Here is a 144,179-nt window from a genome sequence, read left to right as displayed (position 1 = left end):
CGGTTCTGACCATTCACAGAATCTTGCGCAGGCCCTGTATGCTCTTTCTTCACCATACCTCAGTCAAGATCCCTCCCATCTTCTTGGGGCCTTGGAAGAACCAAAGCCATTTGCATAACTAAGACACTAGCTACCAGCCATAGATATGCAAAGGCATCTGGAAAGCTGCCCCCTTACTTCATCCCCCAACTGCAGGCTCTGGGGAAATTTGGAGACTCTCATTCTGTTAACACTTTCACACCAGAGCTTGATGAGTAGATGCTCCTAGCCCCACCAATTTTGTTAACCCCAAGAAATATCCCTTCTGTTTGGATTCAGTTTCCTTAACTACAAAATGAAAGATTAGACAAGATTTGGTTCCCAAACTTAAACATGCATTAGAGTCCACTGGAGGTCTCATTAAACCACAGAGTGCTAGGCCCCTACCAGAGTCTCTGGTTCAGGATGCTTAGGGTGGACCCCAGGAATCTGCATGTCCAACAAGATTCCAGGTGCTGATACTGATGCTTCTGGTCCAAGGACCACACTTTGAGAGCCACTAGACCAGAATCACCATGACTAGTAGACTCACTCAGTTGATCATCAAAACCACCTGGGGAACCTGTAATCTCGGATGTACCAGGCTCCGACCCACTGAACCACAATCTTCAGGGGTGGCACTGGAGAATCTGTATTTCAAAAAAGCTCCCCTGATGACTCTTATGATGGACCAAGTTTAGGACCAATTGAACTAGAAAATGTATACAGGTCATGTCACTGTCAACCTTACATGATTTTATGTTATAGGTTCAGCTGAAGGAGTGTCAGGTACAACTCTCAGGATGGAATATTCCTTGTAGCTTGCTCAAACTGGAAGTATACAAGAAAATGGAATTCTGGGAAAAACAGCTCAGCCTAGCCAAGTGGGCACATTACCAAACCATCACACCATGGCAGGTACTCTTCAGCCCTCCCCACTGCCAAAGTGTTATCTTGCTACAAATATATGGATTTACTCCTTTCACACCCTATTCAGAAACATATAACAAACTATTTTACTGCCTTCGTATTTTTCCAAAATAATTGGTAGGCATTTCATTTTTACATCTGAATAATTAAAAGAAGTCATCAGGGTGTTATCACCCAGAGCAAAGTGAGGCTCAAGAACAAATCCTTATTTCTATCCTAAAATGCACAAACTGTTTGCAACACCAAAAATGACAGTTTTTCAGCTCCACCAATTTTAGTTTCAAAATCCTCTGGAAAACTCATCACACAAGTTAATATTTAAACCAGGGTCAAAAAAAAATTAAAAATTACATTCTAAAAAAAAAGTTGCATTCTTATAGAGCTCAGTTTAAGTGAACACTAGAATTTCATGGAGTTCCATAATAAATTAAAGAGCTATGACTCAGTAGTCACAGCTGGTTATCCCTCCCAAGTTGTTTTATTTTTCATTATGAAATAAGGAACTGAATTCCAGAAACTGAATGAGCCCAAGCTGAATTAACAAACAGAGCAAAGGCAAAGTTAAACAAAACTGCTGACTCTGCTAAAACCTTGCGATTAACGCTGGTTTTGAAGGCAAGGTCAGGAAAAGTATTTCATGAAACTGCTCCTCTAAAGAATTTTGGATCAAAATCAGAAAAAGTGCTGGTGTGTTCCTGGTAAGGCAGTTTTCTTCAAAATACCTGAGGGAGAACCTATTCCAGTTCATCTGTTACCATTTATGGGGCAATAGTGCTGACTCAGCCCTTCACCCTTGAATGCAGCTGTAGTTAACCAGCAGGAAAGCACTTAGTCTTGTGTGTGTAGGGCAGGTATTACTAGCGAAGGCAGGTCATAACAGAGGCTGGTCAGAAAGAAGGTAGCTGGTTTCTAGAAGATTCTTAAGCCCATAAGCCATCATTTCCAGTCAAACAGAAAGCCTGAATTATTTTTTCCTTTTTATTAAGAAAATTTACAAACACAGAGGTACCTCAGTACTCATCGTTAATTTGTTCCAGAACTCATGACAAGTGCCGAAACTGATGAGTAACAAACAATGAAACGTTTTCCTTTGCGGGGCAACATCGTGGCTCATACAAGTTCTAGCAAGTGTCGTGAGTCTTGAGCAAGCGCCAAGTGCTAAAATGTTTTTTTCTCGTCAAAATGTGACAAGTAGAGGGTTTGACAAGTTCTGAAGCCGACGAGTACCGAGGTATGACTGTATATAGAAAAGTAGTTTGCTAAATTTGCTTCATCAATTTTTTTTCTGAAGTATGTAAATTATAGACAACATAACATTTCGCACCTAAATAGTTGTATGGCAGTCAGCCTTAAAGATGATTCATCACACTCCTTGCTGCTGGGAATCCACACCCTTCCCACATTGTACAGGGGCTAGTCTGTGTGGCCAGTAGGATCCAGAAATAGAGATGGTATGTCTCTTCTGGTATTAGGTTATAAAAGACACTGTGGCTTCCACCTTACGTGCTCATTCTCTCTCTCTCTCTCTCTCTCTCTCTCTCTCTCTCTCTCTCTCTCTCTCATCACTTCCTCTGGGGGCAGTCAGCTACCATGTCATGAGTATGATCAGGAGGGCCCATGTGGCAGAGAAAGCCTCTGACTATAGCCACGTGCCTGGGCCATCACGAACAAGGATCCTCCAGCCCCAGGCAAGTTTCACATGACTGCAACCCCAGCCATGTGAAATGTAAGTAACCTTGATGGAAACCTCCTGAGACTCCGGGCTGGAACCACCTGGCTGAGTCACTCTCAGTTTCCTGACCCTCAGAAACTGTGCAAGATAATAATTTTCACTGTTTTCAGCTGCTAAATTTTGGGCTACACTGTTACACAGCAAGAGATAGTTAATACACATCTTGATACCCACAAGTGGGGGTGCTCTGACAAAAACCTTAAAATGTGGGAATGGCTTTGAAATTGGCAGGGGCTCCATGGAGAGTGTGAGTGAAAGCCTTCAGTGTCTTAAAGAAAATGTTAGCAACAGAGTCAATATCTTTAAAGATTCAGGTAAGAGCTTTATAGGAAAGTGAGGCAAATGCTAATTAAGAACTAAAGGAAGGAGATTGGGATCCTGGTCAGGCAGTTTCCTGAAGTTATGTGGACAGAAGAAAACTCATCTAATGAACTTGTGATCTGGTTGAGAAGATTTTGAACCAGTGTTGAAAATGCTGCCTACTTTCTTCTAGTTGCTAGAGGAGAGAGATAAATGAGAGGGATAGATGTCGATCAGAGAGGAGCTACGACTGGGATGCGTTTGAAAATTCCCAGCCTTTCCAGATGGCAAATTATGCGAGAATGAAGGAATGGCTTCCAAGCAAAGATCAAATGCAGGTCTCTGCCAGAAAAACTGTGAACCAGAGATAAACCCTAGTATGCCTGTAAAATCATTTTTAAGGGATTCAGAAAGCTGTAAGGTAGAACCGCAGAGTACTCTTGAGTCAGATAGAAAGGGCCTCTAAAGAGATCGGAGGTGTGCCTCACTGCCATGGTATGAATATTCACATTCTCCCAAATTTGTATGTTGAAATCCTGGTGCCCTGTGTGATGGTTTTAGGAGCTGGGGACTTTGGGAGGTGATTAAGTCATGAGGATGGAACCCCTCTGAGTGGGATTAGAGTTCTTATAAAAGAGACCCCAGGGAGCTCCCTTCCCACTTCCACCACGTGAGGATACGAGAAGTCTGCAACCCAGAAGAGGGCCCTCACCCAAGCACGCTGGCCCCTGATCTCAGACTTCCACCTTCCAGAACTGTGAGAAATAAATTTCTGTTGTTCATAAACCACCCAGTCTGCGACATTTTGTTACAGCAGCTCAAATGGACTAAGATCCTCAGAGAGCCGCTCAATCAAAGGATAATACTCCTGGAAAGCTTAGCTTTATTAGCCCTGCAGAAGTCCTATGTGGAGAAGGGCTTATCTCAGAAAGAATTGTGGCTGTTGTCTTTGTCTAATGGAGTGGGTCCCAATGAGATTCACGGAAAATTCATAAAGATTTTAAGAGAATTATACATACAGAATCATCACCAGCTTGGATGGAAAGGAACAGAGACAGTACCAAATAAAAAGAGGCCTTTGGACCCTCAAAATTCTACTGACGTGAAGCAGACTGAGAATATTGCTCAGAGGTAGACACATGATACCTTTGATGAAAAAGGACAGATGACTCACAGGGAAGAACCAAGAGCCCAGGGAGCAGTCTGGGGCCTTGGAGTGTCATGCCCAAGCTGTGAAAGAGAATTAAGGAATTCACATTTCCTGGCTAGAATCTAGAATCTGTATGGACCAGTAACTTCTTTATGGATCTCATTGCCTTCCTTTTTGAGCAAGAGTGTCTAGAGTGGCTATTCTATGTCTGTCCCATTATATGTTCAGTGGGGGAGGGTGTTATGTTTGAGTCTCTTCAAAATTGTTAAGTTGAAGCCTTACCCCACAATGTAATGGCATTTGGAGATGGAGCCTTTAGAGGCAATTCGGTTTTAGATGAGACCATGAAGGTGAGGTCTTTGTGATGGGATCAGTACCCTCATGAGGAGAGACCAGAGAGCTGGCTGTCTCTTTGCTATGTCAAAATACATCGAATAGGCAGCCATCTCCAGACAGGAAGAGAGTCCTCACCAGAACTTGACCTTGCTGGTACCCTGACCTTGGACTTCCAGCCTCCAGCACTGTGAGAAATAAATGTCTGTTGTTTAAGCCTTCAAGTCTATGCTATTTTATTATAGCAGCTCAAGCTAATACAAAGGGAACGGTAGGAGGCAGATAAGTTGTCAAGAAGAACTGTACTGAAAGGACTGTATTTAAGGAGATATAATTACACCTGGACCTGATTTAGATTATGAGATTCTGGACATTGAGCAGATACTGCAATAGGATGAGACTTCTGGGAACTCAGGAAGAGTCTATATTTTGCATGTGGGAAGAACACGAGTCTCCGATAGACCATGGTTGTCTGCAAGTTGCTCATGTTGTTTCCTACCTCCTGGTATTCACACCCTGTGTAGTCTTTTCCCCTTTCCCACAGTTGCACCATAGGTAGTCTGTGTGACCAATAGCATACAGAGGAAGTGATGGCATTAACTCCCGATATGAACTTATTTTTATACGAGTGGCTTACCTCTCTCTCTGTGTGTCAGAACACTCGCTTTGGGAGAAGCCAGCAGCCCTATGAAGAGGCTCATGTGGGCAAAGTCAGCAAAGAACAGAGGCTTCTTTCCAACAGCCATGTGCCTTGGGTTGTCTTGGACACAGAGCCTCCAACACCAGTCACGGTTCAGGTGACTGCACTTTGGCCACGCCAGGACAGAAATCTCCAGAGAGATCCTGAGCCAGAACCACCCGACTAAGCCACTCCCAGATTCCTGACTCTCAAGAATTGTATAAAATACTAAGAAGTTTTTAAGCCACTATGTGATTCAACCACGTGATTCTGATGGTTTGACATCTGGGGCCTTCTTGACCCAGAAGAGATTGTCCCTCCCGGGGGTATTCAATTCCAGAGAGATAGCATGTGCTTTCATAGGCAAACCCACTAATCCAGAAACCACACCCCCATGCCCCCCCCCTTGTATCTGACTCTCACAGGGCTCTCCCACTCTGGGCCACTGTCTGCCTGCAGTAATCACCCCCAGGCCCAGGGAGCAGACACCTAGAGACAGCCCCTGGGCCCCAGAGACTGAAATTATTCAGACTAGCCAGTCCTAAACCTGCCTACCCCGCCTCACTTGTTCCTCCCTGAGAAAACCACGGGCTCTTGCCCATGTTTTCCCCTCTTTCTGCCTCTGAACTGACCCTGGCCTCCCATGTAATCTACCTGTAGCATGGAGTGCTACTTTTCTCTTGGGATGTGTGAGTATAATAATAAACTGTCTTGTTAATGGCCAGCATCTCCCGATCTGTTGAACTTGCCATACTTAAATAATAATAAAGCTTGCATTTAAAATGCTACAGTGATTTGGTGTAATTTGTTATATAACATTAGATAACATATATAGATATTTCCTTCATACCACAATGCCATCATCACACCTAACAACATTAACAATCATTTCTTAATAGCATCTAATAAATAAGACCACCTTATAAATGTTCACCATCTCCCAAATAAGGACCACATATTACATTTGATGTTAAGTTTTTCAAGTCTCTTTTCAACGTAGAATTTTTAAAAAAACAAAACCTGAGTCTCCCAGAAACATAAAGGAACTATGTATCAAATATTTCTTTAACTCATGAATGAGGGAAGCAGCAGGATGGTTAAGGTGGTTAAAAGAAACTTTCTTTAAGAAACTGAGTATACAGAGGCATTGGAAAATAACTGCTAACTTAATTTAAAAACAAAAACAAAAAAACTGGTTCATTATCTCCAAGACAATAAAATCGATAATTATGTTTTTGATTTTTGCTACCAGACAGAAATCATTTGTATCTCTACCAGACAAAATTAATCTCCATTGCTATAAGAATTATTTGCACAGCCCTAGCTGGTGTGGCTCAGTGGATTGAGCACCAGCCTGTGAACCAAAAGGTCACTGGTTTGATTTCAATCTGGGCACATGGCTGGGTTGCAGGCCAGGTCCCCAGTTGGGGGCGTGTGAGAAGCAACCAATTAATGTTTCTTTCCCTCGCTTTCTTCCTTCCTTCCCCTCTCTCTGAAAATAAATAAATAAAATCTTTAAAGAAGAATTATTTGCACTACTGTCAGTTTGGTACATGTTATCTTCTTCCCTCATAGAACTGTAAATTATATTAATTAATCTTAAATACTCTGAAGTAAAAGTACACAATATTGAAAGGATAGGATGTTATCTGTTTTTATTTCCAAGTTTTGAGATTTTGTTTTCTCTTAACACTCCTTTAATCTGAAAATTGAGTCATTATCTTATAGAAAATCCAATATTCTGATTTGATTTGCTTGCTTCTTTCTGGTGGACTTTAATTAAATGTGATCTTTAAATCAGTATCTAGTTGCTAAAAATAACACCACATTATTAAATGGATGAAATGGTTTTGCGTCAATAAGATTTATTAAATCATGATGGGAAGTTGAAATAATGTTTTATTAATTTATGCATTTTCATCATTAACCATACATTTTAATACATAGGATTTCCTTTGGGTAATCTCAAGTAAAGGGTGTGGGCTTGCTTTTGAAGGCATTATCCTGATGTGTTCATTTGATTGTCCACCTTGGACACAATTCTCCCCTCCTGTTCCTCCAGAAGCCCTTCAGCGTTTAACAGAAGTTTCCTGGTTTTCTTTGAAGCCCTGGGCTAGACATTTGAGGGCTCACCTTGCCTACCTCTGTAGCTCACTCCTCTTTCCCCTCAGACTTTCACTGACGGTCCTGGAAGCTCTGATTTGTCAAGTACATTGGGTTTTCTTCTCCACACAAATCTCTGCCTTGTTCTGCTTCTCCGTGTCTTTGATGACTTCAGTGTGGCTTCCTTTCCTGATTGAGCAGAGGGATCTCTGTAAACATACCAGGAATGTTGACATACTTTCTGTGTCTCCTTCAGGAAGAGAGTTCTGTGAAGCTAATATGGCACCCACTGGCCAGGAATATTAGACCAAAAGACATTTACTTAGAAGTAGAAGTTCTCATTTTCCTTACAGACAAACCAAGGATGATGACCTAATTCCTCAGCCTTGAATTTGAGACGTTACCCTGAATTCGACCACAGATTATCCTAATATATTTATCTGCTTACTATTTTGAAAGTACGAAGAAGTTAAGAATTAGTGCAATGAACAGACTTATACTTCCCACTGAAATCTGAGTGTTGTTCTTTTGCCTCATAGGCCTTATCTAATTTTTTTCTGACCTGTTTGAAAATAAGTTGCAGCCATCATGACATTTTACTGCTGGTTATGTCTGTCTGCATCCTGTAAGAATAAAGACCTTTTTCCACATCATCACAATGTCACTATCACACCTATAAAGAATATCAATAATTCACCTAATATTTATTTTATATTCAGGTTTCCTCAGTTGTCACTAAAATGGCTTTTATGGCTTTTTAAAAAATCCAGGACTCCATCAAGATTCACACATTGCTTTTGATTCCTTTATCTCTTTTGACCTAAAATAACCCCATGGTGACTTTAAAATTATGTCCACAAATTCTTTTTATTATACCTATTTAAAGGATGGAACTTCCTCTTGAGCATGGACTCTACTTAGTGACTCATTTCTAATAAACAGAATGTGGCAGAAGTGACAGCTTGTACCTTTGCAGGCTAGGTCATATAAAGCATGGGTCTCGTCTGTGGCTGGGAACCTGGCTGCACAGCAGGAGGTGAGCAGCAGGAGAGTGAAGCTTCATCCTGCTCCCCATTGCTCGCATGGCCCCACCTGAGGTCCATCCCCAACTCAACCCTCACCCCTTCCCCTCCCATCCCATCTCCACCCCATCCGTGGAAAAATTACCTTCCACAAAACCTATCCCTGGTGCCAAAAAGGTTGGGGCCACTGATAAAAGGCACTGTGATTTTCTCCTTGCTTTCTCTTGGACCACCCTGTGAGATACTGTTCACTGTTACTTAAGTAGCTGTTTGGGGGCAATTTGTTACTCAGTAATAGACAAGTAATTGCTCTACCACTCCCCTATTTCCTGTGAACTGGAAGGTAAGTTTAAAGCTGGATGACGTCCAGGGTAACATTTTTGACAAAGAGTCTTTATAGGTTGTGTTAAGAAGTTCATGTTCTAGTATATCAGGAGGCACATAATGTTAAATGTCCCACTATGAGAAGTGTTAAGTGTGATTACTTGGTTCCATTACTCAAAATCATTTTCATCATTTTACAACATGGTAGATTATCGTTCAAAAATCCTCTTCCATCCACCCAACCCCTATAAGAGGAGTGTATTTCCCCACTTCATCGATTTTGGGCTTGACCATGTGACTTGCTTTGGCCAATAGGCTATTAGCACACATGTAAGAAAAGGCCTGAAGCATGCTTGCAAGTTCAGGCCCACCCTCCTGTGCTTCTAGCTTCTATCATCACCACAGAAAGAGCTTCTCTGAACCTGAACCTGAGCCCCAGACAGTCATCCACTGAAGCAGGATGTTCTAGCCAAGTTCAGCCTAGATTAGTCAGCTGGCCTATATATCTGTGAAAGTAACTGTTGTTTTCAGGTACCTCATTTTGGGTTTTCTTTTCCTTTTTTCAGGCAGGATTTTAACGGGGTGGGGGAATCACTAGCTAACTGACACACAACAAGACTGTTGCTACAAGTAGACATTGTGCTTTTTCTTACCAGTCAGAATGGCCATCATTAACAAATCAACAAACAACTTGTGCTGGAGAGGATGTGGAAAAAGAGAACCCTCGTGCACTGTTGGTGGGAACGCAGACTGGTGCAGCCACTATGGAAAGCAGTATGGAATTACCTCAAAAAACTAAACAGGGAATTGCCTTTTGATCCAGCAATTCCACTGCTGGGATTATACCCGAAGGATCCTGAAACACCAATTCAAAAGAACCTATGCACCCCTTTGTTCATAGCAGCGCTGTTTACAGTAGCTAAGTGCTGGAAACAGCCTAAGTGCCCATCAGTGGATGAGTGGATCAAAAAACTGTGGTACATTTACACCATGGAGTACTATGCAGCAGAAAAAAATTAAAAGGAACTCCTACCTTTTATGACCGCATGGATGGAACTGGAGAGTATTATGCTTGGTGAAATAAGCCAGATGGCAAAAGACAAATACAATATGATATTACCTAATACAGGAACCTAATGAATAAAACAAACAAACAAGCAAAATAGAACCAGAGGCACAGAAACAAGGGACAGACTGACAGTGCCCAGAGGGAAGGAAGGGGGATGAGAAGGGTGTAAAGAAGGGGAAGGGACTAGTCAAGAAACATGTATGAATGACCCATGGACATAGACATGGACATGGACATGGTCAACAGGATAGGGATTGACTCTGTAAGAGGGGTGGGGTGGGCAGGCCAGGGGAGAACAGTGGAGGGGAAATGGGACAACTGTAATAGAACAACAATAAAAATAAATGAATAATAAAAATAAAAAACCTACCTTTTCGCAGAGAACCAGCCTTCTGACCCACAGACACAGGCACATACAGTCATGTTTAGAATGCAAGCTTCTACCTCAGGGCCATCGTGGGCCAAACCAGGGGGCTCCTAACCCAACCAAGCCTTTGGCTAAGGGAGAGTGAAAACTACCTAATTGCTCTATGTAGCTGGAATAGTAACACATAAATGCAGGAGCTGTGGAGTAGCTATATTCCACACAGCAGAAGATCTAAAGTGAGAAAAACAATGAAGCAGACAAAAAGATAAAAAGGGAGGGTCCTGCCAGCATTCTAGATCCTGGCTCCCATCCCTTTCTGAGGCCCAGATTCTTTTTTATTTTAAATCATCACCTGATGATATGTTTATTAATTCGAGAGAGAGAGGAAGGATGAGGGAGGGAGAGAGACATTGATGTGAGAGAGAAACGTCAATCTGTTGCCTTCTGTATGCACCCTGACCAGGGATTGAACCTGCAACCTAGGTATGTGCCCTGACTGGAGATTGAACCTACAACCTTTTAGTGTACAGGACAATGCTCAAACTAACTGAGCCACCCAGCCAGTGCCAGATTCTTTCTTAACTGTCAATTCTAGCAAACTATATCTTTACAACTAGTGCCCACTTAATGCATCAAATAGTATCACTGGGTTTCCATACTTAAAACTCAAGAGTCTTTTTATTTTTAAAGATTTTATTTATTTATTTTCAGAGAGAAGGGAAGGAAGAGAAAAAGAGTCGAAGAGAAACATTGATGTGCAAGAGAAACATCGATTGGTCACCTTTCACATGCCCCCAACTGGAACCTGGCCTACAACCCAGACATGTTACCTGACCAGGAATTGAACCAGCAATCTTTGGTTCACAGGCCAGTGCTCAATACACTGAGACATACCAACCAGGGCTCAAGAGTCTTAATATACATGTTTAAATATACCTTACCCAGACGTACCTCTGAACATATCTGTATTAGTTTCCTGGGACTGCCATAGCAAATACCACGAACTTAGTGGCTTAAAACATCAGAGAAGGAAAACTCTGACTCCAAAAAACCTCCGCTGCCTTGCGGCATACCTCTTCAGGGGAAAGGCTAAAGGAGTAAACCCCGACAGAAAATCCGGAGCCGGAGTCCCTGAGGCGGTTCGCGTTGTAGTCAACACCGGCAACTCCTGCAGCGCACCTGAAGCCAAGCTGTATTGACTCCGTCTTTCCCTTGGACCCTTCAGCTGCGAAGAGAGGGGGGGTCTGCTGCATGGGCAACAGCAGACCCTCCATATCACCCTGCCCAGGCTCTGTAGCTTCAGCTTCACTGGAGAGGACACTCCAGCGTCATCGCAAAATGTCGATTCAACACGGGAGGAGACAGATACCGTGTCACTCCCGAGTCGGACTGCACAGCCATTCTCGGCGGTGCAGATAGACTCTTAAGAAGCTACACCATCGTCTCTCAAGACGGACGGCTGCCGACGACGAGTGGCTTAAAACAACAGAGATGTATGCTCTCACAGTCCTAGAGACCAGAAGTCTGGTCGGGCCACGCTGCCTCTGAAGACCTTATGTAACAATCTTACCTCATTTCTTCTAGCTTCTGGAAGCTGCAAGCGTTTCTTGGCTTGTGGCTGCATAATTCCAGTCTCTGCCTCTATCTTCACATGGCCTTCTCCTCTATCTCAGTGTCTTCTCTTCTGTCCCCTATAAGGACACTTGTTGGATTTAGAGCCCACCTAGATTATCCAGGAAAATCTTGTCCCAAGATCCTTAATTTAATTACATCTACAAAAGACTCTTTTTTTCAAATAAGGTCACATACACAAGGTCTGAGTTTTAGGATGCAGACCTCATACTTCATGCAGGTTTTCTCAGAAGGCTAGTGGAATAACCTCATAAACCAGTGCAGGTATGATATTCAGAATTCAAGTGGATAACCTTTTAAATACCCATAAAAATAGTGTGTGGTCTGAAAAAAATAAGAGAGAAAAGATTCCAACAAGTTTAACATTTTTTTAAAAAATTATTTATTTATTTAGATTTTATTTAATTATTTTTTAGAGAGAGGGAAAGGGAGGGAGAAAAATGTCAATGTGTGGTTGCCTCTGGAGCACTCTCATTTGGGGACCTGGCCTGCAACCCAGGCATGTGTCCTGACTGGGCATCGAACCAGCAGTTCTTTGGTTCACAAACCAGCACTCAATTCACTAAGCCACACCAGCCAGGGAAGTTTAACTTTCTTGCATGTTGAAAGAAGTAGGCATTTACATCTTCTGGGATCCCTGTTAAAGTCACTAGTGTTTGATTTAGCAACATGTGTAACTGAAGCATAGGAATATGGATAACACCAACACAGCTTCTTGAAGTTCTGCATCATTGACAAAACAATTGTAGAAAGGGCTGTGTTTGACTGCCCGTTGTGAAGAGAGCCACTCAAGATGTCAGCAGCATCAAGACTCTATTGTCTGAAGTCCTTGGCCTGAGTAGCCTCAGTTAACTGGAATGACAAGTATCCTCTTCTGTGAGTAAATATTTATTACTCAGGGAAGATTTATAATTATAAAAAACTTTGTGAGAATCAAAACCATTGTGTGACTATGAAATTTATTAAGTAGGATATGTGCATATTTGGTATTTTATGTTTTGGGGAGGATTAAGAGAATTTGACCTATTAGAAGGTCAGCCATGTTAACGCCAATTTGAAATGTGCAACTGGTAGACTTGGCCAAGTGGCTCGGTTGGAGTGTTGTCCTGTCACAAAAAAGGTTGTGGGTTCAATTCCTGGTCAGGGCACATACCTAGGTTTTGGGTTCCATTCCCCATCCGGGTGCATACAGGAGACAACTGATCAATGTTTCTGTCTCATGTCAATGTCTCTCTCTCTCTCCTTCTTCTCTCACTAAAAGCAATAAAAGCATACCCTCAAATGAGGATGAAATAAAATTAAAAATAAAGTTAGTAAATAGGACCAAGTATTATCCAAAGACTTATTAAAATTGATGCCTCAGATTTGCTACATATATAATACAAAAAATGAGATCTGTAATGTCAGTTTTAATAACTAATAAGAGATTTCCAGCCAAGATGGAGGTGTAGGCAGACAATCTTCACCACCCTTGAAACAATAAGAAGAAATACAATTACCTCAAAACTAAAAAAACAAACAAAACAAAACAATAAAACAGAACTACAAGAAAATCAAACTGCATGGAAGTCCAACAAACAAAGATATAAAGAAGCAATACTCATCCAGACAGGTAGGAGGGGCAGAGAAGGGACAGAGAAGATGAGAGGTGGCAGCAGTGGAGGTGGCAGCAGAGATGGCAGAAGTGGTGGCAGTGGCAGCAAGGCAGTGCCTGTGGCCAGCCAGCAGAAAGTGCAGTCACACATTATAAAAGTCAGGAGGGACACCTAGGGAGCAATCCCAGCCCCAGACTAGACCTTGCAGCTCACTATTCCAGCTCCAGGGAAAACAAAGCCTCATTGCTTCTCACCGTAAAAACCAGCAGTGGTTGGGTTGGGTTGGCGGAAGAAATTGTCAGTCTCTCAGCAGAGTCCATTTGTTCAGAGGGCCCCTACAGTCCTAGAACGTCTGCAAACACACCCACTGTGGAAACCAGGGCAATAGTTAGAGGGGCGCCAGTCCCATACAAAAAGTAAGAGAAGTACCTGTAAAAGGGGTGAGTACTGAGCACAGGCATTTTTCCCTCTCAGACCCCTCCCCCACAACACAGCACCACAATGTGGTGAAACAGGTTGTCCTGCACAGATGAATACCTAAGACTCTGCCCCTTATAATGTAACAGGTATGACAGCTCTACCTAAGACACAGAGGCAAACACAGGAGGCTGTCAGGTTGAGGAGACAGAGAAATATGGTCCAAAAGAGAGAGCACATCAAGGTTCAAGTGGGAGAGCTAAGTGACAAGGAGATAGCCAACCCAACAGATGCAGAGTTCAAAACACCGGTGATAACAATGCTCACAGACTTGACAGACATACTTGAGTATGGCAAACACATAAGGGGAAAAATGAAGGCTATGTTAAGTGAAATGAAGGAAAATCCACACAAAACCAATGATAAAGGGAAGGAAGCCAGGGTTCAAAGCAACAATTTGGAACACAAGGAAGAAATAAACAGTCAACCAGTACAGAATGAAGAAACAAGAATTGAAAGAAACAAGGAGAGGCTTAGGAACTTCTGGGACAATTTTAATTGTGCCAAATCTGAATCATAGGGGTGCCAGAAGGAGAAGAGTAAGAGCAAGAAATTGAAAACTTATTTGAAAAAATAAAGAAGGAAAACTTCCCAAATTTTTCAAAGGAAATAGACATACAAGTTCAGGAAGCAGAGAGAGTCCCAAACTGAGAGAGACTCTGAGTCCCTCAGAGTGGATGAAGAAACTACTCAGACACTCACCATCTGAGGAAGGAAGGGAGGGGGTTTTCTCTGAGGAAAATTGCCCTCGTTTCTTTATTAGCCAGGGTTTTTATCTACTTTCTACATGGGAGATGCATAAGGAAAACATGCAGCCCTTACCAAATGGTTGGAAGTAATAACAAAGGGAAATGCAGATCAATACAGGGTTGAGGCGCCCAGGTATTTTACACAAGTTAAAAAACATTTACTCAATCATTCTATTTTTCACATTCTACTGACAAGAATTTGGGGGCTATTTAGAGAAAAACAGAGCAGGTTCTCTTTTCCTTAAAAGCCACTTTGTATTTCTATTCTATCTTTAAAATTTCCCAGAGGGTGGGATTCAGAGCAAGCCTGGGAGACAACCTGCCGGCTAAGGGCCCAGCAGGGGGTGGCTCTGCACAGCGGTCAAAGTTTTTTAAACCAAGTCTGTCTGTTTCCCACACCTCCTCATGCCTGTCTGTCCCCCATACAAAACAAGCTACACCCAAAGAGGACCACACCAAGACACATCATAATTAAATTGCCAAAGGTTAAAGATAAAGAGAGAATCTTAAAGGAGCAAGAGAAAAAGGGGAGTTATCTACAAAGGGGTTCCTATAAGACTACCAGTGGATTTCTCAGAAGAAACTTTGCAGGCAAGAAGTATTCAAAGTGATGAAAATTAAGGGCCTACAACCAAGATTACTCTATCCAGCAAAGCTATCATTAAGAATGGAAGGGCAGATAAAGTGTTTCCCAAACAAGGTAAAGCTAAAGGAGTTCATCATCACCAAGCCCTTATTATATGAAATGTTAAAGGGATTTATTTAAGAAAAAAGAAGATCAAAACTATGAACATTAAAATGACAACAAACTCACAGTTATCAACAACAGAATCTCAAAAATAAAAACAAAAACAAACTAAGCAAACAACCAGAGTATGAACAGAATCATAGGCATGGGGATCATATGGACGATTATCAGCTGGGAGGGGGGAGGAGGCAAAATGTGGAAAAGGTACAGGGATTAAAAAGCATAACTGGTAGGTAAAAAATAGAGAGGGGGATGTTAGGAATAGTATAGGAAAGGAGAAGCAAAAAAACATACAGAAAGGACCATGGATATGAAGTATGGGGAGGAGGATTGCTGGAGGGAAGGGGGGTACTGGGCAGAGGGAAGCAAAAGGAAAAGGATTTTGGATAACTGTAACAGCATAATCAATAAAATATAATTTTTAAAAAATAACCATTAAGAGAATAAGGATTTAGGATTTATAGCCTTCATATGTTGAAAATGTATAGCCAAAATTAACATCTGACAGTTTTTTCTATACCCAAAACTACTCTCAAGGATGCCAGAAAACATATCAACAAATCCATGACATTCTTTGTGCATTTCTAGCTTCCACGTATTGAGTACTTCCTAAGGTCAAAACAAAAGTGCATCAAATTAAAACCAAAATTTATTTTCATCACTCTGTCTTCACATCATGTGTAAAATTGACCTGCTCCAAACTTCCACTTTAATATCTTTGTATGTATTATGTGGATTTGATCTTACTCAGTCTTGAGTTGTCATAATTTGTGGGGACTTATTATGTCATGGTAGTTGCTTTATATGTGATATTTCTCTAATAAAAGTGATAATGCAAAGGAAATAGTCATTTAACCCCTCTCCCATAAAACAACTAGAATAAATACTTTAAATAAATATTAAAGTACAAAAAACTATGTTTTAATATTTCTGCTAATAAAGTAGCTTTGAAATAAATAGCCCTACAGTTTTATGAATTAAACTGAGACATGTACAGCAGCTCTACTCATAATTGTCCCAAACTGGAAACAACTCAGACATCTTTCAATGAGTGAGTGAATAAGCAAATGGTGATACATCCATACAATGTACTACTACTCAGATATAAAAAGGAACACAAATCATTGTGTTGTACACCTGAACCTCATATAATGTTATATACGCCCCTCCTCCCTGCAAACACACACACAAAGAAAAAAGTAAATAAAAGGGAACAAATTACTTATATACCCTAAAACACGGGTGGGTGAGTGAGAGAAGCCAGTCTCAAAAAGATACATACTACATACTACATGATTCCATTTAGTTGAGCTTCTGGAAAGGCAAAAGTGGAGGAAAAGAGAACAGTACAGTGAATGCCAAGGATGGGGGGCTAACAGATTTCACAACACAGGGCACATGATGCAGGTTTTCGGGGGGAGGGAAAGGTTCTTGAATGCAATTTTGGTTGTGGCGACACATATTTTCATATATGTTAAAACACAGAACTGTGTGACTAAATAAAAAATTTACAGTATGAAATTTTAAATAATTTAAAATATATAGAGACAAATATCAAAAGTCTAAACAGTCATTTCCATTTTTAGCTTTTTGAGGTAATTCCACACTGTTTTCCATAGTGGCTGCACCAGTCTGCATTCCCACCAACAGTGCACTAGGGCTCCTGTTTCTCCACATCCTCGCCAGCATTTGTTGTTTGTTGATTTGTTAATAATGGCCATTCTGACTGGTGTGTAGTTTCTTAACTGATTCTTTTTCTCTACGTATGTGTTGCCCAGTATTCTGGGTGAGCAGAGGAATAAATTATATTATCAATTCATTGATTTCAAGATAGCCCATGAAAGGTGTGTTGTCCAGTCATGTGTTTTGTTTTGTTTTGTTTTTTTCAATATAAAAGCAAAGAGGTCATTTCTGAAATCCTGATGTTGGGACATAAGTTTTAATTTAAATTCCCACAAGAGAGAAAGGTCATGGAGTCAGGGTGAGAGCACGTGGTGAGAGCTGCTGAGGAGGAAGCATTAGCCTTGAAAAGGTGCAGAAAGGAAAACACAATTTTGTTAATTCGAAACCAAATGCAAAGAGGACAGATACAAACTCCTTTGAGAAGCAAGCAAAGCACTGATAAGAACAAAATGAGAAGCAATCAATGAACTCACTTCTCAATTTCTTTTTCTTTCTCCCTAACTAGCTCTTAGACTGAATAATAAAACACCTGCGTTTTTTTTTTTTTTTTAATGGGTAAACATTATTATATTTTGGCATTCAAATCTAAACTCAAAGACTTTCTTGAACAACTCTGCTTTATTTCAAAGGTGAAAAACACTAATTTAGTATTCTGAAAAATGGGAAAGTGTCTCATTTGTTTTTAGAGATGAGGTCAGTTTTTATAGAAAAAGACTCCATTCTGTCACCATTTAGGGTACTATCTGCATTAATTATCTATTCCTGCATAACAAATGTCCCTAAAATTTAGTGGCTTAAAGCCACAATGATTTGTTTCTCAAGTTTCTGCAGGTCTCCCCTGGTTCAGGGAGCTGGTGGAAATACTGAGGTTGGAAGGTCTGAGATGGCCTCATTCACCTGTCTGGAGCCTTGCTCTGGCTGTCTGCTGGGCTTCTCTCTCCATGTTGTCTCTGGGTATTACAAGAGAGTGAAAATGGAATTTTCAATAGCTTTTAAGGCCTAGGCTCAGAGATTGCACAATGTCACTTCTGCTGCCTTCTATTGGCCAAAACAAGTCCAGAGTCAAGGGGTGGAGAAGTAGGTTGAATCTCTTGATTTAGGGAGGAGCAGCAAAACCACATTGCAAGGAAGTGAGAATATAGGAACACCATTTGGGGGGCGGGATGGGGGGTCATGACTGTAACAATGTGCCACACTGTTATCAATGGTGTTTAATGCTCATATAAACATTAATTAAATTGGCTTTTGGCTCTGTAATGATAAATTAAATGAAATTAAGCTAAAGATATATTTTCCACCCTGATCAGGTGGCTCAGTTGGTGGGAGCGTTATCCTATATGTACACCAAAACTTTGCAGGTTTGATTCCTAGTTACGGTGCATGTGGGAGGTAGCCAATTGATGTTTCTCTCTCACATCCATGTTTCTCTCTCTCCCCTTTCCTCTCTCTCTAAAATCAATGAATATATTCTCAGGTGAGGATTAAAAAATATATTTTTAAAGATATATTCTGAGTCAGAAGCTTGTATTCATTTCAGCTTTGCTGTAATTAATCCTTATTTTAAAAACTATTAGGAACTTCTTATAGATGAGTCAGAGCAATGTGACCCTATGGTTTTTATGGGGATTTTAGCCATCAATGAAGAGAAAAGTAATGTGGAATCCATTAGCTATTTTAAAATGCACTGTTATTATCTAATTGTATGTCAGCTCCCTCTGGTTTCTTGATGTCTAAACCTTTCACAATGTTGTAGAATTATGAAAGGATCCAATTCTCAAGAAGATGTGGGCAGACCTGAACATAAATGTAAACTGGAGCTGGAAAGCTGGCAGGTCCCTGGAACAAGAGGCACAAAGGCCAGGATAACACTTGTGGATGCAGCTCAGAATTGGCCCTCTGCCACCGCAGGCAGCCAAACTTGCCACACTCTATAAAGAAGGATGCTCAGACGGGAACCAGAGCCACACAGAACGTTTGCAATCTGGGCTAATTCCAAAAGCTCCCTGTGAAGAAAGTTCCTATAGGTTCAAGTCCAAGCTCCCTGGCATGGAAGTTGGGCCTCTGTTTACCCTCCTGAGCCTGTCTCTCCCACTCCCATCCTCTTTTCACCACTGCCAAGAAGACCAAGCATTCTCCCACAGCTGGGTTTTACCCCATGCTGTTCCCTGCTCCCTGCTGCAAAGTCTCTTGGAGGTGGAGGTAAATATTATTTCAGCTGTAAAGCTGTGCTCCTCCCCATACCCTCACCAGAACTCCCACCCTGTGGACTTCTGCCCTCTGTATAAAGCCTCTGGAACAGGTTATAGCTGGAAGTTGGGATGTCTGTCTCCCTTCCCACTGGGAAGAGGATATCCTCGCTGGACCCAGCCCTCCCTGAGCCCTATTTATTCCTCTCAATAGAGTGAACAATTTCTCTCATAAGTCTCCATTTAGTAGGCTTTCTGTATAGAATGTTCTTCATCAACACCTGGGTTGCAGATTCACTCTATTGCTTTTTGAACTGGCCCCACCCCCTCCTTTTCCCAAAACATCTAAAATTAGGTCTTTGATGGTTTCTTGAAATGTTAAGCTTCAAGTTACTATATAACCCAGCCATTCTACTCCCAGGTATATAGCCAAGAGAATTGAAAACATATGTCCACACAAATATTTTTACATGAATGTTCATAGTTGCATTATTCACAACAGCCAAAGAGTGGAAACAACCCAAATGTCCACCAACTGATGAATGGAGAAATAAAATGTGCTATAGCCATACAATGGAATAGTATTGGTGATAAAAAAAAGAATAAAGTGCTGATACAAGCTACAACATAGATGAACTGTTAGAGAAGGCAGTCACAAAATTATCACATATTATATGATTTCATTTAGAGGTTGCCAGGGGCTGGTGGGAGAGGAGGAAATGGGGAATGACTGCTAATGGGTTCAGGTTTGTTTTTACAGAGAGCAAACGTTCTTAAATTTATTGTGGTTGTGATTGCACCCCCCTCCCCTTGTGATACAGTATACTAAACCATTGAATTATACATTAAGTGGAGGAATGGTATGATATGTGAGTTACAGCTCAATGAAGAGGTTAAAAATCAATGTCTTTTGACCACCGTCAAGGGGAATCCAGTCCTTAGAGGCCCGTGTGTTGTATATCATTTCTGTTCTACGCACAAAGAAAATCGCCTTTGAAACCACTTCCAGCACTTGGCCCCCATCGCCTTTCTTCAAGCCTCAATTTGCCTTCTTCTTCCCGTATCAGACGGGGTGGGGTGGAGTTTTCGTCTCAGGAGCTGGTGAGGAACCACTTGCTCCCACAGGCAAGGGAAGGCTGCCCGTGAGGCCTTGAGCGCCTACGGCCAGGGCGGTCCCCTCGACGGCCGGGCGAGACATGGGTGGGCCTGCACACCTGCCCAGTTCCCAGGGGCTGCTGTCCCAGAAAGCGTGGCACCGGACGCTAACGGATCTGTTTGGGTCAGACACACTCCAGCGGCCCCGGGAGATCCTGACACCAACCACAACCGAACCCCCAGACCAGAGAGGGCGTTCCAGAGGGTACAGGTGGCGGCCACGAGCCCGCTCCGCCACTGGGCACCTGGCACCTGGATCCTGTCCCTCAGAAGTCGCCGCCGACCAGAGTCTGCCAAGTGGGGGAGTAGGGGGCGCAGGGAGGAAGAAAGGAGAACAGCAGGAGCAGTGGGGGCGCCGAAACGAGAGGTGTCCTTGGGTGGACGTGATGTTCCCTGAGGCCCGCCCGAATTGAAGGGTGCAGGAGGAGGGAGAAAGAAACAGGGAAGCACTAATACGAGATGCTGAATCAGCGGAATCCATCCAATTCTCCCAGCAAGACCTGGCTCAAACTCAAAGGGACGGCAGGGGGCGGGAGGCTTGTAAAATGGCAATATTGTTGTAAGGGAGAAAAGCAAATAAAAGTGTCCAAGTAGCAGGGGTTCTGGGTGTCGCGGAGAAAGAAGAAACGGGGGCCGGCTAAGAGCTAGTGTGGAAGGCGAGGGCGCGGCTGGATGAGGAGAGACCCCAGCCCCGCGGGGTGGGTAAAGTGCCCAGGGCAGGCGGGGCGTGCGCCCGGAAGCGGAGAAATACAGCGTTGTAGACGCTGCGTACCTAACACGCTCAGAGAGGGGTTCAACACCACCACCGTGTGCTTGCAATCCCTCTACTCGAAGGAAAACCGCGTCCCAGGAGCCCCATGGTGTTCAAGTTTTGCCTCTAAAAATAGTGCCAGCTGCAGGAATCGCAGAGACAGGCAAATAGGGGACATCTTGCCCCCTGCCCTACTCTACCCGGAGCCATTCACCCGGGCGGTGTGCCTTTGGGGCTTCCTCAGGCCACCTTGTCGCAAATTGCTCCCTCTGTTGCCCTCTGGCCAAAGTGGCAGGGATGCTTCAAGAGACGGTGGCAAATGCCAGCAAGAGTTGCAGGGGTGAGCAAGAGGCCAGATGTCCATCCAGGCCTTCTTTCTTATCACTTTTTATTGCCAAAATAATTTATGTTAATTATTTTTTTTAATAAAAACAATCACACAGCATTTATTGTCATTTGGTAATAACAAAAAGGCAATCAAAGTGATATAAATGAATATTCAAGGACTACATCCACAACAAAGAACACCTAAAAAACACAAACTGTATTGCTTCTCAACAATTTCTTGCTTCATTAGTCACTTCTAGTTGGAGACACTTTGGAGGAGAGTAATATTATCTCCTTTTAGCATGATCCGACCTAGTTGTTTTCTTGACTTTGTTTTAGAATGAATTTCTTCTGCGTCATCTAATACAAGGTTCATATATTCATCAAAACCAATGATACAGCCCTCTATCCGCATATTCACTTGCTCATAAAGCCACACCTGAATCTGAGATCTATTTTGCAAGTATCTGAAGATGAGGTTGATGGGCTGCACCATCACCTTCTGCACTTTTTGGCCCTGGCCACGGTACGCCATGCTTGAAGCTGACAAAAGACCTCACTACACCCCACGTTACCTCAAAACGCTACTTCTGGAATTATGTTCATTATTTAACAATATACAAAATACATTGTGATAGAATAATGGCCCACCAAAGATGTCCAGCTTCTAATCCAGAACCTATAAATATATGGCCAAAAAAAGGAGGGAGGGGTAGTAGGCATGTTGTGTGTCTAGCTGGAAGGAACAATAGGGGGATCTCAACGGCTGTAGTGATGAGTGAAATAAGTCAGACCCAAAGGGTTCTTACTGTCTGATTCCATTCAGGTGTTCAAAAGCAGAAAAAATTGATGGTGATGGAAGTCACATCCATGTCCGTGGGGATTAGGTATTGAGTGGGAAGAGCAGGAGGGAAATGCGTGCAGTCCTAGGTGTTCTTACAATTTATGAAGATGTGCACTTTTTACAGTATGTGTTAATCCTACATTTAAAAAGGTTTTGACTGCCCCCACCCCCACCTTGGCGCTGCAGCGCTGTGTTGGCGACCACGTTAACAAGGCTTTCAAGCAGATTCAATAGAGATTCGATTTACGTTGTTTGTTGTTTCGTTGCTAAGCAACACACTCTAAGCTACACAACCAAGTGATGCCAACCATTAGCAGTCGACGTGAGGGATGTGCTAAGCCCAGGATCCAAGAGCGATTGACGTGGACAATCCCCAGCTCCAGCTCTTTTTTGCTCTGGAGGGATGGGGGTGGGGGTGGTGGTAGGAGGAGGTGGGGTGGGAGTTGAGCAGCAGGGACCTGCAGCAGGCCCGGCCTCTGCCTGACGTGGGCTGGCTGCAGTGAGCCACTCTTCCGCCTGCCAGCTTGCTTCATCTATCCCTATGGCAACAGCTCCCCAGTACTGGGGCTAAAATGAGGCTCTGTGGGTGTCATGGCAGTGACTGGAGATCTCACCTGCCGTGGAATACAGTTGCCTGATGAAGAAATTGATGAGTCACTGCAGAAGAAGGCTGATGCTTGTTGGGCAGGGTCATTCCTGTCGAATTCGGACAGATTTGAGGCTGGGAGTAGGTCTTAGAGAGTGGTGAAGAAGTGATCTGAAGGGCAGGAGTGGGCAGGGCACTATAGGAAGATTTAAGGACCAGTGAAAGCTAAAACAATGTGGAAATAAAGACCACCCAAATGAGAAAAGAAATGTCTGTTTACTCAGAACTTGCTTTACAAAAGGACTTAACTACCCTCTCATGCTTTGCAGAGACTCAAAGGCGGGCCAGGAAGTGGAGGAAGCTTCATAGTGGAAAAACGACCAGCTTCAAATGTGCTGCTGATTGGTGGCTGTTGGCCTGGGGAAGCTGGAGGCAGCTAACTAGAAGGGAAGGGACATCCTATGTGATTGGTTTGGGGAATACATTTGTCTTTTTCTCGTTGGTTCTAAATTGGAAGCGGAGTCGAAAATTAAAGAAGTTGAAAGTTATTAAGGTCTGGCCATTCTGGGCTGATTGCTTCAGAGACTATGGGCTGGCAGACTATGGGTCAGAGCTCTGTTGTCATTTATGGTCTGGCCATTGTCTATTTGCATATTCAGTCTCTCAATGACTACCTGAAAGTTATACAGATCAAGGGAGTAGTCCCCATGGTCTCATAACATGAAAGTGAGGCACTGTGCAGTGTAGGGACAGAGCTCTGAGCTCCCTTCCTCCAAGAAGTGGGGCACAGAGCATCACAGGGAGGAAAGTAAGAGGAGTAGGAGAGATTAAACATTCATCTAAACTCAGAAACACAGGAAGCAGAGGCACCTCTGATAGAGACTCAGAGTTTCTCATGTGAGCCTAGGAGGTGTTCCCAGCAGAGCCTGGAGCCAGACACTGAGGGCAGCCTTGTCAGAGGTGTGGGAGCTGAGAAACTCAGTGCACTTGGGTGGTTTCCTCCTCAGATGCTACTGATCAGAGTGCTGAGAGTTGAATGAGTTAATATGCATCTTTGGATAGTGTCTTGGACTCAGCTAATGCTCAGTCAGTGTTAGCTATATTATTTTAGAGCTTTTGAATAACTGCTTAAATTTTTAAATTAAAATATTGGTAGGATCAATGTCAAATTATGTTGATTAACTGTCAACTAAAGTGTCAGAAACCTGGACTCAGCCTAGTGGAGAAGGCTGGCACGAGTGAATTGAAGGAGCCAGCAGGAGAAGCACAACCCCCTTGGGCCCCCAAGAGTTGACATATGGTCCAGCCCAGATTGCATGCCCTCCCCAGAGGGAAAATAGGAAGGAGGTGGCCCAGAGGGGAGATGGCAGCTCCTCCAGAGCTCCGTGTTTGGGGTGTGGGAGAAGTAGTTCTCTAAAAAAGAGGCAGATAGTGTTGCCAGGAGGAAAAGAGATGGAGGATTTCACAAACAAAAATAACATCTATGTGTATTCATAGGCTTAACATTTATGGTCTAAAAGAAGATTTAAACCTAAGAAACCCAGAAATTATAGTTAGACTTCAAAGTTCCATCTAAGCATATAATTATGTGGGTTCCCCAAGTGAGGTAGTGAAAAAGATTCTTTCTCACTATGATTAGGAAGTAGTCCCTAATTCAATGCTAACTTTCTTTGGGGACAGAGATCAAGTTTTTCACTTGCCTGACCTGCTTATCTCCTAGGTCTAAGACAGCATATTCAGCAGAATAAGCTCTCAGTAAATGTCTGATGATAATAAAGATATTCAAAAGGATAACAAGAAATTCAGCTGCAGAACTTAATGGTTTTCATAAATACAGGAGTGGGAGGTGCAAGATAATCCCTAAAGATTCCTTAGGATTCCATGCATCTAAGATAAAACCTCTAAAGTGTAGCTTCACTTTATATCAACTACACAATTTTGAATTAGCAACCAAAATATCAGGTGGAAATGTGTATTCTAAGAGACTCATTAGGCTCAGGAGCTGTTTCAAGTGTGGCAGAAGGGGTTGAAACTGGAGACTAGCCCACAGCCTCTGCAGCCAGCAAGTCATTGTTGAAGTCTAAATTGGTGGTTAACACAAGTTTCCTGTGGCTGCTGTGACAAATTACCACCAACTGGGTGGCCTCAAGCAACGGAGTTGATTCTCTCACAATTCTGGGGATGAGAAGTCTGAAGTCAAGGTGTAGGCAGGGCCCTGTTTCCTACAGAGGCTCTAAGGAGAATCCTTCTTTATCTCTTCAGCTTTTGGTGCCTGCCACTATTCTTTGCCTGTGGCTGCATCACTCCAATCTCTGCCTCTGCCTGCACATGGCCTTCTCCTCTGTGTCTCAAATCTCCTTCTGCCTGTCATTGACTTTATGGCTTTATGGTCTACCTGGCTAATGCAGGATGATCTCCTCATCACAAGATCACTAATTACATCAGCAAAGATCATTTCTACTAAAGGATAGGGGCATCTCCTGGGGGGCAGGGGGCACTGTTTAGCCCACTACACCACATCCCAAAGGCAAAGGCAAGAACATTAAGAAGTTCACTCCTAAGATGGAGGCCTAGACAGACACGCTGCATCTCCCTCCACAACTAAGAAGGAATACGACTACCTCAAAACTAGAGACAACCAGAAGTTCCAGAACATCAAGCTGCATGGAAGTCCAACAAACAAAGATATAAAGAAGAAATACTCATCCAGACAGGTAGAAGGGGTGGAACCAGGGCAGAGGGGACACGGTGTGGTGGCGGCAGCACCTGCAGCAGCAGCAGGCTGATAGAAAGTGCAATCACATGTTTTAAAAAGTGGAGAGGGACACCTGGGGACCTCTCCAAGCACTAGACCAGACTACGAAGCTCACAGTCTCAGCACCAGGGACAATAAAGCCTCATTGCTTCTGACTGTGCAAAACAGTGGGGGTTGGAGTGGAGGAAGAAACTGCCAGTCTTTCTGTAGAATCTGCTTGTTTCTAGAACATCCTAGAACATCCGCAGACCCACCCACCCTGGGAACGATGGCCAGGGCAACAGCTAGAGAGGCACCAGTCCCATATGGGAATACGGAGAAGTGCCTGGAAAAGGGCCAAGTGCTGAGCAAGTGGCACTGTTCCCTCTCAGACCCCTCCCCCACATACAGCACCACAATGTGATGAAACGGATTGCCCGTACTGATGAATACCTAAGGCTCCCCCCCTTACACATAACAGGTGTGACAGCTCTACTTAAGACACAGAGGCAAACAAACACAGGAGCCTGTCAAGATGAGGAGACAGAGAAGTATTGCCCAAAAGAGGGAACGGATCAAAGTTCCAGTGGGAGAACTAAGTGACGAGGAGATAGCCAATCTAATAGACGTAGAGTTCAAAACACTGATGATAAAAATGCTCACAGGCTTGACAGATACGCTTAAGTATGGCAAACACATAATAAAGGGAAGAAGTGAAGGCTACGCTAAATGAAACAAAGAAAAATCCACACAAAACCAATGGTGAGGGGAAGGAAACCAAGGTTCAAATCAATGATTTGGAACATAAGGAAGAAAAAAACAGTCAACCAGTACAGAATGAGGAAACAAGAATTGAAAAAAATGAGGAGGGGCTTAGGAACCTCTGGGACAACTTTAGACATACCAACATCTGAATCATATGGGTGCCAGAAGAAGGAGAGGAAGAGCAAGAAATCAAAAGCTTAAGTGAAAAATAAAATCAAGGAAAACTTTCCTAATTTGGCAAAGGAAATAGACATATAAGTCCAGGAAGCTGGAGAGTCCCAAACAAGCTAGACCCAAAGAGACCACACCAAGACACATCATAATTAAAATGCCAAAGGTTCAAGATTAAGAGAGAATCTTAAAAGCAGCAAGAGAAAAGAAGAGCGTTATCTACAAAGTGGTGCCTATAAGACTTTCAGCTGTATTCTCAGAAGAAACTTTGTAGGCAAGAAGGGACTGGCAAGAACTATTTAATGTGATGAAAAGCAAGGACCAACAACCAAGATTACTCTATATAGCAAAGCTATCATTTGGAATGGAAGGGCAGGTAAAGTGCTTCCCAGACAAGGTAAAGCTAAAGGAATTCACCATCACCAAGCTATTATTATATAAAATGTCAAAGGGACTTACTTAAGAAAAAGAAGTTCAAAATTATGACCATTAAAATGACAACAAACTCACAACTATCAACAACTGAATTAAAAAATAAAACCAAAATAGGAACAGAATCATAGGTATGGGAGTCATTTGGAGGGTTATTGGCTGGGAGGGGGAAGGGAGAAAAAATAGGGAAATGGTGCAGGGATTAAGAAGCATAATTGGTTGGTACAAAATTGACAGGGGGAAGTTAAGAATAATATAGGAAAGGGTGAAGCCAAAGAACTTACATGCATGACCCATGGACATGAACTAAGTGGGGTGAGATTGCTGGAGGGGAAGTGGGTAATGGGCATAGGGGAGCAAAGGGAAGAAAAAAATTGGGACTACTGTAACAACATAATCAATAAAATATACTTAAAAAAACCCAAAGAAACAAGGACAACTATGTATGGTGCCAGGTGGGTACTAGATTTCTCAGGGAAATCACTTAGTAACTTACATAAATGTCTAAACAGTATATACCTGATACACATATAAAATAATATTGAATATCAACTGTAATTCAAACTGTCATTATAAGCATTAATAGGATGTTGATGTCTTCACTGTAAAGCTACTATTTTTCTTTTGTAACTGTTAGAAAATATTTCAACAATATGCCAAAATCCTGTGTCCCACTGAATTTCACCCAGTTTTAGCCTCCATTGATAACTCAAGCCTGAACAGCTATTATATTTGGCAAATGATTTTCTAGTTACATCATTCCTTTTATATTTATTTGTTGACATTATACAGCAAATGAAGAGCTTTTTCTTTCTCCCCACTTATTTACTTATAGCCCTATGAGTATATGGATTCCTATTTTATTCCATAGGTTATAATCTGTTACTGTAAATATTTATTTTCATGCTCAAATTGCCACCAATTGAGCCAACAAGAGGCCATATGATCTTGTTTTTGTGTCCTTTTAACATGTCCCTATAGCCTTTGAGCACATCCTTAATTTCTGTCACAAAATGTGACACTAGTAGTGTAACAAAGAGCCTTGGTTCTTTTCTTCGCATATAAATAATTTAAAAATGTATCATAATTTATGATTTGTTAGAGCAATTTAAGGTTCACAACAAAATTGAGAGAAAGATACAGATTCCCATGTGTACTCTCCCCCCCCCCACATATATAGCCTCCCCTATTGTCAATCTTCCCCACCACAGTGATACATTTGTTAAAATTGATGAACCTATATTGACACATCATGATCACCCAAATTTCTAGTTTACACTATGGTTCACTCTTGGTGTTGCACATACTATGATTTTAGGAAAATGTCTTGATTCCTGTTAGTGGAGCATGGTATTAGAAATCAAAATCCATATAGTCAGTGTGCTCAAAATTGCTGAGGTATTGTTACTGAGCAAAACTGGGCTTGTTCACATGGTGCCTTGGTGTCTGACCCAACAATTAGTGTTGAGAAAAACAGGTCTTTATTTACAATATTCTAGCCTGAGGGTGATGGGAGCACTTCACCTTGGAGCCCTGTTCTCCCATGACACCCAGCATTTCCCCTGTTCCCCAAAAGGCTATAAACCAAAACCAAGCCAAATAGTTCCCCATCCCTTATCTGTCAGCTCTCTTCTTCAGGATCTGTATAATAGTTCAGGAAAGCATGTGTCTCATTACACTGGATCATGGTGAAATCCAGGAAAGGCACAAGTCCTAAGAAAGTGTCCTCTCTATATGTTCTGAGTTCCAAGAGTTCAGATTAAGTCAAGGTCTGCAAGGCAGAGTCCTTGGTGGCTTTGGAGTCAGCTAGCATGGGCATGATCAAAGCAGCAGCATGCCTACATTCTTACCAGCCTAGGCCTCATGGCTGAATCCTGACTACAGACTGCATAGCTGCTTGCTGCTTCCCATAGGGCTACCACAACATCCTCCTACATCATGGCACCCTTACAGGCTCCTATATCATGGCACACCTCCATCATGCTTCACCAACATGCTCCTCCTCCCAACATTCTTTTTAAATCAAGTACACCTTTTGCCCCTCAGTGGTAGCACAGCTCTTATCTAGCTACAATCTTGCCATAGATATGTAAAATATCTTAAAACTGTATTATCTCCTTCTCCCATCCCCCAAACCATGGGCTGTGCGGACTTTGGGGATCCCTCCCCCACTCTGTACCCTGTTTCATCACCAGTTTGCCATTAGCAGTCACCCTTTTAACATTGCCATTTAACTCTTAACTTTTTTACTGTGAGCTCATGTTTATACAGGAAGTCATGACTTTGCAACCAGTTGCACAGAATTGCTCCTGAACATACATAGATATGTTAATTAGGCAAAATGCCCTACTATAAGCTTAAAATTATTAACATTAACAGATTATTGAAAGCAATTTATGGCATTATCTTAATGTTAAATTCTTCCCTTCCTATTTTCTCTTTTCTTTCCATATTCCCTTCCTTCCTATCTTCCTATTCCATCTTCCTTTTCCTTCCTTCTTTCTTTTCTATGTCTCTTCCACTTCTTCACTGAGACACAACAAAGTGATGTGAGCAAGAATCTGAGGGCTGAAGGGAGAGGCGTGCAGGTGGCAGAGAGAGGAGAAGACTGATGTTGTTAAACAGTTGATCACGTTGAGGAAATGGGTAAAGATATTGAGAATAATAATGACCAGATTTTCCACTGTTGGAAAAAATACTAACATGGAAAGGGGGAAAGCTGGAAAGAGCTCTGAGGTATATGATCAAAAATTTTAAGTATCATTATGAACTCAGTTAAGAGATATGTAAACAAATATAGAAATATATATGCATGTGTATCTATATATTGAGCGTCGGCCTGCGAGCTAAGTGTCGCTGGTTCGATCTTCCAGTCAGGGCACATCAGAGAAGGAAAACTCTGATTCCAAAAAACCTCTGCTGCCTTGCGGCACACCTCTTCAGGGGAAAGGCTAAGGGAGTAAACCCCGACAGAAAATCCGGAGCCGGAGTCCCTAAGGCGGTTTGACGTTGTAGTCAACACCGGCAACTCCTGCGGCGCACCTGAAGCCAAGCTGTATTGACTCCGTCTTTCCCCTTGGATCCTTCAGCTGTGAAGAGAGGGGGGGGTCTGCTGCATGGGCAACAGCTGGCCCTCCATATCACCCTGCCCAGGCTTTGTAGCTTCACTGGAGAGGACACTCCAGCGTCATCGCAAGATGTGGACTCAACACGGGAGGAGACAGATACCAGTTATAAGCTCATCCGATTGGCGAAGGAAACGAGCGCCAGGGGTCTCCTCTGACGGTGGGAAAGGTCATCGCACCTCACTGGACAGCTACCGCCCGCCTCAAGCTGGGCAGCCCCCAGCCAATTAGGTGCCGTCTCACCATGGCTCGCCTGCCCCACTGGGTGCGTGGGGATCAGAGAGGCGTCTCTCGAAAAGTGGGCCACAAAACACTGGCACCAGGCAATTCCAAGCAAACAACAAGAAAGAAGCCTCCAGCTCTTCGCCTCGCTAGCTGGAACATCAGGACCATGTGTCCCGGACTTACTGCAGACCTTCCGTGGATCAATGATGCCAGGAAAACCGCCGTCATCGACAGGGAACTGGCACGACTAAACATCGACATTGCGGCTCTACAGGAGACCCGGTTGGCCGACAACGGAACTATCAGAGAAACCAACTACACCTTCTACTGGCAAGGGAAGTCTCCGGACCAACCAAGACAGCACGGTGTTGGGTTCGCTGTGAAGAACACGCTTTTTAACTCCATAGAGCCACCCACAGGAGGCACAGAGAGATTACTTGCCCTCCGATTGTCAACAACTTTCGGCCCAGTCAGCATTCTTAGCGCGTACGCCCCAACCCTCTGCGCCACCACCGAAGAGAAAGAAGAGTCCTACCATGCACTGGACGAAGCGTTATCCAACATCCCCAGAAGTAATGCTCTTTATCTCCTTGGAGACTTCAACGCAAGAGTAGGAGCCAACCACATGGCCTGGCCCACCTGCCTTGGAAACTTTGGGAGAGGAAAGATCAATGAGAATGGTCAGTGACTGCTTGAGCTTTCGTGTCACCACGGCCTGTGCATGACAAACACATTCTTCAAGTGCAAAGAGATCCACCAGGTGTCATGGAGGCACCCCCGCTCCCGCCACTGGCACCAGCTTGACCTCGTCATCACCAGAAGAACGGATATTGGCAGCACCCTCCTCACCCGCAGCTACCACAGTGCAGACTGCGACACGGACCATGCCCTCCTGGTAAGCAAGGTACGCATAACGTCGAAGAGGTTGCACCACTCCAAGATGAAGGGTCGCCCACGCATCAACACCAGTTGTGCCAGCAACCCAGTTAAGACCCAGCAATTCATCAACAAGATGGAAGATGCACTCGGCGAGGGAATGGCGGCAGATGACATTATCGAATCCAATTGGCCACGTCTCCGCGACGCCATATACAACTCCGCCATTATTGCTTATGGGAAGAAAGAGCGGAAGAACGCTGACTGGTACGAGGCTCACTGGGAAGAAATGGAACCCGTGATCGAGGCTAAGAGGAAGGCCCTACTGGCTTACAAGGCCACGCCCACTCCCAGTACACTTCAAGCCCTATGGGCTGCCAGGAACAAAGTCCAGAAGACTGCCCGCCACTGTGCCAACACCTATTGGCTAAACCTGTGCAGAAGCATCCAGGAAGCCGCCGATATAGGCAACGCACGAGGAATGTATGAGGGTATCAAGAAGGCAACAGGCCCAATCCCCTCCAAGATCGCCCCCCTTAAGTCCAAGACAGGTGAGGTCATCACTGACCAGGAACAGCAAATGCGGCGGTGGACCGAGCACTACCTCGAGCTGTACGCAACGAGGAACACCGTAACAGACACTCCTCTTAACGCCATCCCAGACCTACCAGTCATGGAGGAGCTAGACACCCCACCTACTGCGGCAGAGCTCGGCAAAGCCATCGACCGCCTCGCTTGTGGGAAAGCACCAGGAAGCGACGGAATCCCTCCAGAAATCCTAAAGAGCGGGAAACCAGTCCTGCTACAGCCGCTCCACCATCTACTCTGTCTCTGCTGGAAGGAGGGTTACATCCCCCAGGATATGAGAGACGCCAACATTATCACCATGTACAAGAACAAAGGAGACCGCAGCGACTGCAACAACTACCGGGGCATCTCTCTCCTCAGTGTCGTCGGCAAAGTATTCGCCCGGGTCGCTCTTGCCCGCCTGCAGACCCTTGCTTCCCGCGTCTACCCAGAGTCCCAGTGTGGCTTCAGAGCTGGCCGATCAACAGTGGACATGATCTTCTCCCTACGCCAGCTGCAGGAGAAGTGCCACGAGCAGCATAAACCACTCTACCTCGCCTTTATCGACCTCACGAAGGCGTTTGATCTGGTCGGTCGAAGCGGACTCTTCAGCTTGCTACGGAAGATTGGCTGTCCACCACATCTGCTTGCTGTGGTCATGTCCTTTCACGACAACATGCACAGCACGGTGTCCTACAACGGCGCAACCTCTGAGGCCTTCCCAGTCAGCAGCGGAGTAAAGCAGGGCTGTGTCCTTGCGCCTACGCTGTTCGGAATCTTCTTCTCCATGCTCCTCCAATACGCCTTTAAGGACTGCAGCGAGGGTGTCTTCATTCACACCAGATCCGATGGCAAGCTCTACAACCTGGCCCGTCTACGAGCCAAGAACAAAGTCAAAGAGGTGCTCATCCGGGAGATGCTCTTCGCCGACGACGCAGCTTTGACATCACACTCCGAAGAGGGACTCCAGCAGCTAGTCACTTGCCTTTCCCACGCATGCAAGGAGTTCGGACTAGCCATCAGCCTGACGAAGACAAATGTTATGGCTCAAGGCACGGGGACTCCCCCATGCATCATCATCGACGGGTACACCCTGGAGGTTGTCAACGACTTCACTTACCTCGGGTCCACCATCTCGAGCTCTCTGTCAGTCGACTTGGAGGTCAACCGGAGAATCGCCAGGGCAGCCACAGTTATGGCCAGACTGAACCGGCGAGCGTGGAACAATTCCAGCCTCACTGAGAAAACCAGACTGCGCATCTACCAAGCCTGCGTACTCAGCACTCTCCTCTATGGCAGCGAGACGTGGACCACCTACGCAAGGACATAATAGTGAGTTTGGTTAATTATTATCATTGTTGTATGATAGGTAGTGCTCAAAAAGTACTGTCTTGATACGCAAACCCTCTTGTTCATTTTATTGTTATAAGAAACCCAGCACTACCATAGTATTCTCATGACACAGTAAAAACACACACAAACAAGTCAAGGAACATGTATAAATGACCCATGGACATGGACAATGGAGTGGGGGACTGACAGTGGGTGGGGTGGGGGGAAGCAATGAAGAAAAATGTGGGACAACTGTAATAGAAAAACAATATAAATAAATTAAACACACACACACACACACACAAACAAATGAGGCTGGAACATGTGTATGCTATACCTTGAAGTATCTCTTTTGGTCAGAATAACATTTTTTTCCAGATTGAAATTCTGTATCAATTCTAACATTGGTTTTGTTGGAAGTATGGCAAATGAAAATATTTCTATGTAATATTGGTGTTCTCATTTGAAAACAATGATAATTTTAATATAGTGGACATCTATTGTTTTGTCATTCCCTTTTCATGGGACATGTTCTTTCTCCACTTCAATCATGTAGTTCAGTGGCAGTGGCCATGTTCTTACCGATCCTAGTACTTTGGCAAAATAGTAATTCAGGGATGGGGACCTCGCTGGATCAATTAACTGTTCTTCACTTGGAATTTTTATCTTGAGTATTTTGTCCAAGTTTATTCATATCAACAGTGCATTCCTCCTGTTTGCCTACCAGTTTAGTTGGGTTCCTTTCAATGGCAACCAAGAGAGGTGTGACTGACGTATCTCAAAAGGTGGTTTAGAGGACCAGTTCTTGGCATATACCAGGGACTCAAAAACATTGGTTTAGCACTCTTATATTTAACCTCCAAGTAAAAAAAGATTGGGCAATTCTCAATTCTAGCAGTAACTTTCCTTTGAGTATCACAAAAGAAGACACCTAAATACAAAAGGGAGGAGCCTTCCCATCACATACACACACATCACCAATCCTAACTGGGTTTTGCTGCCTGGAGGTTCACAGGTCTGCATTGAAATACCAGTACTTACTTCAGTAAATCTCAAAGTCCATCTCTCTGTCAGAATCCTTTCCCCTTTTGCTCTCCATTATCTGAGACTTGATCTGGTGGTCGTGAATGGTACTCCTGTCCTGAGCTGAGTGAGACATCTCTGCCACAGGCCTTACAGGGTTTTAAGCTCATGGGGGAGGGGATGAACTCAGGTTGGGGTTGGGTGGGAGAAATGGGGGTTGGGGAATGAGCCCCTTCCAAATCCATCATGGAAGGCTTAAATATACTTATTTCTCAAGATCAGCCATTGAAAACAGTGGGTTTCCATTATTGTGTTAAAAATTTGCTTTCCAGACTTGGCTAACATTAGTTGAATCAGTGACATTGGTCTTCTAGGGCTGCTCTCTTTTTGGAGAGCTCCATTTCATTGTTTTAATTCTAAGTCTTGTTCTGATTGATGAGACTTGGGAGAGGAGTCTTCCCAATTTCTTCACTCATACAGATGAAAAAAGTTTGCTAGTATAATATTCTTGAATCTATCTGCATATTGTTTAAAATATATTTTATTGGGGTTAGAGACATCTTTGCTTCTACTTAGGCAATTAATTCTAAGGTGGTGGGCTTTCTAATCTGTTTTCTAAATAGTTATTCGTTTAGAGAAAAAGCCAAGATTATGAGGAAAAGTGGTGTACGGATGGAACCTTTTATTAGGCCAAAGCAATTTAGCTCTGGCCAGGTAAGCGTCTGTAATTCAGTGTATGAGGCCCTGTCCGCATGGAAACGGATTTCTTTTAGGTTCATGTTTCAACCTCTAACCTAAGCAGTTTATTATGGAAGTTATCCTAACCAAAAGCAGAAGTCTCCCTGGGTGGAATCTTGGTATGTTAATGCTTGTCTTACTTTCAGCGATATTTTAGCAATTCCTCTTACATTTCAGCAATATTTTAGTGTGATTTTCAACTTGTGTTTTTGCAAGAATTTGTAAAACATGCAGTACCTATTTAAGTCAGGGACACTCACCACTTTTTCTCTTAAGATTATCAAGTAAAAAAAGAGTAACAGCCAACACAGCAGTAGCCATGTGGTGTGAATCAACATTATACCTATCTTTTCGTCTGCTCAGCAAAAAATAATTTTTTGGTGTTCTTGCATAATTTTAGTGATTAGTTTATGTGTGACATGAAATAAAAAGGTTGAAAGTTGGTATTTTCGTGCTTTCTCAAAACGTGCATCAGAACTACCCCGGTGGTGAACAAAAGCTTTCTGGGCCCATTCCAGGCACCGACACCAGAATCTCAGAGCGGGGGCAGAAGGGGGTAGAACTCATATTTCACAAGCGTCCAGGGAACTCTTAAGCACCCCAAGGATGGCCGGTCTGTGGTTCAGGTCCGCTGGAGCGGGCGCTGGGCTCCCTGCCTCGCCGTCACGCACTCGCGCACGCTGCTTTCCCCTGTCGCGTTCTCTGTCGCCTCCCCATGGGGCCAACAGAGTTCAGCCACTGCTTAGGTTACAGCCCCGCTGCCCCGCACAGCCCTCGGGACAAGGACCAGATGGCACGGTGCCTTCCAGGGATCGCTGCACCCGGCCCACCTCGAGCACTCATCCACCACAGCCACCACCGGAAGTGACGATCCTTGTCGTTGGGAGCGGGCCACCTCTTCCGGCCCGCGCCCCGCCCAGGCCTAGCCCCTCCGGCTCCCAGCCCCTCCCCCTCCCCGCTCTAGCCCGCTTTCTGTCAGCCTCTCTCCCTTTCCCTCTCCCTCTCCCCCTCACTCCATCCTCTGGCTTCCTCACTCGCACCTGAGCACACGCACCTGCCCGGACCCAGCTCCGCTCTCTCCTCCCTCCTCCCCTCCCTCCCTCCCTGCCCCAGACGGAAGGCTCCGGCCTCCGCCGCGAGAGCCTGGCGGCTGCGTCACCACCGCCCCGCCAGACAAGATGGACACCGCCGAGGAAGGTAAATCGGCGGTGTCCGCGCCCTTGCACCGGTGTCCGGGTTCCGGCCCGGCCCGCACCCGGTCCGCGGCGCTCGAGGCTTGTGGCGGGACCGGGGTTGCGCGGCGAGGCGCCTCCCCTGGGGGCGGGGGCGCGCGGTGACAGCGGCGGGGCCAGAGCCCGAGCCGTTTGCCCGCGGAGCAGTCGGCGCGAGGGGCTGTGGACCTCGGCGGGCTGGGGAAGGTGACCCCCTCGGCGCCCCCCGCTGCTTCCTGGCCCCGCGCGCAGGGGTCCGGAACCTGCGGGGCCGCAGGCATCTGGGCACAGGGACCGGGGCTAGCTCGGCTCCCCGGTCTCTTGCATCCCGCCAGGCCGCGGGTAGGGGGACGAGGCCGTGGTGGCTGCTCTAAGTGTGGGGGCGTTTTCACACCCTTCCCGCACTCGGTTTAGTCTTTGCGTCGTTTTGTCCTTCGCTATACAGGCCCTGCCCCCTCGCAACAAAACTTCTTTGTTGACTCTGAAACTTCGCGAAAAAAATACCCCACCAGGTGACGGTCGGGTGGAGTGAATTGAACTGACCCCTACTTAAAAACTTTGCCTTCTGCTGTGTGTCCCAATAGAATTTGTTTACTAAACGGAGAAGAGAAAGGTCCAGCTGGGTTATTCGAAGGAGGGAGGCTCTTCAGAGTTCTTTTGTTATGGTGTAGTTGATTTTGTGTTTAATCCCCGACACCAAGACGCAGGGTTTGGTGTGTGTGGTTTGTGAGTGCGTGTGTTTTGGGTAGGGTGGTTTTGCAACAAGCTGACCCTTTTAAATGGAATATTGTACATAGGTCTAAACATCTGAGTATTGAAATGCATTTGCTTATCCGGATACCGAAGGTTGTAGGTTATTTTTAAGCAGTTACCTCCTTAGAGTCTGTCAAATAATTTAGTAAGTCTACAGAGGAAATTTAAATTATCCCGTTTTTTTGATGATTTGGTTATCAATGAAGAAACATTTATGCTTTGGGAGTATTTATGTGGGGAAATTATGAACACTTTTCAGCCTTAGGGATTGTGATTTTCGTGGTTTTAGATGAAAATCATGGAGCACTGGCATGGTGTGCAATAAATGAGTGATAAAAAGTTTGATATTGTCATTAGCTAGTAGAACTCGATTTATCATGTTTTAAAGAAGTCTTTCATAATCAATGAGAACCTCAACTGTAATAACATTTGCGTGTGACACTTGACAGTTTACAAAGCATACTCACATTCATTCACATTTGATCTTCACAAGAGCCCTGTGGAGTAGGTATTATCTTTTATAGACATGGAAATTCAGGGTTAGATATTTTAATAGGTTGTCCAAGTTTCACACCCTAGTAAGAGAGAGATTCGAACCTAGATATTCTTATTACAAGTGGTTTTTCTTTTATAATGTGTCAGTTGTTTGAGAGACCCTTATTTTGTATTTGTTTTATGAAACCACTAGACATGAAATGAATTTTAATAATTTTCAAGTCTGCTTTTGCAAAATTCTAAATTAGGAAATCTTCTTAAGTCTTCAAAATTAATTTAAATTGAGCTTGGAAAAACATTGTAAGGTAAGGGAGGATTACAGAGAATTTTATTATAAAAATGTTAGGATATCAGGAAGCTTGGAAACAACTATTCTATTTACTGAATTACAGATTATTTTTTAAAAAACTATTTTAAATTTATTGATTTTAGAGAGGAAGGGAGGGAGGGAAAAGAGAGAGAGGGAGAAAAATATTGATTTATTGTTCCAAGTATTTATTCATTTATGCATTTATTGGTTGATTCTTGTATATACCCTGATTGGGGATCCAACCCAAAACCATGGTGTATCAGAATGACACTCTAACCAACTGAGCTACCTGGCCAGGGCACAGATTATTTCTTAAACTAAAAAAAAACAAAAAAAACAAAAGAACAGCTGGGTTGTTTTCTGATTATGAAAGAAACAGTCTTTTTATAGGGGACTTGAAAAATATGGTTAAACATAAAGAAAATTAAAAACTTTTAATTCCATCACACCTTATTAAAAACATTGATAATTTTTATTTTTTTATTTTTTAATATGTTAATATCAGCAAACAGGAAAAGAATGCTACTAAAATATCAACCACGCAAACAGTGTAACTCTTCCCTCTTTTAAAAATAGCATTTGCTTTCCTCTAGTGCTACCATCTACTATGTTATAATGCTCCGAATGTATTTGTAGTGAACAGTACTGAATTGTTAGAAAATTCATTATTTGGCAGATGGATTTTGGCCTTTCATATTGTTTACTAGATTTTAAAGGCCTCTTAAGTGTTTAGTGTATTAAAGTTTTATTTTTGTAAAATCAACAGGTTTATAATATATTTTCAAAATACAGAGAGTGGATGAGTCATTCTTATTGTTTGTATGAGTGCAGATATATTACATAAAGTGTTATCCGTCAGCAAATCTTTAAACTTAAGAGCTGAGGAGGCCGTAGATATGCAGCTTCCTCATTTTATGGATTAGGAGTCCAATCCTACAATGCAATGAGATTTTTGAATTTCAGGGGGAAAAAAATCTATCCTTTGTTCAAGGATAATTTTTTTTAAAAAATAAAAGCACCACACTATTGGAATAGATGTTGTAAGCAAGTATTGATCTATGAAACTCTCATACAATACAATATTAAATGTTTTGCCATTATAAAGTGCTCTCATTTTAACCCAGTGATACCTACAGCTGATTTTTATTTCTTTTTTCTATTTTTTATTAAATTACTCCTTAGGCTAGCAGAACTTAATAAAAAAATCTTATTAGCAATTTAAAGAAAAATGAAATGCCAAATATTCTTTATGCTTTATGAAACACATTCATTGGGATTGTGTGAAGCTGAAGTGTACTGCAGTTAGTTGATCATGTTCTGTATTTACTGTGGGAAAACTTGAGGTGACTTCGATTTGGATGAGTTAAAAGGATGAGAAGCTGTCAGAACCAGACAACTAGTTACCATCTTTCTAGAACCACATGGTCTTTCATCTCTACTTCCAGACATACCTGCTTCATTCTCACCACAGATCGACTCTCACTGCTTTGGCATGCTTATGACCAAACAGATATTCACTTCTTTGACAAATGTTTATTGAACACCTGTTACAAGCCAGACGCACTATTTTTTTGCACCTGGGCTAGGCAGACAACAAAATACACAAAATCCAAGACAACAAACAAACAAAAACCCACTAAAAAACCATGTAAGAAATTATATGGCATAATTAGGTTATAAGTGCTGTGGAGAACAGTAAACCAGGGGGGAATAGGAGTGTCAGGATATGAGAATTGGTTGCAATTTGAAATATGTCTCCTACCCACTGGGAAGGAGCAAAGGAGAAGAGGGAGTTAGACATACAAATAAATGCTCTGTGGGCAGAGCATTCTGGGCAGAATGAATAGCCAATGTGAAATCTCTTAAGTTGGGAATATGCCTGGAATTTTCAAGAAATAACCATGAGAACCAGTAAATGAGTTGGGGAAAGAGTAAGTAAAATATGGGGCGAGTGGGGAGCGTAGAGGGAGAGTGAGTAAGTAGGACTGAGTTGACTTATTTTTGTGAGATAGAGAGCCATGGGAGGTTTTTGAGCAGAGGCAAGACATAAATTGTCTTGCCACTCTGTCACTGGCTACTTCCCTGAATATAGTCAAACCTTGGTTCTTGAACGTGTCCCATCTTGAACAACCCGGTTCTTGACCAAGTTGTTAATAGAAAAAATGTCTTGGTTCTCAATCCAGCAACCCTTTCTTGCTGATACCTGTATAATCTGTCACGCATCTCTCAGAAGTGATTCGGTTTTTGAGCAAATTGCTTTTCAAACAGCTTTCCAGGATGAAAAAGTTCAAGAACTGAGATTCCACTGTACCTCTTTCCTAATCAACTCCTAAACCCAGATTTCTGGAACCTAGAATCTGGCCCATGTTGGATCAGGTGCCCACCTATGATCTTGGTAGCTAGCTGGTTGGTAGTTGAAAAGATAATGTAAGAATAAAAATCATGTCCAAAGGTACAGACTTCCAGTATTTGAATAAATCCTGGGGGAGTAATGTACAGTATAGTGATTGTAGTTAATAAATAATACTATATTTAATAGTTGTTAAGAGAGTAGATCTTAAAAGTTCTCAGAATAAGAAAAATAATCAGTAACTGGTGATGCATTTAACTAGATTTATTGCACAATATATACATATATTAAATCTTTATGTTGTAAACTTAAAAAAATTTAGAATGATTTTATTTATTTATTTTTAGAGAGGGGAAGGGAGAGGGAAAAAACAGGGGAGAAATGTTGATCAGTAGACTCTTGCATGCCCCCAACTGGGAACCCTGCCTTCAACACAACCATGTGCCATGACTGGGAATCCAACCGGCAACCTTTCAGTTTGCTGGACGATGCCCAACCCACTGAGCCACACCAGTCAGGGCTGACTGTGTACTCTTTAATGCTAGGTTAATAAGATATAATGTACACACAATAAAATTTACCTTTTTTATTTAAATTTTTTAACTTAAATATTTTTAATTAATTTTAAAGAGAGAAACATCAATTTGTTTTTTTTAAATAATTTGTTTGTTTATTTAATTATTTTTAGAGAGAGGGGAAAGGAGAAAGAGAGGGAGAGAAACATCACTGTGTGGTTGCCTCTCACTCACGCCCCCAACTGGGGACCTGACGTGCTGCAACCTAGTCATGTGCCCTGACTGGGAATCAAACCAGCGACACTTGGTTCTCAGGGCAACGCTCAGTCCACTGAGCCACAGCAGCCAGGGCTTTCAATTTTTTTTTAAAGTATATTTTATTGATTATGCTTTTACAGTTGTACCAGTTTTTTTCCCCTTGCCCCCCTCTGCCTGGTATCCTTCCCTCCAGCAGTTGCACCCCCTTAGTTCATGTCCATGGATAATGCATGTAAGTTCTTTGGCTTCTCCATTTACTTTACTATTCTTAACGTCCCCCTTTCTATTTTGTACCTACCAGCTATGCTTCTTGATCCCTGCACCTTATCCCCCTTTATTCCTCTTTCCCCCTCTCTGCTGATAACCCTCCATATGATCTCCATATCTATGGTTCTGTTCCTGCTCTAGTTGTTTGCTTAGCTTGTTTTGGTTTTTAGATTAATTTGTTGATAGTTGTGAGTTTGTTGTCATTTTACTGTTCATAGTTTTGATCTTTTTTCTTCTTAAAGGTTTTCATTTATTTTTAGAGGAAGGGAGGGAGAAAGAGAGGGAGAGAAACATCAATGTGTGGTTGCCCCTTGCCCACTCCCAACTGGGGACCTGGCCCACAACCCAGGCACATGCCCTGACTGGGAATCAAACCAGTGATCCTTTGGTTCACAGGCCGGTGCTCAGTCCACTGAGCTGTAACAGCCAAGACTCTTCTTCATTTTCTTAAATGTGTCCCTTTAACATTTCATTTAATAAGGGCGTGGTGATGATGAACTCCTTTAACTTTACCTTCTCTGGGAAGCACTTCATCTGCCCTTCCATTCTAAATGATAGCTTTGCTGGATAGAGTAATCTTGGTTGTTGGTCCTTGCTTTTCATCACTTTGAATACTCTTGCCAGTCCCTTCTTGCCTCAAAGGTTCTTTTGAGAAATCAGCTGATAGTCTTATAGAAACCCCTTTGTAGGTAACTCTCTGCTTTTCTCTTTTTGCTTTTAAGATTCTCTCTTTATCTTGAACCTTTGGCATTTTAATTATGTGTCTTGGGTGATCCTCTTTGGGTCTAGCTTGTTTGGGACTCTCTGTGCTTCTTGGACTTGTATGTCTGTTTCCTTTGCCAAATTTGGGAAGTTTTCCTTCCTTATTTTTTCAAATAAGTTTTCAATTTCTTGCTTTTCCTCTTCTTCCTGCACTCCTATGATTCAAATATTGGCACATTTAAAGTTGTCCCAGAGATCCCTCAGCCTTTCCTAATTTTTTTTCAGTTCTTGTTTCTTCATTCTGTACTGGTTGACTGTTTATTTCTTCCTATGTTCAAAATCATTGATTTGAACCCCGACTTCCTTCCCTTCACCATTGGTTTTGCGTGGATTCTCCTTTGTTTCACTTAGTATATAGCCTTTACTTCTTCCCTTCCACATTTGCCGTACTCAGCCATGTCTGTCAAGTCTTTGAGCTTTGTTAGGTTGGGTATTTCCTAATCACTTAGTTCTCCCACATGGAACCTTGATCTGCTCCCTCTTTTGGGCTATACTTCTCTCTCTCCTCAACCTGACAGCCTCCTGTATTTGCCTCTGTGTCTTAGGTAGAGCTGTTGCACCTATTATGTTGTAAGGGGCAGACTTAGGTATTTGTCAGTGTGGGGCGACCTCTTTCACCACGTTGTAGTGCTGTATGTGAGGAGGGATCTGAGAGGGAACAATGCCCCTTGCTCAACATTCGTCCCTTTTCCAGTCACTTCCCCTGTTTCCCATGTGCCACTGGTGCCCCTCTAGTTGTTGTCCTGGTGATGCATCCCAGAGTGGTTGGGTTTGTGTATGGGGGCTCTCTGAAGAGACTCTTCTGAGAGAGGGGCAGTTTCTTCTGGTACCCCAACCCCTACTGGTTTTTACAGTCAGAAACAATGAGGCTTGATTTTCCTGGTGCTGGAACCATGAACTGCTTAGTCTGGCCTGGGATTGGGATTGCTCCCCAGGCATCCCCACATGGCTTTTATCTGCCACTGTGAATAATGGACTTCCCATTCTGCCGGCCTTCATCATTGCTTTGCCACCACCGCACTGCGGCTTCTCCCCAGCTTCCCTGCTCTGCCCCTCTACCTGTCTGGATGAGTCTTTATATCTTCTGTGCAGTTTGTTTTCTGGTAGTTCTGATTGTTTTTTGTTTTGAGGTAAATGTAATCCTTATGGTTGTGCAAAGAGGTGAAGTGTGTCTGTCTATATTCCTTTTTGGCTGGAAGCCCTAGAAACATTTGTTTGTTGTTCCATTTACTTGTGCATTCATTGATTGTTTCTTGTATGTACCCTGAGCGGGCAGTGTACCCTCAACCTTGGCATATCAGGATGATGCTCTAACCAACTGAGCTACCCAGCCGGGGACAAAATTTACCCTTTTTAGTGTCCTGTTCTATTATATCACTTCTGAATACAAGATTTGGATTCTTTGTCCTTTTCCATTTACCAAATGTTGAATATCTGCTATGTACTTAGGCCCTGTGCCAACAGTGTTTCCTACATAAATTTTATTTCCTCCATTTTCAGATGTTGCAAAGTTTCTATGTCAATTTTATTGAATGGAACAATTTGAAGACTATTAGTCTTAGGATTTCTTTACACTCTTAAAAATTGAAGACCCGAAGGACTTGTGTTTAGTGCGTGTTTATGTGTATTTTACTATATTAGAAATGAAAACTTCAAACACAATGCATGTAAAAAATAACTTATGATAATATTTTTAAGACAAAAAGCTTTAATGAGAGGAGTAGCACTGTTTTGATTTTTTGCAAATCTTTTTTATGTCTGGATTATTAGAAGACAATTGGATTCTCATCTCTGCCTATACAGTTACTCTGTTGTCATATGTTTTGTTCAGGTTGGTGAAGATTTGGCCTCACACAGGTAGTTTGAAAAGTGAGGCATATTTTAGATAATTTGGCATAGTTTGATATTTTGCCAGAACCCAAGAGGTAGTAGTTTCTTAAGCAGCATTATATCTGAAAACATCAATCAACTGTTAAAAATCAAATTGACTTAAATTAAAATCTATTGGTCTGGTGGTTCAGGATAGAGTGTCCAGAAATGGACCCATTGATACATGACAATGGATTTTTGATTAAGTTACAAAAACAATGCGATGGAGAAAGTATAGGTTTTCAACAAATGGTGCTGGATAATTGATTAACCAGTGGCAAAAAACGAACTTTTAAGTCATACCTTGCACCATGTACCAAAATTAATTCAAAGGAATATTAGACCTAAATAAAAAAACAAAAACACCCTAAAACTATGAAACTTTTAGAAAGAAATATAGGAGAAAACCTTTGTGCTCTTGGGTTAGGCCAAGGTTTCTTAGTTACAAAACTAAAAGTATAGATGATAAAAGAGGAAATTGATAAATTGGATGGTATAAAAATTCAGAACATCTGTTTTTTGAAAGACACTTTTAAGAGAATTGAAGACAGGCCACAGAAAGTGTTTGCAAAACATATATCTGATAAAGGATTTACTTAGAGTATGTAAAAAAAGTCTCAAAACTTAATAAGAAAATGAATAACCAAATTTGAGAAATGGCCCAAAGATTTGGACAGACACTTCACCAAGAAATATATACATACTGCTAATAAGCACATGAACAGAGTATAACCATAATGAGTCATTAGGTATAAACAAATCAAAACTACAATAAATCATACCTACTAGAATGGCTATAATCAAAAAGGACAGATAATCAGTATTGGAAGGATGTGAAGAAATTGGAACCTTCATTCATTGCTGGTGATAATGTACAGTAGTGCAGATAATTAACCTCAAAACATTAAACTCAGTTACCATATGACCCAGCCAGCACTTTCATTCTTGAGTACATACCCAAGATAATTCAAAATATATGTTCACAAGCCATAGAAATAACACATTGTTCAGCAGCTGATAGATAAGCAAAATGTGCTATATGTATAAAATGGAATATTATTTGGCAATACAAATGAGTGAAATATTACTACTTGAATTAATCTCATAAACATGCTAAGTGAAAGAAATCACTTATAAAATAACACATTTTATATGATCCAATTTGTATGAAGTGTTCTAAAATAGGCAAATCTTCATCAAGAGAAAGTAGGTTAGTGGGGAAGGCTAACAGAATGGGGAGTAACTTTATAGTATGTAAATTATATTTTGATAAAGTTGTTAAGAAAATTATGAGATATTACTACATACCTATTAAAATGGCTAGAAGGGAGGCAAATCACATGTCCATGTCTAATTTCAAGGTGGTGGAGTTCTGTTCTACCATATATCCAGAAAGTGGAGTTCCAAAAATATCTGATGACCAATGCTAATGATTTCCACAGTCCCATTAATTCCTACCTGGTTGGATGAAATAAATGTGCTCATTGGGGTACATCTGATTCTACAACTTCATTAGACAGTATTTTAGAGAGGGAACAATAATTCTTTTCATGTTGTCATTGTTATTTCTTCCCACATGTCTATTTAGGCACTAGTATAGAAAGTCTTGATCTTTTAAATTGAAGTATAATTTAAATACAGTAAGATTTATCTTATTAATGTTCCTGACTTTTTGACAAATGCATGGTCACGTAGCTAGCACAATAAGTTACAAAATAGCTCCATCGCTCCACAAAGTATTCCTGTACCCTTTTATAGTTAATACCACCCCAGACCCTGGCAACCACTGATCGATCTGTTTCTGTCTCTGTAGTTTTATCTTTTCCAGAATGTCGTAAATGGAATCATACGGTATGTAGTTTAGCTCTGTAAACTTACGCCTTGTTTCAGATTTTTCTGCTGGAACATGAGTTATCCGGGAAGAAGCTTCCATTCTTTCTAGACTACACAGAGATTAGCTAAAGAAATTTAGCTGAAGATATAGAGCATGATCAGGTACAGCGTCTCTTCGGCAGCTTTTCCTGGCTTCCAGTTCCCTAATAAGGTGTGGATATGCCCATGACACAATCTAAGCAGGACTTGTGGCCTGCCAAACAGCCAAATATTTGCCTTACAATTATTTTATAGCTAGGGCTTATCACCATTCTAGTTGATTGATACCAACAATATTTGCTTTTCCATTTAGGGGAATATTTATGCATAAAGTGCTCTTGAACAAAACTTACATAGTCACATCAACTCATGGGGAAAAAAAAATTGATACTGCAAGGGATTTGTGGTATTGTGCTTTAGAACAAATTCCATATTCGAGACACTTAGATTAAATGGTTTTAAATTAGAATTGAGTTGTTGGTTGCACAGAAATAGGCTTTTAGGAATGTTGAGACAGATACTGTTTAAGTCTGATTCCGCTTTGTTCCCCTGATGAAGATATAGCCAGTGAAAATTTTACCACATTTTAAAAAACATGACCAGTGCAATAAGAAAATTGCTAATGTGAATTTTCAAATTTATGTGCATGTTATATAAATCACATGCTAAGTCTTGTTAAAGAACTTCATTGATAAAATTGGACTTGGTAGTGTCAGTAAAATAAAAGCTCAGCTGTGCAAATTACACATTTTAACCTTTGCTTATTTTAAAAAAGTTTTATTATGTAAAATTTCTAACACTTACAAAATAGACTAATTTAATAAACCTTCATATAACCAGCATCTAGATTCAAAAGATACAGCACATCTATCCCCTTCACCCACTTTGTATTATTTTAAAACAAATCCCAGATATGCTATCTTTTCATTTGTAAATATGTATGTATTCTAAGAAATAATTTCTTAAACACATAACCACAGTACCACTAACATACTGTTTATTGCTTTTATCCTTCAAGTTTTAAAATAACCATCAATGTTATTAATTTGATACTGAATTCTGCTTACAATTTCTTTGCAGTTCCTTCTATCTTAGGGAATAGTCTATTAAGGATGTATGTCAATCACATTACTGTTTTAAAGTCTCTAAAATTTTTTTCTTTTGGGGTTAAGTTTGATATGGATAGGTTCATTTGTTTTTGATGAGGGTTGCTTATTTTTCATTTTCATATGTTTGTTTTATACTTATGTAAAAGATTTCCATGGTTCTAAAGCAAGGTGCTTTAGATATCTAATATTCCTTTATCTTTCCTTTTATAGACTCAGTGGAGGCTTGTGAAGCCCCTGATAAAATAGTGAAAAAATTGTTTATGTGTGTATTTTGAGAGAACTATAGTTACTCTGATTTTTTTCTCCAAAGGTTCCAAGAGCAAATAAAGTATATGAACAACTACTTTGGAGCAATAGTTCTTCAACTTTTTGGTTTCAGGATCCCTTTACACTTAAAAACATGAAGACTAAGAAGAGCTTTTATTTTCCACATGAGAAAGTAAAACAAACAAAAAAAGGAAATATTTATTAATTAGCATACCATTATGTATTCATGTAAAGTTTTCAAAATGAAAATAACTATTCTAAACCCAGAATATTGGTGAGAAAATTGGATTTATTTTATATTTGCAAATCTCTTAAATGTCTTGTTTAATGGGAGGCATCTGGATTCTTTTTCCGTCTGTGGCTATATTTAATCAGTTGTCTTATGTAGCATCTGGAAAACTCCACTGTACACTGGCAGGACAGTGATGGCAAAAGACAGACAATGTCTTACTGTTACAACGAAAATAGTTTTGACCTTGCAGAGGCCGGGTGAGTTCCAGTTTTCTTAGCTGGACTGTGTAAGGCAGAGCTTTGAGCTTGATTTATAATAGATTTGTTCTGTTTGCTTAGTTTTGGTTTGCTGGTTTGTCATTCAGAGGGACAGAGTCTTCTGACAATCTGTGTCCCATATTATTCAGGTGTGCTCCTCAGTCCCCCTAGGTGAAGAGCCAGTGTCTCCAAGCTCTTTGCTCCAAGCTGGCTGTTGCTGGTCCTTGCCACAGCTCCCTCCAGCCATGTGGGGCTGGGTGCCCTGGTAGGGCTGGTCCATACTGTATGAGGAGGAGCCTACCTGGATACGGGTCACACCCAGGTGGATATCGCCCCCTGTTGTAACTCTTGCATCCTGATGGCAGTAGCGTGTCAGCAAGGACCCCCGTCCATTGCTTCCCTTGCGGTGACCTCGGTTACCGTGTTTCTGGAGGACTGCGTGAAGCCTCTCATTCGTGTGATCGCAGTGTCCCACTGCCTTCCTCTGCACTGTGTTCTTGCCATGCTGTCGCTGCTGTGCTCTACCTACATCCACGGCTGCCTGAGAGCTGGCTGGGGAACAGGGCAAGGGGAGACGGCTTCTCTCCCGGCTTCTCTCCCTGTTTGACCGGCCCACCCACAGTAGTAGCACGTGCCTGTTGCTCAAGTTAACCCTGGGTGGCTGGTTGAGTGATGTTGCGAATGGCTTTGAGCGCTTGTTCCGCTCCTACCAGGGTAACTGGTAATTTTAGAACAAATCCATGCCCACGGGTACCAGCGGCTCTGGTGATTCTAGGTCAGGGGTCCCTAGCTCTGGCCGCAGTCCGGTACCGGTCCGTGGCTGTTTAGGAGCCAGGCTGCACAGCAGGAGGTGAGTGGTACGCCAGCGAAGCTGCACTTGCGTTAACACCTGAGCCCCACCCCCACCCCCCGCCGCCGCGTCCTAGTCCTCAGGAAACTGGTCAGTGGTATCAAAAAGGCTGGGGACTGCTACTGTTTGAGATGATCGAGATCGATCCAGAGTCCCATGGGCCTATAAGCTGATTTAGGTGAAAGTCATAGTGTCTTATGGTGGCGACTACGGTGATTGGGAATTCAGGTGGTAGGGAATCCAGGTTCGGTTCCGTGAAGGAAGCCTGATAGTTGAATATACCAACCAAGGAAGGCAGCAGATGCGCAAATTATCTACTCGCGCCTGGGGATAACAGTGGTGAAGACCAGTACTGGATTTCTTTGAGATCCTGTAATTGGAAAGAGTCCACTTGAAACCTTTTAAGGAGAATCCATTGCATGGCAACTCTGTTGCCGGCACCTGGAGTAATCCCGGCTTCAGTGCAGTGTATTGAATTCGGTGCAGGTAAATTGCCGTGTTCGGATCTCTGGCGCCTGTCTATGGTAGGGGAGCCTTGGTCTCCATCCCCACCCCCTGCCTCTGCTCCCTCCTGGCTCTTAGCCGAGTTTCCCTGGGCTGAAAGTGTGCACTTTGGGAAAATTAGAGTGCTTAAAGGACGCGCAAGTTGCCTGGATGCTGGCGCTGGGTATCGTGCAGTGCGACCGTGGTTCTCTTTTTTTTTGTGTTGGAACTTCGCGGAGGTGGTTTAGGCGGCATGGCTGGAGTGTTTGTTCGTGTTGTTCCGCTGGAGCTCAAAGTCTTGGATCAGTGCAAGATGGACCAGTGAAAGGTTTTTGCCAAGAATGCATTAATTAATTAAGGAGGAAGGTGGAAGCAGGAGTTTGGAAGGGGTGCAGAGCTCATGTAGTTCTGACTATAAATGATGCAAACCTCCAGTATTACTGCCGCGACCCGCGGGCAGCTTCCAGGAAACCAGTGTCCTTTGGGTGGTGGTAGCTAGAGGGTCTTGTTCCAAAGCGGAACTTAAAGGCATGGCAGTGAGTCTGAGCTTAATATGACCCTAGTCTAGACAACCCTTACCTCACTCTGGCAGGGATAGGATTGGCTCGTGGATTGCTCTTCCACAGGTGCGGTGTGTGGTTCGTTTGCGGAGTGATTTGTCTGGCTTATTGATAACCATGGGGACTGGTGTGCTTACCATTTAGGACTACATTTAGTGCTCAGTGTCCCTCAGCTTCGACAAGTTGCGTTTAGTTGCCCGAGATCGAGCAGTCATAAGTCTGATGTGATGCTCTTACGTGTCTGGGACCACGTGCCGCGCAACTCAGCGAGTGCCGGGGGCCCATTAAATCCATTAGTGATGGGCTTGGATTGTAGTTATTCCGCGTTAAGGAGGAGTTCCCTGTAAGAGAATAGATCAAAAGGTTGCCTTAAGTACCCGACCGTTTTACACACTGCCCGTTTCCCCTCAGATCGCCCACTTGGGGTTGGCACTTGACCCAGGCAGGTCTCAGAGAAAATGGTCTAAATTGAAGTTCGGTAGGTGGTCTAGCAGGAGGAGCAATAACGAGCAAGTGAGCATGATGAATCTGTTACGATTCCTTCCCTGTGATTACTCCTCTTTGCGTATCAGGACACCTCGAGCCACCTGGGTGAAATGTACAGAGCTACTTGGGGCAGTGGTTGGGAGGGGTGAGGGATGAGCTGCTGCCCTCTGGCTGCAGACTGGATAGTGCTGCACTCCAGCAGCTTCTGCTTAAAGTGGCCTGTGGCTTACCTCTTCCTGGCCTGGCATCTTCCTGGTTTTGGGGTAATGCTCCTCTCTCCTGCAATGTGTGCTCCTATGTTTTTCTCTTTCTCTCTGGTAGAGTGAGCTGAAGCTAAAGGGATGTCCCTCGTACTGCCCACTGCTGTTACACTGTGTTAAGTCCTTAGATATGTTTTTGTACAGTATAAACTGTTAGGACTAGACTTAGGACTTAAACTGTTAGGAAACTAATGTGACTTGATTTTGCATACTTTTATTTAGCATTTGTTAGTTATGGAAGAGTGCAGTTTTAAATAAAAACCTATTTTCAACATTGATATACTTAGAGAATCCTTCTACAAAGGAACAATTAGGTAATTTTTTAGTTTCACATATTTACTCGATTGTCATCCTAATGACAGTTTTCTGGTTTTCCATACTTTTGATTAATGTTTTACCAAGTGGTAGGTTCTTGCTTTAACATGAAATATTTTAATTTTTGGTGGTCTGTTATTTTTTAAAAAAAATTATAACCAGAGATAATTAAAATTTTCTTTTTCATTAACAGATATATGTAGAGTGTGTCGGTCAGAAGGAACACCTGAGAAACCTCTTTATCATCCCTGTGTATGTACTGGCAGTATTAAGTTTATCCATCAAGAATGGTGAGTCATCCTTTTAGGAAGTTTTATGTCTGAGCTTTGGTTTTTGTTATCTATATTAGGGGGATTGTTTCAATGAACATTTTCTGTAATTAGTTATTAAGAAATTTTTGTTGTGAAAATTTGTAAGTTACCCATATTTCTTATTGTTCTACCGGATCATTTGGTATATTGTTTTCCCGGTGTACGTGAGTACTGTTCATTTATTTCTACCACGGAGAGATTATTTTGTTCATTGGAAGTGTTAAGGTTATCTAGTTTTGCTTGACATGATAATAGCTTACCTTATGAAATGCTTTGTGCCAGGTAGTGTTTATTGTTTTTATGTATCTTGTTAATCCTTACAACAAAACCATGAGGTGGAGTTGTCTTTTGTTGTTGTTGTTGTTATTATTATGCAGATGAGGAAGCTGCAGCATAGAAAGGTTAACTAACTTGTCCTAGGTCACACAGCCAGCAAGTTAGTGACGTGACTAGGATTCAGACCTACACCCAAGGGTATTATCAGACCAGTATTAGAACTCTTGTTGATATTTGGAGATTCTTTCATCTACAGTTAGCTTTGAGATTACAATTTAAATTAACCATTTCAATAGTAGGAATACATATTTATCTTTACTGTTATTGTTTTGTACCTTAGAAGGCACCTGTTATTGAAAGTTTGAATATTTCAAAATGTAAAACCTCTATGAAATGTGATTATCAATAAAACAGAACTTTAATTTTCAATGAAACAGTATAAATACTGTACTTATGAGTGTATTTGTAATTGCAGCTTAGTTCAGTGGCTGAAACACAGTCGAAAAGAATACTGTGAATTATGCAAGCACAGATTTGCTTTCACACCAAGTAAGTTCTTTAGAAATTTTAACTGCATTTTTGTGTTCCAGTTGGCTGCATGAAAGTGTTTAACAAGTATAAAACAACTCCTATTTTCAATTTATTTGTCTTTTTTAAAAAAGGTTTTATTTGCTTATTTTAAGAGATGGGGGAAGGGAGGAAGAGAGGAAGAGAAGCATCGATTTGTGAGAGAGCTATCAACAGGGTGCCTCCCTCACACCCCCAACTGGAGACCTGGCCCTCAATCCAGGCGTGCCCCCACACCCCACCCCCCACCCCCGCCCCCGCATTGAACTGGAGACCTTTTAGTTTACAGGTCGGAGCTCAATCCACTGAGCCACACCAGCCAATGCTAGTTTGTCTTTGATAGTAATGGGAAGTATTGCTATAGTGTTTTAGAAAAAAAATATTTAAAAAAATACATGTTACCTTTTAACACACATATTGAGAGAGAGAGAGAGATTGATTTAATTAATGTGATATTTCTTTATTTCTTATTTTTTACAATGGAAAAGTTCAAACTATTTAAAGCTATAATGAGCCCACACATACACATCACTCAGTTTGACCGGTTTACATCTCATGGCCTTTACATGGCATTACTTATGCTCTTGTTTCTACTTTTCCATCCTTTTTAAAGCAAATGCCATTTTTTATAATTTTATTGGTATATATTTTAAAAAGTAAGGGTTCTTTTTTAAAAAACATTAACTATAAATCCATTATTTACCCAGAAAATTAATAATAATGCCTTGATATTATTAATTATATCACTGTTCAAATTTGTGGTATCTTCTGAGTTAAAAGTTTGTGGATTGAATAATTGAGACAAAAGTTTTAACTCACTTTTTAAAATGAGACTTTTTGACCTCAATGTTTTGTAAGCCTATAATAAATATTTTGCAGGTCCTTAAAATTTCAATTATATTTTATAATTTCTGTACTCTTGATTGATACTTAATGTTGTTCATTGTAAACAATTAGAGGACAATACTGGCAAATTATCAAGAATTTGAAACATAATTTCTGTTCTAGGATTCTAGTACATTGTCCTCTTCCCCCAAAGGTTTTTTTGTGTTTTAAGGTTTTGTTTTTTTGTATCTTGCGTTGCTGAGTATAAATTAGTATTAGTTTCACTTTGTTTTTATGTGGTGAGTACAATTTATTAAAGTCATTACAATTTCACTTTTGGTGCTTTATATTTATCACCATCAAAATGTTAGTCCGTTGTTTCATAGTCTCTTTTTGTAGGACGTAAAAACTTTACAGCTTAATTTTATAGCAAACTGTAAATAATTAAACATCTTCATGAAGTTTGGTTAGGAATACTTGCGAGCTTTATTATTTTGAAGCCAATAAATTTTAGTTTTCATTTGACAGTCATATGCTGTATTCTCTCTCTTTCTAAAAAACTCTCCTGGGTATAATGACCTGATATTGTGTATCAAGTATTTGCTTAAAGTAAGTGATCTTTGAGGGTGTGTTGTAAAAAGGTGCTATTTTGTTAATTGTTTATTCCTTAATGTTTGTAGCTATGAACAGTTTTGTGATAGTATGCTCATAAATTTTAGACATTGATTTTAAGACTTTATACATCATAATTCTTACTTTGGCCTCACTGGAGAAAGAGATATTCTTCTATATTCTTTTGGAGATATCTGTGTTGGAGCTGTAGTTTACATTGGACCATTTAAAAAGGAAATTTTTCTAACACATGGCAAAACCTCTTTCTATGAGTGTATTGAAACAGCATCTTACAGAGAGTTTGGAAGACCTGAATTTCCATTTGCAGTGTTCATCGTGCTAAAATTGAGGAGTAGGTGGCTCACGTTAGGTCTAGTGAGAGAGAGAGGAGAAACAACAGAACAGGCCGTGAATTGAAAAGGATTTATTTGGCCAGCTGCTAACAGGTGGTCTGAGACCACGATGACATTAGCCCTGAGCAATTGTAAGGCAGGGGTTTTTAAAGTGGAGCAGGGAGTTGATTAGGGTGGGGTGGGGGTTTGAGGGACTCCCTGCAGATGGCTCTGATGGGGGAGTGGGAGTTGATTCTGAGAACAGAGAAGTTGCTGAATTCCTGTCTGCAGATAAAGATACCTTTGAAGGACACAGGCAGTCAGTCACTGGAGCCAGCAGTTACTGTGGGGGCTTGCTAAAACCAGACCTGGATTCCCGGAACCCAAGGACCTAACAGCTAACAAATGCCAGTTGTGTGTTTGCTTCACATAAAACTAATCTGCTGCAAATTGTTGTGCTTTTGAGTACTATGTCTAAGGCTTGGAATTGGAAGGAGGGTTTATTCTTGATGACGTGTCAGCTTCACCTTTCACTTCTCTTTGCTTTATCTGATTTTTTTATAATTTGAGAAACCAGATAATTATGTTGACTGAGTGCTAAAATATATGTTCATGAAGTTCATAGCTATGAGTGAAGGATGCAGACTTCTCTTGAATCTTTTTACCTGCTCAGAGGTCCTTTTTGTTGGCTTCTACATAAATGCAGTTATTACAAGTATTTGATTCACTTTTTATATAGGAAAAATATTTAAGTGTAATAAAAATATTGAAAGTTAAGCCCTGACTGGTGTGGCTCAATCATATGGGTGTTGTACCGCAAAGCGTAAGGTCATTGGTTTGATTTCCATTCATGGCACAGGCCTGGGTTGTGGGCCAGGTCCCCAGTTGGAGGCATGGGAGAGGCAATTGATAGATGTTTCTCTGGCACATCGCTGTTTCTCCCCCTCTTCCCCTCTAAAAAAATAAATGAATAAAATCGTAAAAAAAATTTAAGATAACTTTACATGCCTATTTTATATTTACGAATTAAGCTATTTTTCAATCTTCATGAAATTATATGTACTTTTTTCCTATAATAGTTTATTCCCCAGATATGCCTTCACGGCTTCCAATCCAAGACATATTTGCTGGACTGGTTACAAGTATTGGCACTGCAATACGATACTGGTTTCATTATACACTTGTGGCCTTCGCATGGTTGGGAGTTGTTCCTCTTACAGCATGTGAGTATTTATTCCTCTATGTTTGGAGTTAAACATTGTATAACTAATAATAGAGAGTAATATTGCATCATATTATTTGTTTGAATGATATTTATTTGATATTATAATGTTATATATTGGGAAATCCTCGCTTACGAAAAAACATTTACCTGAGTTAAGAAGAATTTTTTAACAGGTTAGTTTCTTGAATGAATCTGGGAAATAAAGGTACAGCATATAGAGGCTAAATTCCTTGCTCAGTTATCAGTTCTGTTTTTTAAAACAGAAGTGACATTCTGAGCTATTCCACAGTAATACAAATTACAAAATTACAAAATTAAAGGAATGCTTTCTAAGTTTTTGTACTTTGCTGAAAATTATTTCCCGAGGGTCTATAAGACATTAATTTGTTTTTACATTTTACTATTTTTTTGTGAGTTTTTTTCTTGTTGTTTTTAAATCAGTAAGTAATCTAGAACTAGCATTCTGTTTGCTAGACCTGGCATTTGCTCAGTACATAAGGTCCAAAGTTTCCTTAACTTTTTTTAACTTATTTTATATTTTGCAATGTTTTTTTCCCCATAATATTTAAGTTTTTCAATGTTTAGATATTTTTCTTCAGTGAAACATGAGTTTCTTTTCATGGTCCCTGATCACTTTTAAACAGTTGGAATACCAGTGGCACTGTTAACTGCTTTTTGGGCAGCCTCTTGAGCTTGGTGGGCTTGTAGTACAGCTACTGCTTCACCAACTTCAGAACGGAGAGCTCTGGAGACTCAAGCATATGAAGAAGTTCTGAATTTTCAATCTCTAACAACATGCCAGTGATTTTACCAGCAAGAGTAGGGTGCATTGCTTGAAATGAGAGGAAATAGCCATTTTGCTTTTGCTCTTGAGGAGGGGCAGATGCCAACATGGAAGCAGTCAAAAGCTCCTGACCTTATACATGAACAGCAGGCTGCTGCATGGTTACCTGCGGCTGCGCATTAAGATGCTGCTGAGGAACTTGAATTTTATTCCTTGGAGTTCATTAGAGCTTTTAAGTATTGCGAAAGATGGGTTCTCTTGAGTTTTTTTTCTACCTATTAAAAGTCACTAGCACATCAGGGTCATGAATAATTGAGAGACTTATCTTTCAAATACAGGAAACTCTCAGAAAGGTTGGTATACTAACCCTTAATTGATGCTTTTTTGGTTCTTTGTTTTTAAAGACATGGGGAGGATTATATGATACCAGATTATGAAGATATGATTCTTTTGAATTAAATGCAAATGAGATTTTTGAATAAATACAATTAATATTTTCATGTCTCCTTAAAATAAAATAAATTTGTGCATCTATGAAAATGAAAATCTTGGGAGAGATGCCAAATAGCTGAATAGGTACTGCAGGAAAGTGAATTGGTGAACTAGAAGATTGAGCAAGGAGTTCTCTAGGATGTAACTCAAAAGAGACAAGAAGTTGAAAGTATGAGGGAAAAACTGAGAGATGGAGGATACACTGAATTTTTTTTAGTATCTCTCTAATAAGTAGTTCCAGAATAAAAGAGATAATGGAGATGAGGAAATGGTAGATGTCTTGTAGATTGGAAGAGAGCGAGCTGACTATAATGAAAGAAAGAGACTCAATAACCTGAATACAGTCTAAAGTTTTCCAGTGCTGAATAAGGTGTTGAATAGATGTTTCTTTTCCAGGTTATCCCACAAAGTAATAAAAATCAGATTAATGTCAGACTTAAAATCAGTAACTCCCCTCCCTCGCCCCCGAAACCAGAAGTCAGCATAAACTGCAGATTGAATGCTAGAAGACAAAGATTTGACGAAAGTTTTGAACCTAAAATCTTTTACTGGTAAATTATTCTTAGATGGAAGGGCTATAAACAGACATTTTAATAGATGCAAAGGCTTAGAAAGTTTATCACCTCAAACTGTTTATGAAAAATGTATTTGAGAATATACATGCCTAAAATAAGCAAGGAGTCAAAAAGAGTGAAAGATGTGAACTATAGAGAAAAAGAAACAAGTGTGTCTTATACCTAAATTGTAATTATTATTAATCTACAATAATGAACAACTTTTAGGTAACAGCCTGGAACTAAAATTCTAGATAATGTTAACATGGGAGAAGTTGTGAGGGTAGGATTAAAATAAGAGCTTTTTAAGTTGTCTTATTTGTGGGAGATGCGTTAGATGTAGATAGGAAAATATAGTATAACTATGCATTAAAAATATAGGGGTAACCAAATAAGGTCCAGAACTAGATCTACACCTGCATCATTACTTGATTAACAACAGGTGCCACCGCTGTTCAGTGGAAGAGATGATCTTTTCAGTAAATGATATAGCATCAATTGGATGGCCATATGGGGGAAATGAACCATATCATTAAATCATACCTCACACAGAAGTTAATTTGAGATGCATCATTAGCCTAAATGTGTAAAACTAAAAAACTTCTTAAAAAGAAAAAAGAATTCCCATAAAAGGAAATACTGATAAATTGGACTTTAATTAAAATTAAGGACTTTCTTCAGGCTTAGATACCTTTATGAGAGAAAGGCATGTTATAGAGAGAATATATTTGCATTACACATATCCAACAAAGGACTTGTATCTAGAGTTCATAAAGAACACCTGTAAATCAGTAGGAAAAGGAAGACAAGTTAAAAAGTAGACAGGAGATTTGGGTAGGTGTTTCTGGAAAGATTAAATTAGCCAATAAACGCAAGGAAGGGTACTCATCATCACCAATCATCAGGGAAATGCACAAGAAGATCTGCTGTCTATTCAGCAGAATGGCTAAAATTAAAAGACAAGACAATACCAAGTGTTTCTTAGGATGGAGACCATCTGGAACATGAGTACACTGATGGTGGGAGTATGTATATGTAAGTGCTTTGGAAAACTGGTGGTACCTACCAGTGCTAAATATTACAGATATCTTATGATGCAGCAGTTACATTCCTGAGACTATAGCTAACAAAACTGAGAGCTTTGTGTGTCCACTAAAAGACGCATGTATAAGAATTATCACAGCAGCTTTGCTAATGGTAGTTAAAAACTGGGACCACCCAAATGCCTACCAACAATAGTAGGATGGATATATAGTGATTTATCCAGTACAGCAGAATACTACATAGCAGTTAAAAAGAGCTGACTATTGTGACATGGAATAGCACGAGTGAATTTCACTTCTTTGAGAAAAAGAAGCCAGGCACAAAAGATTATGGATTGTATGATTGCATTTATGTGAAATTTAAAAATAGACCAAAATTGTCTATGGTAATAGAGATCAGGTTACCTCTTATCTGAGATATTGACTGGGAAGGGGCTTGAGGGAGCCTTCTGGGGAGCTAGAAATGTTGAATATTGCGATCTGGGTGGCAGTTATCTAGATATATGCATATATAAAAATTTGCCCAAACATATATTTAAGGTTTATGTATATTTTACCTTAATGGTAAGTAACAAAGGGAAACTTAAAGGTAACTGCTAGAAGAATAGAAATAAGATGATCAGCTTTTATCCTGTAGAGTAGAAATAGGAAGCAATAAATAAAATTTGTAAAGTCCAACAAAAGACAGGAAAGACAGGAAGGGAAGGCAGAGGGCGTGAACTAGAAGAGAAGAAAGGATAAGATTGCAACATCTGTAATCATAAGGATTTAGATTTCTCTTTTGTGAGATAGAGCTTCACAATTGTGTACATTTAAAAGTGTTCCACTACAAGAGATGAATACAGATCAGCCCAAATTAATGCTAGAGGGATTTGTTAGCAAATGCTAACAAAATGCAGGAAGAGTATTAATTAGCTACATATATTTAAGACAAAAAGCTTTAAATGGGGAAGAGCCTTATATTTCATATTAATAAAAGGTATATTTGACTAATAAAATAAAACTTAAGAATTTTTATGTACCAGGGAACAGGACTTAAGAAACACATAAAGCAGGACTTCTGGTCAAGATGGAGGCGTAGGTAAACATGGCTCGCCTCCTCACACAACCACAGCAGAAATTACAACTGAACTACAAAACAACTATCACTCAGAACCATCAGAAAATCCAGCTGTATGGAAGTCCGACAACCATGAGTTAAAGAAGTCCCATTTTTCAGATGGGTAGCAGGGGTGGAGACATGGAGACTGGTCCCACACCCATGTGTGGTGTATAAAAATCAGGAGGGATATCTTGGGAACAAGGGATCCCAGCCCCACAGCAGACCATCGAGCCCAGGGTTCCAGTGCCAGGAAGATAAGTCCCCATAACTTTTCCTGTAGAAACCAGTGGGGGTTGGGGCGGCAGAAGAAATGGCAGGATTCTCAGGCATCTCTGCTTAGAGGGCCTGCAATGGACTTACTCAGACTCACTCCTCTGGGCTCCAGCACCAGGGCAGCAGCTGGAAGGCACCAGTGGCATGCAGGGAGGAACTGAAGTGTCCCAGACAAAACTCCAGAGGCCTGGCCGTGGCCATTGTTCCTTTTCTGAGCCCTCCCACACACAGAGCTGTGGCATCATTCAGGTTTAAACCTATTGCCCCACCCTGGCAATTACCTACGGCTCCGCCCCATCGTTCTTATAGGTCCACCCAAGCAGTTAATAGTGGCTTTTCTACATTAGGTAATGCTGCTAAGACAGGAAATCAAAGCAGCTCTACCTAATATATAGAAACAAACACAGGGAGGCTGCCAAAATGAGGAGACAAAGAGACATGGCCTAAATGAAAGAACAGAACATAACTCCAGAAAAAGAACTAAACAAAATGGAGATAAGCAGTCTGTCAGATGTAGAGTTCAAAACATTGACTCTAAGTGAAATAAAGAAAAATTTACAGAGAATATACAGTGGAATGGATGAAGCTTAGAATCAAATCAATGATTTGGAACATAGGGAAGAAAAAAACAGTCAACGAGTACAGAATGAGGAAACAAGAATTGAAAAAAATGAGGAGAGGCTTAGGAACCCAACATCCGAACCATAAGGGTGCCAGAAGAAAAAGAGGAAGAGCAAGATATCGAAAACTTATATGAGAAAATAATGAAGGAAAACTCCCCAAATTTGGCGAAGGAAATAGACATATGAGTCCAGGAAGCACAGAGAGTCCTAAACAAGCTAGACCCAAAAAGGACCACACCAAGACACATCATAATTAAAATGCCAACAGTTAGAGAGAATCTTAAAAGCAGCAAGAGAAAAAAAGAGAGTTACGTACAAAGGAGTTCCCAGAAGACTGTCAGCTGATTTCTCAAAAGAAATTTTCAGGCCAGGAGAGGCTGGCAGGAAGTATTCAAAGTGATGAAAAACAAGGACCTACAACCAAGATTACTCTATCCAGCAAAGGGCAGATAAAGTGCTTCCCAGATAATGTAAAGCTAAAGGAGCTCGTCATCACCAAGCCATCATTATATGAAATGTTAAAGGGACTTATTTTAAGAAAAAGAAGATCAGAACTATGGTCATTATAATGATGATAAATTCACAACTATCAGCAATTTAATCTAAAAAACTAAGCAAACAAGCTGAACAGGAACAAGCTGAACATACTTATGGAAATCATTTGGATCGTTACTAGTTGGGAGAGGTGAGGGGATGAATGGGGGAAAAGGTGCAGGGATTAAGAAGTACAAATTGGTAGTAATAGGATAGGCAGGGAGGATGTTAAGAACAGTATAGCAAATGAGTAGCTGAAGAACTTAATTCCTGACCCATGGAAGTGAACTAAGGAGGTTGGATTGCCGGAGGGAATGGGAATACTGGGTGGACAGGGGCAAACAGGGAAAAATTGGGACAACTCTTAACAGCATAATCAATAAAATATACATATGTGTGTGTGTGTGTGTGTATAGTGTCTGTGTATATTATACACATATATACACACAGACATATATATAAAGAAACGTTAAAGCGTCCATAGTTATAGTGGAAGACTAAACACCTGTCTGAAGTCAGTAGATCAGGTGATCAAAAATTAGGTTAAGGACTTAGAGGATTTGAATAACACAGTTAAGTTTGATTTCTGTTCTGACTACACACACACACACACACACACACAAATTAAATTGTATCACACACTCTTAACTTTTTTTTAAGTTAGCAGTGTATCCTGCCTGTCTTCCCATGTAAGTACATATTGAGCTACGTTATTTTTTAATGAATGTATAGAACTATCATAAGGAAGCCTACCATTTATGAATTCATTTTCCTACCTACGGACATGTAGTTTATTGTCAGTTTTACTTTGTTACACGTGTACTTAGAATATTTTATATACATATGTAAGTAATACCTGTTACAGAAAATTTTTGACATGAATTTTGAAAACTGCCATTGAAATCACTGAAAATTTCTGATACAAGACTGTGTATAAGGAATGTAAATTTCAATTGTTTCCTCTTGGCCCCCACTTCCAAATCTGTTCCTGCCCTTTTCTGACTAAGAGGGTAGGGGGATGATGGTGCTGCATTCACCCATACCTGATCTTTTCCCTTCATGGCCAGATTAAGGGTTTTTTTAGTGAGGACCCTTGAATCTGTTTTTAAGAAATGATTGTTAGTTTGCTGTTCATGGCATTAGAACATGTACTCTATTGAAAAGTCCTCAGTTTAAAAAATCTATACTTCCAAAACTGAAATCCTTTAATTTCATGATCAGACTCAGTGAATTTTAGAATTCTATGTTAAAAAATTCTCCATATTGTTTTGGAAATATCTGTACTTTAGATTTTTTTATTTTTCAGACATTTAAGCTCCTTCAATAAAAACAAGCAAGGGAATCTAAAATCTAAACTTTATACATATTTACGTAACTTTTACTCTTCACTGTTAGTATTTTTATGCTTGACTATTATAAAAAAATGAATATTTTGAGACTCAGCCTTGCAAAGAGTCAATGTTTATTTCAGTGGCATTCACGGTATTCTATAATTCACCTCTGTTCAAATGAACAACTGTGTGATTCATGATGAGAGTTGTGACTATGTGCCATTGTGCCCATTTTTGGTAGGCCGCATCTACAAGTGTTTGTTTACTGGCTCCGTGAGCTCACTACTGACACTGCCACTGGACATGCTGTCCACGTGAGTATGAACTCGGTGATGGCGGAAGGCTGCATAATGTATGTAGGTGGTGCTTGTTTTTCCTCTATATGTTTATTTTTGTTATAATTTGAGAAGGTTTTCTATTTGGAGGACAAATAATTTTTATATCTTATTTTAATAGTTATTAAGTACAGTAGAAGTAGCTGACCTCCCCCCCCACCCCACCCCAACATACAAATGCTGTTTGTTTTAAAGCATACGTGTCTTAAAGGATTGTTTTGTAACGGTGGGACAGCTTGTTAAATAGACTGTCATGCAATGTGAGATATACTACTATGTTCACAGGCTGAGAGTTCATTTAAATGTGTTTTTATCAGTATAGTCATTTGAATTGAAATTTATTTTTAGAATATTCCTTGTGATTATTTGAGTATGAACTCCAAAAACTTTTTCACTATTGTTGTTTTACTGGATCTTAATTTGATGTTAAGCATTGTAATTGCATTTTCTTGGGAAAGATGTATGTGTTTTATTTATTACTGATGTCAGAATTAGAACTGTATTAAGATCATTAGATTATAAAGCCTGCAAGAGATTATACCAGATTTGCTAAATCTTCTGTGCCCAACTGCCCTTAGGGTTCTGATCCTTATGTCAGTGAAGGCAAAAAGCAGTGGTAGACATTGTTTGTGGAACAGAGTATATAGCACCATCAAAATAAGCCATGGGGCAACAGAAGAGATAGGAGAGCGTGTTACATTTCTGATAGGACAAATTGAGTAAGAGGTCTTTTAAATTTTGTGTATGTGCCATTTTAAATATGGTTGAAAATACTTAAAAACATTAGCTGTGTTTGCAACACATAATACTTGCTGGTTATATGTCTTTTTGGATAGAATAGGTGAGTTATGTTAAGATTGTTTCTTTGGCAGTGTAGGGAATAGATGACATCAAAGGTTTGAACTTCAACCTTATTTACATTAGAATTGTTTTTTTGTTTTCATTAGTGAAGAACATCTTTGATTAAGTAATATTTAGCAGTAGATGGGGCCTTGAAATTAGGCCTGTAATTGGCATGACAAAAAAGGAGAAGCAGTAATTTGACACACTTTAAAGATTAGAGATAGTGTAAGAAGATAACCCTTTGTATAAAAATATAGACCTTCTGTGCAGTGATGCAGTAGAAACAAATTGAACAACATTCCTATTTCTAGACATCAGATATTTTATCTCGGCCATGCACAGTCTTAGTATAGAAGCAAGAAAAATCAGTTTTAAGTGGCTCAGCTGTTATTCATTGAATCTGTGTATATGACATAGTTCATCTCTGGCTTTCATCTAGGAGTTGTATGTAAAACAAAGATGCATATCAGAAGTACTGAGGGTGGTCAGAAAAAAGCAAGGATGACTCCTGAGAGGGATGGAAGTTATATTTTAATATCTGTAAACTGTTTCAAATAGGGCAGTCTTGTTTCATTTTGTTCAGGGCTATAATTCCAAATATCATTGTAGTTTTTGAGAGTACAGTGTAGTAGCAGGTCAATATCTCAGTTGTGTAGGAAAGGTGATTTGAGTTTCCATCTGTTGCTTAATAAAAGCAGAGATATACATGTGTATGTAAACACTGTATGCGAATTTTGAGCACTAAGTTAATGTATGGCAAAATTATGACGGAAGCTCACATTGCTTGCCTTACGTTGGCAGGCCCCCCTTTTCTCTCTGACCTGGTGGGTTAGTGGGTACCTTGAATTGCCTTTATGAGACTACTCATTCACATGGAAGGAAATGCTAGAGGCCTGGTGGGAACAGTCAAAAGAAATTATACACATGGTTTGGTTTTATAATCCATGCTGCCTTTTACAATTTGAAGAATTGAGCCAGTTTTTTTTTTCCTCTGAAAACACTTTAAACTACTTTTTTTCCTGAATAATGTTTCATTTACTCTATTAATTTAACTTTTGAAATTTTACTTTAAATTTATTAATAGCATAGTAGCTGCTACATACTCTGTAGCCCAGGTCTTCAGGTCATCTCAAGGCACAGCATATCAGTTCACTATTGCTTCAAAATATACTGCATATCCCTCACACTTAGTGGCTTAAAACAAAAGCCATTTTATTTGCTCATAATTCTGGTGGTCAGCAATTTGGGCTGGGCTCAGCTGATCAGTACATCTGTTGGGTTTGCCTTGGTTACTCATGTGTTTCACTAGGGTTGGATGGTCTAAGATGGCCCAGCTGGGGTGCCTTGGTTCTCTTTCATGTAGTCTCTCATCTTCCAGAAGGCTAGTGGGGCTTTTTGACATTGTGTCTCAGGGCAGCATTCTAAAAGGGTGAGAGTGGAAGTTAGCTGAGGCTGACCTGCCTCCAGTGCCCCGGCTCGGTTGGAAACTCCCTGTCCAGCAGAGGTTTCAAGACCACGGCAGAACAGATTTATCCAGGACACTGTTTTGTCTGGAGGGAATGGGAGGTGGCTAACCTCTCTAGTGGAGAAGAGTGCAAGATTCCCGTTCCCTGTGCCTTTTAATGAGGATTCAGGAGATGCAAGGTCAAGACTTACGAATCATCAATAAGCTTTCAGGTGCTTGGGTTATAGTTGACAGTTACTGATTACAGATATCAATATAGAGAACACAGTGATCAGTCTGTGTCAGAGTCTGCTAAACATCCTGATGCCATGCTGATATCAGGTGCAAGGCTTCATCATTTTTAGCTACAGATTGTTTATAGTTAACTAAGAGAAAAGAAAAGTGGAGCAAGCTCTGAAGCATAATATATGCTCTTTAAATCCAATTCCTATGGGAACTGACTGGCCTTCGGTCCTGTCTGCTGCACAGCCTTTCAGTTTTCTGCTGAGACCTAGAGGCCTTCCCCAGGGGGACCTGGCTCATGGCTTGGGCTACAATTTCCGAAACCACAAGGAGCGGTCCCCTATAGTTAGCAAGTTCTCTTCTAGGCTCTTGAACATTGGCAGCATCACCTCTTGTCCAGGCAATTCACAAAATTGGCCCAGACTCAAGGTGTGAGGGAAAGGACTCTACGGACTTTTTCATTTATAACCAACAGCAATTGTTATTCTTATTGCTGAGGACAAGGAAGGAGTAGAGAAGGAGGTAACTTAGTCCAACCTATTAAAGTTTTAATGGTTTGGAGGATTCTTCAGAAAGGGAGTAGTTAGGATTATTTTTTTGATCAGGGTATATTCCAGATAATAATGGCCGTATCAGTTAAAGTTTGGAGGTGCTATTCCAAGGTCTCCCAGTTAGACTCTTCCTTAGGTTTCCCATAGAGGCAAAAAGTCCTTCCTTTATGATAGTGAATTTCCAAAGGTTACCAGGATTTTCGAGTTATTCTTGAATTATTCTGAAATTGGACGTAGGCTAGGGAAGGATAAGCCCCTTCAGAGAGGAAAAGGACAAAGAGCTCTTCAATATTATAATACTCCATACATTTTCATATATGATTATAAGAGAACGATATTTTGTCTGAGTTTGTTGAGGAGCTATTGTAATATGCTTTTGGTGTACTTGGTAGTTAGCATCAAAATTGAATCTGCATTCTAAGTGACAATTTCTAAAGTGCGTGACAGACTTTTTGGCTTACATATGCATACTGAATAGTTTCCAGCCTCCTTTATGTTATCTTTAGGCCTTTTCCGTCTTTCTGATTTGCTGAATTTTCTTCATTTGTCTTTGCTCAGGTATCAGCTAACCACATTTGTTAAACTTGTATGTAAAATAAGGACAAGGAAGTTCTTAGGGTTGAGCAGTCATTAATCTTTAGTAAATTACATACCTTCTTGGTCTTTGTCTAGTTTTGGCTGCTTTTGTGTTTTTGCTTGCCGCCTTCCTGTTTCTAAGCCATGTTCAAACAGAGGCAATGGTTAGCTCATTTCTGTGTAGTTCTGATATAATTTGCCTACTATAAACACATATACTAAAATATATATAAATAAGTATATTTGGCCAGCTTATTATAAGATAGATTTTTGTCATCCTCAAAAATCTTTTTGGGAAACTGATTTTCACCCAGAAAAATTATGAGTTTTCTGGCTGTTTTTCTGAGCTTTTAGTGTAAAATGAAATGTTATGTTGATTTCTTTGGTTTTCTTAGGTATTTTCTGGAGTAATTTTATATATATATATATATTTTTTTTTTTACCAGGGACAATTTATTGGCAGATTGTTTGCAGGGGTGTTTTGTGGTGACGTGCACATTGTGCGCATTCATCAGCCTGGTGTGGCTGCGAGAGCAGATCGTCCATGGGGGAGCGCCGATTTGGTTGGAACATGCTGCTCCACCCTTCAATGCTGCTGGACACCACCAAAATGAGGTAACTCTCCCACCCTTGAGTTCATTTTATTGGGGCAGGTTATGAGAACTACCACCATCTAAGACCCAAATCTTTGACTCCCATGTCCCTCATTGCAGAGCAAAATAGTGCAAAGGTTTGTGAGATGTTAAAGGGAGATGTGAAAAAATCAAAAGAAAGCTTCTGTGATTTGGCTTCTTAATTTTCTAGCAAGATTGGGAGCAGTATTAGGGGTATACTAATATTGCCTGGTTTAACTGCTTAACACTGGTCTGGAAGTTAAGGCACAAACTTCTTGTAGGTGCTTCTGACATGCTATGTAACATTAAGGAGGCAGCTTGTCCTCTCTGTTCATCAGCTTCTTCGTGTGTAAAATGTCTCATCAATGCTGTTCCCAGCAGGAACATTACCAAACGTAGAAACATTGGAACACTGTAACAGCGGTGTGCGGTTTTGCTTTTTCTTTATGAGAGATGACATGCTTAGGTGCAAGAGCATTTGCTAGAAGCATTAAGAAGAAAAAGAGAACATACATTATTTTAGTACTTTGCTTGCTGAGAAATTATTGAGAAATGCCAAACAATTAGCTCTTACATATGAAAACAATCCATATGTCATAAAATTTTGTTACAAAAAAGTTGACTCACAATGAAAATTAACAATTTTTCTTGTAATGACCCACTTGAGTCAGTGTGTAGCTTGCTTTCATCAAATTCTGCTGTATTGTTTTCTCTACAGAATTAAGAGTACAACTTTCCTTTGAAAACCACACATAAGAAGTGGGACTATAAAGGAAGAATACTGTTCTTATCTAGCATTAACACTTTTATTACTGTACCTCCTATTTTGAAGCGTTTAATGTAGTTCTTTTTGAATCTTCATTAACTCCATGGGAGTTGAGCATCTCAGTTAACTACAACTATGTCTTTGCTTGATAGGTAGCTGCACTCAGGAAGAGCCAGAGGGAGGTATATATGGGAACTGATAAAGTGTATATGGACAGGTTTACCTACCGAGCTATGTTTTCCTCAAGTATTTAACTGATAATTGAGTATTGTTTTATATTTGTATGTGTATAAACAAATAGATGCATAAATAAATATATTTTTATCCCTGAGGTGGTCATTAAAGACAGGAGTTGTCTTTTAAAGAAGGATTATGTATGGAATGATGTATTCAATATAGCCAGATTGTTAACCCATCATCTGTAATGCTTTATGAAACAGGAATCCCTAAATTATACTGAATGAATATGTATGCTGTGAAGTGAGGGTATGTCCTTGTATACGAAGTTGATCCAAAATAAGGTACATTTAGAAAAAATGACTTTGAGAGGTTTTTTTTTTTTTTTTTTTAATAGTTTGCATTTGTTTGCTAGTTTGACTTTTTTAGGAAGAAGAGCTTGATTTGGAAATAAAGCAAAACTGAGACACGGGCTCTCTGTCATTTTAGGCTCCAGCGGGAGGAAATGGTGCTGAAAATGTTGCCCCTGACCAGCCTGCAAACCCACCAGCTGAGAATGCGGTGGTGGGGGAAAACCCGGACGCCCAGGATGATCAGGCGGAAGAGGAAGAGGAAGAGAATGAAGAGGAAGATGAGGCAGGCGGGGAAGATGCAGTAGAGGCCAACAATGGGGCCCAGGGTAATGGCTGCTGGCTTGTTCTTAACCCTACTTCTCCACCATAAATCCATTCCCAAACTGCCATGGGGAGAAGGATTGGCGTTTTCAGAATTTAATGGGTTTAAAATTCTGTTTTAACCTGTTTTTACTTTATTTTGGCAAACTTGTGTGTATGGATATACATTTGCTCACCTTTTTTTTTCCCTCTATGGAACAGGGCACATTTTGTATTTAAAATCTTATTTCAGCAGGACTTGTATAGAATGGATAGGAAGAAATTATTTGTAAGTTGGTAAAGATCCTAGTTTGTTTTTTTTTTTAAGAAGGAATTTGTTACAGATTTATCTTATTCTTTTGCCATCTGTTGAGTCAGGGCTTTTAATATCAAAGAAGAATTCTTGAAGTGTACACTATAGGCCAGATGCCATCTAAAGAAAGCCGTTTCTCCTTTTCTAGCAGTGTAACTCTATAATGTAAAAGAAGATCCGAGACTATCCCCCCACCCCGCCCCCAGTCAGCTGTAAGTAGCTCAGCGCCTCCTTTTTCTGTTCCCACCACCCAGAGTTCTCCTGTCAAGTGGTGCACTGTCTCTGGCCCACTTGATATTGCTAATATCTGAGTATTCCTGTGTGCCAGACACTTAAGCACTAGGGCCCTGTCTTCATGGAATTTCTGGTCTAGTGAAGAATACCCAAGTGAGCAAATTTATCATTACACATTGTGATAAACATTGTGCAGGTTGCTCTGAGGATGCCATTGGGGAGAGACTTATTTAAACAAGATGCCCCAGTAGCTCAGAGTAGGTGTTACTTGAACTGTGACCTGAAGAATGAAGAAGAAAGTGAGTTGTATAATGGGGCCTTTGCCAGGGCGAGGCAAGTGTCTGTTCAAAGACTGAGAATGCAGCCTGCTGCTACCCTGGTGCTGTCCACTGTTTCTGTCTCAGTCTAACACAGCAGGTCCTAACTGGTCTTCCTTCTTCCATTCATGCTCCACGTAGACTTCGCATTGCTCTCCTGCCTTTAAATATCTTCAGTGGTTTTTCCAAATACTAAAGAACAAAATAAAATCCAGGCTTCACATTCCCTTTGTCTGATCTAATCCCTGTCTGACTTTTATACTGTATCTTCTACCTTCTCCTCGCCCAGGGAATTCTAGTCCCCTGGCCTCCCTTTTCTCAAATCTGCTAGAGTCATTCCTGACTCAGAGCTGTTGAATTCCTTTCTTTCACGTAATCCTATATATTTCCTTTCTAGTACTTAACAACATACAAGAATTACCTTATTTATTTTATATATTGCATTTATGTATATGTATTCTTATTTATTGCCTAACAAGCAAATACTCATGGAAAAGTTTTAAATGTGGTTTAGCTTCTCAACAACAGCTTACAAAACATCAGATTGAGAGGGTACATTTTATTATTTATAGTTCAAATTCCATCAATTATCTTTAAACTACAATTTTATTTCCAGACGACATGAACTGGAATGCTTTAGAATGGGACAGAGCTGCAGAAGAGCTTACATGGGAAAGAGTGAGTAATACTTCTTTCCATCAATCATCAATGTTTTAATTCTAAAGTATATTTGAAAGTTGGGTATATTTAGATGTATATGCTAATTTTGTAGTTATAGTTGATGAAAATTGTAATAGAACTTTAATTTCTAGAGAACATTAAGTGATGTTTGTGTTGAAAATATTAAAAACATAATGAAGATCTACTGATAACTGTTTCTATCTTCTGGTGTTTAAAATAAACACTCTACCTAGGGAATGTTTAAACTGAAATTGTGGACTTGCAGAAGTAACTATTTTAATTCAAGTATTATTCTGCTGCTTCAATTGACAATACAGAGTTGTGTCATGAAATCTTGACTGGCTCCATTACTAATGTAAGAATGAAACCCAAGATGGAATTTTTTTTGACTTGAAAGTTATGATTTGGAATAAAAGGAGGCCCAAAATTTAAAACTCCCATAAACAGGAGGTTTTTACTCTCTGATAATGATAGGCTATACTGGAAAGTAGTAGATAAGGATTATATTTAAAGATATTGAAAGGAAAATGAGCCATTTTAATAAATAAAAAAAATCCTTTTATCTTGAATTAATGCATATTATTATTCATTTTAGATGCTAGGACTTGATGGATCACTAGTTTTTCTAGTAAGTAAAGCTAATATTTTTTAATAATAGAATTGTGACTTAATTATTTGTATTAGTGCTTCTGTATTTTTAAATTTACAATATGCATTGGCTTTTTATACTAAAGTTCGAAATGCCCTTTGACTTTTGATTACCTTATATGTTGAAGTAAGTTTGTTACATGCATTGAAAATATTGGTAAAGCATAAAGGTAATACTGTTTAAAAGGGAATTATTAAATATTTGATTTTTAGAAAAGAAAATACAGAACAAAATGAACAGTAGTTAAGAACTTGGTCTTTTAAAGTTCTACCCTCTGATGTTTAAATGCCTGAACTGGTGACAATAGAGCAATTTTATGATGTTCACAGTGAGAGCCCCAGGCTTATCATAGGTTTTCACTTTTTGCTGAATCTTACCCATCTTTACCTTATTAGTAGAAAGTGCAACTCAAAGGTGAGGAACAATTCTTCAACAGACTTGTTCATTAAAGGAGAAATGGTACTTTTTAAAGATTCAGTAATATAAAATCACTTGCCATTTGGGATTTTGAATGGCTTTGGGTATTAGGATGATTTTGGCTACAGGTAGGAGAACCCCCGGTGACCAAAACTATAACATAAGAAGTTCAGAAGAAGCATGGGCTTGAGGAGGGCTTGATCCAGAGGCCCAACAGTGTCATCAAAGACCCAAATAAATTTTATCTGTCTCTGCTGTCCACAGTATTGGCTTCCTCCTCAGGCTGGCTCCAGATGAGCCAGAATAGGAAGTTGAGGTTAGTAGTTATACTGAAGAATGTATCTGGTGGTAATTCAAAGTTTGATCAGTCTATATAGAAGGTATTATTTGGCCACATACTCATTTATATCTCTTACCTTGTCAGTCCCTCATAAATTAATGACAGAAGTCGTTGAGGCAGTGGTGTTGACTCAAGCCCATTCTAATTTTTGGAAAAAACTGTTTATAGGATAATTTCATTCATGGAAAAATATTTTTAATATTTACCATGTGCCAGCTATTGTGATAGTTACTGGGAGATTCAGAGAGGAATGGAATAGGACCCTGTTCTCAAAGATGCTTTATAGTTTAGTGGAGAGAAATGAACATGGGAATCAGGAAATTTAGAAGTATCATGTGTTCAAGTCTCAATGACAGAAGGTGTGCATAGGACACAAGAAATACAGAAGAGGGCTTGGTTAGGTGTTTCTTAGTGGAGTTTGTAAGCAGGAAATTTTTAGAGAAGATAACTTAGAGGTCGCACAAAAGATGTTGGGGATAAGGACAGTTTGGGAGCTCTTAAGGCAGAGAAACTGAAAATATTCAAGTCATATGAGCTGCTGTGGTAAGAATATAGCAGTCATCTCTTGGACAGCCCACCCTTCTTGCCACTTGGGTTTGTAGCAGATTGGGGACTTGATCAGAGAGATTTTTCTAAAAAGAAAATCTTAACTATGTTGGCCCCTTTGGAAGGATCATTAAGTTGATGGGGCAGGAGGTGGCGGTGGGTTTAGACAAATGGGCTTGGACTTTGTAGTGTCAGAATGGAGTTTAACTAAAATATATGTGACATAGCTGGAGGAGTAGGTGATAACAGTCATCCTTGGAGGTGATAATACATAACTGTGGAAGTGGATCAATGGCCAAGTGAGAATGACTATTCTAAAGCATGAACAAAGACAGCCAGGACACCATAGGGAGAAAAGGGACCAGAGAAGAGAAAGTGACCTTTCAGAAGTCATGAGAACAAAACAGACAATGAAAGAAGCACTGTATATTTTTATATTAAAATGTTGTTGGGAATTTAATGTGGTTTTCAAACTTTTCTACATTTGGAATTTTTCAGTGTCATTTGATTTAATGCAGCCTGGCAGTTACTTATGAGAATTTGTGTAGTTTGTGGTGGATTATTAATTTTGGAAGAGGAAATGTTTATGGATTACTGTCTTTGATTTTTTCCTCTACATGGAACATTATGAACTTTGAGGTTTATGAGGTTTATTTTTATGAGTTATCTAATGAAAAACTTTTGGAATGAAGTATCAATTATAGAGTGAAAATTTCAGTCTTCTAATTAAATAAGTGCAGCAGTCTAAATATATATCAAATAGAAATTGAATATGTTTTATTAATGTTCTTTTCCTTCAGGAACATGTCTTCTGGGTGGTGTCTTTAAATACACTGTTCATTCTTGTTTTTGGTAAGTGGTGTTTATGCTTTTGTTTATTGTATTATGGTCATTTAATTTCTAGGAACCTTCTTGTATAGGTTTTTGTTTTGTTTTTAAATAGGAATATATGAAACAGTTTTAGATAGGAATCCTATACAGATAGATTATTTCCTAAGCAGCATTGACTTTAGTAATCTGTAGTTACCTACCGTCTTTGCTTCTGTTGGGCATTTCCGTCTCTTTGTAGAAGCCAGTTTGCCTGACTTGAGAATATACAATATTCCACCTCTGGAATTAATTTTGTGCTGATTATCTGTGTGCTCTTCCCTATGGCAGAAGATCTTGTTGCTGTCTGTCAAAATCCGGACCAAGGCCTTATCAGAGATCCTGGCTTGGGAGCTGTCACCAGAGATGGGTGTAGGCTTGAGCGAAGACAGTGACTCTTCCCCAAGTGTGAATTTCTCTTAGAACTACATTCCAGTCAGTGCAAGGTCACTTCCAGATACTTTCACAACTACAGCTGCGAGGATTCTGTAACAACACATGAGTCCCTCCCATTGGGAGCAATTAGAGAAAGGAAGGCAGGGTTGAGGAAATGCAGTTGACAGGTTTTTCTCCTTTGGGAAAGGTAAACTGAATCAAGTAAACCAAGATCTTAGACTTCAATTCCTGCATTTCTCAAGGGAGAGAAGGTGGCGTCTCATAAAATCAGGTTGCAGTTGGACTGAGCTATGACTTGTGTCTCTTACAGACACCTCAAGCTACAGATCATCCATAGAGATGATCTTTGAGAAATTCCTTTAACAAATGTGAGTACTCCTCCTATCTACTGAGGAGTGAGGGGTAGATTTCCCAAAGGCTCTTCCACTGCATTCCAAGTTATTTGTTCTGTGTTCTGGACCGTGCTGTGACCCCGAAAGCAGTTGTCTTCAACAGGAAGGAAGCCATGTGGTCACAAAGGACACTGAATATGTAGATAAAGGATGAGACAAAAATTAATTTCTGAATATTATTGGTAAAGAGCAAAATAAAATTATAGGTAACTTGTTGGAACAAAATAGCTTGGAAAAAAGATTGTGCAAATTAACAGGAAGCTCATTCTTTGTTTTCCCCTTGCATGTGGGGGTGAAGATGTACCTGCAGATTATCCTGTATTTATTTTTCATATGTAAAATAATTGATATGTAGAGTGTGAAACTGTTTTGATCTTGACCAGGTTTCATTTGAGAGGAAAAATGACCTATAGAATTTAGTCTTTGCTTTTGCAAGAAAAGCTTAATGCTAAATTAATGTTTAGAGCAGTGGTTCTCAACTTTCCTAATGCCGCGACCCTTTGTGGTGACCCCCAACCATAACTAAAGCATAGTGATAAATCACAGAAACAATATGTAATTATATATGTGTTTTCCGATGGTCTTAGGCAACCCTTTGAAAGGGTCGTTTGACCCCCAAAGGGGTCGCAACCCACAGGTTGAGAACCGCTGGTTTAGAGGAACAAGTCACCTTTAAAACCTGAATTATAGAAATAAGAACTCTTATTTATGTAAAGGAAGTATCATCTAAGTATTTTCTAATCCATTCTCCTAAGCTTATATAACTTTCTTTAAAAAAAAAAAAAAAAATTCTGTCTTAGTAAACTTATATACATTATATTTAGGATTTCTTTAATTGAAACAAAAAGTTTTTTTCCTTTTTAAGAATACACTGTACTTCTCCTTTTAGGTGAACACAGTCATTGGGATTAAGCACACGTTTCTTTCCTACTTGGGTTGCTCTGCTGCAGTTTTCCTCTGGCATTTTTTTGACTCTTGTCATGTACTTCGTAGAAATATCACTTTACAACACTGCTGTCTCCTAGTAGAAGGGAAAGATCCTGAGAAACTGACCTTAATTTCAGGATACTTATCTGTAGTTGTGTGGAATGGGATAGAAATTGATTATTACAATTGATGGTCAGGTTAATATTTACATATATGAACGGAATTGAAACTTGAAAGTTTGCCTTTCTCAGAGACTTTCTTGAGTCATCCTCAGTTGGGTATGAGAACAAAATAGGAAAAATTCTGTGTATTTTTTTTTTTCTTACTGAAAGATTTCTTGTGCTTTTTAATATACACAATATATTAGTAAAATAATACACATGTCTAATTTGTAAATAAATTCTAAATAGATCTTAGACCCATAAGTAAATTTCTACCTATAGATTACTTGATCAAAACTGTTTGGCAGACAGATTCCTGTAGATGCACTCTTAACTTTTTTCTTGATGATTGAGTTGCCTTGCCCTCTCCTCCCCGCTTCCCTAATCTGTGCTGGGGTTTTTTTTGTTTGTTTTTTGGTGTAAGTAAAAGATAATTAACTTTTATTATTAACAAATTAAAATTTTTCTTAGCATAGCAAGAAAGGTGAGGAAAAGAGACTGTGAAAAGTCTTACTGTAAAATTTTTAAGGATATTTTATTTAACCATAATATAATGATATTTCACATCTTAGAAAATCTCCAGAATTTAATATTCCTCGTAATTAAAGGTTTCTAGATTGTGTCCTTAAATGTCATTTTGTAGTTGATTTGTTTGAATGAGGATCCAGATGAGGTCCAGACATTACTTTTGGTAACATCCTTTTGATCCAGAATATTCTGCCCCCCCCCTTCTTTTTTTGCCACTGATTTGTTGAAGACTCTTAGGTCAGCTGTCCTATAAGTGCCTAATGTTGTAATTTGTCTGAATACTCCCTGATGATGTCTGCTACCTTGCTTCTATGTGTCCAAGGGCCTGGTTAGATTCAGGTTCAATATGTTTGGGACAGCTCCTTCTCTGGTTGTGTTTTGCCTAGTATTGCAGCATATCAGGTGATAATATGATATCTGGTTCTCCACCTTTCTCAGTGGTTCAGGTGATAGCATCTTGAAGTCTCTATTGGTAGGTTTCATTTTTCCCTTTATCATCAGAAAGTAATGTGTGGGAGTGGTATGTTTTTTCATTAAATGTTGGTCTCATTTATTAAAAAAATTTTTTATCCTCACTCAGGGACCTTTTTTTTCTTGCTTTGAGAGAGACAGAGACAGAGACAGAGACATCAGTTGGTTGCCTTCTTGTTCGTGCCCTGACTTGGCAACCTGGGTATGTGCCCTGACTGGGAATAGAACCTGTGACCTTTTGGTCCATGTGGTACAATGTTCCAACCAACTGAGCCGCACTGTCCAGGGCAGGGGATTTTAGTATCATGCAAATATCTAGTGTTTCATCAACATTTCACCTAATAATTCTATTGTCCCTTGATGATACTTGCCTGAAATAATTTATTTTATTAGGCATTTCAAAATGATTCTTTTCAAATTGTTATTTTTCACATTTGTTGGCTGGCTTTTCTCTAAAGAAGAACTTATTATTAGCTATTGCTATTTAGTTAACCTGAACTTGTTTGTTCAGAAGCAGCACGACGGGTGAGCAGTTCTTTCCTTTTAATTATCAGTTTTCAGGGTAAGGAATTGATGAGCCTAACTACTTCCATTGCTGATAAAAGTGTTTCCTGTGATGTTGCTTTTTTTTCCCATTTGTTTTTGTTTTTGGTTTACCACCTGTTGAGTATAATGAACTTATGGATTTCTATGTATTCAGTGTATTTCCATTGGTTTGGGTCATTGTTTTTGATGTTCATATCTTTTGTTTGGCCTGTGAGGCTCTCTTTACAGTGGTTCCTGAGTCCTTTGCCATTACCTATTAGACCTTGAAAACTTTGTTGTTCTTTGGTTACATCCAGTTCTGGAATGTTCCATTTCTAAAAAGCCCTGGTTCCTTTTAGTGGGAGATGCTACTAGGAGTGTTTGTTGTTTTGATTTTAAAGTTTTCATTGAGTTTTTTCTTCCCTTTTAGCATTTTGCCCTTACCACATTGGTCATTTCTCCCTTGTTGGTTTGGGATTTGAAGAACATGTGAGTATAATACTTTTATAAACCTGCTTTCATTGATAACCCCCCATATTTTATATTTGTTGAGTAATTGATAATGCTGTAAAGAGTTATTACTATTTTTCAACCTGCCTTATACAAAGGAATAGTTATCCAGCACTGTCTTGTTCTTTTCTTTAAAAACTAACAGTGGACCAAGGCACACAGTAGGCTATGTTGCCAGCTAAGGAAGATGTGCTTTCAGACCCCATGATGCACTGTCTTCCTTCTTGTTGGGTAGGCCAGAGGCATTCTGTGGAAAATTTTCTTGCAGGCTGCTTTATCACCCATTCCAGTGAGCCTCTGCGCCCTTTCCTGAGTTTGCTAAGAAATTTGCTTTATTTTTGACATTTTATGATTATCAGAGGTGGATAAATATTTGGACCGACAACTACTATTTTGGTGGGGGTGCAGAAGGACTTAGTTTTTTAAGGAAGAGCTGACATCTGGATACTGTGTTCAGTTTGTGTATGTGAATGCTGAGAAAGCACATTCTGAAGTGTTCTGAAAGGGCAAAGGAGGTGTGTCAATATTTGATAACAGCTCTGAATTCTCACTAATAGGATGCAAGAACTCGAAAAGTTAGGATAAATTCTTTGATAAATTTTGACTTTCCAAACTATTGCCACTTGGTCTCTGAAATTCAGGAACCAAAAAGATAGGCAGTATTTGTCACTGTCTCAACTCTTGGTTCGGTAAGTTGATAACGGGACAGATTTGGAGAGCAGGGGAAACTTAAATAGTCGCTTCTAGTGGTAGGAAATGAGATGGCTGAGATGCACTAGACAAGTGAATAGCTTGGGCAGTGTGCTGCTGCTTTTAGTGCTCAGCCTTTTGCAAGTCCACTTCAGAATGGAGCAGAGTGCACACTATTGCATTACAACTTTTTTCTTATTTTTTAAAAATTTAATTCACTCCATTTTGTCTGCTTGAATAAAGTGTTATTTAATTTTTTCTTATCCTTTTATACTATACAACACTCAGTGGGAGAATCTGGTTTTCAAAGGGCATTTTATTGTTGTTTTCTAGTTGTAAATTGCCTAGATGGTTCACTTCCAGTATACTTGAATTGTTTAATACATTGTTAAACTGGGGTGGAGCCTTGTGCTACACTTAAAATTTATTTTTTTTCTTATTTCCAGGTCCAAGCATCTCATTTTGAAGGCCTAATCACAACCATAGTTGGGTATATACTTTTAGCAATAACACTGATAATTTGTCATGTATCCTTTAACCAACTTGGGTGTGTAGTAAAGATATTCATACCAAGAGTTGTTCCTTTTACCTGACAAAACTATTTCTCTCCCCTTATCCACTTAGTAAAAAGCATTTGTAGTGAGAATAAGGACAGATAAAATATGAAATAAGTAAATGAAGTGTTGCCTAAATTATTGTGTTATATTGTACCTTGAAATGGTCTGTTTTTCCTTGACTAGATGTTATAGGGCTTGGCAACTCTTGTTAAATTTCATAGGTCTCGTCGCTTGCTCGGAGTCTGCTATATTGTTGTTAAGGTAAGGTAATTCTTGTTATAAGTTAAAACTGGGAACAGTTTATCCCCATTTGGGCGATATTGATGACTTCTGTTTTTGCTTAAGGTCTCTTTGCTAGTGGTGGTAGAAATTGGAGTGTTCCCTCTCATTTGTGGCTGGTGGCTGGATATCTGTTCCCTGGTGAGTTTATTATCCATTATCATACAATCTCATGATTTAAAGACTTCAGAAAAGACCTTTTTAGAATGGGTTTCTTTTAAAGGAAAGTCAGTTTTTGATAATAATTTGCTTATTTTTTTCTGAGAATGTATCACTGTGGAGTCTTCATGTGGCTAACTTTTCTTGAGTACCTGATTTTTTTGAGGCTTTGTGCAGAGTTTTGATGTCACAGTATTTTGACTGGAACCTTTCAGTGGAGAATTTTCTTATTTTATTCTAAATGTTATGATAATGCTAAGACATTATATATATAAAAAGAACAATCTGATAAGAAGACAGTCTTTGTAGTAGTAAATTAATCCTAACCATTTATTTCAACTAAGACACTAATATTTTATTATGATTTTTAATGTCTATCAGTGATAATCAGTTTTTACTTTTCATATGTAGAAAAGCTACCTTTGATTCTGAGATAACATTTTCTCCCGTACTTTACTGTTAAAACTTGTCATGAACGCAGACCTGTAACTAAGAAAAGAGCGTATTACATTAACCAAAAATGGTTCTTTCATAATAGTAGTATTAGTAAAATTTTTACTTGCCAGTTGGTTTATCAGTCTTGCTGCTTATATTTAAAAATTTTGAAGTGTCATATGCATTTTTGAAATAGTTTACCTTATATCATTTGTCTTTCTGTGACACCATGAAGTGGTATTGAGAACTATAAGTAGCCCTAGAACATCAAAAACTATATGCAAAGTGATTTTTATTCACTTCCTAGAAGATGGAGATGTTAATTTGGCAAATGTAGGTGCTACAACTCTTGCTCACTTGTTCTGTTTTGATTTAGGAAATGTTTGACGCTACTCTGAAAGATCGAGAACTGAGCTTTCAGTCAGCTCCAGGTACTACCATGTTTCTTCACTGGCTAGTGGGAATGGTGTACGTGTTCTACTTTGCCTCCTTCATTCTTTTACTGAGAGAGGTAAGTTCTACAGGGATGTGCTGATGCTATACATTCATGAAAAGGGCTTTTGCTCTGGCTGGTGTGGCTCAGTGGATTGGGCGCCAGCCTGCAAACTGAAAGGTCGCCGGTTTGATTCTCGGTCAGGGCACATGCCTGGGTTTGTGGGCCAAGAGGCAACTCATTGATGTTTCTCTCACATATAGTTGTTTCTCCACGTCTCTTTCTTTCTCTCTTCCACTCTCTCTAAAAATAAATAAAATCTTTTAAAAAGAAAAAAGAAAAGGACTTTTGTTCAACTACAGGTTGTGCCTCAAAGGTTATGATTTTCTAACTAAATCATTTTCTCAGATTTTTTTCTAAGATGGTATAATGATAGATGAGTTTGGCTTAATTGCTTTGACTCTTTTCAGTCATTTGTCTCAAAAAATTGACAAGTTTTACTATTTCTGCTTATAATTAGTTGAGAATGAGGGGAAAAAATTAAAGAAGAGCACATATTTTACTTTTAGCCATCCTCTAACACAAATTTTTGGAATTTTATAGCATCTGAGCCTGTCTTGGGCTTCATTCAAGGACATATAATGCTGGAAATACCCAAAGGTTATGGTTTTACAGGATCAAATGTATAAAATGGTCTTGAAGCAGGCACCTTAAGCATAGAATTAGAGTGAAGGTCCTTTATGTTTCTAGATCACTTGCCAGATGGTACCTTACTGATTTATTTTTGGAATACAGTCTTTATTGATTTGAAGACAGTGACATTGGGGTCGGTATTTGATTAGAATACATCCCATGCTCAGTCATTCTGGTGTAATAGGAAGTATAAAACTGATAAGTGTACTTGTCACTATGCATTATTTTTCTCACTATTACTGCATTCTCTGTGTTAGTCACTGCCATCTGGTGGGGTAATAGTGAAAAAAAAAAAAAAAGACAATCCCCATTCTTGATTTTTACATCCTGGGATGGAATACAACTGTTGAACAAGTCAGCTTACCCCTCTGAGGTGGCAATGCAGATGTGCAAGGGCCTGAAGGAGTAGGCCGACTAATCCATTGTGAATGGAGTTTAAAAGCACAGGAGCTTAATGCTGGTGTACTTTGCTGGTTGAGAAATCTGAGGGGTTGGGGAGGGAGCTGGGGGCCAACAGGTCCTCCTGAATTATATAGTGTAAATGTATAAGTTCAGTCAATTCTGTTTTCAAATTAAGCTTATATTCTTTCTTTGGAACAAATGATTGAGATTAAATTAATGTGTTTTTTTAAGTTATTATATATGCTCTAAATTACATTGTTAAATGATAAAATATGTGTACTGTATTTTTTCAATTTATGTGTTTTTTTTTGTTGATACAGAATCCTAGTATTTGGAAGTTAGATAGAACCTTAGAGTCATACATCATAACCCCCTCATTTGGAAGATGGAGAAATAGAGTTTTGGCATATGAGATGCTTTATACAGAGTTTCATAGGGTAACTCAGTGGGTAACCCGGGACTAATACACAGACTCATCCATTCATTACCCCGTTGCCCACTTACACTGAGAGAAGGAAAAAGATGTAGGTAGCAAAACCAAAATGTATATTGAGAAGTGATAGGTTTCGTAATTAAAATAACTCTTCCCAGGAAGTGTAAGACTGAAATCAGATCTTCTATTTTTAGGACATTTAAAAATTGCAACCTAATTCTTTCACCAGATCATACAATATAGTGACAGTTTAAAAAAAAAATTTTTTTTATCTAGGAGATCTAGATTTGACAAACTATCCTTTAATCCATTTATTTTTCATTAAATAATTAAAAGCACCAAAGGATGTCAAACAGGATAGTTTTCATAAAAGATTCTGATTTTGGAACTTCTTTTCCCAGGAAAGCCATATGAATTTTCTGGGGCCTATTTCTTAAGATGCCAAAATAATTTTAAGATCTTATTTTTCTATTAGTGTTTTAGCTCACATGCAGAACCTTGAAGACATTGCTGAGTATTTATAGCATTTAAAATGTATTTGTAGGTACTTCGACCTGGTGTCCTATGGTTTCTAAGGAATTTGAATGATCCAGATTTTAATCCAGTACAAGAAATGATCCATTTGCCCATTTATAGGCATCTCCGAAGATTTATTTTGTCAGTGGTAAGCATACCTGTTTATTGTTTTTGAAATAAAGTGTGCTACCCTGCAGATGTATTTTTTTTTTTTTTTTTGGTCAGAGGTACTGGTATAGTAGATTGAATAATTTATGTTTTAAGCTTATGAAACTTGGTTGTTAAATAGCAGTTTTATTGGTTACTTTGATAAATTTAATAAAATGTTTACTAAAACAAAATTACCTTCTATTACTTTAGTAGTATAATTGATTGCCAAATTATGAGTTTCTGAATTACAATTAATTTACATTGACGTAATGGAGACTTGTTAATAGGTTCAAAATTAAACTCTTGCACTGGCCAGTGTGACTCTGTTGGAGTGTCATCCTGTAACCAAAAGGTTGTGCATTTGATCCCTGGTTCAGGCACATATGGGAGACAACCAGTCGATGCTTCTCTCTCGCATTGATGTTTCTCTCCCTCTCTCTCTAAAAGCAATGAAAAAATGTCCTTGGGTGAGGAGTTTTAAAAAACCAAAAAACAGAAAACTCTTAACAAGGGTCTCTGTTTCTTCCCTATCTAGATGAAGAAATTACCTAGTTAAGTCTACATTTTTCCAAAATAAAATTCTAAGAGCAATACTACTCCCTTTGGAAACTTACGGGTCATGTGTAATAATCATTACAGGTGATATATTAATTTGCAGACAATTCTGATACTTCATTGTGAGTTTTCAGCTCTCTCCTCCCATACCATGCAATAATTATCCTCTGTGGCCCCTGTTTGATCCTTTGTGTTCTGGGGGTTGGGGGGCGGACAGACAGAGTAGTCATCATCTCAGGAATGCGTTCTTTACACAGAGTGATCCAAGTATAGTGTGTTGAGTGAGAACACTCTGGGCCCTGGGTGGATATAGACCTGGATTACGTACTGGTCGAGTATGTCCAGAAGTCAGCCTTTCTCTCACAGGAATGATTTACAATGACGTATGCCCTTTTTCTTACTGCAGATTGTCTTTGGCTCCATTGTCCTTCTGATGCTTTGGCTTCCTATACGTATAATTAAGAGTGTGTTGCCTCATTTTCTGCCATACAATGTCATGCTCTACAGGTAGGTTTTCGAAATTTGGAAGCTTTACTAATTTAGCTCTGTTAAGGATTTGATATTCAGAGTACGTACATTTAAAACATACATTTCTTACAGGTATTGAAAATTATCTGATAGTTAAGTTTTGTCATGTTCTAGGTCACATGAACATTAGTTTAGCAGCTAAATTTCCAAAGGAAGACAGACTTTAATTTTTCTGCAAATGAAGTTTGCCTTTGTTTAGCATTGAAATGTTTGCCATACCTAATGAGAGTGTGTTAGTAGCATCATCTTTATATGAAAAACACATCATAAGGAATGTAGCCATAGCCACACATTTAGTTATGTATTAAAAATAGGATCTAAATGTTATAGATGGAAAATTTTTTTTGATTTAAAAACTGAAGTCACCTGGAAACCTAGTCTCATTCCTCCTACATTCTTCTTCTCAGTGATTTGCATTACCTTTCCAGATGCCTAAAGGTGAAATCTGCTAGGCAAATAGGATTTCTTCCTCAATTTTACTTCTAATTAGTCTTTAAATCTTGTCAATTCTGATTCCTTAATACCTTATCTACTCCAACTCAGTTTATGACTTGCTACCTTAGTTTAGTCATTCCTCTTGTTCTCCATTAATAATCCATCATTTACACCCACCTCCTTCCTCCATCATCTACATGATAATATTGGGGTTAGTGTGATGAAAGGGAAGAAGGTGTGTCGAGGAGCAAGGAGTGACCAATCTTGTAACGTGCTACTAATACAGTAAGTGAGGTAAAGATGACCTGACCGTGAGATTAAAACCCACGGGGGTCATTGGTAACCCTTGTAAGGAACAGTTTTGTGGTGCTTGAGGGGGATGCCTGTTGGCCTCAAGAGAGAATGGAGGAGAGGTGATAAAGCCAGTGGAGTGCATTCATTCAACTCTTTAAGCAGTTCTGCCATCATCCTTTTAAATATTTAGTATGATATAGTTACAATGGGAAACAATTCACATTATAAATTGTGGCTCTTTGTAATTGGCTTAGTGATGCTCCGGTGAGTGAACTGTCCCTTGAGCTGCTTCTGCTTCAGGTTGTCTTGCCAGCGTTACTTGAACAGGGACACACGCGGCAGTGGCTGAAGGGGCTTGTGCGAGCATGGACTGTTACTGCTGGATACTTGCTGTAAGTATGGGCAGGTGACTCGTAGGCATACATGTCAGTGTAATAACCTTTCTGAAAAAGTATGTTCCATGCCTCACTAAGGAAAAATAAGAGACAGTTTAGTAATGTCTGCAGGTACATATAATAATTTCTAAAAATTTTTAATTAAAAATAAAAATCAATGTGCATTCTTTTATGGAGAATGTATGCATGTTTTTATCCTATTATACAGGTTTGCTGCTGGTCCATGTTCTTTTATTTTATTATACAGGGTAAAAAATAAAAGATTTTTTTAGTTCATTAAAAACAAACCCACACATCCTTATTTTAAGTCTTAACCTGATATGAGCTCGTCTCAGATTTTTTAATTATTTAAATAAAAGTCAGCATGTTGCATTAATTTTTTTCAAGTTTCATATGTTATATACTAATTCGAAAGTTGAATCTTCGTGATTTAAACTTTTCAGAAAATATGTGGTGTTCTGTAGATACCTTAATGTGACATATTTATGTGGTTGTATTTGGTCATTTATCCTTTACTAATGGCCCTGTGCCTTGTCCTGAGCCTCCTGCCCCCCACGCAGTTTTGCCTTAAATGATCTGTGGATTGGAGGTTTTAGTGGAGATGTGTGTCACAGCAGACATAGTAGCCACATACAGAAAGGGAAAAAAGGTGTTATTTTGCTTAAGATTTTCACATAGAGTATCTTGTACATTGTACTTTTTCCCCCAGTTACTAATTTCTTCTCAGATACTGGCTGAAGAAAACATTGAAAAATTGAATTTATGGGATACTCTATTTATTAATTAATATCAAATTTGGGAAGGTTTAATTTTAAAGTGGGTACCAACATTTAGACCAGATTGAGGTAATAGTGGCATGTACAGATTCTACCTGTACATTTTCTACCCTAGATAATAATTATTAAGAAAGTAAATGTCGTGTCTGCTGTTTATGCTGATCCTGGAGTGAGAATTTTCACTGATATGATTTTTACACAGGGATCTTCATTCCTATTTGTTGGGAGACCAGGAAGAAAACGAGAACAGTGCAAACCAGCAAGTTAACAATAACCAGCATGCTCGAAATAACAACGCTATTCCTGTGGTGGGGGAAGGCCTGCATGCAGCCCACCAAGCCATACTCCAGCAGGGAGGGCCTGTTGGATTTCAGCCTTATCGCCGGCCTTTAAATTTTCCACTCAGGGTAGGTACTCTACAGACTTAACCAAAAGTCAGGGTTTTTCAATTCCTATTGAGAAATTTTGGTGATGTTATTGTTGCTGTTAGCATGTGGTCCTCTGTGTAAACATGTCTTACAGTCTCCTGAAAGGACTCATGTTTTTAGACCTCTCATTGTACAGCATGCTATATGTTAATGTCAGATCAGTTTATCAAATTTTTGAGATGGATCATAGAGTTGGGATTCTATGTGCTCTTGCTCCATGCTGTTTGAAAGGAAGGATATAGAAGGCTCCTAGAGCAAATAAGAAATTAACATTGATACATTTCAACTATGTATCAGGAACTGGAGTGGGCAGTCTAATGTTTTCCTCCTATTTAAGTCTCATCCAAATACTTCAAGGCACGATTGGTAATCTCATGTTTACATTTGATCAAATTGAAGACCAAATTGATTAAGGAAGAGCCTGTCCCAGTGAGATATTACCCCAGACTCCACCAAAACTATTCTTGACAAGTGTTACCAATGTTGTTAAATCCTGTGGTCAGGTCTTGGTCCTTATCTCACTTGCTGTATTAGTAGCATATCACTGCTTGTTTTACAAAATACTTTTTTCGACGATGTTCAGGAATTTTTGTAGAGGTAATGCCTGAACTAAGTCTTTAAAGCCAGGAGGCCAGGCAGAGAGAAACATAGAAAGGCAGGTGCTAGGACAAGAGGCAGGTGAGACTTGGTACATTTGAAACCACATGGAATTTAATGTATCTGTAGGGTGGGGTGTATGTAGGCAAGTGGGGAGAGATGGGGGTACCTGGGAGGCATGGGGTAGAGCTGGGAGAGATGAGGCTCTTGGATTGGTAAAAAGTACTTCCTGGCTTAGATCAGAGAGAGAATCATTAATGGGTTTCTCAAGCATTGAAAGCTGACCAAGCCTCACAGCCTCCTCTTGGAATGTTTCGGCCTGTCCTTTTCAGTCTTCCCACCAGAGCTCTACCTGCTGGGCTTGGGAAGGCTTGTGCCTGGTCTGGTAGAAGGAAAGCAGCAGTGACTAGCTTTCTGCCCAGGGAGCCATGTGCCAATTTTATCTTCTCGATACAGGAGCCAGTGGCTGCATGTGACTTGAATAGTTTGTAAATAGTTGAGGTGATTGCTGTGTTAATTATCTCAATGGTGGGAATTCCATGTATCAGGTCATATGGTACACTTTAACTAGATTATAATTTTATTGGTCAACCATACTGCCATAAAGTTGAAAAAAGGAAAAAAAAAATCTTGTAGGTAGCACGCACACACACTAAATACAATTTAAAACTCATTAGTCATGCATATGAACCTCATGTCAAGTACTCAGTAGCCACATGTGCCAGTGCTCCTTTGTTGGGCAGTGTGGATGTAGACACTTCCGGAAAGTTCTAATTAGACAGTACCATTGGAGAGAAGCTTTCCTTTCAAGAATAGTTGCTATCAAGAATTTGATTTTAAAAAGTGAATATTTTTACTTGTAATTAATAGTGAGGGAAAATTTAAGCTGTTGATATTTTATTTTTATGCTCACTAATTAAATAATTTATCTGTTACTGATATATCTGATTATGTGAAAATGGACATTTTTTTTTTGACTGACATTGTAGGTAATTTTACCTAAAATAAAATATATTTTTGATGTAAAATGGAAGGAAACGTGGAAATAACCAATACAAACTTTTTTTTTTTTTTTTTTTTTACTGGGAATATTGTGTTGATTCTTTGAGGGGTCTCATAAAATATGTGGAGCTGATAAGAATAATTTATGCTCTCACATTTTTCTTTGCAGATATTTCTGTTGATTGTCTTTATGTGTATAACTTTACTGATCGCCAGCCTCATCTGTCTTACTCTACCAGGTATGAGCTTATCCTAGTTCTTCAATAATGACATTATGATGACATGAAAAGGTGCTGTGTTTTAAAATGGTATATCTTAGGCCCTGATACAGCAACGTTGCTGGCTCAATCCCCAGTCAGGGTACATGCAAGAATCAACCGGTGAATGCATAAATAAGTGGAACAGCAAATGTTTCTCCTCTCTCTCCCCTCCCTCTTTCCTTTCCCTCCCTTCCTGTCTCTCTCTCAAATCAATTAAAAAATAAATAAAATTTAAAGCATATATCTTGCTGAGATGTGACACATAAAATTGAAATAGTTTTCCTCTCATTTCTGATTGAATATGGGATATTGACCTATTTAAGGTTCTCCCATCTTATTGGACTCCTTTGTATTGGAGCAGAGGGGGACAAAGTCAAGGTATAATTTGTGATTCATTTTTTTGGAGGTAAAGTACTTGAGGCCACTCAGTTTTCATGGACATTGTCTTATGACAGTGTGGATTTTCAGAAAGTCATCTGTGTGGCTTAAGTCATTTTTTTCAAGCAAGTCTTTTGATGTTAATTATGTTTGTTCTCCTCACGTAATTATCTTTCCAGTCTGCTGCATGCTGTTGTTGGAGACCTTTATGAAGCCAGACTGTTTCCTTTTTATCGTCTGGTATTCTCAAATACTCATTTTTAAATTTCAGTTAAACATCATTTCTTTATCTTAGAAGAAGCTGTGGATGAATATAGTAGTTTGTCATCTTTTCCAGAGATCAGGGGTAAATGGGGGTGAAGCCCAAAACCAGTGACAAAGTGGCAGGAACAGCTTGCTGCCCCCAACCTTCCTAGTTATTGTTTTGAGCTCTTACAAAGCATATAAATGTACATTAAGTTAGTGTCTTGATTATAACACTAACTCACTATAATTTTATAAATCAAATCTGTATTAGTTAGTACTTGAGTGTTCCCATGAGGGCTAAGGCCAGGAAGGAGCAACTAGAAAATTTTAACTTTATGGGAGGTTTCTAAAAAATATATACATATATATGTATATATATATGTATATATTTCTAATCTGTAGGAATTGTGATTTATCTTAAACTGTTTCTGCATAATAATTTTTGACTTTTAGAACTTTGCTCTTAAACTCACTACTCATCACAGCTGTTAAAATGACAAAGTTTAATTAACCATTGGGTGTAATGTAGTAAACTGTTGCTGAGAAAACTTAGTTTTTGAACTTTGGACAGTTTTACACTTATAGTTTTTATGTTTCATTTTCATATTTTTATCAGAAATATTAAGGAAAGATTAAAAGAAGAAATTGAATTTGGCAATAAAAGTACTTTTAATTGCACTGAAGATTGTTAACTAAGTATTTCCCTGTTAATTCACTCCTACCATCTAGAGGAAAGAATGCAGTAATGTTTAATTGTAGAAATGCTTAGTGTCATAGTACACATTTAAGGTGGTAAGGATGCCCCCCCCAGTAGATTACTTTTCTGTAGCTGCAATTGAATTGATGATAATTTCAAACTAAAACCTAACCCTGCCCTCTCAAAACCACTTTTGATTTGAAGTATATGAAATATGGAATAGAAAATGACCTTTAAATTTTTAAAAAACAAACAAAACCAAAAATACCCTGGAGCAGAAATAGACACACACACACAAACACTAGACATTTCTACAGAATTATCAGTGATAATTATTATAACTTCAAATTAACATGCTACATGTGTTCATGTCATATAACATTTACATGTATTTGTCTTTAAAAATGAAATTATATCCCCCCCCCCCAAGCCGTTCTGTAAGGCTGCAAAGAAGTCTGCTTATCAACATTATGTCCTCTAAGACTTGATAGTTGAGCTGGTTTAGTTTGATTGGAGGCAGTGTGATTTCAGTAGTCAAGAGTATAAGCTTTTGTCATGTAGACAGGAGTTCAAATTCAGCCTCTGCCCTTGTGTGACCTTAATTAGGCAAGCTTCTATTGCTGAGCCTAGGTTTCTTACTCTTCAAAATGGAAGTAGTAGCTGTGTTGCAGGGGTTATAGGGAGGATTAATGCGATAATAGTTGGGAAGTACCTAGGACAGCTACTGGCTCCTTCTAGGTATTCAAAAGTAACATGTAGTTCTGTATTAAGAAGAAATCGATTAATAGAAAAATGCACTATAAATTTGGGTCTTGCTGTCCTCTCTAGCCTTATTAAGAAGTAACCATGTAAAGAATGTTACTAAATAAATGATCTTGCTTAACAGTCTTTTTTTTTTGTGAGTACATTGTAGAATTTATTGTAATAATTGTATCTGAGACAGTTCCTTAAATAACTTTCAAATCTGTTTTCTAAGTTTCAGTATATTTAGATCGGAATTTTTTCCAAGAAAATTAATATGATATTTGGTAATTGTGCCCACTTATTAAAATAAGCTAGTTTGCTGTCTAGACAAACAAGTCATTTGAAAGAAAATTATTCCAAATTATTTATAATGCTTCCAAGAAAATATTAAAAGTATTGACACAAATAATAGAAAATAAATTCGTTAACTTTTGTCTTATAATGTGCTTAATGATTTCATTTGGTGATTAAAAAAAACAGCAAAAACAACAACCCTCTCAAGTTTTTTCAGTCCCAAAAGAACAAGTAATTGGCATGGCAAGTTAGGAGGGCTAGTCCCCAGTGATTAGCTGTGTTTTGTTGTGTTTTAATCAAATAATTGTATTCTTTAGAGTTTGTGAGGATAGGGGAGATTTTCTTTTGCGGGGGTTGTTTGGTTTTAACAAAGACAGTGATATATATATAGTGTGCTATTTTCTGACTAATTTCTTAAAATGAAATAATTGAAAATACCAATAGAGCAACATTAACATCAAGATTATAGTTCTCTATTTGTAGCCAAGTGTCATTTATCAGCCTTTCTATTTTCAGTATTTGCTGGCCGCTGGTTAATGTCATTTTGGACGGGGACTGCCAAAATTCATGAACTCTACACAGCTGCTTGTGGCCTCTATGTTTGCTGGCTGACCATAAGGGCAGTAACAGTGCTGGTGGCATGGATGCCCCAGGGACGCAGAGTGATCTTTCAGAAGGTTAAAGAGTGGTCCCTCATGGTAAGTTTTTCTAATAAAGACTGATCTTGTCTGATAGGAGTAGTGGATATTATTTCAGTCATTTCTTTAAATCTTTTCACTTTTGTTTCTCCATTTTCCTGATAGTGTCAAGAGGTGAATTTTTTTTTTTTTTTTTTAATTAGAAAAGATAGTCCTTCAAGATAATCTTTCTGGTTCATTCTAAGAACCACAGTTAAATGTATGTGAGAGGTAAAATAAAATTTTGTTATTAAGTGAGCTAGTAATGCTCTTGAATAAATAATATAATTAGAAAACTTATTTTGGAGATTGATTACATTTTTAAGGAATAAGATACGCAATAGAATTTAAAATCAGTTTGTGTAATAGAAATTTTATTTAATGATATTTTTGTAAAATTTGATTTTTTAAAATCTATTTGAATATGTAAAATTTTGACCGGATCGAGTCAGTGTTTTTCATATAATTGGGATTCCTTTAATTACACAGTATATTGCTAACTCAGGAATGTCTTGGCTAATGTGAAAGTGTAGTAAGTAATGGAAATCTTTACTCTTAATAAAGAACTTAATTTCCACAAAGGTGGGGGGTAAATGTCACAATAAGACAATGATCCAAGTGTAACAATTGATCAATTCATTGTAATGTTGGCCATGACTAGTAAAATATGGTTAGGTAATTGCTTATGCCTTTTCATTTGTATAACCAACTCTTGTTTTGTATCTAAATTTATATTTTGGTTTCACTGTAAGTTTTATATCGATTTAATATTAATATTGAAAGAAAACTATAAGAGATTCATTGTATATTACGAGTGGAGGGCTAAATCAAATCCATAAGAAAATGCGACATTTAACTATATTTAAGATAAAGAAATCAGCTAATTCTAATTGTTGTTTTTCTTTAATTCTAGTTTTCATTTGATGTTCTTCCATTTCATCAGTTTGCCACCTAAAGTAACAGTGTACTGTGCTGTCATGCACACCATATTAGTCTGTTGTTGAAACAGATGTACTCACCGAGGCCATCTTAAGAACAGGGAGGTCATTAGACATCAAGGTTGCTTTAGAGACTGATTTCTTTGTCAGGATTTTGTAGTGGCTCTTTCATCCTATCTCTTCTTTTCTCTTTATGTATACTTTATTTCATCTTAACCACTTTATCTAAAATCTAGAGCTGCATTAACACAGTAGCCATGTGGCTAATGACTACCATTTTGGACAATAAGGTATAAGACATTTCTATTAGCATAGTAAGTTCTGTTGGACCACACTGTTTTAGAGGAAGCTACTTTGATCAGCTTGATTAATTACCATAATTAGGACTGTGCAGAGCCCTTCTCCTATACCAGTTCACCTCAGGGGTCACAGGTCAGCTTGTGGGTGGGTCACCATTGGATCAGTAGCTTTTCTTGGACAAACAAAAGCCTACAACTAAGAATGAAATTGAGAAAAACAGCACAGCCACCTCGTTAACATATGTAATAAAATGAACTTCTTGTAAATTTGTAGTAGCAAAGCATGGTAATGTCATGTTTTCATTATAGCTTGAGCTTTTATAGTTATATATTCAAATTTCATTTAAACATTTAGCATAAAGTATGTTTAAGTTGTTTAAGGTAATATATTCATCTGTTAGACATAAGGTTGAAGAAGAAAAATAAACTTCCCAATGGAATGAATAGCTTGGCTAAAAGTCAGAAAGAATCATTAATGACATGGCCTCTCATTTCCTCGTAGATAATGAAAACTTTGATAGTTGCGGTGCTGCTGGCTGGAGTTGTCCCGCTCCTTCTAGGGCTCCTGTTTGAGCTGGTTATTGTTGCTCCTCTGAGGGTTCCCTTGGATCAGACTCCTCTTTTTTACCCGTGGCAGGTAAGCGTGTATCTTTTGTACTTGATAGTTCCTTATGGATTTAGCATCAGAAAAACCCTTAATTTTTTAAAGTGATTTTAAGCAGTTCTTTTAGAAAGACTCCTTAATTTTTTCTATTTCAGGAATCTTTGTAAAATTTATTAATAATGCATTTTAACCTATGGCTTTCAAAGTATGCAGGTTATATAAGTCCTTTAGACCTTATTTAATAGTTTAGAATGTTACTCACTATTCATTTGGGCTTCACCAATATTTAATGATACAAAATAATGTGTTGATCTTTTTACCTTTTAGTTAGGGTAAGGTATCTTGCTCCTTTGGCTTTGAGACTAAGCAATAACTTATACTTTGGAAATTATAGCATTTATCTCACAAAGTCATAGAGCTTATTAAAAAGAGCATTTTGGAGAAACCTGTGTAGGTCACAGCAAAGGTCTTAAAGCTTATGGAAAAAGAAATTTAACTTAGAGCCTGAAGTTAATGTCATGGATATCAAGTTTTTAAGAGATATTGGGGGAAAGAGCTAGGCATTAACTAGTCATTTAAAGGCTTTTTCAGCCTTGTTTTTACTTTCTCCTAATATATTAAAATGGATTTTCTGGAAGTGAAAATTATTTGGTATGTATTTCCCTTCTTCTACTTTCCAGATAATGAACCTCTACAAACTTCATTTAACAGCAGATATATACTTGAATGCTTTAATGTGTGCCCAAACCCTGTATTGCATAACTCAGATGGAAATGAGGTTAATGCAGGAGTTTCTTGAGAACCTTACAGGCTGGTGGGAAAGATAGACAAGTACTCATGTAGACGGTGCTGTGATTGGTGTAAGCACAAGGAGCTATGGCATCATGCAGGAGAGGTACTTAACCAGCTTTGAGAGTTTCCGATAAGGATTTTCTGTAGGAGGTAATGTCTAAGACAACCTAGTAGAGTAGAGAGGAGTGGGTGGAAAGGAAGAAGTGTGTTCTAGGAGGGAGGGAGTGGGCAGACTTCAGAGAGACCCAGAGGGTGCATATATGTATAGTGAACTGCCTCTAATTCAGTGTGCTTGTAAGTTAGAGTGAGAGAGAAAAGTGAGCAGTAGAGGGAAGTAATTAGGCATACATGATGTGTGTCTGTGAGAGCTGTGCTGCAGTGTAGTCAGATTGCATCAGTGACTGAAGGAAAGCTGTTTTTTATAGAATGACATCACCTGACAAAGGTAGAGAAATTAACGGAATTAGAAAATCACTGTATTGTGATATTAAACAAAATCATAGATGGTAGCAGGAATGGTTAGTGAATGATGAACGCATCAGGTGAAAGTCGATGGGTCTTTAGTTACTATTTCTGCAGAACAAGTCACCTCACACTTAGTGGCTTAAAACAAGCATTTGTCCAAAGAGACTGTGGGTTAGAAATTAAGACAGGCATATCAAGCTTGTTTCTGCTCCATGTTTTCTGAGGCCTCAGCTGGAAAGATTCAGTGGCTTAGTGTGATTTGATAGCTGTGGCTAAAATCATTTGGAGACATCATCACTCACCTGTGAGGGTCAATGCTGGTTGTTAGTTGCACCCAGTCTGGGCTGTTATCTGGAGCCACTGGATGTACCTGGGCTTCCTTACAGCTTGGTAGCCTCAAGGAAGCTGGGCTTCTTAGATTTTGCTTCAGTGAAATGGGTGTCCCAACCAGTAAGGCAGAAGCTACATCTCCTTTTAGGATCCTATCTCAGAAGTCGTACAGCCTCATTTTTTCACTATATTCTACTGGGAACGAGTCACAGAGGTTGGTCTAGATTCAAAGGAAGAGGAAGTAGACTCCTACCCCTCAATGGGAAAAGAATTTGCTGGCATGCTTTGATACCACCACAGTGCATGGTGGCAAAGTGTTATCTTAGAGATTGCTTGATAGTCTCAAAGGGAAAGAAAACTTTACAGGGGAGGGGTCAGGTGGATGTTGCTTTAACCCAATGATCACTGAAAATGCATCAAACAGAAATTATGTGCCTCCTGATACTGTGCAGGATGCAGCACTGAAAAAGAGCAAGGTAGCCCCGGCATCCAGGAGTTGGCCTGGCACTATCCGCTAGGCCTTATTGTTCTGTTGGACATGAGCAAAATTTCACAGAACATCAGCATTATATAAGGTCACTCTGACCATGGTGGATCAAGACAAAAATAAGACTCCGCCATAATTGTGCCTGAACACAGGTAAAATGTGAGTATTTTCCAAACCACAAGAATGACCAAATAATCCCATCCTGGCAAACATGATTGGCTGCTGCTTCATTACCTATATGTAGTTTTAGCGTCAGTCTGTCCCTCGGTCTGATTTATTAAGATATCCAGTTACAGAGTCTCTGGTTTCTAATAACATCTGACACAGAGCAAAGCCCTGCTTCCTTAAGTCACCTCCTGTAAGTTGAGATGCTGTATCAGCCTCTTTCTAACATGCTGTTACTAAGCCCCCCAGGTCCTCATGCTGTGTTCTCCCTCACCTCTGTGAGTGCTAAATGCAACTTATGCAGTTACATGTATTTTCTTGGTGGTCTTGACTTCGACCCTTTGGAGAATTATTTGAAAGTATCCAATTTTAAGAATGATTATATATTGTGATCTAGCAGTTTTACTCTTTAGAGTCTGCTGCAAAGAAACATTTGTTTACACGTGACTGCAGAAGGAGGCAAAAACGAGGCTATTTCTGCTATTATATCATTTGTTTACCATGTCAAAAAAATTAGAAGTAACCCAGGTGTCCATCAATAGACTGACTAAATAAAATGTGGTAGATCTTTGCTTTGGAATTTAGTGCAGCAGTTAAAAGAGTAAAGTAGAGCTGTATGTTTTTTTTTGGTATCTCTCAGGTATGTTTCTGAGTTGGGGAATACACAAGTTGTAGACAGATGGGCAGCGTGATGTCCTTGATATTAAAACCCTGACCTTTGAAAGTGGAACAATTTGCTTTTTCTTGATTTCTGACTAAGCTACATGCCTTTCCTGCCTCAGGTGGCTGCAGATCTATGGGAGACTGAGGAATTTCAGCAGAGGAAGTAGTGTGGTGTGTCCTCGCTGTGGGAAAAGACTGGAAAGCAGTGGGTCTTGAAAGAGCTTGAACTTTAGTGATCTCCTTAGTGAGGCACCTCCCACAGTGAGGAGCCTGGTGTGGCAGTGGAGGTGCTAGTAACAGTTCAGCAGAACCGTGAATTCACCAAGCTAGAAGCTCCCTGTGAGCCTTTGGGATGGTTTCTTTAGGCCAGACATGGCTCCACAATCGTATTCTGACATAATCAGTTCAGCTAAAGCCAATAAAACAGCTGAAGAATGGTTTGATGAAATAAAGTCATGGCACTATTTTATATATTTGTTCCTTGAGATCCTCGTTAATGTTCCTACTTTTCCTAAAATCATGGTACTATTTTATATATTTGCTTTTTGAACACTCTGTAATGTTCCTACCTTTTCTAATTATCTTTTTCTAAAATAATGTAGATTTCTGAAAGATACAAGAATGATTTTTGATAGAAATGTTGAACTTGAGCTATTGAGGAAAAAAATTTCCTGTATTTTCCAGCATATGTTAGTTTCCTGTAAAACTAAACTCTTAGTCACCCTGCAGGACTTCTTTTTTGAAATGAAATAATTAAGAAAATCATATAGCCTCTATGTTAGGTTTATTGCTAAAAAAAGCAGCACAGATCTGTTAAATGTTTTTTATTAACCTAGGACTGGGCACTTGGAGTCCTGCATGCCAAAATCATTGCAGCTATAACATTGATGGGTCCTCAGTGGTGGTTGAAAACTGTAATTGAGCAGGTAAGGAAACTCATCTTTCAGAAAAAGACTGGGAGTAATACTGATTACATGTAGCTGATGGGACTCCTTTATTTTTCAGCTTTTCTGAGTTTTCTGTATTTTCTTTTATGAGCATGTATAACTTAAAAAAAATGTCAATTTACTCTTATCACCATGAATTTGTATCATCCACTCTTAAGACTTACCTTATCTGAAGGTTAACCAGTAGCTTAAATTACCTTGAACCTTATCCAAAGTAAACATGAAAATTAGCATATGTATTTTTTCTCAGGGTTGAAGGAGTTCTAATGGAGGCTTGTTGTTAAGGTTTCTAAATCTGTAGTAGCGAAAAAGCTATTGTTCAAGGCAGTGAATAAAAGGCAGAAAAAATAATAAATTAAAAAAGCAGAGTTGGGAGACTTCTGGCTAAGATGGAGGCCTAGACTGACATGCTCTGTTTCCCACCACAACTAAGAAGGAATACAACTACCACAAAACCAGAAATAACCAGAAGTTCAAGAAAATAAATGGAAGTCCAACGTATGAAGTAATAAAGAAGTGGTGCTCATCCGAACGGGTAGGAGAGGCGAAGCCGGGGTGGAGAGGTCAAGCTGTGCTGGCAGCGGCGACGGCGGTGGGACGGCGGTAAGCACAGATACCCATATTTGAGGGAAGGCAAGAAGCGCCTGGGGAGTACCCCCAGCTGCAGACCAGACCTGTCAGCTTGTGATTCCAATGCCGGGGAAGGCAAACCCCCAATGCCGGGGAAGGCAGACCCCCATTGCCTTGGACTGAGGCCCAGGGGGCTGGGGACAGAGGAGGGGACTCCCGATCTCTCAGTGGAGGGTGAATGGCAGGAATCCATTTTGGACCCCTATCCTCACAGAAAACGCCACAGCATGGTGAGAAGGATCACCCGGTTGTGACGAGTGCACAGGGCTCGACCCCCTATAGCATAGGAGGTGTGACAGCCCCGTCCAGGAAGCAAAGGTAAACACAAAACTGTCAGGATGGCACAAACCATGATAGAGATCCCAGTGACGCAGCTGACCAGAGGGCAAATATCTAATCTAATGAAGTAGTAGATAGGAAATCTTTCTGAGGCTCAGTTCAGAGCTTTTGTTATAAGAATGCTTACAGACCCACCAGCTGTCCCGCCCCTTAAGTCCATGCCCATTGGTTGTGCATATAGTTCTTCTCAACATTTTCCTATTACTCCACTCCCTCCTGCTATGCTTCTTAATTCCTGTATCATCTCCCTCCCTTTCCCCCCTACCCCCTCTCTGCTGACTTCCCCCCATAATGTTCCCCATCCCTATAATTCTTTTCCCACTCTCATTGCCTACTTAGTCTGCCTTTGTGTCGATTCCCCAGCTTCTGTTGTTGGTTGTTGTGATACAGTTTTCATTTTAATGTTCATAGTTTTGATCCTCTTCCTCCTAAACAAGTCCCGTTAACATTTCATATAACAGTGGTTTGGATCTAATGAACTCCTTCGGTTTTACTTTGTCCTGGAAGCACTTTCTCTGTCCTTCTATTCTGAATGACAGCTTTGCTGGATAGAGTAGTCGTGGTTGTAGGTTTTTGCTTTTTATTGCTTTGAATATTCCTTGCCAGTCCCTTCTTGTCTGCAGTGTTTTTTTTGAGAAATCAGCTGATAGTCTTATGGGACCCCTTTGTACATAATTCTCTTCTCTCTTGCTGCTTTTAAGATTCTTTATCCTTAATTTTTGACATTTTGATTATAACGTGTCTTGGTGTGGTTCTCTCTGGGTTTAATTTTTTTTAAACTCTCTGTGCTTCCTGGACCTGTAAGTCTTATTTCCGCCCCCAAGTTAGGAAAATTCTGCTTCGTTATTTTTTCACATAATTTTTCAATTTCTAGTTCTTCACTTTATGGCAACCCTATGATTCGGATGTTGGCCTGTCATAGCTGTCCAATAGGTTTCTGAGCCTCTCCTCATTTTCCTCACTTTTCGTTTCCTCTTTCTGCACTGGATGACTGTTTGTTCCTTCCCTATGTTCCAATTTGTTGATTTGATCCATGGTTTTCTTCCCCTCACCACTAGTTTTGTATGTGTTTTTGTTCATTTCAGCAGGGCTAGCCTTTATTCCTTTACTGTCTTGTTTAAGATCTGCTGTTAGGTCTGTAAACATTCATATAACCAAAGCTCTGAACTGTGCCTCAGAAAGATTTCCTATCTGCTGCTTCATTAGATTAGATATTTGCCCTCTGGTCAGCTGCGTCACTGGGATCTCTATCATGATCTGTGCTATCCTGACAGTTTTGGGTTTACCTTTGCTTCCTGGACGGGGCTGTCACACCTCCTATGCTATAGGGGGCGGAGCCCCATGCACTCGTCACAACCAGGCAATCCTTCTCACCACACTGTGGCATTTTGCGTGGGGGTGAGGGTCCAAGATGGATTCCTCCCATTCACTATCCACTGAGAGACAGGGAGCCTCCTCCTCCGTCCCCACACCCTCTGGCCCTCATAGTCCGAGGCAATGGGGGTCTGGCTTCCCCGGCGTTGGAATTATGAGCTGACAGGTCTGGACAGCAGCTGGGGGTGCTCCCCAGGCGCTTCTTGCCTCCCCTTAAATACAAGGACTGTGCTTAGCGCAGTCCCACTGCTGTCGCTGCAGCTGCCACCGCCAGCACAGCTTGACCTCTCCACCCCGGCTTCGCCCCTCCTACCCGTTAGGATAAGCACCACTTCTTTATAACTTTGTATGTTGGACTTCCATGTAGCTTTATTTTCTGCAGCTTCTGGTTATTTCTGGTTTTGTGGTAGTTGTAGTCCTTCTTAGTTGTGGAGGGAGATGGACCGTGTCAGTCTAGGCTTCCATCTTAGCCGGAAGTTGTCTAAAATGAATTCAGTCTTGAGTAGTAACAGATGACTTATGAAGTTACTTCAAGTTAATGTGGTCTTAAACTATTATTATTAGGTGCTATCTGGTATTCTGTAGTTCAGGGTTAGTGTACCTATGCTTCTAGATTAGTGTTTTATTATTTCATTTCTTAGCAGAGTTAACTGCAAAGTGTATAAAAAAACTTGTGGGCACCACACTTTGTTAGTGTTCCAGAATTTGCCTTGACTTTAGATGGAAAAAATAATCAGCTTGAATCCTTTGGGCCTGGAAGAGTCAACTCCCTGCAGCATGGATTCAGTAGAAACTGCTCTGTTAACTTGGAAAAATTGTTTCGTATCTTTGTTCTGATATATTCCCCCATTTTTCAGGTTTATGCAAATGGTATCCGAAATATTGATCTTCACTATATCATTCGGAAACTGGCAGCGCCTGTGATTTCTGTGCTCTTGCTTTCCCTGTGTGTACCTTACGTCATCGCATCCGGCGTTGTTCCTTTACTGGGTGAGTGATGCTGGCTGGAGGTCTTGAGAGAGCACCTTTTTTGACATTGTTACAGTACTGTCACTTCTGGTATCATAGGCTGGCTGACCCAAATGCTGTATTTATAAGTACAAATCCAGCCAAAACAATGATTTCAAAAAACCATTTTTCTTAGATTTGATTATTCAGGGCAAGAGTAAGAGGATCATAAAGCCCTCTGGTACGTTTTTTTTTCTCTAGGCAGGTGAGAAAGTATTGACATTTATACTCTCCCCAAAATAGGCAGGAATAGATTTCCTTCAAGTTGTCTTCTCTTGACTAGAAGTGCTGTGATCACATATAAAATTAAGGACATGTTATAATTAATTTAAAAAATGTTCTTTAGCATAAAAGGAAAACCAAAGAGGATATGCTAATTTGAAATGATCAATTTCTGAAGAACCTTCACAGAACCTTAAATCCCACATATGTTCAGAGTTACAAGCACAAAGTTATTTCCTCCAGATGTCTTCTCCTGAATTCCTTCTCAGTGACTAGTGTTTCTGTCCAACAAGTTGCATGAGTCAGAAACCTTGAAGGTCATTCATGTCACCTGAGACTCACTGTCCACCATACTCAAATGGTCTGCAAGTCTCACTGATCCGACTGCTGGATCCCATTCTGTCATTTCTGGTGCCCTCACTCATGGCTTGTTGAGGTGTACCTTATCTCTCACCTTAATATCAGCAGCCTCCTGTCTGGTTTCCCTGTTTTAACAACTAATTCATTTTCTGCACTGTGGCCACAATGACCTTTCAGAAGACTGAATATCATTGTTTCTCTTTAGTAAATATTCTTCTTTGGTTCCTCTATGGCCTTTAGAATATAACTCAGCTCCTAGGCTTAGGTTAAAGGCTCCTCCTCATCTGTGACCAGCTCCAATTTGGCCTCATGTGTTGCCTCATTCATTTCATATGTGGCAAGTTTCACTTAAGCATCACCAACCAGTTCCCTCTTCTTAGTGAAAGGATATATTTTCATTTCACTGTCATTCCATATATGCTTAGAGTTGTCCTTTTTTCGTTTTACAGGTGTTACTGCAGAAATGCAAAACTTGGTCCACCGGCGGATTTATCCATTCTTACTGATGGTTGTGGTATTGATGGGGATCTTGTCCTTCCAGGTCCGCCAGTTTAAGCGCCTTTATGAACATATTAAAAATGACAAGTAAGTCTAGGCTTCCATTTGTCTAGCCACTCCTGTTAAGATTTCTTATTCCTTAATTTTTGTGTCTAATGTAATAAATCACAGGAGAAAAAATTGCTCAGATTCTTGATGAATTTTGAGGTAGACTTAATAGGATTTGGTAACAGGTTGGATGAGGGTGTGAAAAAGCATTATCAAGGACTCTGTTGGGCTGAGCTTGTGGCTGTATGGAGTTGTCATTTATGTAGATCAGTGATTTTCAACTCACGTTCCTCAAGAATTTTTAAAACATGCGATACCTGACTATTTAGACAGGGGCACTGACCTTTTCTTTTAGATTACCAAATTTAAAAAATGAAATGAAAACACCTAAAACAACAATAGCCATCCAATGTGAATGAATCAAAATTATACCTATTTTTGTTGTCAGATTATGAAAATATATATATTTTTGGTGTGCTGCATAATTTTAGTAAGTAGTTTATGTGTACCATGAGGTGAAAAAGGTTGAAAATTGCTGATTAGATGAAAAGACTGGGAGAAACTGGTTTGGGGAGGAAAATTTTTTTTTAATGACCACTTCACATAGTTTTCAGTCAAATACTTTTACTTGACAGTATATTAAATAGTTTGAGATAAAAAGAAGTCTATGTTAGGAATTAGCTGTACCTGCCTAAGCCATTCCTGCAATCAAGGGCCATTAGGTTACTCTGACCACTGCTTAGAGAGGCTGCAAGGTTACTGCAGAAGTGTTGAGTGCTCTGTTTTGAGGAAACTGTGACCTGACCTCAGTGAGAAGTTGAGGACAGACAAGGATAACAGCTTTCGGGGAAAACAGCCATTTGACCTTCCATGTCCTATGGAAGGCTGACTTCTGCTCTGCTTCAGGGTGTTCAGCTAAGAAAGTGAATTTATAACTCCTTCCTGGCTTGCCTGGGAAAGTCCCAGTTTACATATGGTGTCTTTGTGTCATTAACAGCACCCTCTTGACTCAGGAATGCCCCAGTTTAGACACTTTATATGCTCACCTTATTTACTCTGAGGACTCATAAGAGTAATATTTTTAAGAATGAAATTTAAGAGTGTTCAAGGCTTCTCTAAACCATTTGCTGACAGCAGAAAACACAAGTACACTTTCAGCTGGTCAGAGTAGAGAGTTCTGTCAAATGTGAAAGAAGGGAGAGGGGGATTTCAGTGATGACAATCCTTTTTCTCACTTGTTCTGGTGAGGCCTTACCGGGCACTCCTTGATCTGCATTGATGCTTCCAAATGAGCACTTGCACACTTGTACTCCAGCCCCCTCCAGCTCGTTGCCATTGTTTTGTCACCCCTGGCTTCCAGGGGTCAAGCTCCAGACCATTCAGCAGTAAGGCCTGTCACTGCTTCTTTTAGGGAACCCCTGCCATTGTCATGGGGATGCAGTGTCCTGGTGGAGGACCTCCAGTCTTGTCATTTCAACCACAGTTACTTCTATTTTTGTTTCTGCCATCCTGTGTTCTTGACCATAATCTCCCCATCATCATGTCACATGAGTTAGGAACACTTCATGTTCTGCTCTTGCACCATAATGCCCTACCTTCTGTCACTCACATACACTCACTTCTCTGCCATCTTTCCTTTGACATCATTGAAACCCTTGTCCTTTAATTTCTCCTTTTCTCTAGAACTAGAGCTGTTGAGGTCCTTTAGAAAGGGTAGGGTAGGTCCTCCCTACCCAGCTTTCTGATTATTGTATTTCCGGTCTGTTTCTTCAGATCAATCCACTGAGCTGTTTTATAAAATACTATACATACAGATAAATCTCCTGCATAAGTTTACTTTGCATTACCCTCCTCTGGCCTCTGAGTGTCTAAGCTCATGAGATGCGCTAACCTACGGACTGGGGCATGTGCTCCATTGCGCACATCTGAGGTCTTTTGGCCTTTGCTGCTCAGGCCTTCCCACATATCTGGCCCTTGCTAAACAATGCCTCCTTTCATGACTTTGGCAGGTGTTCATTCTAGCTCCCCTTCTACCTGCCTAACCATGGAAGTAGGAGTGAAGGGATCTGATTTGCATTAAAAAAAAAAATGTATCACTGCTTTTTGGAAGAATGTTTTAATATGTAAGGGCATATAAGAGTAACCACCATGATTTTACATCCTAGGTACCTTGTGGGCCAACGTCTTGTGAACTATGAACGGAAATCTGGCAAACAAGGCACATCTTCGCCACCTCCACAGTCATCCCAAGAATAAAGTGGTTGTCTCGACTACCTTGACTTTCCCCTTGCCTTGACGTGTCCTTTTCTGTGGACTTCTCTTTGGAGATTTTCCCCAGTGATCTCTCAGCATTGTTTTTAAGTTAAATGTATTTGACTTGTGTTCTCAGCATTCAGAGAGAGCAGCAGGTTAAGGCTCTGCTGCCTTTCTGCATCTTCTGACATCACTGCTGTTTGAGATCTGTATATTTGTAAATAGAAGTTCCTGGATACCCTGAGACCTTGGATTAAACAGAATGTGCATTGTACATCTTTAAACAAATGTATATTAATTTATTAAATCTAGTTGTCACTTTATTTTGGACCTGCTGTGATCTTGACAGGAAATGTGCCACAGAGCCACGGTGCAGAGACAAGACTTATTAATGACATCTCTTGGAGCACAACGTCATGGTGTTCCTAGCAGTTCTTACTAAGTAAACTGTACGTTCTGTCTGTCTTGGCTGTTGAGATCTTACCAAGAGCATAAAAGGAATCAAATAGAAATCAGCAGTGGCGAGTCTGTGGACACATGAACTTTGTGCTTCACTGTCAATCGTTTTTGGAAGTTATTTTGTATAACACCAAAGCTGTTGTACATTTTCTACTGCCTGATTTTTTTTCATGTGTCTGTGTTTGTAATACTGTATAGTATCTTGTGCTAGGTGAGGAAATTTTTTTTAATTTTGATAATTTAATATTCCTAGTGATTAGCATTGGGAGTTGGGCTTTTGTGCTTGTTAGGGGCATGCCTATACTTAGAGGGGAAAAGAAGGCCAAGAGAAGATTTTCATTAATTAGTCCCTTTGTCCCCACTCCCCGCCCCCCCCATGTCCCCCTGCCCACTGTCTTTTTATTTGTTTGGCATCAGTGGCCATAAGTCATGCAAAATCATAAGTCTTACAAAATAACATAATCAGTGACACTGCATCTTACTGGAATCAGGACATACTAAGGTGTCTCTTAACTGTAGACATGGTTTGTGGTCGAGATTGACAGCATTAGACAAGACTGGTTAGAACACAGTCCTGCTGTATAGTGCATTGTTAGGTGAGCGTTAGGAAGTACATCTCTCATAGTTTTCCATGATTAAATCCCAAGGTTTCCAGAGCTTTTTGTTTACAGAATAAAACTACAAACAAAACCAACTTGATTTTATCTGTCCAGAAGGAACCTGGCTGAGCTGCCTGTTTAATGTAGGAGTGCAGAATGTATTGTATTGGAAATATGCTGTAAAAATCTCTGAGAACTGAACACATAAACTTGGTTTTCCCTTATAACCAAAGCTTCAAGTAGAAGTTTAGGGAAATAGAACAGTTGGGCACATGACCCAAATATTTAATGATCATGGTTTATTGTAAGAATAGTGTGTTTTTTAATGATAACCAAAAGTTCTCAGAGAAAATGAAAAACATAGTTCTTCAGAAACCGTACAAGAATTTCCATATAGTATTAAAACCCGTAGACTCAAATCTGAGAATGTTTTAAATTTGAAAGTCAGCCAGACATAAGCTACCAAAATCAAAAACAACTTGTTCTGGTTGTTTTATAGTTCAACAATTTTTCCCAAAGTGGTAAGCAATTACTTTAAAATATATTTTAAAATATCAGTATCAAACAAAAACAAAAAACCTTGATCGAGGATTCAGTGTTACACTTTTTGGCGCTCTGAAGGAGGCCTTTTCTCTTATATTTAAAATAAGGACTTGCGAGCCCTGCCTTCACTTAGAAATTTAATCCTACTGTGAAAAACAAGGAGCATTTAAAAATGTCACCTATCATGGTATATGTCTATACAGTAGAGGAATATACTACAAAATTTGGTATATAACTTGATTATATTGATTTAGGCTTCTTTTTTAATTTTTCTGAGACTTTGTAGATCTTGCTATAACATCATTGGAACATAGTTATCTGTCTTACCAGAAGGATATAGGCAGATACCGCAAAAGACTAAAAACTGTTATTCTATAAAATTTTAAATGAATGTTATCAGACATTTTATAAAATATATATATGAATGGCCAAAAGGTTGCCCTGCAATTTCACTTTCAGATAACTTTAACTTGTATTATTTAATGGTCTCCTCTAGTTTTTCAGTTGTGCTGTTTTCAAAAAGATGAACACTTTCCTAAGGAAAGCATCTGCTGGCATACTGTTTATGTGGGTAGCATCAAGATTTATTAACCAATCTTATAAATATTTAAAATCTCTAATTTAGAAAGTGTTAGTATTGCTGCCCTTCTTCATGTAGAAATTATTTTAATAGTATAGTTTTGCTTCATTTTACATTGGGCTAAAATAAAATAGTCTCTAAGAAGTTAATTAGGAAAGAAGACCTTTTTGCTTTATTTTTATAAATTGAAGACAAGTCAACATTTAGGGTTAGTTTTACATGACCAGTTACCAAATCGTCATAGTAGGAGGTGTGCACTTGTTCATTATTAGCAAATTATGTTTGATTTTTAAACTATTAAGTACTAATAATTGAAATGAAAACTTCTGAAGAAAAATGCCCATGTGATGTTTGTGTATAGCTAGCTTTAAAAAAGCTCCGTGTTTTTAGGTGATCTTTTCCTGTTCTTTAGAGAAACAGTGGGGATTGGACATCTCAGTTCCAGATGTAAACAAAAGTAATTTTTATTTCAACATTTAATATAACTTTATTATTGTGGGTTTTTGTCTTTTTTTTTTTTCCTTGCCCTTATTCAAGTAATAGAAAATGATTTTTTCTCAAATGATTTGATCTTAGATATGTAATTTCTTTATTGGCAAAATGCTATTATTAAAGTGTAATTCTTGAATTTAGGTTGAATCGATGACTTAAAAACAATACAAAGCAATGAACGTTTCTACATTATATTATATACGCACACACACATACACACACACACGCACGCACACAAATGTAGCACCAGGATATGAACACTGGCACTTTTTAAAGCTTTGCAAGTTAGCTACTTATTCTCATTTTCAGGATTGAGTATTTTAAGCTCTCTACTTCAATATTTTGTTCTATTTACATTGCAAGATTAAATGATTATGTTTAAAATTCTCCTTTAGAGTGGTACCTAATGAGTCAATCAAGAAAAGACAAAGGTAAGATGCCTTACTACTGAAGTATTATTAAAAACCTCATTTTTAGAGATTGTCTCTCTCACTTGCTGGAGCTGTCTTGTATCCTTCTACTTAATTTGCTCTTTCAATCAGGTGTTTTCCCTTCAGCACACTACTCTGTCTTTTTAAAGAAAAAAATTTTTTTAATTCTCACCTGAGGACATGCTTATTGATTTTAGAAAGAGAGGGAAGGGAGGAGAGAGAGAAAGAACATCGATGTGAGAGAAACGTTCCATCAGTTGCCTCTTATGCACCCCGACTGGGGACTGAACCCACAACCTTGGCATGTACCCTGACTGGAAATTGAACCCATGACATTGTGGATTATGGGATGATGCTTTAACTAACTGAGCCACACCTGCCAGGGTTTGTTTTGTTCTGTTTTTTAACAGCCAGCATGAGCAAGGGCTACTTTCAAAATAGTCCCTGACAATATCTCAGCATTAATACAGCATAAAGATAAGACAGTATATATGTTTTTATTCCCATCTATTTTCTATGAGTGCCTCATTTTTTAGTCATGAAAGTAATATAATACCTTAAGTGAATATATAATGACTGTAAGTCCTAGACATTGACTGTTGTAGAAGCTAAATAGAACACTTAGTTATTTGGGATGCCAATTTTCTATTAAAGCACACACCTTAGATAACCAATTTTGTGTATATATTCTAAAATGCTTCTCTTTTTATGTGGTCATTTGTTGTCTTCTGAGTTGAGAGAACAAAATGGAATAAAGTGGTTGTTAGTTGTAGCCTAGTGTTGTTGGTTTTTGCTTTATTGCAAGATTGCTTCAGAATTGCAGAAATGTGTATTATTAGCATAAGTAGGTCATCCAGATATTTTTAAAAACATAATTAAGGAAGAAAAAGAATTCACTCAAGTTACGTGGTTATAGCCCCTCTGTTCTAAGTATAAATTTAAAATGAAAGTTGCAGAGGACACATCCTGCCTCTTCTCTGCCCCCACTGTAATCATAGACCATCTTCACTGGGAAGGAGTAAATCCCTCATCTTGTGCTGCCCACCTCTGCACTACAAGCTTCACCAGGTTGTGTCTTTTAGGTGGATACTTGGATAGAGTAAAACCAGTCAAATTCATTTTATGTAATGACTGTTAAGTCTCAGAGAAAAAGGAAAGGGTTGCATGAGGATTTTTTTCCTGCTAAGTCCCGTGTGAAGAAATCCTTTTATTTCTAATTTTTCTTTGTTTCTAGGTTCAATATTTTCTATGATTTTTTAAAAATCAAGTGCATTTTAATTCATTTTAAATACAGTGGTGGTAGGCAAAATGCTATTTGAACCACTGAGCATCTTTAATCTGTGAAGATAAAATTTTACACAGAGGAAATTGCATGGTGAAATCTCAAGAAGTGATCGTTAATTCCCCCTCCCACCCTGCAGTTTGCAGTCCCTCTTGTTGCAAACGTAGAACACATACCACAAGTGGATTAAGTATCTGAGGTAACATTCTCCCCTCCTAACCGCGCCCCCACCCTCGTGCCCCGCCCATGATTTTCTGGTGTATTTTGTTTCCCTGAATTGTACTTAACACAAGTTGAATGAGATATGGGGTCTGCCTTCAAGGAGCCCAGTTAGGGTGGAAAAGAACAGAAGACTAGGCAAAGGTTTTATGAGAGAGGAATAAAATGCCACAAGGGATACACAAAGGCTCTGCCTGGAGGGGAGTCTGTGATGACCTAGGTATGTCCTTAATGACTATTTTGTATATATAAGCACCCTCCCCCCATACCCTCACAGTTTCTCTTTCAACCTCCTGCAGTCTACTTCCCCTCAGTCCCACACTTCCTTATGTCAACATCTGGTAAAGGGGCTGGAGGTCCCTTCTAGCACTTTTTACATTGTTTAATCACCTTTCTGAAATGTTACATAGGTAACAGTGTTGTGTCTTTCTACTTGTTTGTTCAGTATCTTCTGCAGGACAAGAAGCTTCATTCAGGAAGCCCATTCATTCATTCACTTTTTTTGCCCAAACGGATGAAGCCCTTCTGCTGGCTGCACAAATCCGTTGGTCTGATGGAACAGAATAGAGTAAAAAGAGACCCACACGCACATGTATATGGACAGCTGATTTTTGTCAAAGGTACAAGTCAAACAAATGGAATAATTGGACACTCAGTGGAAAATTAAAAATTGTTCCATATCTCAATGTATGCAAAAATTAAAATGGATCATAGTCGTAAGTATAAAACTCCAAACTGTATAACTTCTAGAAGAAAAAGGGAAAATGTTCAGCCTTGGGTTAATCACTGGTTTAGATACAACCCCAAAAGCACAGTCCATAGAGAAAAATTTGATGAATTGGACTTCATCAAAATTGAAGACATCTGCATCCTGAAACATACTGTTTAGAGAACAAAAAGATAAGCCATGAAGTGGCAGAAAATATTTGCCAAACATGTCTGATAAAGGAAATGCATTCAGAATGAAGAAGTCTCAAAATGCTATAGTAAGAAAACCTATTTGCTGATTTTAAAAAATGGGCAAAATATTAAAAAAAGACTAAAGTTGGTATATAGATAAGCACATATAAAGCTGTTCAACATTATTAGTCATTAGGGAAATGCACACCATGTATCTATTAGGCTAAAGTTAAGAATACTGATGGTGCCATGTGTGAGTGAGGATGTAGAGGAACTGGGACTCATGCTCAGCTGAAAAATAGTTGGGCATTTCTTAGAAGGTTAGCATAGGTACTTACCACTCCTGGTTACTTCCCAAGAAAAGAAAGCCTAAGTCCACACGAATACTTGTACACGAGTGTTCATAGTACCCTTATTTGTAACAGCCTAAAGCTGGAAACAATCCACATGCCCATCAGCAAGTGAATGGATAAATGATACAATGAAAAGCAATGATTGATTTACATAACATGCACAAATCTCAACTATGCTGAGTAAAAGTAGACAAAAAATGTACTGTATGCTTCATTTAAGTAAAATTCTAGAAAATGCAAAGTACAGAAATCTATAGAAAGATCGGGGGGGGGGTGTGAGGACGAACTTGGATTTCCAAGGTGCATGAAGAACTGGGGTGATAGATATGTTTACTATCTTGATGGGGTCCTGGTATGACATCTACCATATGTCAAAACTTAACAAATTGTATACTTCAAATTTGTGTAGTTTATTGCATGTTAAATACACCTCAATTTCAAAAGTTATACTGTGTTCATATTGGCTCTATTGGACCATTTCACACCTTTTCCCTTCAAAGTGCCACTTTCTCCTTCTTTCTCATTTTTGGCTGATGACTTTCATCCCTCTTTCAGTGAGAAGATAGAATCAATCAGAACAGAAATTTTCACAAGTCCATACCTTCTTTGACAGATCACAACCCTCTGTTTACTGTTCCAGCCTCCTTTTTCTAGAACAGGTCAAACCTCAGGGCCTTTGCACTTGCTGTTTGCCAGGCCTTAATGTTCTTTATTCAGGTTTTCCCCAATCTCCTCATTTGTTTACAGAAGCATTGTTTTTAGGGAGGCAGTCTGTCTCTTCTGTATTTTTTCTTTCATATTTATTAACATACTATAGGGTTTATTTATCTTGTTGATATTTGCATGTTTTCCCTCACTTGGATGTAAGTGTGAGATTAAAAAACGAATATTTGGGGATTACTATTCTATTCTAAAACAGTCTTTGGAACATATTTGGCATTCAATATTGTTAATAAGAATCAAAATAATTATTATGATTAAGGTGAAACCTAAAATCCCTGTGCTGTTCTCCAGTGGTAACCATTGCCAGTAGTTTAGCATATGTTTCTAGATTGTGCTCTCTATAAACATATTCACAGACCCTTTTTTCTTTTTAAGTCACATTACAGGTGACATGCTCCACAGACTGCTCTACAGGGAGCTTTCTTAAACTTTCTATTTCACAAACATCTTACATCAGCACATAAGTAGCTACCCCATTTTAAAATTCTGACTATTGTATTCCATTGTGTGGAAAAAGACTATGATTTAACTTTTCTGAAAGAACTAGTTAACTCATTTTATTATATGCTGTGGTAGAGGAGTCATAGTTGAGGCTTGATGACTAGGGAGGGAGGGGTTGTCATTGGCCCCTTCTGGAATAGCTCATTCTAGTTCTCCGTGTTCCTGTCTAGAGGTGAGCAAGGGGAGGTGGGTCTCAGGGCCTCTTTCATTCAGTATGGGTGTTAGGGGCAGTTACAGCCGCCAGCCTGGATTTCACCTAGACTAGGGTCCACACCTCACATGCTGCCGTGAGCAGTAGCCATCAGAACGAACCAGTTTCTTATACCCTTCACCCAAAGCTATCTATCAGAGGTAGCTTATTTTCTCCTACACCCAATCAGATTGGCTCAACCACCCTGCCTTAAGAAAACAAGTTAAAAAGACTCTTCTTATGGCTGGAAACGTCCCACTGTCTAAACTCTGGCTTATAAACTGAGATCTGAAGAATGAGCTCTCTAAGGGGAACCAACTGGGCGATGGGAACAGCAAGCGCTTCAAGGCGTCGAGGCGTAGACGTCTTTTGGACAAGCTTCCAGGGCAGGCGCAGAACGAAGGAGGCGGTTAAGGTAGAGGTCAGATTCCTTCAGCGAGGCTTAACGCTGCCTGCACGGATCAGCCCTCGTTACTTGAATGGCTTCCAACATAGGAGAACCCAGGTCGCCCGATCCCTAACCTTTATGTTGCTAGAGCAAGGCGAAGGGGGCGGATGGGGGGGGGGGGGCTTTGTGAATTTGCTGCTCTCAGTCCGCAGTCGGAAAGCGAACAAAAGGTTCTTCCCTAGGTGGAACAGTCACCTTTTGCAGATGGTCCGAAGCCAGACTGCCTGCGCACACACATTGCTTCCTTGACGTCAATTGGCGGAAACGCACCCTCGGCCTGAGGCGTGTGCACGTGCGCGTGCGCAGCGCCCGGGGTGAGGCATGCGCACGCGGTCAGGTTGCCTGGATACTGAAGCGAAACAATAGGGCAAGCTTGCGCTCCTGAGCAGCTGGGTCTGGGCTTCTGGAGGGGGCAGTTGACCCTCATTTTCCCTGGAGCCCGAGGAGGAGCGGGTAAGAGGTCCTGCAGGCGGTGCGGGCCCCACGAAACTGGCCTCTTGGCCAACCCCAAACCCGGGATCCCGGACTCCGGTCCTGCCCCAAATCCCGTACCCCAGACCGGTCCCAAACCTGAGGAAGGGCGGACGGGCAGCCGGGCCTCCGGATTACTCACCGCCTTTTCCTCTCCTTAGCACACCTTGATCTTTCCAGCCTTATCCTGGTCTTTGGAGAGCAATGCCGCTTCCCGACACCATGTTCTGCGCGCAGCAGATCCATATCCCCCCGGAACTACCAGACATCCTGAAGCAGTTCACCAAGGCAGCGATCCGCACCCAGCCCGCCGACCTTCTGCAGTGGTCCGCGGGGTAAGCGCCCGAGATCAGCGCCTGGAAGAGCCCACGGTCCCCGTGCCCAGGCGCGCCAGTGAATCCTCTTTCCTGGAGCGGTGGTCCAGCGCCCAGGACATTTATGAATATAGGCAAGACTTCACTTCATCATTGGTGGTACCTACACTTAAGTATCTATCTAGGAAGCATCGTGGTTTATTGACCACAGGACCAGAGATTACTGAACAATGCTGACTTATCTCCAGAGTAATAACAACTCCATTGTTGGAGAGTGGTATTTATGCAGAGATACTAAAATTTAGAAAGCATTTGCTTCGGGTGTAAAGTTGCTGCTTTGTGTTAGAAAACTATTACAGACCCTTATTAAATTAAATTAATTATTTGTGGAGAGACTGGGAGGGAGGGCGAGAGGGAGAGAAACATCAATGTATGGTTGCTTCTCCTGCCTGCGTCCCCACGTGGGGACCTGGCTGGAGACCTGGCATGTGCCCTGACTGGGAATCATACCCGTGACCCTTTGGTTCCCAGGTCAGTGCTCAATCCACTGAGCCACACCAGCCAATCAGAACCTTTATTTTATTTGTAAAGTGATTTTTACAAGGGGGAATCTTATGGCCATGTTCCTCCTTAGGGAATCCTCTTAAGGCTAGGTACTGGCTGAACCAGAAGGACTGAAGTCATATTGGGGTTCTCAGCCCAAGGCTGTGATAAGGTGGAACTCTTGCCCAGCTTAGTAAATGAGTCTTCACAGTTTTCTTTTTTTGTGGCAAATTTCCTAACTATTCCCAGAAACAGTCATTCCTAATTTCAAAGTTACAAGTCAACAGAACTTAGAACCATTAAAATAAACCCTTTTATTTTACAGGAAAGCTCTTTTCCCTTCTTCAGTAAACAGATTTAGAAGCTCAATTTTATGACCATAACAATCAGTATAAATGCAACCAAAATGTTTTATTAAGTAGCATGTCAAATTTTGCTGACCTCTAAACTATATAACCAAGGTGAATTAGTTTCCTATGACTGTTGTACAAAATCCCACACAATGTGGTGGCTTAAAACAACACATTTATTCTCTTACGGGTCTAGTGGCCCAAAGTTCAAAATCAGTTTCACCAGGCTAAAGTCACGATGTTGGCAAGGCGTTGCACTGTCTGGAGGTTGAAGGGAGCATCCATCTTTTGGATTCTCCAGCTACTAGAGCAGTGGTTCTCAACCTTCCTAATGCCATGACCCTTTAATACAGTTTCTCATGTTGTGATGACCCCTAACCATAAAATTATTTTCGTCGCTACTTCATAACTGTAATTTTGCTACTGTTATGAATTGTAATATAAATATCTGATATGCAGGGTGTATTTTCATTGTTACAAATTGAACATAAAGCATAGTGATTAATCACAAAAACAATATGTAATTATATATGTGTTTTCTGATGGTCTTAGGCGACCCCTGTGAAAGGGTCATTCGACCCCCAAAGGGATCGCAACCCACAGGTTGAGAACCGCTGTACTAGAGCTTCATTCCTTGGCTTCTTTGGCTCATGACCCCTTCCTCCATCTTTAAAGCCAGTAAGTAGTGTGGCATCTTCAAGTCTCCTTCTTCTAAGGACACATGTGATTGCATTTAGGACCCATCCAGATAATTCAGTATAATATTTTCATCTCAAAATCCTTACATAATAGGCAGAGTCCCTTTTACCATGCAAAATGAGACCCATAGGTTCCACGATTAGGACCTCCCTATCTTCGGGGCTTTTACTGAACCTCCCATGCAAGGCTCCTACTTGTGTATCTGGAGCTTTGCTTTCTGACAAACAGTTCTGTCAATTGCTCCTGAAATAGTCTCTCAAGGTTCTTGTCCCACAAAAAGTCATGGCCTCTGGTTTTAACCATTATTCAAGCCTAAGTAAAAGATAGTCAGGACTCATAAAACATATTTGTACTCTTCAACATTCTAAGATTTAATCATTTTTCTTGGAACATTAAGTTTTATTTGGTAACACTTTAGAGACAACTAATATTTTAAGCTTCACTTTAAAAGGCTTAATTGAGAACTTTCTGAATGTTCCATGTAACTAATTTCAAGAACAATTTCAGAGTTTAGGAGAAAAGGCAAGCATTATTCATTAAGCAATGTGTGTGTAAGGGACTTGGATGTATTCCAGCTCTCTCAGAACAGAATGTGTTAGGATGTTTTTCCGGAGAAGGTGAATTGGTCTTTGAAAGATTTCATAGGCAGATATTGGTATAGAGGACACAGCTTACGAACAAAGGGGCTTATGTCAAGAAGAACAAAATAAAAAAATAAAAACAGCAGAAAAGCAGGGTGCATATGGAAGTAACTCTGCTATGGAGGACTCAAGTAGACATTCAGGTTACCATTCTTTTCAAATGAGATTTTCCAGCGGCAGAGGTAGGACAGCCTTGGCTGCCAGCCTGGGTACTAGCTGTGATGTCACAGCTAGTCTGTTGTGCCTTATTGTGTCATCGAATGGTTGTGAAACATGCAATAGGACAGAAACCAGAATTGGTTGAGTACTAAAAGGCTACTTTTGCTCACACATCTCCAGGGAACTAGCAGAGTCTAACACAAGCTGGTCTTGCCACTAATGCAGCAGACTTTCTCAGTCTGGGCTTATTTGACTTTGGTGGACACAATTTTGAGGGTTAGAGAGGTGTGGGTGTAGGATCCGTGGCAGCATCCTAGTGTGCGCCCACTAGATGGCAGTAATACCATCTAATGCCACCTGTGCCGACAAAAAAATATCCCTGGAAATTGTCAGTGCCTTCTTGGAAAGGAGAAGGACCCAAATTGCCTCCCATTGAGAACCACTGTTCTCCTGGCTCTATGTCAAGTGTGGGGATGGATTTGGTAGGCTATGAAGAATAGAGTCCATGAGGTAGGTGAAAACCTTAATAAGGAACAAAACTAAGTGCTCATCCTTCAGCCTGGCCCTTTAGATCGTAAGGTCCACATTTGTCTAACTCACTGCTGCCTTTGTTTTGACTCTCCCTCAAACCATTAAATAAGCAAGGTATGATTGGAGTTGTTTTAAAAGCATGAAAGCAAAGTTGAATTTGAAGGGTGGAGAGAAAGGGGATGAGATATAAAATTCATTTTAGCTTATCAAATATGTTTTTGTCTACATTTTGTTACATATTCAGAGATGTTTCTAATTATTCATATCTTTTAAATTATTACCTGTGGCCACCTCTGGCACACTGGCCCAAAGGGGAGTGAGTTTTGAGAAGTACCTGCCTGGCACTCCTCCCCCTCCCCACCAGCCAGAGGCTGGGTGTGTTCCCAAAACATTTCTGTGTCCCTTCTTGTCCCCCATATAAGCAGCAATATCTAGGGGCCCAGAAAGTACCGATTAAGGGGAAAAATACTAAAAAATAAAACAAAAAACCAGAACCAGGCAGGAAGGAACAGTGAAGAGTGGGGGAGGGGCAGCCTCTGGCTTAGCATAGTGGCACAGCCCATTCTCAGTGGCGCAGACAGAGGGTTTCCCTGATCTGCATGCCTTAGAGTTGAATAGGCAGAGATGGCTGCGCTCAAGCCCCTGGAGAAATATCAAGGCCCAATAAAAAGGGAGGACCAAATCTCAGCTGGTGAAATGGAGTGACTGGATAATGACATTGCCTTTGGATACTGTGACTCCCATCTTCCACCTCCTCCGATCACACTGCAGGCCACTCATGATATTTGCTGGATAAGAACAACACAGCGTGTGTGTGTGTGTGCGCTCAGCACTCCTGAGAGCCCTAGGACAGGGACTGTCATTATCCGGGTTTTGCAGACAGAGACACTGAGGCAGCAGAGAGGGTTAAGGAGGAGAGCTGCGTGGAGGTGTGGGGACTGATCTGAGCCTTCGACCTCTAAAGCTCTCCTCCCTGATCACTGCTGGGCTCCCGGTTGTTTAAGAAAGTGCACTGATTAATTAAGTTGCTTTCTGTGTATGGGTGAGTCTTCAGAGATGTCTGTTGTTGTTAGGTATTTTACAGCTTTGTCAAGAGGGGATCCACTTCCTGTAAAGGACAGAATCGAAATGCCCGTGGCCACTCAGAAAACAGACACCGGCCTGACTCAAGGAATGCTTAAAGTTTTGCACAAGCAGGTATAAGAGGGTTTGTATTATCAGTCAGCTGAACTTGAGAGAAAGCCCGGCCGCCCCCTTAATGCCTGACAGGAACCACCACCACTATCATCCTCGCAAGTCGCTTCTCGCGATAAATCTTTGTGTTTCATTCAGAGAGGAATCTGTTGCATTCAGTGCCCTTCTCTAGTTGAGAGAACCCAAAATAGCTATTCGTGATTAGATTGTAGAAAAGTGAAATGTAATTTCTTTTAAATACCAAATTAAGATACTTAGATGCTGCTGGACTAAAATAAGTCTAAAAGTGTGAAATTATGACATTTTAGACGTGGGGGTTGCAAATCCTGTTTTGGAATATGTGTCTATGAAAGCTGTGTATACGCTGAAATGGTCATCTGAAGGACGGTTGCCCTTGGGTGGCTGTTTCCAGCCCTGCCCTGCCCTGACAACCCACCAGCTTCCTTTCAGAGAAACGAGTTAATATGAACGCCAGCTTGGAGGCTCAGCGCTCATACTGGTTGGGTCGTGTTGCTAAAAATGACACCAATGATATAACCTTAATTTTTAAAGTGAGTAGCCCCCACTATACATTTTTAAAAATAATTTTTTATTTTTAAATTAGAGTTGACGTACGATATTATGTTAGTTTCAGGTGTACAACATAGTGCTCATTATAGATTTTGAAGTAAGGGAAGATGGATATCCATTGAGAGGGGGTAGCTTGGGAAAAGACATTCTGGCTTTTCACACAGAATAGTGCTAGCTGATCACAAAAGTTACCCATTTTTATAGATTGTTTTAAAATAGTAGAAGGTAATAATTTCTTTTCAGTTTTAAGGTTTCTCCCATGTAACTGTTACCATGTTTATGGGGTTGGATTTTAAATATTTTTATTTATTGAAGTTAATTTTTTTAAAGATTTTAATTATTATTCTTAGGGGAAGGGAGGGATAAGGGGAGGGAGAGAAACATCAATGTGTGGTTGCCTTTTGCATGCCCTCAACTGGGGACCTGTCCGGCAACCCAGGCATGTGCCCTGACTGGGAATTGAACCGGCAACCCTTTGGTTCTCAGGCCAGTGCTCAATCCACTGATCCACACCAGCCAGATCTATTGAAGTTAATTTTTTATTGTGAAGTATTTCAGATACATAATAGAGGGTCACGTATCCAATAGCAGCATGCCCGTTAATATTATTAAGTTATAATACCATGCCATATTTGCTTCACAGTCCTTAGTTAAGAAGTAAATTGTTGTCAAGATCGCTGCCCTGACTCCCACTCCCCACACGTGGGCCTCTCCCACTGCACACACCCTAGCCTTCCCTCCCCAGGGCTAACTGGGTCATGAATTGAGAGTTCACCTGTCCCCGTGTGGGGCTGGGTACTTGGGATATATTCAAATATTCATAGCATTATATTATTTCATGGGTTTTAAAACTCATATAAATTGTATTGTGTTTTACAGTGTAGCCACAAGCAATATGTGGAATTAGCTGACCTTGAGCAGAAATGGAAAAATCTGTGCCTTCCAGTTGAAAAATTCAAAGCTGTCTTGCAATTGGATCCTTGTGAACAGAAAATGGAGTGGATAAAATTTTTAGCGCTTGGATGTAGCATGCTTGGTGGGGTACGTACCTAGAAACAGCATATTGATAATTCTGTGTAATCATAGGCCTGGCTGAAAAATAGCTTAGGTGTTTCAGCGACTGAAGGAAACACATTCCTTTCGTAACTGTCTCAGAAAAGCACTGTTTTTCAGATACCTAATGTATTTTCAGGATTATGGTTATTTTAATTTACAGAACTTAAATACTTATGAATACTTCAATTTAAAAGATGTTAACAGTAGCCTTGGCCAGGTGGCTCAGTTGGTTAGCGTGTTGTCCCTGATATCAACAGTAGATGAAATATATGGATCCCATTAAATGTATTTAGGTTTTAGAAGAGAATGCATTGACTTTTTATTAAACTGTGGATTATTTGGCAAAGGTAATACCTCTTTTCCTAATCTATGGAGAGAAGCATGGAATTATTTTATACTTTAGTTAAAAATCTATTTTTAGTAACTGAAAATAAAGACACAGTTGATGTTGAAGTGTAACCCAGGACTTAGGAGTGAAGACCCAGGTGACCCTGCTGTTTCTGAGGGGGTTGGTTTGTGAGCCTTAGGAGGTCAGGGTTAGGGGGAGAGCTTGGAGCTGGGTGGATAGTGGCAGGGCTCCCTTTGGAAGTCTAGAATCTCTCCAGCTCAAGCGTTTGGATTGCATGAAGGGAGAGTCACCAATTTAAGCTCTGAAGAAAGGAGATTGGGAAAAAGAGAATTCCTTTACTGCAGAGATGAGCAATTTTTTTACCCCCTCTCTCTTCGATCTTTGGCCCCCAGAGTACATAACTGGATAATTCATATCCCTCATTTCATGGTGCTACACACTCATCTTGGGTCCATGTATGAGCCTCTTTGATTCAGTTTTAATTTTTAAAAATTACTTTATGTAATACTATCTGAAATGATCACTAACACTGACAATAACCCACCCGAAGCCAGGCTCTCCTGAATTTTACATGTCCCTTTTATTGCATATACGAGGTCTGTCTGGAAAAAGTCCAGCCATTGTTAATATAACAAGAATGGTTTGTGCAACATCAGTGTAACCTGGCAGCCAATGAGAGTGGACCGGAATGCTCATGTGTGAACAATGATGACTTCACTGTACTGGTCAGTGGGAGCAGTAGATGCTGCGGACTGAGCATGTCACATTCAAAATGACTGAGTGAGTAGAGCAGTGAATCTGCATCAAATTTTGCATTACACCTGAACATTCCTCCGCAGAAACTATTCAGATGATTCAGAAGGCTGCAGCTATCGGTAACTGGTGACTGGCAGCTTCATCACGACAAAGCACTCTCTCATGCATCACGTCTTATGTCGTTTTTTGGTGAAACATCAAATCACCCAGGTGGCTCAGCCCCACTACAGCCCAGATTTGGCACCCTGTGACTTCTGGCTTTTCCCAAAACTAAAATCACTTTAGAAAGGGCAGAGATTTCAGACTTTCAGTGAGATTCAGGAAAATACGACAGAACAGCTGATGGTGATTGGGAGAACTCTGTGAGGCCAAGGTGCCTACTTTGAAAGGGACGTGAAGCATCATTGTCCTATGTACAATGTTTCTTCTATCTTCAATAAATGTATTTTTCATATTACATGGTTGGATACTTTATGGACAGACCTTGTATATACCCCGAGAAATACCTTATTTAATTGTAGTTGCTTTTATATTTATGAAAAGATAATTATGTTGTTAGTAATCTTCTGGTACTTTTTTATTCCCAATTAGATTTCTACATTTATTCCGCTGTGTCATTACAGATTGCTGTAGATCATTTCCTCTGCTGTGTGATACCACTGTGGGAACACACTGCAATTTACTGCCTATTAATGGCCCCAACAAGAAACCCTGAAAGCCCAGCCAGGGCAGGTGTTGGGCTGGTGGCTGCCTAATGTGGCTCAGTTTTGTTGTGTAACTGCCAAGAGGCAGTGTTCCCGGTCAGTCACAGAGAGGGCGGTCGGCCCTGGGCTAATTGTGCCAAATGCTGGGCATTGGCTGACCAAGTAGGAAAGATAGAATCAGGTGTCACCAGGGGAGTAGTATCTCAGTGGGGTGTGATAGAGAAGGACAAAGACAAGAAAGTATTGGAGAAAATTTCAAGTTTCTCTGGAACTTTGAAAGCAAGATTTTAGTAATATAAAATTAATATTGAATGTTGGAATTAATGTTTATGGTTTGTGCCCCTAAACTTAGTTGTGATGAGAAAGCAACATATTTCATATGTTGGGGTCCATCTTTTTAATTTCTATCTCCCTAGTCGTGAAAATGAGGCACCAGATTTAAAACCACAAGGACTCTGTTTTGGAAGATAGGTCTCTGATCCATGTGTCGTGTGTGACACTAGATGGAGACATCTTGTCAAGGATGGAGCTTTATTTTACCTTCTGAGCTGCATATCTGGGCAGGGATGCGGAAAGCAGCATGCAAGCCTCTCTTTTCTTCCTGTAATAAGTTATGTGGGGTCCAGCTCTGTCCCCTAAGTAAGGCATCCCGGTGGCTCTGTTCACTGTTGGCCCTTGCCCTACTGCTCTCCTAGAGCCCCTTCCTGCTGTGGGAAGCCATGGCCTCTGCCGGCCCTCAGGGATGAAGTTCAAGTGTAAAAGACTTGGGGTGGGTGTGTGGGCCTGCCCTGCCCCACACAGTGCAGAACATGAGTTCAAACAGCCATGGGCAGCAGGGGTGGCAGGGGCTGCTGGGGCAGGGAGGCCCTGGGAGCCAGGCTCAGGTGCGGATGCAGAGATCTGCCTTATTGACGCCACTGTCTATCCATGTTGACGGGGTAGCTTAGAGGTGCACTAACTTGAAGTGGTGACTTCCAGAGGATGATTCTTGGTGATTTGGTGTTTTAGCATTTATCTTTTTACTAAAAAAAAACAACTTCCAAAAGGAGGAAATGAAGAAGTGAAGCAAGATGAGGAGTAATGTAGAATGGATTACTGCCTCTTTTTTCATGTAGGATTTCTGTAAAGTTGGAATCTAGTCTCTGTGGTAATAGTGTCCACGGGGTGGATGCTATTCCTGCTGCTGCATCCATGTCATCTCATCTACCTGGCTCATGTCAGATACTTTCTTCATGCTCTAGAATTTCTCTTTAACAATCACTCTAGTCAGATGAGTCAAGTTTAAGTTTTCTGCAAAGACTGGAACCCATTCCTTCATGCCTTCACAAATGTGTATGGAGCACTGCTTTGTGCTGGGCCCTGCTCTGGGTGCTGAAGAGTCCAGAGTGAACAAGAGAGGCCAACACCCCTGCGCCCTTGGAGCTGACATCCTGTTGTCTCCTTGAAGTGCTGAGCTGTGCTCTGGCTATTGCTTCGAAAGCTGCAGGTGGGGGCAGGAGCCTGGTGGGCTGCCCCTGGAAGGCCAGGTGTGGCAGCGATTCCTGTCCTCTTCCCCAGTGCCTGGTGTGCTGACCTGGTGAAATGGTCACACCTATACGTCATGACCTGTATCTTCACGTTTCTGCAGCACCGTCGGTGGCCATATAGTGTCATTATGGACTTTCTCAGTCAGTCAGTGTGTGCAGGGAATGGGGGCTTAGTTCACAATTTCTTTTCTTTCTCTGTATTTTTTTGTTGTTGTTGTTATTGTTGTTCGTAGTTTTTTGATGCTCCAAAAATGATCCCTGTGCTTAAAAAAATCAAACAAAAAATTTTCATCCACCACTTTAATGTTTAAGAACATTGATGGTGGCCCCTGTCCCAGTGGTGGAGGCGGCGTCCTGGCTTGCTTACTGCCTTCCCTTCAGGTTTCCCCAGCCGGCCTCTAGCGCCTGTTCTGGATGCAGCTGCCCTCCATAAGGGAGGGCCTCCAGCCCAGCCGTGTTTGGTAACTGCTCCCCCGGAGGGAGGGGCTATTTTTGGGTTTCTGGGTTCACCTGTCCTCAGTACCACTTACCTGATTGCCGGGCCCAAGTCACTCCCTCTTGGGGAAGAGGAAAGGTGGGGTTCCTGCTGCGGTCATTGGGCTCACGTCTGACCCACACATGACAGTAGGTGCTGGACATGGTGATCCCTCCATCCCTTTCCTGGACAATGCCAAGGGCAGTGTCCAGCCCGAGCATGTTAGCTTCATCCTGGGACCGTGTTCCAGCCCCTTGGAGAATGTGCGTCTCCCAACCTCACCTGCCATAAGCGCCAGAACTGTGTTTTAAATGAGAAATCCTCTGAGGATAAGAAAACAATGAAAAGGCTTGCGGGCTTTCTAAAAATGAGGCTTGGGGTTAATACCACTGACATTAAATCCGTCTGTCTTCTGAGCATAGTCAGGCCGCACCTCAGGGAGCAAGGACTTTCTTTGTTCTTATTTTATCTAAAGGGGTCAGTAAAGATATTGTTCTCATTTTTATTTCCACGCTTGTTAAAAGGGACACTTTGGGGGTTGTGTGAGGTGGTTCTGTGTGTCGTCACGATAGCAGCTAAAATTCTGAAATTGAAAAATTCCACAGAGCTGGCACATGGAAGCGGCTCAGGAACTGCAGGTACCTCCACGCCTGTGTTTCTCACACGTCTGCACTTGAATTTCAGATGACAGCTTAGGCCAGAGCGCTTGGCTAAGAACAAAGTGAGCGTGTCGGTCACCCCCTCCCCCGGGAAGTTTTAGGTGGCTGGGAGTGAACCGGCAGCAGCAGGAGGTTAGCAGGGGGCCACCTGCCGAGGCCGTGAGCAAGAAGCCTGACCACCTACCGCCCTTTGGAGTTGAGAAATCTGTTTATAAGAAGCAACTCTCCGTACAAAACCACGCAAGTTGCTTTATGAATTCTTTTGGATGTAAAAATTATTGCAAATCTTACTGTCAGAAACGTTAACACCGGTAATGTCATCGTGCCTTTGCAGAAGACAGGGATGCTGGATTGTTTTGTTGTATTTTTTTCCTTAAATACCTCTTCCTCGGATGCGTTTGAACCTCCTGTCACATGGACCTCCTCTGCCTGCTCCACGCCAGCTGTTGTTCCCCGTCATCTTTGCTGGGCTCCCGCACTCGTGTCAGATGTAAAAGCAATATCCAGCACAACAATATGTCTTTGCAAAGTTTCAAGCAAGAAATGTATTCAATTTTACCAAGTCCTCTCTGCAGCACAGCCTTTTAGAGGATGGTTTTGTGGTTCCTTAGCGAAGTACAGAAAGCAAGTAGCTCTTCTAAGGGAGCATCGTCAGGACTGCTCTCCACCAGCGTTCCGTCACAGGCCGGAGTCCCAGGTGTCCGTGCGGGCGTCTCTTCTGCTCAGGCTGCCACCTCTTGCAGCCCAATGCCTGGAATCTAGCATGTGGCTGCGTGTCTGTCCCTGTCCTTCCCTCCCTGAGCCAGCCCAGTGGGCTGTTAGTGAGGGGGATGTGGTGATCAGCACTGCCTGCCTCTGCTCCCGGCTGGTTTACCTTGGGCAAATAACTTAGCCTCTCTGGGCCCCACTGTCCTCATCTCACATGGTTACTGTGAGGAGGAAGGGAGATGCCCCATGCAAGAACCTCATTTCTGTCCTGCCTCCTTTCCTCCCCCTGCCGGAAGCACAAGGTGACCTTTCTCACCTGCATACTGTGAGAAGCTGGTGGAGCTCCTGGAGCACTGGAGCAACAAGCTGCCGTGTTGTGAGAGGGTCCCATGTCCAGCACCTACAGGTCGCCTTTAGGAGCTAAGGGCAGCTGCCAGCCATCCCAGCAAGAAGTGAAGCCAGGCAGGTTTACAGCCACAGGAAATGGGTTCTGCCAACACCTCCGCTGAGGCTGCTGGTGGTTCTAGCAGCACTGGACCCTCTCCAGGAAAACCAAGCCCTGGCGCACATAGACTGAGTCTGACCGGGGATCAGCTACACTGCGTCCACACTGTGACCCCCAGAAACTGCCTGATAACAAGTGTGTTGCTTAACCCTTTGAGTGCCAACGTCGCTATGAGTGATGCTGACAAATTTTCCCACAAGTGCCTGTGTCGCTCCCAGTGACTTTTTTCGGTGGCTACACACGTAAATAACAATGGAATAATTTGTATTTTATGTTTTGTTCTTTCTTTTTGTACCTCAGGTTATATATTGATATAATTTTTTTGAATTACTCATGGCACTTAAAGGGTTAAAAAAGAAAGGCAGAAAGGGAGGGAGGAAGACCTGGCTCCAGCCTTCTGTCCCTGAGGAGGTCAGGGTGCTCTCCCAACACAGTCACTGTCCCAGTCAGGCAGGTGCACTGACTTTCCTGCACCCGAAGCTCCCCTGGGGCTGGCCCTCAGGAGCTCCCTGGGAGGAAGGCCCTCATTTGCAGTGTTTGCCCATGGCTGTTGGAGAACTGCTCCCTCCATAGCCGATTTCAGCCTACAAACAGGTGACACATCATCTCACAAAATCCTGGGAACTTGACCTCCTCTTTGACAGGGGATGGCTCCCCCACCCTGAATGAGTCTCCTCATGCCCACATGGCATGAATGGCTTGAAGGGCAGGTGGGACGGGTCACATGCCCTGGAAGCTTAGTGGTGCAGCGTGGAAGGCGTCCTTGGAGTTGGGTGTCTGGGCTGAAAGTCGTGGGTGTTGCCAGGCTGGGACGAGGGAGACTCGTGCAGGCAGAGGGCGAGAGCGTGAGCGAGGCGTGCACAGTGCCCAGGGCAGGGAGGCATGGTGCTTTGGGACTGAGACAAGGCCCAGAGCAAGGGCAGGCCCTGCATGGAGTTCCGTGGGCAGGTGGGCGTCAGTAGGACCCTGCCAGCCCCCACCCTGCACAGGTGACACCTCTGATTGGTAACAGTGTTCTTTGTCCTTAGGTATGTTGTGAGACCAAAGGGGCTGGAGGGTTCTGCATTGGCGTAAGAGATGTATCATATATATATATATATATATATATATATATATATATACACACATACATATATAAAATAGATATGTAATATTTATATATAATCAACTATGAATTTATTAAAATACGTAGGACCGTAGGTATCATAGCATCTTCAGCCTTTTGAATGATTTAAGATTCAATGTGATTAAGTTTAACATATTACTTTTAGAACCACTTTGGATATGGTTACATATGGAGAGGCTTTGGACACTGAACACGGGAAATATTAAGAGATGTTCCAAATGAGAGAAACCATGCAAATAAGTGAGATTTGAATACCTCTGACAGACTTCAGAGATTTTTAGTTCTGTCTAAGGCTGGCATTATTTATGTTACCATGGTTTTTATCCCTCAGCCTTCATGAAGAACAGTGGAAACAGGCAATGGATGTTCGGGAGTAGACGCTGTCCTCCCGGGGCTTTCTTGTCAGCCCTAGTTGGAGTGCATTACTTCTGTGACTGTCTTCACCTTCTTATTGTGACTCTGGTAGCAAGCACAACCATCATTCTTGTATCTTACCTAGATACCCAACTCTCTACTCCCATGTATTTCTTCTTACCCAATTTGTCTTTTTTGGACCTCTGTTACATAACTAGCAGGGTCCCCCAAATGCTAGGGACATCAGTGGGGTCCAAAAAAGTCTATTCTATACCGAGGGTATGTGCTCCAATAGTATTTTTTTGCCCTTGACTTAGGAGTCACAGAATGTCTTCTCTTGGCTGTAATGGCCTGTTACCACTGTGCTGCTGTCTGTCAACCTCTTCACTACACAGTGATAATGCACCCTCAGCTTTGCCAGAAGATGGTGCTCACAGCCTGCTCTGTGGTCTTGGCAGTGCCTTAATTGTTTGCTCCTTGACTTTGAAGTAGCCAAGAAATGGGCGCTGGGAGGTGGACCATTTTTTCTGCGAGATGCTAGCATTAATCAAGATGACTTAGGTTTATTCAAAAATAATTGAGTCTTTGGTTTTGCTTTTGGAGTGGTAGTTCTTGTAGTACCTCTATCACAAATTCTCCTCTTATACAGAGTTATCACTCATGCTGTCATGAGCATCAAGTCATCAGCAAGGCAGCATCAAGTCCATGATACATGTGGTTTCCCCCCTCCAGGAGTAACTCTGTTTTATGGGATAATTATTTATATGTACATGAAGCTACAGAATAGAACATCCCAAAATGAAAGGAAGTTCCTTACTCCCTTTTATACAATCATTGACCCAGCTTTAACCCATCTTTAAGAAACAAAGATGTAAGGATTCTGGGAGTCAAGAGTCGTTACGGTGTCTGTGATCTCCAGACGCTGCTGAACCAGAAGTTGGCCATTCGTAAAGGATGACAACAGCAGTGCAGCCAACTTCTGAACCTCGACGCAGGTGATCCTCTAACAGATGAGGAAGATGAAGAAGATTTTGAAGAACAGAGATGATGATGATGATGATACTGCAGCTCTTCTTGCAGACCTTTTGTGACAGCATGGATGGAACTAGAGACTTACCATGCTAAATGAAATAAGCCAGGCAATGAATCTAAGGAACAAAATAAACCAACGAACAAAATAGAATCAGAGGTACAGAAACAAGGAACAGACTGGTAGCTGTAAAAGGTGGACAGGGAGGGTGGGACCGGCTGAAAGAGTTGAAGGGGTTAGACAACATATAGTATATGCATCACCTATGGACGTGAACAGGGGTGTGGGAGGAAGTGTATCTTTAAGGAGATCAATGTTCCTGCTTTTTAAAAAAAGATTTTTTTAATTTATTTTTAGAGAGAAGGGAAAAAAGGGAGAAAGAGAGGGAGAGAAACATCAGTGTGTCTCCCACACCCCCAGCTGGGGACCTGGCTTGCAACCCAGGCATAGGTCCTGACTGGAAATCGAACTGGTTGACCTTTCGGTTTGCAGGCCAGCACTCAATCCACTGAGCCACACCAGCCAGGGTTATGTTCCCACTTTAAGAGTTATTCCTATTTTAATATTAAATCGGTGGCTTAAAATTTTTCAGACCAGTTGCCTCTTGATGAAACCTTTCCTCTTTTGTTTCTTTATGCCAAGTATACATACACCTACTTCTTAGATCAAGAGCATAATGTACTTTGGGAGAATTTCTGTAAAATATCATTGGATTTGGCAAATCCAAGCAGTTATTGTCCCCCACCCCTCCCTGTTTGTGATGTTTCTAGTCCCTGAATACTGCAATGCAGCACCTGTGTGAGATCGTGACCAAAGACCCGGAGGGGGGACCTGCACGCATCCCTTTTGAGACTTTCTCCTATGTCTACCGTTACCTGTCAGGACTGGACTCGGATATCCCTGTTGCAGAAACGGAGGTCTATCTCATCTCTCTAAAGGAAAGCATGTAAGTATAGCACTCCCTGGAGTGCGGGCATATTGGCATATTGATCGTTAGACATCTTCCCCTCGCTCGCCTCTTATCTCTGATATTTTGGTCCCACTTCATCTTGCTGGGAGGGAAAGGTGCCCACGCTAAGATGTCACCAAGTCATGCTAAGGAAGCTACGGTAGGAGGCAGCTTTCTTCCCATGGGGTTTGGGCAGTCTGGGGCTTAGCTCTCTTCAAACTCTAGAGGGAGAAAATTTGTCCCGTCTTTAAGGAAAGTTTATCTAAATGTACCTTGATTCTTTTTTAGAAAATTTTTTTTAAAGATTCCATTTATGTATTTTTAGAGGAGGGGAAGGAAGGGAGAAAGGGAGGGAGAGAAACATTGATGTGCAAGAGATACATCAGTCGGTTGCTTCTTGCACACCCCCACCTGGGGACCTGGCCCGCAACCCAGGCATGTGCACAGAATGGGGACCTTTCTGTTCGCAGGCCCACACTAAAGTCACTGAGCCACACCAGCCAGGGCTAAATGTATCTTGATTCTTAGTATAGTATATCAGGTGGTTTAAAACTATAGCATATTGAAAAGAATTCATTTCTCAGTGACAAAACACACAGAAATGGATTACTGCAGGTAGAGGGTATGATTGGGCCCATTGGCACAACTTCATCCTCTGTTCCTTAAACATGTATTGGGTGCTGACTGTGTGCCCCATATTGTAACAGCTGGTGGGGGGTATTCAGAGGAAGAGCAGAGTGGGGGCCAGGTGGGGCAGCGGTGACAACCCCCTACCCCTGCGCCGGGGGTCTGTGGCTCCACAGAAGAGGTTCCCTGAGGGTGGTGGTGATGCCTCTCATGGGCTTAAGTCCAGGAAGCCTGGAGCTTACACGGGAGGGTGCACTAGGCGAGGCAGGACAGAGCAGGCACCCACAGGCTTCAGGATGGAGGGAGGAAGGGAGGGAGGGGCAGAGACTGTGCTCCAAGGCCTTCCAGCACCGCCTGGGCCACTGCCCGCAAGCACCTGTGTGAAGGGCTGTCCCCAAGCTCACACCTTCCACCTGGAGCTGTCTGTCCCCAGCACATGTTCACGGAGCACCTGCTCTGTGCCAGGGAGGCAGTGCATGGAGCAGATCACCCTGGGCCCCGTGGAGCTGCAGTCCTGGGGATAGTAGATACACAGATACCCAGACAGCAGGCGGGCTTGAGGGCTATGAGGACCAGAGAGCCCAGGGATGGGGGCTGGACTAGGAGGATACACATACCCTCAGGCCCCTGAGGAGCCCCACTCGGTGGGTGTGCTATCACTGCCGAAGATGCTTGTCCCCTCCCACTCTCCCTGACCTTCCACGTCTGGGATGCCAACTCCTGGGCCAACTCCTGCCTCACTTCCTGCTTGACAGAACCCTGGCTGCCCCTGCATCCCTCGCTCCGTGTCCCTTCCAAACCATTTCCTCTCCTCCCTCCTTCAAAACTGCATCCCCTCTGAGGCCCTTGCCACGTGATAGTGCCTCCACACTCTGCAGTCCACTGTCTTCCTTCCAGTCTGTCAGCCACCAGTTTTGTGAGCCCTCCTTTGTGGCTCCTCAGTTACTTCTTCCGCTTCACGTCACTCCTGACACGAGCAGGCTGTGAGGGGCCCAACACTGCCCTCTCGGATCTCCATCTTGGCTCACACAGTCTCTTCAAGCTCTGCAGCCACCGTTCCCTTAGTCCCTGCAAGTCCCCTCACCCCACACCTGTCCCACAGCCACTCCCACCTTCCTGGGCCACCCCCAGGCCTTCAGCAGACACAGCCTGGAGCACAGGGCCCTCCTTTCACCATGGACAAGCCACAGGAAAGGGACTGGCGTCATCCTACCACCAGAACTCCCAGCCTCCCCCATGTGACTTGGGGTCCATCACCTCTGCCTGCTTCCTTCCACTCAAGTGGTGGGGGACAGGCCCCCCCCTCGCAGAGAGCTGGCCCCACTGTGCCCCTGGGGCACCACCAGTTTCCTCCTTGCTCCTGGCGGGGCTGGAAGCCCAGGAGCACTGCTGAGGAGATGCCCGGGCTCAGGGGGGTGACTGGGGTAGCATTGCCAGGACTTAGCAGGGGAGGCTCGGAAGCTGCTGAAGGTTAGCGCAGCTGCCTGTTGCCAGAAGGACCCTGGCCTGGTGTGTTCATGGTAAAGTTTGTTCTCAAGCCACCGACTCTACCTGAGGTGAAAGTCCAAGGAAAAGTTCACTTCGTGATTTTCTTTCATCACTTGAGTAATGGTTCTTCCCCAGCAGTGGGCATGAGCTCTGGTTGGCCTTCATTCTCCCGCAGCTTGAGGAGAAGGGTGGCCAGTGGTTGGGGTGACAGGCGTCGTTCTCCAACGTCCCACTGTTCTCTAAGCAGCCACCCGAGGCTGTGGCACAATGTGCTTCCCCTGGGCCTGTAAGAGACGGTTGCTTTTACAGTAAAATACGGTCTAGAACCACTCCTAACTTGTGTCCCTTTTACTTTTAAAATATGAGCCCTGAAGACTGGTCTCATTTTCCCGACTGACGTTGAAAAGCAACATTGTTATAGTTCAGTATTTTTACAGCATGTCTACTGATGTTGACAGTAGAAGTTTACTCATGTTTACCATCTTGTAAGAATTAAAAATATCTGTAGATAAAGAGAAAAATTAAGATACTATTATCACTGCCCAAGTTTCATAGCCTTAAGACAGTTCTTTGAATTTCACTGGACCAACTTTTTAAATAAAAGGGTACCTTTGTTAACTAGTGACTAAAATTTGAGTTGTCAATAAAGAAAAACCTTTAAATATAGTACTGATTTTTTTCACTTAGAAATAAATGCTCATTTTGTACAAAAATATAGGATACTGTAATTTTTGAGGTAAGAATTACTGATTGGAGACCATAAATAATTTTAAGGTAAAACTTTTAAATTATATTGAATTTAAATTATATTTAAATTAAATTATACCAAATCACATTGTTTCATAAAATTTGTATTGTGTTGTGAAAAATTACTAATAAGTGTCTTTATCTGCTTCCATTTTAGAGAATCTAGAAAGAATGGCATGATAGGACTTGCCGATTTCTTTGTTTCAAAGAAGAAAATTTAAGAAACCTCAAATAGAAAACTCAGAAGACATGCCATTAATACAAAGAAGAACACATTTTAATGTCAAAAGAATGCTTTTAAAAACCTTGGCACCAATTACAACTTGTCATTAACAACATACATACATTGTGTGAGTTTTTCTGGTAAAGTAAATTGAATGTGACCAGTGCGTCTGAATGGGTGGGTTTTATTTAATGATTGCTCTTCACTGTGTTCCTGTAAGAACCGTAGAGGCAAATCATTTCCAGCAGTAAAATGATTTATTTGAGTAAGACTGTCTTTTTGGAAACTAAGGAGTAGGGAGGAGCACAGGCAGTTTAAAAATGGCTGTTCTTTTTCTTCATTGGAAACTTGACCAGCAGAACGAAGATGCTCTTTACTCCCTGGCAGGTGCATGGAAGACTGGCCAGGAAAGCATCTTCGGCTGAATTTGGGTCTTCCCTGGGAAAGACGGGCCTAGGGTCTCGTGCTTGCTCAAAGGGCAGCTGTGGTCACGAAGGAAACTGGATAATCTGTTGGTCCGCTGAACAGGAGTGAGCATCCAAGATCCTTTACTTGCATTCCTTATATGTAGCTCATACACAGCATAAGAACCAGCAGAGCACTGAGTGTAAGGAAATACATGCATCTTGGATAGTTTTCCTGAGAGCTCGGAAATGGTTTGGCTTGTTGGTTCTCTGCGCAGTGGCCACCATACTAATCAATGTTATTGGTGTTCCAAGACTTATGAAAACCCAGAGTTAGGAGAAATGTTTTCATATTATCTAAAAGAATTGTATTTTGCACTGAGATATGTAAAAGTACATCATCGTCTGGATACTAAACTCCCTTATTTGAGATGATCATTTGCCTGGACTTTTGGTCACCCTCCCAGTAAACAGACAACATATAGAGATTATTCATAAATTTTCAAGTAACTTTTCGAGTTTTCAAAAGCTTTTACAATTTTTAAATTGCTTTAAACCTTCTAAAAACTTGACTGTCCCAAAGAATTTAAATATTTCCCTCCTAGCTATAAGGCCTCAATACTTGGAGATCAGAAGAAAAGAAACCTCCAGTTTTGCCTAAGTGCAGTTTAAGTCATAGAGTGAATGAATGTGCCGAGGGGAAAACGCTGCGGGAAGTGGGCTGCACAAGAGAACACAGAACACCAGCGGGTGCTCAGATGTTTCGGTCCACTCACTGCAGACCTGAAAGGCACGGGAAGGGCCTTGTATTTATTTACGCCAGGAAATCAGCTACGTCAGGGGAACACGTGACGTGGAGCACGCAGGGCATTTTCATTTTATGAAGACACTCTGGCCTATCAGGAGACAGAAAAGGGAAAATTTAATGAATTAACAGCTTCCCCTCAGATGGGACAGCGAAGGAACCGAGGCCTCAGGAGAGCCTCCTCTACTCCAAGGCTGGACCTGGACCTCACGGTGCAGAGATGTCCTGGATCTCTCAGAGGTCTGCTGGCTTCCCTGGGTGAACAAAAAGTGAAGCCAAAAGCTGAAAGGGCCGCGCGTTCTGCCTCCTCCCCTTGCGTGTCCCTGCAGTGCTGGACTGTTGCCAAAGACGAACATGGACCTAGCTGGCTAGGAGCTCTGAGGCATAAAGGCCACAAAGAAGCTTGTTTGAGCACGCAAGTTCTTGGGGACTAAGTGCCAGCAAACCCTTCCCAGGGGATGTGCTAGAGAAAGAGCCAGACAACCAAGAAATGTTGAAGAGGTCAACCTAAGAGCTAGTTGGGAGCACTGAACATTGTTTACTGTAGAACTAAGACTAGATGATGGTTATAAGGGATATGCTATAGTATAGAATGGATGTATGCTCTGACCATGTAGGTACATCTGTCAAAAATTTGGAGGCTGGAACATCTGTATGAAAAGAATCTGTTAAAACAATGTTTACTCCAGATGTAGGGGAAACTTCATTTTCCATTATACAGTTACCGAGAAAGAAAAGACTAAGGATACTGTATAAAGAAACATATAGTAATCATTACAGCAAAAACAAACAAACAAACCTAAATACCTAAATATAAACAGGTAGGTAAATAGAACAGCAGAAAGCTACATTATAAAATAAGAAATGTTATCGTATGGGAGGAGGGAAGCACGGGATGGAAAAGGCAGAGCTTGATGCTGGACTTCTCTGAACATACCTTTGGGTTGATTTGATTTTGGACTCCTGTTAATATTTTACATGATTATAAAACAAAATCACATTTAAAAGAAATCACTGAAAATTGAAAGTAAAATGAAACCAGTGAACTTAATTGTGTATCCAGTTGGTGGCATCTCCACAAGAACTACTCCAATTGACTTTAAAGCACAGTAATTTGAATATTCCTAGTGGAATATTCAGGAAAAAAAAATACAAATAAATTAAAAAACTCAGACTTCTTTCAGTCATCCTTATCGATGGTAATAAAAAATATGAGTAACTATTTTGGTGTCATTACCTTGGATTTTTAACATGGAAGAATGAAGATATAAAGTAAATTAGATAAGGTTAAATCAAAATCCTGTAGTCCTGGTTTGGGGGTGTAAGTACCTGTATGAAATCATAGTCTCTGTCCAATGAAAAGTGCAGGCACAGTGACCTGTCCAGTCATTTAGGGAGCACGTCTAATAGCCAGATTGAGGACCCTAAATACCCTTCTCCACGGAAAGGAGCCAGGAAGTCCTTGACACAGGACTGATTCGAGGTCTTGGGTAGGGAATGTATCAGATGAGGCCCAGAACATCGTGTCACACTAGAATCAAGGTTCATGTCAAAAAGACTGAAAGTCACGTTGAATGAAATTCTGTTGGCCCTGCTCTTCAGAGATCCCTTTGACAGTCCTGCAATGAGCAAGAAGATTCTTGCCCTTCTGGCTGGCTTCCTGGGTTACTTCATTTTCTCCATTTTCATCTCAAAATGTGCCCTATAGTCTGGTCCATGAGTCTAATGGATTCTGCTTCAGGGAGGAAAGTGTAGTCACTTCCCAGGAGCCAGAAGCTTCTTGTCCTGGTTCATTTGGCATGAATCTGGCATGAGACTTGCTTTCATTTTAATGATCTTTCAGGGAGGTTATGGGGAAGAACATAGACCCCCTCATCCTCTTGTTACTGAAGGCCACCCACATTTACCAAAAGAATCTCAACAAATTGCTGACCAGCCAAACTGGCTTAGGTCAAGAAGATATATTTGGATGGAGTTTTATAAGACTGAGAATAAATGAATATTGTTGTAAACAGCTAATGTGAGCATTTGAACTCAAAAAACAAGCCAGAATACTGTCTCATTCTATCAAAAAATCATATGGTGTTTTGGTAGTAAAAGAAAATGAAGTGGGTGATAAACAAACTGTGGTCCACCCAGACAATGGGATACTATTTAGCTCTAAAAATAATGAGCTATCAATCCAGGAAAGACTTGGAGGGAACTTAAGTACATATTACTCAGTGAAAGAAGCCAATCTGAAAAGGCTGCGTATGGTTGGAATCCTGCTACATAACTTCATAGTATTCTGGAAAGGCAAACCATGGTGACAATAAAAATATGGGTGGTTGCAGGGAGCAGGTAGGGATGAATAAATAGGCAGATCACAGAGGTTTTAGGGCAGTAAAAAATATTCTGTCTAATACTATAATGGTGACCCTATAATGGTGAGTACATGGTATTATACAGTTTTATAAACCTGTCGAATAAAAAACATCACGGTGAACTCCAAGTATTAAACTATGGACTGTGGCTATAATGATGGTTCAGCAGTTATAACAAATTCACCACTCTGGGGGGAGTGTGGTAGTGGGGGAGGCTGTGCAAGTGTCTGGGCAGGGGCTGCACAGAGTGAAGAATGAATATATTCTGCAGTGTGAGTGAACCGGGCCCTGTTGGTCAACAGGCTCTGGCGTTTGTCCCTGGTCTCAGAAGGTGGATCTTTCTTAAGAGTGACTGTCATGGAACTGGACATGGAATTCCCTTTAAAAATTGCAGTTCCCAAAATTGTTTTGGTCTGATTTAAGGTCCTGTGAGGGCCCTAAAATTCAAAAAGAACTTGACACAGAAACATGAACTGGCCTTTGTTTAGTTGATGCCACCTGAACACAATATGTCATCTCTACGGGGTAGGGTGGGGGAGGGAACCAAAATGCAAATTGTTTTTCTGAGGGTGAACACACATCTCAACAGCCAGATCCAAGCTAGTTCTCCAGAATATTATTAGAGTCAAATCTGGATCAGCAGAGTTGGAGGTGGATGTCCACCCCAATCCTGCCCCCTTTAATGCTGGCCCAATGGCTGTCTCAGGGAAGAAGATGAGATGGAGTCAATATGGTTAAGCTGACTTATAATGAAGTGGTATAGTCAACCTGGCAAAACTGGTTCAGACCAAATGGGCTGAAGCGGGAAGAAATGATTTTATTTTACTTTAGCCAGAGAACTTAAAAATATGAACTTTTCAGTTGTGCAGCAATGTCTATAGATATATAAATTCTTCTAGATTACCCTCTGAAGAGCTTGGCAAAGAATGTTCATGTGCCCAGACCACCTGACAGCTGGAAGATCGCTGTCTCGGACCAACCCAGAAACTAAGCATGCAGGACAAATTCTTCTCAATGTGCTTTTTACTATAAGAAACCTCAGCTCTTTTCTTCAGACAACTCTGGGTGTCATCTGGTAGCTTTTTTGATTTGCAAATTCTAAGACCCTTGAATAAAACTTTTTTTTTTTTTTTTTTTTTTTTGTCCATTGAGGCATTTTATTTGCACGTATGTATTACATCCCTGGGAAAAGAATCCCGGGATTTTTTCTCCCGTGTGTTTTCATCTTGCTTCCTCATAGCCATGATGCCCACTGAGGTGGTTGGGACCATGAAACCAAACTGAATGGACGGGAGCATGTTGTTCTGCCATTTTTCTAGATCTTTGAGTTGCACTTCAAACCTGGGGCTGATTACTCCACACGTGTCTGTGAGGTTTACAACAATTTTCCCATCAATAATTTCGAATTCACCAATGTAACCGTGCTTCGTCATACCAGAAACAGACGGTGACTTTGGAGCCCAGCCCAATAACTTGGCGTTTGTCTCTCTTTTTGGCATTGCTGATACTCTTGAGAGCACCAGCCAGGACATTCATGCATGCCAGTTTGGTGGCACGGAAAGATGGCGGAAAGAGAAACTGTCGTTTTTTGGGGTTTAGAAATGCCTCCTGATTCATTTACACTCGATCGACCCCCAGCAAGGGACATGGAGGCAGCCCCTTAGGTCTGACCCCACACTGAGGTCTTGGTGCTCTGTCCCTACAGTCCCTCCCACAACGCAGTGTGTAATCTTCCTCTGGGTCACTCTCAGCTCAGCTCCAGCCCCAAAGGCTGTGCTTTTCTGTTGACTGCCGCCACTGGGGTCCCAACTGCCCAGAGAGGCTGGGCTCCGTGGAGGTGGAAAATGGACCAGCTTTGTAATTAACCAAGCACGAAGGGGGAGGCGCTTCTGTCCCAGTTGTGTTGGGGAGCCTCCAGTACCTTGTTCTAGCACCTAAAGAAGGAACTTTGCTCTCTGTGCCCAAACTGATGTTTATCCTCCGTGAACTAGATGTTTAATATTCAGAGAGAGGGCCTTATCTCATTAAAGAGAACACATTCCCTTTTCATGCTGAGTTGGACTCTTTTTGTGACATAGTTGAATCATCTTTATTCTCCTTCAGACCTAGTTATTTCTTTTAAAAATAGCCATAGGAAATTTTGCTTTCAATTGAATTGTTAACTGTCTTTGGGAAGCTCAAATGTTTTAAACAATAACCACAAGCTTTGTTGCAAGTATCATTAACTAATCGAAGTGTTGGATAAAATAAACCATTCAAGTGACTGGAATGTTTAAACAAAGAAGCTTGAGAGGGAGACCAGCAAGAACACTCCTTTGCTGCCGGACACTGGGGTGGGGTCCATGAGGGCCCTATGGGGCTCAGGTATGAAGGACCAAACTCTGCACTCACGCCAAGAGGATGGGACATATGGATTCAGCATCTAGAGAGACAAGATTTTTCTAATTAAAATGACTTAAAAAATAGACTTTGACAATGATGGGGACTGATCATTAAAAAAAAAAATATCCTGGCATTTATGAGGTTTGGGTTTGAAAGATGCTTGCTTCCTCTTGATTCAGGGGAGTGAGTTGAGGGAAAACAGAATTAGTAAAGCCATAAGATGCAAATCAGCCAATGGTGACTTTGGTCTTAGACTTTAGAAATTGTCTGTCCTGTTGAAGTGCATGTCCAAAGTCCTGGTCCTGGCAGCAGCAACCAGTGAATTATTTGGTTTTCAACCTAACTCCTATTTGTCAGCTTCTATATTTTTTACCTTTAAAGAAAGTGGTTGTTTTGTGTTGCTTGGTGTTCATGATGTGTAAGGATAAGAAAGGGTGGAAGTAGAGGTGATACTGGAAACATGCGATTACCTGGCATGATGGGGTTCTCAGGGCTGGGCAGGGCCAATGATTTCACCCATAACTCATAAAATGAGTTAGCTGCAAGCCATTCATTTCATTTACTATTAGCTGTTACTTCCTGGTAATCTCTGGAATATTTGTGAATTCTTGTAATGTGAGAAGATCTAGCTTTACAAATGTTTTTAAATGCAGTGAGATTTTTATTCATACTCAGTTTAACAATTAATGAAGAATAAACATTTAAATCAATCATTGATTTTGATTTTGCTGTTGCCATAATTTGCAGCCTATGATTTTTCCTCAAGTCTTAAACATTTTCATAGGTCCTTGAAACACTTGGTAGGCTCGAAGCTCTGTGCCTTAGCGTTTAAAAAAATGAAAGGCAATCAGACACTCCCTAAGGAAAATCCTAATTCTATATTGTGTTGCTTTGCAGAATTTATTCTCTGTGGTTAACAAAGGGGATTCTCACCAGAGGCCCAAGAGGTGAGCTACGGAAGTATAATTAATCCCCTTTTCTAGGGGACTAAATCAGAACTGATAGAACAACAATAAAAAATAAATGTAAGGAGAAAGGTTAAAAAAAAAGAACTAAAAGGGCAGGGGCATCTTGGGCTTTCCTCCTGCCCCAAAGCTCAGGCCCCTCACTTAACCTCACACTTCTGTCCCTCTGGACTCTCTCCACATCAAACAACATTTCTAGTATCTGCCCTATTTTCTAAGCGCTGGCTTTCCAGAAGTCGAAAGACCAACACGTGAAGTAAACTGAATGGTTGTTGATGTGTTAATGTGCAGTCTTTCCTGGAATGGCTGGATTTTTCCAGAAGCCTCATGGATTGTTGGTAAGTGACCTCACTAGCATGGAGCAGGGGTCCCCTACTTGGCCTGGGATAAAGGATGACTCCCTTCTGGGCACATGCTCCACTTTGTCACCATCCCAGATCCAAACCCCATGCTCAAACCTAACCTGAAGTGGAGTTACCAAGATGGCCAGAGAATGTACAAGAAGTTCCCTGGCCTCAGGGACGTCTGGGTTGGGGTAATGCTCCAGCTTAGATAAAAATGCATTTACCCAGCACCTGTTAAACCTGGGCCCTCGATGAGGGCTTTACAGTTCATTCAATTCTTACACCAACCGCACATGGGTTACTATCTTTACCTGTCTTTTATCCGTGAAGACACAGTACATTGCCTGAAGTCACTCAGGTACAAAGTGGCAGGGCTGTGACAACACTGGCAGTCTGACTTCAGAGCCTGGGGAGCCTCTGTACTAATAAAAAGTAAAGAGGAAAGTAGCTCTTAGGGAAAGGATGGTCATGAAGGAGAGAATTTGTTTCTTGATTTTCAGGTGAAAAGTGCATAGCGTGCGCCACCTGTGTGGGCCACTCGTACAGGGTTTGAGGGGAAGGCTTCGTGGAAGACTCTTTACTGAAGTAAGGGGAAGGCTAAGGAGAATCCATGAGGGAGGGTACAGCACTCTGGGCCAGCTGTGTGGGGGCTTCATATGACCCCAGGCCTGAAAGGGTAGGGGGAAGCTGTCACTGGGGTTCAGAGAGATGGCAGGAGCTATGGATTTGGTAGAGGGGTAGACACTCTCTGGAACCCCACATGTAGGCAGGTGGGGGAATAAGTGCTGGCACCACTAATTTGTCCCCCACCCTCTGAGCTTCTGCCAGGGCCTCTGTTAGCCAAGCACAACCAGAGGCCAAGAGAAAGGGAGACTCATGATACAGAGGTCAGCTGCCTCGGGCTTGGAGCAGGGTGGAGCAAGGAGAGGAATGTGCAGGACAAAGTGGTGGAAAACATTCAGTACAGAATAATCTATGTGAAAATAGGTGGGGGATTCATATCTGTATCTACATATTTCTATGCATGCTTATAGATGCATAAGTCACTAGTATTTCTGGAATGATAGGCACACAAATAAACTGGTAGAAACTTTTGAGAAGTGGCCTACTTTCCATTGTGTTATTTTGTCTACTGTTTGATCTTTACCTCATGCATTTATTATATATCCAGTCCATCCATTCCAATAGGGGTATCTTCATATGTCCTTGTAAGGGAGATTTGAGACATAGACACAAACACAGGGGAAAAGGCCACATGAAGATGGAGGCAGAGAGTGAAATGATGCTGCCACAAGCCAAGGGAACTACTGGCAACCACCAGGAGCTGGAAGAGGCAAGGATGGACCCTAAATAGAGGCTTTAGAGGAAGCATCGCCTGGCTGACACCTTGAGTTTGAACTTCTGGCCTCCAGAACTGTGGGAAAATAAATTGTTATTTTTAAGCCACCTTGGAGACTAATACATCCTATTTCCCTGAGTACAAAGGGGCATGAAAAATGGAGTAGAGCTCTGGTCTGATATGAAACAAGATCTAGACTTGGTTTTCTGTTTATCTTAATGAAGAAAGCCCTTTAAGGATTCCAGAAGTGAGGAAGGAGGGTTTGAGGATGGAGGAAGTTGAAGGGCAGTAAGGGAATCTTGGTTCATTTAAAAGATCAGAGAGATTTCTAGAACAGGAAGAAGATAGACTTGCTCTATATAAATTTCCCAGTTTTCACAGACTTTCTGAGTTTCTGTGGCAGGCAGAATTTTAAGATGAAAAAGCTGTGATATAGATATACAATGGAATACTACTAAGCCTTAAAAAAGAAGGAAATCTTAACTTTTGCAACAGCATGAATGGACATGGAGAACATTACGCTAAATGAAATAAACCAGTCAGAGAAAGACAAATATCATATGATTTCACTCATATGTGGAATCTCATGAACAAAATAAACTAACAAAACAGAAACAGACTCATAGCTGTCAGAGGGGAGGGGGTAGGGGATAGAGGGCTGGGTGAAAAGGGTAAAAGAATTAAGCAAAAAAAAAAAAGAAAAAAACACTCAGATAACAATACAGGTCATTAGCAGAGAGAAATGGGGATGGGAAGAGGCAGGAGAGGGTAAAGGGAGGACAAATAAGGTTGGAAAGACACCTGACTTGGGGTGGTAAACACACAACACAATATACAAATGATGTATTATAGAATTGTACATCTTAAACTTATATAATTTTATTAACCAATGTAACTCCAATAAATTAAAAAAAAAATCTGGGATGGCTTCTAAGATTCTGTCCCCTGCTATATCCACCCAGTATAATCACCCATACTTGAGTGTAGATAGACCTGTGAATATAATGGGATAGTTACACCTTTGACTGTGTTACATTATATAACATCCAGCAGTAGCAGACTAAAGAGAGATTTTTCTGCTGGTTTTGAAGAACTGAGCTGTCACTGTGAGAGGACCAGGTGTAAAGGACACGTGGGTGGCCTCTGGGCATTGAGAGTCACCTCCAGCTGACAGCCAGCAAAGAAATAGGAAGCTCAGCTTTATCTGCAAGGAACTGAATTCTGCCAACAACCTGGATGGTTTGAAAGTGAACCCAATGTGTCAGATGAGACTGCAGCTGCAGCCCACACCTTGGTGACGTGTCTCTGCCATGGGAATAGAGGACTTGCCTTGGACATCCCACCCACAGAAACTTGGAGATAATGAATGTGGACTGTGTAGAGCTGCTAAGTTTGTGATAATGTGTTATGTGGCAGTTTCTGACCCAAGTTTCTCCCAAATTGTAAATGAACAGACACTACTGAACTTGAGCCTTGATGTTATGTTTCTTATGACCCAATAATAAAAATGGACGTGCATGTTTGAGTCATATTTTTAGATGAATCACACCATAGATTTAAAAAGTTTGAAAAATGAGGGAAAGTTGATCATCGTGTGTACATAAATGTGTCCTAAATGTCCTTGGCAATTGCCCATCACTGTTCTTTGTGTGGCCAGCAGTTTCCCCCCATAAGCCTCTCACTGGTTTCATAGAAGAGTGTGTCCAGTGAGCTGTCTGGCCATGAACAGCTATTCCCAGCAGCACAGCCACTTCTCTGCCATTCATGAACCACAACCACACTTTCTCCAGGGAGCTCTGGATCTCAGCATTGGCGGGCACTTCCCAGTCCTTGGGGGTCACGACTGCTCCTCATATATCTATCATATATTCCTTAGAGTTTTCTTTACTTCTTACCACCCAGTCCTGTTATAGTTATTGATTCCTGCATTCAACTTCCCTGTGTGACTTACTGTGTGGTTTCTTGCTCATGACTGGATCCAGACTTAGGGAGCATGTGGGCACTGTGTGCTCAGCACTGTGTGGATAACTGCAGAGACTGGAGATGACATGGGCCTGTCTCCAAAGAACACACACGATGCCCACATGAAGTGGACAGAGCATGGAACTCTGAGGTGAGAGGCTGTCTGACCTGGTTCTGCAGATGAGTATGGGCTCGGGGGATTGCCGAGGCACTCAGTTTCCTCATCTGTGACCGGAAGGTAGTAGACTGCATGGTCTTGTGTTAATTAGGGTACAAGCTAAACTGCTGTGACAAAGTGACTTAAAGAACACCGATGTTTACTCTTTCTCAAATAAGTGTCCTTTCAAGAGGGGTCCAAGATGACAGGCTGCTCTGCTCCACAGTCATTCAGGGATCCAGGTTCTGTCCATTTTGTTGCTTCACCATCACTTAGGGTATTGCCCTCATCCACGTGCTTGCAGGTCACAAAAAGGTGGAGGTATGGAGGAGCTTTGCTCAATGACTTAAGGCACAGACTCAGAAGTGGTGCCTGTTACCCCCATTTGCATCCCAGCAAGTGCACTTAGTCACACGACCATACCGAAGTGCACAGGAGACTGGGACATGGAGCCATGCCCAGCCACAGTTGATTACATGGAAGAAAGAAGAGGATGGGGGTGGGGTGGGAGATAATGACCAATGTCCACCATGTCTGTTCCAGTTCTACCAGCTCCTCCTTACGTAACCCCGGCCTCCGGCAGTTAAAGAAGGAAAACATCCTTGTCCGTGTGGGAAACCTGGGCTTCACTGTTCTGCTTTTGCTTTTAGAGTTAAGATTCTTAGCACTTGCAAAAATGTCTTATAATGCTGAAAAGTGAAGAGGTAGCAGCTGTGACTAACAACACAGTCCTTGCGCATCTGCCAGGGAATACAAATTTTTTTTCTCCAACATAACAAATTAGAACCCATCTGGGATTTGAGAACTCTGTGCTAAGGTTTCCTGGATCTGTTTGCCTATGAAGCAATAATGAAAAGCAAAGAAAATGATAAGTTTAAAGAACCCTTGTGTGTCAAGTAGGACAAAGGCTTGTGAATTTTTATACAGTTTACTCTGCTGTAGGGTGGTGCTGTTTAAGGAATTAGGGAGACTGAAGATTAAAATAAACACCTGAAAATAATTGAACTTATCTGTAGTGCTTCTATGTGCCAGGCACTATTCTAAGACCTTAAAAAGGATAATTCATCTAATTCTCACAAAAATATTTTGAAATTAGGACTACCAGAACCATTTTAGAGATGTGGAAAGGGAGGCAGAAGAAGAAGAAATAACTTGCCCCAAATCACACAGCTAGTAAGTAGTGAGTCTAGGATAATTTGGCTCTAGAGTCTGTGCCAGGGGCCAGCCACCTTTTCCTATAAACCATCAGCTAGTGATATTTTAGGCTCTGCGTGTCGTGCAGTCTCTGTCACAGATACTCAGCTCTGCTGTCGAAGGGTGAAAGCAGCCACAGACAATGTGGAAACGATGGGTGTGGTGTGTGCCAATAGGACCTTATCTATGGACTCTGACCTTGGAATTTCATGTAATTTTCACATGTCACAAAATATTCTTTTTTTTCCCTCAGCTATTAAAAAATTTAAAAACCATTCTTAGCTCTCAGGGTGTTTGCCGAGTTCTGGTCTATGCAAGTGACCTTGACCCCTACAGATTCTTAAAGATATTAAGCATTTCCTGAGCACTTGCTGTACAAGACATGCTCTGCGAAAGGCTTTCTGTGCCTGTTCCCTGTCCCCCGCACTTGCTACCTCCACTTAGGAGGAAGGTTCTCTTACTGTCATTCACACTTGATAGATGAAGGAAGTTTAGAGCCCCCAAGAAAAGGCAGGACAAGGACAGGCAACTGATGAGGACCAGGGTTGAGATATGTTGATGGACTGGCAGGAGAAATTTGGGTTGCCAGGCAGGTGCTTATAGGATCTGAGAAAAATGGTGGAAAATTCACTAGGCAAGTCTTGTAGGAAAGAGAAAAGAGGGAGGGTGCATGGCACAGATGATTGGGAGGGAAGGACACTTGTGCCTAATTGTCTTGATAATTTCCTATCAAAAGAACTCACAGCTGAAGGAAGACTTGGTCCCAAGTGAGCCCGTGGAGAACCCACTTTGCTGTTTACTCACTGGGCCCTCCATCAGCTGGGTCAGAATATACTTCTCCTTCCACAGGTACAAGCAGAGGTGGGGCTGCTGGCGGCTTGCTGACTGGGGTGGGCAGAGGATGGGAGTCACCTGACTTTCTGACTGTGCAGTGTTTGCTTCCCGTGGTGGGTCAGATGGGACCAGAGTCTCCTCCAGATGCCTGGGTGGTGGCCCCTGAGTGTCCTCACAGCAATGGCATGCTCCCTCCTGGGCCTCTGGTTCCAGTTCCTTGTTCCCCTTCTGTATTAGTGCCCTTGCCTGCCATAACAAAGGAGCGCAGACTCGGGGCTTAGAGTAACAGAAATATATGCTCTCACAGTTCTGGAGGCAGGAAGTCCAAACCAAGGTGTCTGTAGGGATGGGTTCCTGCCAAGACTTTAGGGAAGAATCTTTTCTCATCTCTTTCAGTGTCTAGTGGCTGCCAGCAGGCTCCTTGGCTTGTGGTGACATCACTCTAATCTTTGTCTCTTTCTTCACGTGGCCTTTCCTTTCCTCTGTGTGTGTATTGGTGTGTCCTCTCCTCTTCCTACAAGGACACCTGTCATTGGATTTAGAACCCACGCTACTCCAGGATGACCTCATCTTAACTAATTATATCTGCAAAGACCTTATTTCTAAATAAGGTCACATTCAGAGGTTCTGGATGGGTGTGTGTTTGGGGTGACAAGACATTATTCAACTCACTGTACCTCCCTACCCAAATATTGCTAAGTTTTCATGCCTAAAAATGTATTCATTGGGAAAAATAAGAACAGTTTTTGTAGTTATTTCAGGAATGAAAGAAGATGGTAAAATGACAGTTAAAATTTAGTAAAGACTCACAGTACATGTTAAAGACACATGATGATGATATTTACATTGATATTAGCCACTTCAATCTTCAAGGCATTAAGGAGATTAATGCCTTGGAAAAATTCTATATTCTAGTCGTCATCGGCAGCCGTCCGTCTCGAGAGACGATGGTGTAGCTTCTTAAGAGTCTATCTGCACCGCCAAGAATGGCTGTGCAGTCCGACTCGGGAGTGACATGGTATCTGTCTCCTCCCGTGTTGAATCGACATGTTGCGATGACGCTGGAGTGTCCTCTCCAGTGAAGCTGAAGCTACAGAGCCTGGGCGGGGTGATATGGAGGGTCTGCTGTTGCCCATGCAGCAGACCCCCCCTCTCTTCGCAGCTGAAGGATCCAAGGGAAAGACGGAGTCAATACAGCTTGGCTTCAGGTGCACCGCAGGAGTTGCCGGTGTTGACTACAACGTCAAACCGCCTTAGGGACTCCGGCTCCGGATTTTCTGTCGGGGTTTACTCCCTTAGCCTTTCCCCTGAAGAGGTATGCCGCAAGGCAGCGGAGGTTTTTTGGAGTCAGAGTTTTCCTTCTCTGATGTGCCCTGACTGGAAGATCGAACCAGCGACACTTAGCTCGCAGGCCGACGCTCAATCCACTGAGCCAAACCAGCCAGATATTCTAGTACTGCATTATTATTATTATTATTATTATTATTATTGTTATTATTATGATTATGATTATCCTGGTGTTCTTATTTTTTAAGTATATTTTATTGACTATGTTGGTACAGTAGTCCCAATTTTTCCCCCCTTTGCTCTCCTCTGCCCAGTACACCTCTTACCCCAGCAATCCCACCCCACTTAGTTCATGTCCATGGGTCATGCATATAAGTTCTTTGGCTTTACCCTTTGCTATAGTATTTTTAACTTCCCCCTGTCTATTTTGTAGCAACCAATTATGATTCCTAATCCCCTTACCTTTCCCTCATTTCTTACTCTTCCCGCTCCCAGCTGATAACCCTCCAAATGATCCCCATGCCTATAATTTTGTTCCTATTCTGCTTTGTTTAGTTGGATTTTGTTTTTATTTTTTAGATTCAGTTGTTGATAGTTGTGAGTTTGTTGTCATTTTAATGGTCATAATTTTGATCTTCTTTTTCTGAAGTAAGTCTCTTTGACATTTCATATAGTAATGGCGTGGTGATGATGAACTCCTTTGGCTTTACCTTGTCTGGGAAGCACTTTATCTGCCCTTCCATTCTAAATGATAGCTTTGCTGGATAGAGTAATCTTGGTTGTAGGTCCTTGCTTTTCATCACATTGAATATTTCTTGCCAGTCCCTTCTTGCCTGCAAAGTTTCTTTTGAGAAATCAGCTGATAGTCTTATAGGCACCCCTTTGTAGGTAATTCTCTTCTTTTCTCCTGCTGTTTTTAAGATTCTCTCTTTATTTTGAATCTTTGGCAATTTAATTATGATGTGTCTTGATGTGGTCTTCTTTGGGTTTAGCTTCTTTGGGACTCTGTGGGCTTCCTGGATTGTATGTCTACTTTCTTCACCAAATTTGGGGAGTTTTCCTTCATTATTTTCTCACAGAAGCTTTGAATTTCTTGCTCTCCCTCTTCTCCTTCTGGCACCCCTATGGTTCGAATGTTGGAACATTTAAAGTTGTCCCAAAGGTTCCTAAGCCTCTCCCCACTTTTTTTTCAGTTCTTGTTTTCTCATTCTGTACTGGCTGACTGTTTTTTTCTTTCTTATGTTTCAAACCATTGATCTGAACCCTGGTTTCCTTCCCTTCACCATTGGTTTTGTGTGGATTTTTCTTCATTTTATTTAGCATAGCCTTCACTTCTTCCCTTATGCGTTTGCCATACTTAAGCATATCTGTCAAGCCTGTGAGTATCTTTGTCACCAGTGTTTTGAACTCTACCTATGTTAGGTTGGCTAGCTCCTTGTCTGTAAGGTTGGTTATCTCCTTGTCACTTAGTTCTCCCACTGGAACTTGATCAGTTCCCCCTTTTGGGCCATACTTCTCTGTCTCCTCATCTTGATACACTCCTGTGTTTGTTTGCCTCCATGTCCCAGGTAGAGCTGTCGCACCTGTTAATGTTGTAAGGAGCAGAGCCTTAGGGATTCATCAGTACAGGGCGGTCCATTTCACCACGTTGTGGCACTGTATGTGAGGGAGGGGTCTGAGAGGGAATAATGCTGCTTGCTCAGCACTCATCCCTTTTCCAGGCACTTCTCCCACTTCCATATTTGACTGGTGCCTGTCTAGCTGTTGTCCTGGCTGTAGTTCCCACATTGGGTGCATCTGTGGATGTTCTAGGACAATGGGGGCCCTTTAAACAGGTGGACTCTGCTGAGAGACCAGTAGTTTCTTCCTCCGCCCCAACCCCCACTGGTTTGCACAGTCATAAGCAATGAGGCTTGATTTTCCCAGTGCTGGAACTGTGAGCTTTGGGGTCAGGTTGGTGCTGGGAGCGCTCCCTAGGTGTCTCTCCTGACTTTTTAAAACATGTGACTGCATTTTCCACTGCTGCCCCTGCCGTTGCTGCTGCCACTGTACTGTGTCCTCTCTGCCCTGGTTTTGCCCTTCCTACCTGTCTGGATGAGTATTTCTTCTTTATATCTTTGTCTGTTGGACTTCCATGCAGCTCGATTTTCTGGAACTTCTGGTTGTCTCTAGTTTTGAGGTAGTCGTATTCCTTCTTACTTGTGGAGGGAGATGCAGTGTGTCTATCTATGCCTTCTTGGCCAGAAGTCCTGGTGTTCCTAGTTTTGAGGTGGCTACTATAATTACAGTAATGTGTATAGATATATTAGATTTCATAAATGATTAAGCTATAAATTAGTCACTTGGAGTGTGCAATGGTTCTTTCAAGTTCCAGGAGTATAATCGGTGTGTTTGTGTTATGCACTTATGGTTCCTATGTCATTCATGGAGAAATAGAAGCCGAGAGAATTCAGACTTTCCCATGTTCTTTCAGTGAGTTAGGGCTAGAAAAATCTTGAGCCTGGACCCTAGTTAGGATGAAGATCCTCTTTCAGATATTTTTGCAGGAGTACAATGCAGGTTCACATTCAGCTCACATGCCCCACATTTTTTAGTGAGTGGCCTA

General features: G+C 40.9%; 2 protein-coding genes and 1 pseudogene across 2 annotated transcripts; 2 read left to right on the top strand and 1 right to left on the bottom strand.

The window, feature by feature from the left end:
* Positions 1–21,507: 21,507 nt before the first annotated feature.
* On the bottom strand, positions 21,508–21,906 carry LOC150008307 (small nuclear ribonucleoprotein E pseudogene; annotated as a pseudogene).
* Positions 21,907–35,701: 13,795 nt separating this feature from the next.
* MARCHF6 (membrane associated ring-CH-type finger 6) lies at positions 35,702–101,387 on the top strand. The gene is made up of 26 exons (XM_090276229.1): positions 35,702–35,945; positions 50,423–50,519; positions 51,292–51,365; positions 54,232–54,375; positions 61,355–61,427; positions 65,552–65,720; positions 67,152–67,341; positions 68,796–68,857; positions 69,456–69,488; positions 71,613–71,664; positions 75,510–75,568; positions 76,726–76,806; positions 77,029–77,097; positions 77,182–77,256; positions 78,086–78,220; positions 80,215–80,334; positions 81,298–81,398; positions 82,403–82,540; positions 83,522–83,726; positions 85,516–85,585; positions 88,482–88,663; positions 90,382–90,516; positions 94,222–94,311; positions 97,533–97,665; positions 98,715–98,850; positions 100,977–101,387. The coding sequence occupies exons 1-26, from the start codon at positions 35,927–35,929 to the stop codon at positions 101,065–101,067; spliced, it is 2,733 nt and encodes a 910-aa protein (XP_090132355.1). The 5' UTR covers positions 35,702–35,926; the 3' UTR covers positions 101,068–101,387.
* Positions 101,388–109,089: 7,702 nt separating this feature from the next.
* Positions 109,090–127,655, top strand: ROPN1L (rhophilin associated tail protein 1 like). Its single transcript, XM_090276228.1, has 6 exons — positions 109,090–109,237; positions 109,417–109,590; positions 113,566–113,689; positions 115,136–115,297; positions 124,275–124,450; positions 127,473–127,655. Exons 2-6 carry the CDS (start codon positions 109,460–109,462, stop codon positions 127,534–127,536), a joined length of 657 nt encoding a protein of 218 aa, XP_090132354.1. The 5' UTR covers positions 109,090–109,237; positions 109,417–109,459; the 3' UTR covers positions 127,537–127,655.
* The last annotated feature ends 16,524 nt before the right edge of the window (positions 127,656–144,179 follow it).

The sequence above is a fragment of the Furipterus horrens genome, unplaced genomic scaffold (genome assembly GCF_987537825.1).
Source record: "Furipterus horrens unplaced genomic scaffold, mFurHor1.1.pri manual_scaffold_5, whole genome shotgun sequence".
Classification (NCBI taxonomy): domain Eukaryota; kingdom Metazoa; phylum Chordata; class Mammalia; order Chiroptera; family Furipteridae; genus Furipterus; species Furipterus horrens.
This window is presented reverse-complemented; position numbering and strand designations above follow the sequence as displayed.

What these genes read in the sequence shown, in the direction of transcription:
- MARCHF6 (XM_090276229.1), top strand. An exon ending in CCACTGGACATGCTGTCCAC is followed by an intron (nt 61,428 to 65,551) that starts GTGAGTATGAAC and finishes TTTTTTTACCAG; the next exon opens with GGACAATTTATTGGCAGATT. An exon ending in TCTGCTATATTGTTGTTAAG is followed by an intron (nt 77,098 to 77,181) that starts GTAAGGTAATTC and finishes TTTTTGCTTAAG; the next exon opens with GTCTCTTTGCTAGTGGTGGT.
- ROPN1L (XM_090276228.1), top strand. Translation starts at nt 109,460, where the DNA reads ATGCCGCTTCCCGACACCATGTTCTGCGCGCAGCAGATCCATATCCCC. An exon ending in CTTCTGCAGTGGTCCGCGGG is followed by an intron (nt 109,591 to 113,565) that starts GTAAGCGCCCGA and finishes TGTTGTTGTTAG; the next exon opens with GTATTTTACAGCTTTGTCAA. An exon ending in TTAAAGTTTTGCACAAGCAG is followed by an intron (nt 113,690 to 115,135) that starts GTATAAGAGGGT and finishes TGTGTTTTACAG; the next exon opens with TGTAGCCACAAGCAATATGT.